Source organism: Panthera leo, chromosome C2, assembly GCF_018350215.1.
Source record: "Panthera leo isolate Ple1 chromosome C2, P.leo_Ple1_pat1.1, whole genome shotgun sequence".
NCBI classification, from domain to species: domain Eukaryota; kingdom Metazoa; phylum Chordata; class Mammalia; order Carnivora; family Felidae; genus Panthera; species Panthera leo.
Window position 1 is genome coordinate 29,455,613 of NC_056687.1, and position 144,179 is coordinate 29,599,791.

The following is a 144,179-nucleotide window of genomic DNA, read 5'->3' on the forward strand; positions in this document are numbered from 1 at the left end:
CTGACTCAACTCAAGCCCATGGCAGCCCCAGACTGAACCACTAACAACAAGGAGCAAACCCCGCTAACAGCAAGGACCAACAAGAACCACCACAGGCAAAGACAGCCTGTACAGACGACTGACCTGAAGGATAGAGTGTCTCAGGCACAATAGCGGGACACATGCAACACACATAAGTGACACCCCTGAAGCCCTCAGTTCTGGTGAACAGGGGACATTGCACTCTAAGGAACTATAGGACCTTTTCTTTATAAGGCCACTATTGTGAAGAGTAGGAGATGTAGGTGACTTTTATACTACACAGAAACAGACAGAGAGAGACAAAGTGAGGAGACGGAGGAATATGTCCCAAATGAAAGAATAGGGCAAAATCATAGCAAGAGACCTAAGTGAAACAGAGATAAGTAATACACCTGATAGAAAATTTAAAGTAATAGTCATAAAGGTACTCACTGGACTTAAGAAAAGAGTGGAGGACCTCACAAAGTGAGACCCTTCACAAAGAGATAGAAAACATAGAAAAGAATTACAGATGAATAACTCAACAACTAATAAAATATACACTAGATATAGATATACACTAGAAATAAAAAATACACTAGATGGAATAAATATCCAACTACAGGAAGGAGAAAAATGGATCAGCAATCTGGAAGACAGAGTAATGGAAAGCAATCAAGCTGAACAGGAGAGAAAGAATAATAATAATAATAATAATAATAATAATAATAATAAATGAAAATAAATTTAGAGAACTCAGCAACACCATCAAGCATAGTAACATTCACATTATAAAGATTCCAGAAGAAGAGCAAGAAAAGGGGGTGGAAAATTTATTTGAAGAAATAATAGCAGAAAACTTCCCAAATTGATGGAAGGAAACAGAAATCTAGATCTAGGAGGAACAGAGAGCCCCCAACAATATTACCCCAAGGAGGTCCACACCAAGACACATAATAATTAAAATGGCAAAAAGTACGGATAAAGAGCATTTTAAAATAGGCAAGAGTAAAGAAAACAGTTATATACAAGGGAATCCCTATAAGGCTTTCAGTTGATTTTTTTAGAAGAAACTTTGAAGGCCAGAAGAGGGTGGCATGATATATTCAAAGTGCTGAAAAAAAACCCCAAAAAACACACAAAAAACAAACAGGAATAATCTATCCAGCAAGGCTATTATTCAGAATAGGAGAGATAAAGAGTTTCCCAGAAAAACAAAAGTTAAAGAAATTCATGAGCATAAACCAGCCCTACAAGAACTGTTAAAGGGGACTCTTTGAGTGGAAAGGAAAGACTATAAGCAAGAGTAAGGAAAGTAGGAAGTACAAAAGCAATAAAAATAAGAATATCTGTAAACATCAGTAAAGGAACCTACAAAATAAAAGGAGGTAAAGTATGACACTGTATGCCTAAAAGGTGTGTAGTAAAGAGGAGTAAACAATGGATTCAAACTTCAGCAACCATCAACTTCATATAGACTGCTATATACAGAAGATGTTATATACAAACCGAATGGTAACCACAAATCATAAAGCAGTAATAGATCTGCAAAGAATAAACAGAAAGGAATCCAAGTATATCATTAAAGAAAGCCAACTTATCATGAGAGAAGACAGTAAAGGAAGAAAAGAACAGAGAAAACTACAAAAACTAACATAAAACAGATAACAAAATGGCAATGAATACATATCCATGAATATTTACATTGAATATAAATGAACAAAATGCTCCAATCAAAACACATAGCATGATGGAATGGATAAAAAGAAAACAAGACCGATATATATGCTGCCTACAAGAATCAAATTTTAGACCTAAAGACACATGCAGATTGAAAGTGAAGGGATGGAAAAGCATTTATCATGCAAATAGTAATGAAAAGAAAGCTAGGGTAGGGACACTTATATCAGATGCAATAGACTTTAAAACAGACTACAACAAGAGACAGAGACAGACACTCTATAATCATAAAGGGTACAATCTAATGAGAAAATATAACAATTGTAAATATTTATGCACCTGAATTGAAAGCACCCAAATAAATAAAATAGCTAATAACAGACATTAAGGAACTAATTAATAGTAATACAAAAATAGCAGGAAGCTTTAACACCTGACTTATATCAATGGATAGATCATTTATTTATTTTATTTTATTTTTAAAAAAAATTTTTAACGTTTATTTATTTTTCAGACAGAGAGAGACAGAGCATGAACGGGGGAGGGACAGAGAGAGAGGGAGACACAGAATCAGAAGCAGGCTCCAGGCTCTGAGCCGTCAGCCCAGAGCCTGACGCGGGGCTCGAACTCATGGACCACAAGATCGTGACCTGAGCTGAAGTCGGACGCTTAACCGACTGAGTCACCCAGGTGCCCCCAATGGATAGATCATTTAAACTTCTCAGAAAATCAAAAGGAAACAGAGGCTTTGAATGACACATTGGACCAGATGGATCTAACAGATATATTCAGAAAATTCCATCCAAAAACAATAGAATAGAATACACATTATTATTATTAGAATACACATTCTTTTCAAGTGCATATGGAACATTCTCCAGAATAGATGACATTTTAGACTGCAAAACAAGTCTCAACAAATTCAAAAAGATTGAAGTCATGTCATATATCTTTTCTGACCACAACACTAAGAAACTAGAAATCACAAGAAAAAACCTGGAAAGAACACTAATATGTGGAGGTTAAATGACATGCTACAAAACAATTAATGTATCAACTAAGAACTCAAAGAGTAAATAAGAAAGTACATGAAGACAAATAAAAATGAAAACACAGGAGTGTCTGGGTGGCTCAGTTGGTTAAGCCTTTGATCTCAGCTCAGGTCATGATCTCACAGTTGTGAGATTGAGCCCTGCATTGGGCTCTGTGCTGTCTCTCTCTCTGCCCCTCCCCACCCTTAAAAAAATAAATATACTTTAGAAAAGGAAAAATAAAATAAAAACATACAATCCTAAATCTGTGGGATGCAGAAAAAGGTGTTCTAAGAAATTTATAGCAATACAGGCCTACCTTAAATGCAAGAAAAGTCTCAAATAAACAACCTAACATTACACCTAAAGGAGTGAAAAAAAAAAAAAAAAGAACAAAACCCAAAACCAATGGAATAAAGGACATAATAAAAAATAGAGCAAAAATAAACAAAATAGAAACTAAAAACAAAACAAAGCAGCAGCAGCAACAACAACAACAAACCACAGTAGAACAGGTCAATAAAGCCAGGAGCTGACTCTTTGAAAAGATCCACAAAATTGATAAACTTTTAACCAGACTGATTACAAAAAGAGAGAGAGAAAGAGAGGGAGAGAGAGAGAGAGAGAGAGGGAGGGAGAGAGAGGACTCAAACAAAATCAGAAATGAAAACAAGAAGTAATAACTGATACCACAGAAATATAAAGGATTATAAAAGAATATTGTGACAAATTATATGCCAACAATCTGGACAACCTAGAATAGATGGATAAATTCCTAGAAACACAGAACCTCCCAAAACTGATTCAGGAAGAAATAGAAAATTTGAACAGACTGATTACCAGCAATGAAATTAACTCAGTAATCAAAAACTCCCAACACACAAAAATCCAGGACCAGAGATCCTCAGGTGAATTCTACCAAACATTTAAAAAAGAGTTACACCGGGTCACCTGGGTGGCTCAGTAGGTTAAGCGGCCGACTTTGGCTCAGGTCATGATCTCGCGGTCCGTGGGTGTGAGCCCTGCGTCGGGCTCTGTGCTGACAGCTTGGAGCCTGGAGCCTGTTTCAGATTCTGTGTCCCCCTCTCTCTGACCCTCCCCCGTTCATGCTCTGTCTCTCTCTGTCTCAAAAATAAATAAACGTTAATTTTTTTTTAAAAAAAGAGTTATACCTATTCTTCTAAAAACATTAAAAAAAATAGAAGAGAAAGGAAAACTTCCAAATTACTCTGATAAAAAATACTAGATGAAGACACTACACAAACAAACAAACAAACAAAACCACAGGCCAACATCTCTGATGAATATAGTTGCAAAAATCCACAACAAAACATTAGCAAACAGAATTCAGCAATATAATAAAAAACTCATGCATCACGATCAAGTGGGATTTATTCCTGGGATGCAAGGGTGGTTCAATATTCAGAAATCAATCAACATGATACATCATATCAATAAGAGAAAGGATAAAAACCACATACTCACTTTAATAGATACAGAAAAAGCTTTTGACAAAGTACAACATCCATTTGTGATAAAAATCCTCAACAAAGTAAGTTTGGAGGGAACATATTTATAATAATAAAGGTCATATATAAAAACCCACAGCTAGCATCATACTCAATGGTGAAGAACTGAAAGCTTTTCCCCTAAGGTCAGGAACAAGACAAGAGTGTTCAGTCTCACCACTTGCACTCAACATAGTACTGGAACTCCTAGCCACAAAAATCAAACAAGAAGGAAAAGAATAGAATGCATCCAAATTGGTAACGAAGAAGTAAAACTTTCACTATTTGCAGATGATGTGATGGTATATGTAGAAAACCTGAAAACCGAAAAAACACTAGAACTGATGAATGAATTCAGTAAGGTTGCAGAACATAAAATCAATGTTCATAAATCTGTTACATTTCTATACACTAATAATAAAGCAGCAGAAAGAAATAAAACAACCCCATTTACAATTGTACCAAATATAATAAAATACCTGGGAATAAACAACCAAGGAGGTGAATGACCTGTATTTTGAAAAGTATGAAATACTGAAGAAAGAAATTGAAGATTTCCACAAATGGAAATGCTCATAGATTGGAAGAACAAATATTGTTAAAATGGCCATGCTACTCAAAAGAATTTACAGATTTAATACAACCTGTATCCAAACACCAACATAATTTCTCACAGAACTAGAATAAACAATCCTAAAATTTATATGGCCTCCCAAGAAATCTTGAACAACCAAAGAAGTCTTGAAAAAGAAGAACAAAGCTGGAGGTATTACAATCCCTGATTTCAAGATATACTGCAAAGCTGTACTAATCAAAACAGTATGGTACTGGCACAAAGACTAGACATATAAATCAATAGAACAGAATAGTGAGCCCAGACCCATGGTTACCTGATCAATTAATCTTTAGCAAAGGAGGCAAGAGTATGCAATGGGAAAAAGATAGTTTCTTCAACAAATGATGATAGGAAAACTAGATAGCTACATGCAAAAGAATGAAACTGGACCATTTCCTTACACCATACACAAAAATAAATTCAAAATGGATTAAGGACCTAAATGTGACACCTGGAGCCATAAAAATCCTAGAAGAGAGCATAGACCGTAATTTCTCTGACATTGGTTATAGCAACATTTTTTATAGATATGTCTCCCGAGGCAAGGAAGATAAAACCAAAAAAAAAAAAAAAAAAAAACAAAACAAACAAAAAAAAAACTATTGAGACTATACCAAAATAAAAGGCTTCTGCATAAAAAAGGAAACAATCAAGAAAATTAAAGACAACCTGTTGGGTGGCAGATCTTTGAAAATGACATATCTGAGAAAATGTGTGTATCCAAAATATGTAAAGAACTTAAAGAACTCAACACCAAAAAAGTGAATGATTCAAATGAAAACACGGGCATGGACAGATACTTCTCCAAAGAAGACTCCTCATGGCCAACGGACACAAGTAAAGTTGTTCATCATCAGTCATCATCAGGGAAATGGAAATCAAATCGACAATGAGATATCACCTCACACCTGTCAGAATGGCTAAAATGAAAATCCAAGAAACAAGTGTTGGCAAGGATGTGGAGAAAAAGGAACTCTCTCGTACTGTTAGTGGGAATGCCAACTGGTGCAGCCACTGTGGAAAACAGTATGATGTTTCCTTTAAAAATAAAAATAGAGCTACCATATGATCCAGTAATTCCACTACTGGATATATTTTTTAAATGTTTATTTATTTATTTATCTATTTATTTATTTTGAGAGAGAGAGTGAGAGAGAAAGTGAGAGTGAACGTGGGAGAGGAGCAGAGAGCGAGGAACAGAGAGAATCCCAATTAGGTTCTCAGTCTCACAAACCATGGGATCATGACTAGAGCCAAAATCAAGTCAAATGCTTAACAAACTGAGCCACCCAGGTGCCCCTCCACTACTGGAAATTTACCCAAAGAATGCAAACACTAATTTGAAGGGATATATGCATCCTTATGTTTATTGCAGCATTATTTACAATAGCCAAATTATGGAAGCAGCCCAAGTGTCCATCAACAGATGAATAAAGTTGTATATTTATACAATGTAATATTATTCAGTCATAAAAAAAGAATGAAATCTTGCCATTTGCAACAACATGGATGGATCCAGAGAGTATAATGTTAAGGAAAATAAGTCAGAAAAAGACAAATACAATATTATTTCACTCATTATGTGGAATTTAAGGAACAAAACACAGACAAAAAGAGACAAACCTAGAAACAGACTCTTAACTATAGAGAACAAACTGATGGTTACCAGAGGGGAGGTGGGTGGGAGGATGGGTGAAATAGGTGAAAGGAATTAAGAGTGCACTTACCTTGGGAAGCACGGTAATGTATAGAATTTTAATCACTATATTGTACACGTGAAACTAATAAAGCACTGCTGTATATTAACTACACAGGAATTAAAAATCAATATAATAAAATACCACCATAACTGATTGACCTCAAAAATCAGAGGCAAGAAAATGTGTTCCCTCATGAAATAGTGTGGTTTCTAGAAATGGAAAATTCTCTTACCACATTTTTTCTTTTTCAACTCCATATTAGAAAAAAACTCAGAGGTATTACATATCCTAAAATGTGAAAATCTCACTCAGCTAGACTTTTTTTTCTTTTTTGTCTATGGTTTATAGTAGCTGCCTTTATATTGCAATGATTTTATTGTAATCTGTCAAGAATGCTTTCTGGAATTAATAAAAACAATGAGTCCTCTGTGACACATGTTGCGTCTCCAAAACGGTTTTTGTGTTATATATTCTTTTAATTTTTTTCTGCCTTCCTAGCATAACCCCTGATTGGTAACTTCTGGAAATCAACAGTATAGTTTAGTTTTCATTTCTTCTCTATGAAAGCCCCCTCTTTGTCACTATCACCAACCCTCACCCTTGTATCTAACAGGACTGATGATAAGTTGTTTCATATCTTGAGTAAATAGTGTGTAAAATCTCTGAACATTGGACAATTTGCATTATTATATAGCCAGCATATTTTCAACTGACTGGTATGTTCCAGGAGCTTTGTCAGGTACACGATACAAGGATCAATAAGACTATTTTATTACTTGTAAGTTGTTGATTCAATACTTTGTGGACAGGGACTAAAATTACAGTAGCATATGATAAACTTTTAAACTAAGTGAGGTTTGATGTGCAAGAACACAGATGGTGCATTTTTATATTGATTTGAAACTGAATTAAAAATACTGATATATGTGGAAAACAGATTAGAAATAGCTATATCTGAAATCTGAAATCTGAAAAATGGATCCACTAGGAAGAAGGTATTAGATTTCTTAGAATTCTATGTTATCTGGGAGACAAATCAAAATACTTTGCTTTTTGCATTTCTGCTTTTGTAATGAAGTCTTCTTTGCATGTTTATTATTTCATTTTTTAAATTATTTCTTGTTAATGTTTATGTTTGAGAGAAAGAGACAGAGCGCAAGTGGGGGAGGGGCAGAGAGAGAGGAAGACACAGAATCTGAAGCAGGCTCCATGTTCTGAGCTGAGCCCAACATGGGGCTGGAACCCATGAACTGTGAGATCATGACCTGAACTGAAGTTGGACACTCAACTGACTGAACCACCCAGGCACCCCTATTTATTCATTTCTGAGAGAGAGAGAGAGCGAGAGCGAGAGCGAGCGCAGAGGAGGGGCAGAGAAAGAAAGGGAGAGAGAGAATCCTAAGCAGGCTCTGAACTGTTGACGCGGGTCTCAGTCTGATGAACCCTGAAATCATGACCTGAGCCAACATTAAGACTTGGACTAAGCCACCCAGGCATTTCTGTTCTTAATGTGTACGTACATTTTTACCTTATTTCTTTTTACCAAATAAGCATAGTAAAATGTCATTCAATAAAATTTCACAAAAATATATTTCACTGTTATTACTCTCATTAAATGTTTATAATCACCCAATAACATCTATTTATTATTCCCATTTTATAGAAGAGTAATCAAAGAGGAGCACTGGGGTGGCTCAGTCCATTAAGCGTCTGACTCTTGATCTCAGCTCAGGTTATGATTCATGAGTTTGTGAGTTCAAGCCCCACATAAGGCTCTGCGCTGATGGGGCTGTGTACTTGAGACTCTGTCTTTCCTTCTCTCTTCCCCTCACCTGCTTGTGATCTTTCTCTCTCTCTCTCAAAATAAATAAATAAGCTAAAAAAAAAGAGCAATCAAAGATAAGTTAAATGAATCGTGTACGTAAACCTATACAGCTAGTAAAGGGGGAAAGCTGAAATCTGAGTCATGCTCCCCTGATTTAAAAAAAACTTTCTTCTCAGTGCTTTATATTATTATAATTGCTCATCATTTTAGTATTTGCCACAGTCTCCAAATCTTTTCAAAAAACAAAATAAATATTTCTTCAGTAGAAGCAATTTTAGCTACAAATGTCTGTATTCTTCTCAGGGTGCATTCCTAGTTGTTCTGGCTGGTTGCTGCCTTCTGTATCTAATTTTATAAAATGTTACCTAATTGATAAAAATTTTAATGAAATGATCTTTTATTACATAATGGGTACTTTTTCCCCCTTGGAAGGAGATGAGAAGTATGTTACATTGGGAAGGATAAACATTTAAAATTACTGTGTAGTTTATTTATACTACAATAAATAAATAAATAGAGAAAATAAATGCAAGTTACATTTTGGTACCTAGCAATAACCTGTGTTTTCAAGAACAACTGTACTTAATTCTATCTGTTCAAATTTCTACTCAGTTGAAAGAATCTAGTCCTAACTCACTGGAAGTTAAGTGCTGAAGTAATATGATGCAGTAGTGTTGACTTGCTTGGGCTAACTAGCTGTCGATGACATTTTGTGAATATCTTGTTTATGAAAACGTTGATTGGAAAATACAAGGCTTGCTCACCCTGCTGGATCATCTGGAGGGAGTGTAATTTATTTCACGTTTCGTCTTAATGTTTCTTTCTATTTTTGTTTTGGGCTTATCACCTTTTTCTCCTAGCCGACTAAGGAGGTGTTCCAGTCTACATGCTAATTGTAAATGCCCCCTCTCTCCGAAGTCAGCCGATTTCTTTTATATCTTCCCTGCCAGATGCAAGAGAAAGACAGACAAGATAAAGCCTTTCTACTGTCAGACACTGACAGAGCAGAGAAATATAGACAGATGGATAACAGATAGTAGGGTTCTAAGTACCCTACAATTTATTGAGGCAAATAGAGGAGAGTTGAGTGGCAAATTACCTACACTGTTCACAAACCAGCAGGCAGCCCTGTTTGCCAGCTACCCAAATTGTTTCTGGGTAATTTGGCACATTTCTACTTTGTTGTGCTGTATCTAAAGGTATGACTTTGAGTTTTGAAAATCCCCTGTTGTGAAAGATCTGCCCAATAACAAGCAATATTTGGAATGTGATATTTAGGGAAATACGTACACCTTTATTTGATAATCCCAAAAAGAAGATTAAAGGTATGACCTTTTAAAGTATTAAAAGGAAGACATTATTTTAATTAATATTTATAGAGTTTTTGTTTCCATTTTAAAACATCATCATGTACAATATTCCCACATCTTGGAAATTTGAATTTGATGATGATATTGATAGATCTCAGATGTGGAAGTTACTTGTTTCTTTTCAAACCAGTGTGTGTGTGTGTGTGTGTGTGTGTGTGTGTGTGTGTGTGTGTGTAGCCTTGCAGCAGATACAGTGGGAATCATGTAGAGCAATGCTATAGGCTAGTGAATAAAAAATTGGTGTTCTACAGAAATAGTTTAACAAGATACTCTGGGGAGAAAAAAGGAGAGGGTAATGAGCAAATCTGGAAATTAAGTTATTATAGGAAAAAACAATGTTAAGCAGGTGTTTATGCTATACAGATTTTGTAGAGCCTATTACATATTATTTTTCATCATGAATCTCATGGAAAATCACTGATTCTATCAGACATCATAATGCATGGAACATTCTTGAATAAGTGCCACAGACAGTAATGTGGCTCAGTCATTTTAGTAGTTTAGTCTTGTTTCTTTTTTTCATAAAGGACCCTTACCCTTCAGAGCTTTGTGTTCACACTGAAAAATTTTATTCAAACATAAAGTATATTTTAAAGTGGAAAGTTATTATTATTATTTGCATGATAGGTCTTTCAAACGAAATGCTCCCTAAAGTATTGCAAAGCAGCTCATGCAGAACTAATAAAACATAGCTTTGACGGTCTGTCACCTATCAAATGGTATAATAGGCATTTGGGATGTAATGTTGAACAACAAGGAAGTGATCATTAGGTTCATGGTATCTCCTGCCTAGTTAATACATTATTACAGTTTATCTACTGACTTCAAAAATAAATGCCCCAAACTCAAGTAATCCTCTTTCCAACCGCAAACCCACTCCTCTCCCAGTGTTCCATATTTCAGTTAATGTCATCATCTAATGAGTTACTTAAGTCAGAAAGCTCAAGTAATCCTGACTTTTTCATCCACCTCACCTCCCACTGTCAGTCAATCATTAAGCCTTATTAGTTTTAATTCCTTAGTATCTTTCAATTTCTGGTACTTCTTTCAGTCATCACTGCCTCCATTCTAGTACATCATCTTTTATTTAAACCGTTTTCTGTAGTCCCATATTCAATCCCCTCCTTCCCATTAAGTCTTCCAGTTCTAACCCGGGTTGTATTCTGATATTATCTTCTTTTCTTTGTAGCTAACACTTGGTCATTTTACAGTTTTCATCTGATACTTTACTTCCTCAGAGCTGTAATACCCAAACTTCAGAATAGCTTGATTTTTCCTACATTACCCTCCACACACTACCTCAAATGTTTGTAACAGTGGTTACACTTCTCATAAACTGGTGCATACCTGTCTGTGTCACTAAATTTTAAGCTCCTTGAAGACAGGAAAGAGGTCTACCTTTGTCCACAACTCTAAACCTAGTGTCTGGCCTAGTTACTGATCTACAGAAGTGCCGAGAGGTTATTTATTCATTCCATGGCATTGCTTCTGCTTCTCCAGCAGGGTGGAATGTCCATAAACCTCTCCTATCAATACCTTCTCCCAAGTTAAATATCCATCCTTCAAGATTCAGATCAATTTTACTTCCTTAGTGAATTCTTCCATTATTATTGATGCCCCTAACATGGTCAGAACAATCACCCAACAGAATATTTTACTTCCATTTGCCATCAGTAAAAACATATATCCCCGACCACAAACACATACAATAGCTATCTTGTTTAAAACAAATGCCTTGCAGGGGCGCCGCCTGTGTGGCTCAGTCAGTTAAGCCTCTGACTCTTGATTTCACCTCAGGCCATGATCACAGGGTTTGTGAGATCTCTCCCTTTCTCTCTGCCCCCCCCACCCCCCCCCATGCGCACATGCATAGGCATTCTCTGTCTCTCAAATTAAATAAATAAACATTAAAAAATAAATTTAAAAAAATGCCTTGCAGAGCACCTTGCCTAAAGAGAACTTTCAGTGAGAACTTACTCAACTGAAATTGTTTATGCTGATTCTAACTTTATGCTATTATTTAGAAACTGATCTTTCTCTGTCCTGAAGACACACACATCCCATTGTCTACTTTGATCCCACCAACCAGAGTCTCACTTCAAATATTCAAAAGAGAGTTCTTTACTCACCCCAATTCTATGCCTCCTTAATCTTCCTTCTCTAATTAAATGGTACCACCATCCATTTTCTCAAGTAGAAGCTTTGGCATTAACTCTGGATCCTCTTTTTCTCACCATCCCTATCCCTTCTGTGAAATCTAACAGCAAGCTCAGTTATTACCCTCTCCAATCATTTGATTCAATGTGCTTTCTGTATCCACTGCAAATATATTATTTACACCACCATCATTTTTCCCCTGGCTCTTCACAGTAGTTTCCTAAATGGTTTTCCTGAATTTGTTTTCACCCTTCACCAATCCACTCACTATATAGAGCAAATGAAATATTCTTTCTTTTTTCTTTAAAACAAGTTTTTTTTAAGTTTAGTTATTTATTTTGAGGAGACAGAGAGCACAAGTCGGGGAGGAACAGAGAGAAGGAAAGACAGAATCCCATGCAGGCTCCACATCATCATCACAGAGCTCAAAGAGGGGCTGGAACCCACCAGCCATGAGATCATGACCTGAGCTGAGATCAAGAGTGAGATGCTTAACCAACTGTGCCACCAAGGTGTCCCCAAGCAAATTAAATATTCTTAAAACATAAATTAGGGGCATCTGGGTGGCACAGTTGGTGAAGCTTCTGACTATAGGCCATGATCTCGCATTTCTTGGGTTCAGGCCCGGCAAGGAGTTCTGCGCTAACAGCTTGGAGACTGGAGCCTGCTTCAGATTCCATGTCTCCCTGTCTCGCTCTGCCCCTCCCCCACTTGTGCACTTGCAGGTGCCCACAGTCTCTCTCTCTCTCTTTTTCAAAAAGAAATACTTAAAAAAAAAAACAAAACATAAATTAGATCATAAGGCTCAATTGCTTCAAAACTTTCAGTGATTTTCCTTATCACAATAAAATGAAAACATCTTACCATGCTCCAAGGCCTTGTATTATAAGATCTGTAGCAGCCTGTAAACCTCCTCTCAGCCCCCTGACCCCATCCTACATCTAGTTCACTGAATTTCTTTCAGCTCTTGGCACAGGTCAACCTTTTTCAGCCTTTGTTCCTGCCACTCCTGGAAGGTACCTTCCCTACATTCTACAGTGACCAGCAACTTCACTTCCTTCAGGGCTCAGCTGAAATGTCAACCTCCCTGGATTGCTCTGACAATACTCCCTGAAATAGGTCACCTTCTTCATTTCAATATCGAATATTTTGTTTTCTCCTTAGCCATTATTACAATTTGCAATTACTTCTATTTAACACATACTTGTTTTTTGCATGGATTAACTCATGAGATGTAAGATTATGGAGTGCAGGATCAATGATTTCTATGAGAAACTATGAGAAAATTTTAGTTATTCTGGACATTCAGTAAATAAAGTTGAATGGATTAAGGGATTTGGTTGAAATAATTAAGATCATTATATGCAATATAAGTAAAATGACGTTTAATGGAGAATGGGTTTAGAGACTGATTTAGGAACTTAATAACCTGTGCTCTGGGCAAGTTATGATAACATTTGGAGCCATACATATTTTTTAAATGTTAGATTAGAGTTTATTATTTTTTGTATTTGCTGTGTGTTAAAATCACATGGCAATATTCCTAAGAATATATTTACTTTTAAGAACAATGAAAAGAAATTCAAATGAGTACACTCAGTAAATTCTGCCATGATTTCTGAAATATGACTTTTTGCTCTAATGGGAAATTAGAGCTCTATAACTCTCTACCAACTTTCATGCTTTTAAAATGCGACCCAAGCATCCCTGAAATATGATAAGTAGTGCACATTCCCCAAGATGTGTTCCTTAGTGTGTGTTAATTATATTTGAGATAATTCCCATGCTTCAAATAAAATATTTCTACTACTTTTCTTTCAAATAATCACTTCAGTTCCACTGCACTATTTTAAAAAGGTTAAAAACTTTCTTTCCCTCTTTAATAGTCATTTCCTCATTCTCAAGCTAGCTTTTAACCTCAGTGCTATTTTGACACAGAGATTAAAAATATCCTGCACCAATCATAATATGTTTGACCTTTTATGTCCTAAAAGAAAAGGATATAGAAAGAGATGATATCATCTGCAGGGGGAATATGTTCGACTCCATAAAAAATCTCTGTGTGCCACATTTTTATTATTTAGCTTTGTTCCCAGACCGTTTCCCCCCCTGTGTATTTGTGTCATGAAGATGTTTGATTCAATTTTATGTATTTGTATGTCTCTTTTTACTTCTGGAAGAAATAACTAATAAGCAGGAAAGATTAAGAGTGAGTTTTTTATTTTGGCATATGAGAACTAGGACATGTGTGGCATACTTAGTTTGAAATGAAGAAGGGTCAGGATCATTAGATGGTGAGATAATTGAGTCATAGTAGCCTAAACCCTGAATTAATATATTTGCAAGGAAAAAAGAGCAATGGCATTTCTTGTGAACTCTCTGCAGCTCATAACCAGTTCACGTTGCCTTTTTTTCTGAGGCAATTTGTTTGTGTAATGGTTTATTTAGCCATTGCAATCTGTCTTTTACGCTTTGTGATAACCTTCCTGAACACATCCATCTTTTAATTCATGATCCAAAAACCTGAGATTCATTTTTCTCCATATTTCTTTCTCAAACAGCAGAAAGAAAACTATTGGCTCAATTCAGGGATTATGCTCAACCGCTGTTTTCTGGATCTGGAATGTGATGGGCTGAGACAACATGGGAATAGGCTCAATTCAGGATTAGGTTTTGTTATCCTATTTAGTGATTATAACTTCTAGGCCCTGCTAAAATATTGATTAACCCCTGTGTCCTCCAGTAAGCCTTCTAAATGCTCTGCAAGCTGATGGTTCCATATAGACTATATTGTGTACCATAAGACTTCTCACTTGTCAGCTTGCTTACCACTCTGTGAACAACTGCTGCCCTTTGAATAACTATAGTAAACCTAAATGTAGGGACCATGCAGTGGAGATTCAAAGCTAATATTTTTGGGGCACTAGGTGGGTCAGTGGGTTAAGCATCTGACTCTTGGTCTCTGCCCAGGTCTCCATCTCAGGGTTGTGAGTTCAAGCCCTGTGTTGGGTTCCATGCTGGGCCTAAAGCCTATGTAAAAAACAAAATGAAAGAAAACAAAACAAAAAACAACTTGCTTGGATTATACACTATTCCTTTTGGAGATAGGGCACATATCCTAAAATTATTTCAGTCTTTCAGCAGTTTAAACAAAAAGTGATTTTACAATTTTAACTACCACTTAAGTTGGAGACAGTTATTACCTTTGGAAAAATTTCCCACCTGTTCTTGGTATCTGTAGCTGTATAACAAATTCTGGAAACTCTGCAGCTAAACATACTGACCATTTTATTATCTTATAATTTTGTGGGTCAGGAATTTTGGCAAGAGCTCAATTTGGGTGAGTTTTCTGTTTCAAGTGATGTCAATTGTTTCCTGTTCAAGAGAGTCTGAGAGGTGTCACTCATGGATGTAGCGCTTTTGCTTTTTACCTAAAGCCAGGCAGGTTCAGCAGGGACTGTCCATCAGAGTGCCTGCAAGTGGAATCTTTAGAACAGCAGTCTCAGGCCCTTCCAACCTCTTACATGATGGCTTAGAGCTCCTCCAGTGTTTGAAATGGTCTGGATGAAGTTGTGAGGCTTCTTATGACCCAGCCTGAAACTCCTAGAATATCACTTTTACTCCATTCTGATGATCAAGTCACCAAGGCCAGCCCAAATTCAAGAAAGAGGAATAGGACTCCACCTCTCAGTGGGAGTAATAGATAGCAAAGAATTTGTGGTTACCTTTAATCTCTCACATTGCCCAACTCTCTGTTAGCTATAACATACATCAGATCAGTTCTACCATACTTTACTTTTTGTAAAGTTTATTTATTTTGAGAGACAGAAACATTGCAAGTGGGGGAGAGCAGAGAGAGAGAGAGGGAGAGCAAGAATCCCAAGCAGGCTCCCCGCTGCCAGCACAGAGCCTGAAGCAGGGCTCGAACTCACAAAACTGTGAGATCGTGACCTGAGCCAAAAACCAAGGGTCAGATGCTTAACCGACTGAGCAACCCAGATGCCCCTACCATACTTTAGAACCATTACAGTGGCAAGATAATAATATTAAATTATTATTTAATAATTAAAAATTCATCTTCCTCACCATTTCTCCCTTGTTCATCTGTTTGTTCAGTCAATAAAAAAAAAAAAAACACACAAAACTAATTGATGACTATCATATTCAGGTTTTGTCCCAGGTGGTGGAGAAACCAATAAATCCCTTATAAAACTGAAATTCTAGTGAAGGCAAACAGGACATTTACAGAGACAATCTACTTTAAGTACTCTGTTGGCTGATTTTTGAAATCTTCTTTGTAGCCCTATGAGGTAGATGTTTAGAATTAATGCTTATAAATCAAATTAGAAAAATAAAGTTCGTAAAGGTTAATCTTGCTCAAGTTCACACAGCTCATAATCAGGTCAGTCTGACTTCAGATTTCGTGTTTGTGTATTAGGAAGATTAATTTGATCTTAAGAGCAAATAACTTTTGTTTTCTAATTATAAAATTACAAGTTGTTTCTGGAATAATTTAGAAAATACAGTAAAACAAAAAGTGGTATTAAAAACCACAGACCTGTATTTCTACAGCTCAGATATATTCAATGTGATCACTTGGGTGTATCTCTATATCTGTTCACTATTGCTGTGAAAACAATTATTCCCAATACTTGGCAGCTTAAAATAAAAGCCATTTATTTGGCTCATTGTTGTATGGGTTGTTAATTTAGACTGGGCTCAGCTGAGCTCTTCCTGGCTCTACAGACGGCGTTACGTGCTTCTGTGTCCAGCTATGAGTTATAATGCCAACTCTGCTTCCGGGTGTTGACTAGCTGATTGCTGCCATGCCACACATGGTCTCTCTTGCTTGTCAGCGTACAAATGATGGCATTGAAAGACAGAAGGCAGAAGTATGCAATCCTCTTGGGGTCAGGATTGGCATATTGACACAAAGCAAGTTACGAAACCAGCCCTGATTTCAGGTAGGGAAATTAACCCCAACTCTTGATGAAGGGAGATGCCAAGTTGTATTTCAAAGGACATAGACTCAGAAAATGTTAAATAAATAAATAAATAAATAAATAAATAAATAAATAAATTGTGGCCATTTTTTCAGTCAACCTGATACAACTCTTCCATGTATCTTCCTGATACAACCCTAAGCTTCTATAAGTAAACACAAATATAAACATAAACACATATGTTTTATTTATGCATATTTATATATATTAGGTATACTCCCAATAATGGCTTGCTTAAAAATTACTTGCTACTTTAAATTTTTAAGCAAAATGATCTATTACCATTGCTTTAACTTGCATTTGTTTGATTACATGTGAAATTAAGTATGTAGCATGTTTTTTGGTTACCTGTTAGCAGAATTTAGAGTGATTTGGTGGGATGAGAGAAAAGAGGCAAGGAATTATTGGGGAAAATTTTACAATTATACATTAGGAAGAAAACAAACAATAGAGCACTACTAGTGGGGAATATAGGAACAGAGAAGAAAATCATCATGAGCAGAGAATGTAGATGGCATGGCTCCTGCTTGAATGTGAAGGGGAAGAAGAATTAAGCATCAAAGACACTCTGGCAAGACTGAAGGAATGAAGGTGCCAGTAACAGAGATTGTGAAATGTGGAGAACAAAGTAATTTCATGAAATATGTTCACTCTTGAAGATTCTGACAATAAGATACAAGAAGAACATCAAATGAAGATATTACACATGCATTTGAAAAACTATGGAGATGAGTTAAGTTTTTTATTTTTTTTTTAATAAAAGTGATGGTAAGAAAATATTTTATTTTCAAAGGGGATAAATATTATTTCCTAAGCAAGAGAAACACAGATGTTTGATAATAACACTAAGCATACTGCATTTAAAGGACAGAAGAAGTAAGCGGGATGAGCAAAAGATATGCTAAGGATTAAGCAATATCATAGACTAATTTCTTTCTCACCCCCTTCCCCCAAAGCCATTATTTCATTCCCTTTCTTATATCAACCACCTATTGTACTTGCTTCTCAACAGATGATCATTTCTCACACTTGGTTATTAACAGTAAAATTTCTCAGAGGATCTTTAGGATCATGAAAATATTCTGTGTGAATCTATAATGGTAGATATATGTCATTATACATTTTTCCAAACCCACAAAATGTACAACACCAAAAGTGAACTCTAATGTAAACTGTGGACTTTGGGTGATAACAATGCATCAATGTAGGTTCATCAACTGTAACAAATGTCCTGCTTAGGTGACGGATGTTGATAACGCATATATATATAGGTGAGGGGTATATGGAAAATCTCTGTACCTTCCCCTAAATTTTGCTGTCAACCCAAAACTGCCCTGTAAACAATAATATCTGAATAAAGAAAAAATAAGTAGTTCCATATAACAATCTAAAATCTGGGTATGGTTCATTGGAAAAAAAAAAAAAACACATTATGGCTAAAACATTAAAAAAATAAAAAGTAAAAAAAGAAAAAGGTAAAACAAAACGTCTCAGCTACCTTTATGTTCCACCCCCCAACACCAAACACACCTGGTCTTGCACCCATCTTGTCTTTGTTCTATCCTTTACAATGAAGAGAGAAGCCCTTTTTCTCTCTGAAGCATTGTCCAAGGGATTCCATCCCTTCTTAACTTCCTCAATGACTCACCCTTCTCCTTGCCCTCCCTCTTTGGTACCATTTGCCTCTCTTTCTTCCAAATCATTTCCATTGGGAAAGAAATACTCTCCAGTATATCCCATCTGAAATAATGAAATCATCTTTTGCTCTCATCTGTCTCCATATAGCAACAAAAAATGGATTCCCAAAAGCTTAATTATTTCACATCAATATCCTGCATAATTTCTAATCCGTTCTAGTGCTACTGTTCTTATCTCTGAGGATAATCTCAGCATTGAGTTTTCTAACTGGTTTTCTAGAGGAATTCTCTAGGCCTCTCTTTGTGTCTACAATGAAGTTTTCCATCCTTCTTGCTATCTACATGGCTGTTTCTTATATATGTTTTGTAATTGTCATATCCTCAGAGGGCCTATTATGAGTTGTATTTTTTTAAGTTTATTTAGTTTATTTATTTATTTTGATAGAAACAGAGAATGTGAGTGGGGGAGGGACACAGAGAAAGGAAGAGATAGCTGTTAGCTAGAGCCTTATGCAGGGCTCAATCTCACAAACCATGAGATCATGACCTGAGTCTAAACCAAGAGTCAGACACTTAACTGACTGAACCATCCAGGCACCCCTTAAGTCGTTTTCTATTAACAGAAGACCTCGTATGAATTGTGTGCTTATTCTATGCCAGGATCTGTCCTAAGGTTTTTAAATATACTTTATCACTTTTCCTTTGAAATAACACAAACAGATGTATTTTGTATCTCTATACAGATGGAGAAACTGAGGTTTAGAGAGATCACTTATCTAAAGCCACACAAAGAAGTTGCAGAAATTATAAGCCTGCCTGTCTGCAGAGCCTCTGGCCTTAACTTCTGCATTATTGCAAAAATAGATAAATAAAACAATTGTCCAAAAGAAAAATTTAGTTGTTTATGAAGCTATATTTTTCATTTTATTTCCTGTTAAAATACTGTTTCCTGTAAGAGTAGTAATAAGCTGTGTCACTACTGACTTTGAAACTGGCTGATGACTGGCTGTATAATTTATCCCACAATGTCCTATCTATACTGACAATTTCCCATTTTGTTGATTTTTTAAAAATAATGAATGTCAAATTTAGTATCAATAAAACAAAATGATTGACAAAAGTATTCTAAGCAATAAAATCTCCAATTTCCTTGTTTCCGGTATCTCTTCCAAAGAGATTCTTGGCAATAGTGAATATCTTTTAAATAAATATTGATGTGTCCATTTGGAAACTAATAAAACCTAACGCCTTGCACACTTGGTAGCGATAAAAACAAAGTGTATTGTTCAAGGTGGCCTTAATAGCTAACACTGAGGCTGGCTAAGATTTTATAAGCATTTTAAATTATATCACTCAGCAATTATTGTTAGCATGGGCATTGGTGTGTGCAATTATCGCATTATTTAAATGATCCAAAATCAATATGTTGGTAATAACAGTTTAGACATACAACTTCACAATGCTACACATGAACTCGTTTAACACTATGTTAATGTATCTGTCCTATTTAGCCTATGTTTCCACCTTATAAACCAGGTTAATTTAAAAGTTTAAGATACAGACTGCTATAACATTACAAAATGCATGAATGCTGCCACTACAGGTAATGTTATGGGTAATAGAATCTCTAAGGTTGTTGCATGCTTTCCATTGCTGTCTCTGTTGTTTGCCCTTCTTAAATTCCATGTCATCCAAATGATTGCAGAAAGGAGCTATGTTTGTGCAGTCATTAGGTAGCAAATGCAATGGTTCTTTTCACATTGTCCAAACTGGATTACTTTTTATTTTTTTATCCTTTTTTTAGGCATACAAAGATTTTGCACGCTTAACGTGAAACAGTCCATATTCTGTTTCTAAGGAATTTTCTTTGTATGGGTTTATAGCAGCACATTGAGAGCAATTAACATTGAAATTACAGTTGTGTCCAGACAGCAACAAGTGAATACGCTATTTGACAACTGTTAAGTGGTGCTAGTGGGCGGGTTTAGACCACAGGCCAAGGAGAATCTTTAAGTGCAAATACAAATCTTGTTACATATGATTAAGTAAAATGTGTTGGGTAATTAAGAAATAATTCTAGGCTTAGATATTATATACTACAATCTTAATATGCATGTAGTACCTAAAAAGATCATTTCACAGCCTCATATCTTCCACATGTGAAACTCCCTTTGTGGTCAATAGGAGTTTCAGGTTTATTCATAATGACAGCTGACTTGCAGAGGGTAAATAGCTTTGTAAAGTATACCTGGACTGAGAAGGCCATTGATAGGTTATTTTGACTATCTGCTCTCCAGCAAGACCAGACTTAAATCATTGGAGTAACTCAGATATCTTGACTGTTAAAAGCTTGTCAGGAAAAATATTTTTTAGCCTTTTTTATTTAATCATATAATATTTAACATCTCTCATTAGTATAATTCATTCATCCATCCACTCTCTTTAGTTCTATTTTGTATGATAAAGTCCATCTCCTAATTTTTATTTCTGCAGGAGACGAGACCTGTTATCTGCAAATTATTTTCTTCCCTCTTACTTCCTTCATCAGGATCCAGAGCCTGCTAAAATAAGAATTTAGGTGTTTTTGTTTTTTGAACTAAGCATATGCGTCATTCCTTTTGATATAAATATTTCTCTCTGTAATGTTTCTCACACCCTCCTAGATGTTCAGAATAGTTTTCGTATCTGTCAAACCTTCTTCCTTTATTTCTTTTCCAATGAACTTAAATGCAATTGTTGGTTACTCCAGCTTTCTCATGCTGATAACTCCAATTCTTCCTGCCTTTGTGTGTCCAGTGTGTGCGTGGGGAACAACTTCAGTGCAGAATTTATCCCTTTTTCACCTTCTTTAGGCGTGATACTGGAATGGTGTTTGCCACTCTAGAAAAATTCTTGGTTTCCAACAGTAATTTGACCTTCAATATTGCTTGGAAATTGTACCATTTCTCTAGATCGCACTCTCTTGTTTTCTAAGGTAACTATTTCAACCTTCTCACTCTTTTCAAATCTCCTTTCCTAGAGCCACCCTCTTTGCTAGCAGGTGAATGAGCTTAATTTCTACACCACACAGAAAAAGTCCTCAGCAACTCTTTGAACTTCATGTCCATTTCCTACCCCTACCGCTAAAACTGCTCCTTCCCTTCTGTTTCATAGAAGTTATTCTTCCTCCTTACGGCTAATTTCTCCACATCTGGATGTCATTCCTTCCCACAAGATAAATGATCTCTGTATTGTTTGTAATTCCAACTTCTGTTGGTGCCATCCTGTCACCATTTATTAGTCATGTTGAAGTTTTTCCAATTTAGCAAATCAAACAAATAATAAAAATGTTCAGCCCATCTCTCTTCAGCTCTGCCTCCTTTTCTTTCCCTCACTTGACAGTAAAGCATGTATAAGAGCTGCCTACACTTGTCATTACTTTTCATCTTTCATTCATAGGTCGACTTGTGCTGTCTACCTTTAGCTCCCTACAAACAAATGGACTACCTTGTCAATTGTAACTTACAATTTGCTTGTTCGTAAATGCAATGAATACTTTATTTCTTGTCTTATTTCCTTTTCCAGTAGAGTTTCACACTGTATATAATTCTCTCATTGAAACCCATTCATTCACCTTTTGTAGCAACGTGGATGGAACTGGAGAGTGTGATGCTAAGTGAAATAAGCCATACAGAGAAAGACAGATACCATATGGTTTCACTCTTATGTGGATCCTGAGAAACTTAACAGAAACCCATGGGGGAGGGGAAGGAAAAAAAAAAAAAAAGAGGTTAGAGTGGGAGAGAGCCAAAGCATAAGAGACTCTTAAAAACAGAACAAACTGAGGGTTGATGGGGGGTGGGAGGGAGAGGAGGGTGGGTGATGGGTATTGAAGAGGGCACCTTTCGGGATGAGCACTGGGTGTTGTATGGAAACCAATTTGACAATAAACTTCATATATTGAAACAAAAAAGAAAAAAAAAAAAAAGAAACCCATTCATTCATTGGAATCTATAGTACCATGTACTCCAAATTTTTGGCCATTGCACTAAAACCTTGAAGAGGTTCTTCTTTCATTTTTTTTAATTATAAACATTTTAATGTTTTTATTTATTTTTGAGACAGAGCATGAGCAGCGGAGGGGCAGAGAGGGAGGGAGACACAGAATCTGAAGCAGGCTCCAGGATCTGAGCTGTCAGCACAGAGCCCGACGTGGGGCTTGAACTCATGGAGTGTGAGATCATGACATGAGCTGAAGTCGGACTCTCAACCGACTGAGCCACCCAGGCGCCCCTAAGAAGTTCTTCTTTGTTAAATGTTAGTGTCTGTAAGAATTCTGTTCTACATACGCTTATGTGGGATTACTCTTATCTTTTCGCATGGCTCCAGTTATTGCCTTTATAGTTCATGATATCCACTTTTTGTTATGTTTCTGCTCTTTCAATGCTTACATCCAGCATGTTATTGGATATTTTAGTTGATTATGCCTCAAACAGTTGAAATTTGGCGTGCAAAATTACTTGCAAGTGATTATCTTCTCTTGTGTTCATTCTGTCAAAGAATGGTGCCACTGTCATGCATTCAGTTGTCCAAGTCAAAAACCCAGGCATGACATAAATTCCTCAGTCACCAAATCCTGTTGTTTTAATCTCCCCAGTCTTTACCCCCTTCTAGTCTACAATTATTTCTTGCTTAGATGATAGTTTACTCATTCATTCTTCCAATTGATTCTCTATGTTATGAGTAATGTTTTTCTGATCTGATCATTTATTTTCCATTTTTTAAATCCATTAGTTGATGAAACTACACACTGAGTTGATGGTATAATCCCACAGAGAAAATTATCCATAAATTATTATTAATGAATGTAAAGATCAGCAATTTGTCAATGAGATATATTTTAAGCCTTCATATCACATCTGAAATGACTTCCTAGAAAATACCATGCAAGTCCAGGGCTACCCTTGTCTACCACTGATCTTTATTCAGATTGTGAATTGATTGTGTGATCTTTACTTCGCTTTTTCGGTATGATAGATACTATACTTTTTTTTTTTTATTATTTTACTGTTTCCTGTTTTGTTTTTCTCTTGTTTTTAAGAGAGTACTAGAGAGAGGACATGAGAGCTGGAGAGGGGCAGAGATAGAGGGGGAGACTGAGGATCCAAAGCAGGCTCTGTGCAGACAACAGAGAGCCCTATGCAAGCCTTGAACTCATGAACAATGAGATTATGACCTGAGCTGAAGTTGGATGCTTAATTGACTGAGCCACCCAGGCACCCCAGTGCTTGTATAAATCTTTTGAGTATTGTTTTATTTGTTTCATTTCTCAGATAAGGAAATTGATACATAGAAAGTTTAGGTTACAGCTAAAAATTATTAGAGCAGATTATAAATGTATATCTTAAATAATACAAAATACAGCTACATGTTTTGAATAAAACATGCTCACTTTCCATGATAAACTCAGAGTTTAACTGACATTTAACAGATGTTTACAGAACAGTTTATAAGTGCAATTATAGTAGGACCAAACATGGAAGACTGACAATCTTTTACGTAAAAAGAGGTAGGATATTGACAATTTCATAGGAATAAACTTTTTAAAAATGCACAGTATACATAGTAGTGATTAGAGAAAAACATGATTAGTTGTGTCCAGTTGGGTCAGTGAACTCTTCAGAGAAAAGATGTTGAAAGGTAAGCCTGACAGAGTTCAGTAGATAGATAAATGATGAAGGATATGCTTAGTAGTTACACACCTGAAATGCCGAGACATAAAAAGAGTACTGTGTACCCAAAGAACTCCAAAAGGTTTGTAATGCTTGAAACATAGGAGAGGGTGCAAAGGGCCGTTGCATCTGGATTTAGTTGTCCAGCTTGGGCATGGCACAAGGGCTTGAGCTTTAATTTGGTGCCACCCACATAATAGGCATATATTGACTTTTATGATATTACCAAGGCAGACTTAGAGACTCCAGACTTTGTGGCTGGGACTTGAAGCAGCCAAAAGTCCCCTGAGGATTCTTCTCTTTCTCGCTGCTACTCTGAACCACCTGATTCTTATCTCCTACTGATATCTACAAACAGCTAAAAAGTTTCAAGTAGAAGAAATGGTTAATGATGACGAAAGCTCCATAAGGATGACAATGTTGACTCATGATGATGATAAGATTGTCTGGCTGTAATTGAACACTTTGTATTTTCCAGGCACTATGCAAAAAAATGTGTGCCCATTATGACAATATGAGAATAGGTATTTATTATTTCCAACATATAGTTAGCTTTATCTTCAGTGAATCTTTTGGGTGCATGCGTGTGTGTGTGTGTGTGTGTGTGTGTGTGTGTGTACATGTAATCTCAAGAATTGCCACAGAAAATCTTCATTTGGGTTTTTTTTTTTAGTTTTTATTTTTCCTAAGTGAACTGGTCATCGGAATCTCAAAGGGTTAGTCTAAGAAATGAAAAATAAAGCAGCATACTCCAAATGATATTTTTCTTCTAAAATTTATGTTTCCTACATGAGATTTCTCAAAGGTAACTGTAATTCATTCATTGCCTTATTCTTTTTTTGTTTTGTTTTGTTTTACCTTTTTCCTTTTTTTTTTCATGAAGAAATAGTAAATACTATAAGGAAAAACTTGCAAAGTTCAGGCAAGTCTTGAAAACTCAAGATAATCTAATTATGCATAAGACATAGAAACCATTGCCATTTACCTTATCCTGCTTACTTTCTAAGGGTCATATAACCAGAAACTACCATTCTGAATAAGTTGATATGTAATATTAATTGGAGGAAACAATTTACTTCATTATATATAGTAACTAGGTATTAAGTAAACAAATAATCTTTTGTAACTTAAAATGATCTCCATGGTAGGCATCTAATTTAGTACAGATAAGTGATGGCTTGAAGCTGAATGATGCCATTACTTTGCACATGTTTTGGATGCCCCTGGTGTAAATTGAAATGTGAAATTGATAGTTGCACTGACATGCCCAGCTGAGTGACAGCCTGGCCTTCATCCTTTCCAGGAGTGAGGATTCACTGACTTAATTGATCTCTCTGTACATTTGGATCTAGAATTGGATATAATATATTTTAGGTATAAAATAACTTTATTATTGTAGTATTCTTAGGTTTTTCTATGCAGTGCAGCTACATTTTGCCATTTAATGCTGACAGCATGAGTGCAAGTTGTGGTTATCTGTAGCTCACAGACAACAAATGGAGAATCCACAAAGTTAAGTAAATTGACCAAGGCAATACAGTTGATGAATGGCAGAAACAGAATTTGCATTCACCTCTAATTAATTCTAAAGCTAGGGTAGTTTGAAATCTGCTGTTGCTCATGTATGTATGAACAATTGGTATGCCATTTACTTTTGCATGTTAGGGGATAAAAATCTTAAACCCTAAGTAGGACAAGTGTCTTAGTTTTTTCCTGTGATGACCATTGCAGTTTTGCTCTGTGCCACTCCTTACACTTCAGATTCTAGCAATCTCCAGCAATTCTTAATTCCTGAATTCTGCTCTTGCATGCCTCAGTGCCTTTGCACATGCTACTTCCTTTGTTTTGAATGCCCTATCCCCCATCCCCTGCTACCTAAGCATTCACAATCTTCTAATAACCCCCTACTCATCCTTTACATCTGTATTAGTTTTTTATTGGTACCATAACAGTTTAAACAACACGGAGCCCTTTCTTGGCTTTGAAGTTAAGAGGGCCTTGAGCTAAGAAATGCAGTGGCCTTTAGGAGCTGGGAACTACCCTTATTTTACAGCTAGCAAGAAAACTGGAATCTCAGACCTATAACCACAAGAAACTGAATTTGGCCAACTATCTAAGCAGGGAATGGATGCTTTACTAGAGCATTCAGATTGTAATATCCTTGGGGTGTCTGGGTGGCTCAGTGCAGTTGAGTGTCTGAGTCTTGATTTCAGCTCAGGTCAAGATCTTGTGGTTTGTGGATGCGAGCCCCTCATTGGGTTCTGCGCTGATGGTGTGGAGGCTGCTTGGGATTCTCTCTCCCTCTATCCCTGCCCCCCCCCTTTCTCTTTCTCAAAATAAATAAATCAACATTAAAAATAAGAATGCAACTTTATGACTGTTAGCTCTGAGACCCTTAACCCATAGAGTTGTGACACAATAACTTTGTATCACTGAAGCCATTAAGTTCACAGTAATTTTATGAGAGACTGAATATACAAATGGACAATAGCCACATCATATGTAAAAATAGAAATCTGACTCACAACCTCTATAGCAGCCAGTCCAGGAAGACGAACCACAACCTCTGCAGCAATTGGCTCAAGAGTAGCATCAATAACTTCCAGCTTCTCTAATTTTTTGCCCCATTGTCTGCTGAGGCTCAACCAGAAAAAGCCATATATGATTCTGTAACCAAACACATAGGATCCATTATTTCTGATTAGCCCTCCTCCAGCTTACCCTTGCCAATAGCCTCCAATCAGGACGCATGTTAATTAAGCTTTCTCTCTCTTCCACTGTAAAGCTTCTGTACTCACCTGCATGCCTCAGAGTCTCTGCCCAATGCAAGTTATGGCGGCTGATTATCTTACAGTGACAAACTCTGTATAAATAGCCTTTGTTTCTTTTCATGTGGATGGTCTTCTTTGGCTTCTATTTTTGCCATGGCAGTGATAGAAGACTAATAAATTAACCAGGAGGAACAACTTGGACAGGTTCAGTGGTCAGGGCAGGGATGAAGTCTATGAACAAAGGCTACAGTTGGCCTTAGAGAAACATGCACCACTGAGCATCTGTACAATGGAGGCTGACCTCACTGATAGTGCAGAGAGGGGCAGACTTCAACGAATCCCAGGGGGGAGTGGAAAAGTCACCATAGCACCAAACAGGGTTTGGACGAGCGTACTCTCTTCACATTGTGGATTGGTCATAACTGGGACTACTTAGCTCCTAAGAGTTATGGCAGTTTGGGGCCAGCCTCACAAGGTAGATATCAGGCTCATTATAAAACTAGCACGTGGGTTCTCGAGTAATTAATTGGAAAAATAAAAGTGATTTATTGATGTTTGTTCCTCAGGTTTGTGGAGCATGAAATCATGGCTGCCTTCCATTTCCACTTTATGCATTCTGTATAGTTTGAATTATTTATATCGAGCAGGCATTACTTTTATGACCAGAGATAGAAAACAACACAAATACATGCTAATTTTGTGAGGCAAAACAAAACCTTGAGGTCTTTAATTATTTTTTGCTGAATTAGTCTTCATAAAACAAAAAGCTCCTCAATTATTTGTGAATATGAAAAGGGCTAGTTCCTGAAGAATCCACACAGTTTGCTCTGGATTTCCTCTCAACGTCCAGTTTTTATACTTAATTTTATAAAAGTGCATTACAACCAACTTTAATTTCTTATTTAAAACACTGCCATTTCCAGTCTCAAAGGTATCTTTCCATTACCCCTCAGGATTGTCATATGTTTGAACCACATTTCATTATACCTTAATTATTTTGCTCTTTCATTGAGAGGATGAAGATTCACCTTAATGTGGAGTTTTAGAAATCATTAAGAAATACTCTCTTCAAACTATCCCTGAACAAAAACAAAGCATGTCACTGATGAGACATCATTGCTGAACTGTGTCCCTGTGGTCATTGCAAACAATTACCAGCAAAATGGCAGTATGTTAATTCAAAGGTTGCAGTTACCCTCTCCAGAGCTGAGGTTACAGCTCTTTCCCATCTGTTAATTTCATATTATTAGAATTTAGATTTCTTGAGGAAGCAGATGGCTATAAACTTTAACAGGTGTTTATGCCGCACTGCCTTAACTTTAAATGCTGAACAGGTACAGCTTGAAGTTTGCTGGGCTGCACAGGGAATTAGTACTTTAAATGATGTGTGGGTAGAGAATTAATTTGTTTTGAACTACCTGAAGAAAATTCAATACATTGTACACAGAGGTTCATGCTTACCTGACATGGCGAAATACAATGAGAAATGTCAAAGAAAAAAGAGAGAGAGAGAGAGATTTAAAGAAATCCTGAACTGTATTCTTCAAACCAGCCCACCACTTTTCCTGCTAATAAAGTACCAAACAAGAACATGGTCTGAGTTACTGCAGTGTATGAAAATGGAACAAGTAGGGAAGCATTCATGCATCGATAACTGTTTCAACAAATGTGTGTGTAGCACAGCTCATCTCAGCTACCCTGAAGTAAAAATAAAATGCAAATCTGCATTCTATGCTGTACATCTTCACGAATATTTTAAACATTACATCATGTTGTGCTTCACTTGGCAGTGATCTATCTCACTTGAATGGAACACTGTCTCCTGCTTTAGAAATTCACACAATGACAATAAAAATAAAAATAAAAATGAGCAGAGCACGATATCATGCCTAGACTTGTATGTGTTCTCTGGGAAAATATAAATTCTTTTTTGTGATTTTTAAATTTTTTTTTTGTATTTACTTTTTATTTTAGAGAGGGAGCACACATGGGCCAGGGGGAGGAGCAAAGGGAGAAGAGAAAGAATATTAAGCAGGCTCCAACACTCAGCATGGAGACTGTCACAGGGTTTGATCCCATGACCCTGGATAATGATCTGAGCTGAAATCAGGAGTAGGACACTCAACTGACTGAGCCATCCAGGCACCCGTTGGGAAAACACATATTCTTTAAAACCAAAGATTATAGCTTTCCACATATATGAAATGAATACAAAACTCTGAACAATGACTATGTTATAGTTTTATTTGATCAGTTATTTAATGATAATTTTTACCAAAATCATACATTTTCTCTAAGTTGCCTGGTGTTTTGACTGCAAAAGTGCTTCACACTTTGACTCGTAAGTCCTGTGTGGATAGGACTTCACTTCAGTTGCTTTATCCTCAGAACACAGAACAATGCCATGCACATGTAATTACTTGATAAATATTTGTTAAATTTATTAAATGTGTCATAGATGCAAAAAGACTAGAGAACACCAAATATTTGTACTTTATAACTAGTGGTAAACTGCAGAAAAATTGAGACAATATGCAACTGTCTCAGGGATGGAAAGGTGCTGCTTTATGCAGAATTAATGCTGTGCTTAAGAAAAGAAACAATGTATAAATGTATAAATAATGAGGTTAAAACTTACCAGTGGTGAAGGTTATGGAAAAGACCAAACATTTCCATTATGCTTCTGTTTGTTCTGGAATAGGTTGGTGTTCTTTGTCAGTTATTCTTCCCAAAGTCTACCAGATGCTATGTTGGTCTATCTTCTCCGAGCTTTGTTGGATTTTCTAGACTGTCAAATTGGCATCGCTTTCATTTCTTACTGTGTTGTTGAAATACTTCGGTAGCCATGCATGGCTCACGAGTACAAACTGGATCATGTTATTCCTTCCTGAAATACAATTTAATTATAGAATGCCCTTAGTCCTAACACAAATGTATGTACTTTAAGAGCAGAGGTCAGCCAATGGCAATAACTGAAATGATTGCCTAAAAAAATGTCCCCCTAGATATATTCCATTTACCTCTCCAGATCCGTTCTATCCTTTTCCCAGTCACTGTACTCAAGGAGGATGACTGAGAACAGACAGCATTAATAGGCTCCCAGTTGCTTTGGTTAACAGGGAATACCACCCAAAAACTCAGAAAGAGGAACAAAAGAGAAGCCAAGGTAGTAATTTTCTCTACTTGCTTGCTCAAGCTGAGTGCTTCCCTAAACTAAAGATCACTTCAACTAGATCACTGATCCCTCTCTTGGTCTCATTAGTCTTAGAATATACTGAGATGCCCTGCTGTTCCCATCCCCAGGGAACTAAACCATTCGTTGTAGTTTTCTTAAACAACAGCCTTCACTTTTATAAATAGCGCCTTTATTAAATTCTCCTCAATTTACCCATTTGGAATGTATGCCATCTGGTTTTTTTTTTTTTTGCCTGGACCTTGACTGATACAGTCTCTAAGTGATAACTAAAACATTTTAAAGGATTCAAAGTTTTAAATTGCATCCAAATTACTTTAAGTTTCTTAAGTGATAGAAGATTGGAAGAAAGTGTGTAAGAAATTCCTCTTTACCTGTTTTCTTTTTCTTTTCAGTAGAGAAGCTCCCATTTACTTGCAACTATTTTAGAGTTAAGTAACTACTTAGAATTGAGGAGAAAATAATAAAGCTGTTCTTTTGAGAAATGGAAGCTGTCAAGGCTTTATTACCAAGAGGAAGCACCAAAAGTAATCAAGGCTCTTTTTGCAAAATGTGATGTGTACCTTCCTGTCAAACTCCATTAACTTAGAGGTTTGAATTATAGTTCTATTTCACAAAATAGTATCGTGGAATCAGACATAATATTAGAAGCTGAGAGTTCTGTTTAAAATTGCCTTTTCTTTGTTCTAGAGAGAAATAGAACATTCTGAAATGTATCCTCCTAATCAACTGTTAATAGCTAATTCAATAGCCACCTGCATCAAATTCTGCTGTTCTCAGAATAGAACACCTTGATATTCCAGAGGGAAATGTTTACTCTATTTGTGTGTAACTAAGCTACAAGGTGAATTCTAAATGAACCAATGGGGAAGGTGATATCTTTATATGTCCTGTAAATTGGGCGCTTTTGTCCTCTATTGGCTACATATCAGAATCTGAGTTCACCCCCACAGATACCCAGTTGTGTGCCACAGAATCAGGAGCATATTTTTAAAAAAGCTGAAAGATGTAATGTAAATACTGTGTATTATTATGGGTTTGTTTTCTTTAGACATTTTTTTCAAAAGACATAGAGAAATGACATTGTACAGGTCAGTTTAGTTGGATATTGGTTCAGTTAGCTCATTTTTACAAAATGTGAAAATAATTTTTAAAATATTTATTTGGAAATATTGCTTGTATAAAGTCATTCTTAGTTTTAATACCTTTGGTAAAAGTCTGGACAACTAGTATAATTAGTTTTTTTTAAGTCTTTTCTCCTAGTAAAATAGAGATAACCTAGTATTGTTTTCAGAGGGTAAGGTGCTTGGCATAAAACACTTAGCTTTTGTTATTTTGTACCCTTGTGTTCAACAAAAGTGATCCTTCTTCCTCTGCAAGTAGGAGTGGATTTTTGTAAAAAAGAATAAGCCTAGGATGGGGGTGGGGGAAGGCTATTAGAAATTTTGAGGCGAGAAATTTCAAGTGTGCAAGTAGAGCAGAGTAGAGGAACCTCCTAGATCAAGACACATCTCACTCTTGTTCCTGAGGGATAGGTGCCCTTGAGGTGAAAAAAGAAACCTCTAGACGTGTGCTACATGCCTGTGTTAGTTACAGCCCACCAATAGTAGCAATAGTAGTAGTATTCAGATTCCTTGTCTTTGGCCATCTAGCTCCTTCCAATGGAACAGTTTTATCACTGAAAAGAGAAGTTGAACTTTGCAAGTTCAGTTTCAGATATTCCCTCCCAACTTTTTGCCCCTTCATGCCTGGAGTATTATACTGTACCTGGGAGCTTGATAATTCTCTGCCCAAATTACCCCCTTTATCAAATTCTAAGTACCCCCATTGAAGATACCATGTTTCCTGACTGCTGACTGAGTGATGTAGGAAGCATTATGGGTGGGAATGGGCACACCAGCATCTGGCCAAACCAGGACTGAAGCTAACAGCTTTCTAGCCATGGACTGGGAGTCGAATTTGCACCATTCAACTCTTTACTGGTCCACTACTCCTGACTTCCAGGGTTGGATCTGGAAGCAGGGATGCAAAACAGACAGAGAAAGGAGTGGCTTCTTGAAACCCAGTTCAGATATTTTGCTGTTCTACTTCTCCAGATGGAGGTATACAGTTCTCTGCACTCAGACAGTTTACCATCACCTGCAACCTGCTAAGCAATGGGAGCTGCCCCAAAGGCACTCAAGGGGCAGTTTTCACTAGTTAAAACATCGCTTTGCGATGATATTGTCTAATAACTGTCCTCATTTATTATTATCTGAATAATTTAAAAGACTTATAATTTGGGGTGCCTGGGTGGTTCAGTCGGTTAAGGGTCTGATTTTGGCTCAGGTCGTGATCTCGCGGTTTGTGAGTTTGAGCCCCACTTCAGGCTCTGTGCTGACAGCTCAGAGCCTGGAGCCTACTTCAGATTCTGTGTCTCCCTCTCTCTCTCTTCCCCTCTCCTGCTCACACTCTGTCTCTCTCTCTCTCAGAAATAAACAAACATTAAAAAAATAATAAAAGACATAATTTTTCTGTTTGAAATTTTAATTAATATCTTTCTGCATTTTTGGTATTTGCCGTTTTATGTCACATTATATTAGGCTGATTTGAAGATTTCTATCCTTAACTAATGTCTTAATTATCATCAGCGCTTCTCAAATTTGAATATGCAAAACCAAAAAGGCAGTAAATCCTTTCATGATGTATTCTGAATTGCAACAAGCATATAGGCATTCTCTTGTGGCAAAAGTTCTAAGCACCTTTACCCCCTACTTGAGTATTAAGTCAGTCTTGGACTTTATCTTGGTTGGATATTCACTACCTGTTTTACCTTGGAAGATATACTGGATCTCTCAGAGTCTCACTTTTCTCATTTAGAAAAGAGAGCTCTTTACATCCCCATAGGATGTTGTGAGAATAGCATGTAATGATATGGAAAGCATTTCTATCCATGATAGTACATACTAAACATAGCATTAATGTTAGTCAACTCCTGTTAAACATCAGTATTAATTTGTACAGGTTCACACTCAGAGCAACATGATCCCAACATCTAAGAAAGAAAAGACTGGACATTATTTTCTTTTCTGAGAGCTTAGTTTAATACAAATTCTGGATATAACAACTAAAGCCATTAATATGCAAGATAACTTACCCTAATAATTCCCTTAATAATTATATTTAGCTCACAAACTCTACCAGATGCAGAGTTTGGGCAAAAAATAAACAGTAAGTTAAACAAGGATTTAAGCAGTTTTATTTTATGTAAGGAATCTTACAGCTAGGATAAGGGGACAGGTGGCTCATATAAAGTCAATGTAGAAAATACTTTATCTTCTAGTATTATTACTATAATATATCGAATATAGAATAACATAGAAGGTATATAATGTGTTTATTATTTTAAGTACTTTCCTGCAAGTTTAGCTTTATTATTAAATACTATTTATTTACAAATTCTTAGTAGTTCAAACCTATCTTAAAAAATATATTTACGACATGACCCAGATGACCCTGGAAATACAAGTAGGTACATATACTCAAGAATTTATGATACTTTTAGTATTTTCTCTGGTGTTTATCATCACTTAAGTTAATTTGATATATTAAGCTCCTTATTCAAAAACAAGAAAGAAGGCTTCAATTAATTTCATTTAAAAATGAATTTGTCAATTTTTTCAGTATTATCCCTTTTTGTAAGTTTATTTATTTTGAGAGAGACAGAGAGAGAGTAAGTGGGGAAAGGGGGATAGAGAGAGGGAAAGAGAGAGAAAGAGAGAGAATCCTAAGCAGGCTCTGTTAGTGCAGAGCCCGATGTGGGGCTTGAATTCACAAAACCCTGAGATAATGACCTGAGTTGAAATAAAAAATTAGACACTTAACCAACTGAGCCACCCAGGTGCCCCAGTATTATCTCTTTTTATTCAGGTTTTCACCAAATATTTTTGAAAATCATATATAGGATAAACAGATGAGATACTGGAAACACAGGGATGGATTAGATGCAGAGCTTGTGTCTAAAATGGTGAAATAGGTAACACACAGGGCATTAAGAGTGGATTCATGCTATCACAGCAGTGTCTGCAGAGACAGTGTGGACCACTTAGAAGGAAGGAATGAAGTCTCTCTTGCAGTTTGGGCTTTTTTAAAAAGATGATGCTGGAGTCAGATTTTGAAAGTGAATAATGTTCTTAAGAGTTCAGGATTAGGGTAAAATTCCTTGAGGAATTTACTACTTTAGTTTTTTTTTTTTGTTTGTTTTTGTTTTTTTTTTTTTTTTGAGAGAAAGCTCAAGTGGGAGAGGAGCCGAGAGAGAGAGAGAGAGAGAGAGAGAGAGAGAGAGAGAGAATTCCAAGCAGGCTTCATGCCCAGCTCAGAGCCCTGCTATGGGCTTGATCTCACAACTATGAGCTCAAAACCTGAGACAAAATCAAGAGTCGAATGCTTAATCGGCTGAGCCACCCAGCTGCCCCAGGAAATTTGCTACTTTTGATGGAAATGACCTGTTTTTTGCCATGTGTTGGCTTTGGAATTAATCATTTTAGGAATAAATTCACTAAACAATTTTTCCAAATAGCTCTTATGCTTGAGAAACATCCTTTTGGACATCTCAGAAATACTCAGTGAATAATTTCAAGGATTTCTCAGGTACTAGTAGAGCATAATTGCCCTATTTCTTTATCATTTTAATACATACTTTGTTGTAAAATGTAAGTTTTCTTCAAAGATTTTTTATTAATTCTCTTAGAAAAAATTGTGAAATACTTGAAAATGGGCAAAGAAAAATAATACATTACTGAATGTCTGTTCCCCTTTCCAGATTATCAACTCTCAAGATTATCAACTTGTCTTTGAACTGTTTTGACTTGTGCTATTAAATAACAAGTTCTTGTTATTTAATTATGTTATGAACAATAATCTTGTTCATAGATATGGAAAATTTATGTCCCCTCTGATTGAAAAAGTCAATTTTCTAACTGTTTGTAAATTCATTTTGCTCTGTTGAAAGACCTAAATATATATGGTACTTTGAATTCTCCTATGAGGCAGTAATAACATCTTAGTGATTCTTTCATTAATTAAGGAGTTAAGTAAAAATTTTGAAAAGTGTTCATTTGTATGAGTTTTGATTTTAACTGTTCTTGGAAATATCCTTTAACACTACTGTTATTTGTAGTGAGATTTTCTTTAGCCCTAACTGAGGCAATCAACACATAGTTGGTACAAATATCAAACATTCTGTAAGTGATATAGGCTACTCAAGGAGAAAAATATGTTAATATTTTTATATTTATATATGTATGTATGTATAGCATATGTTGTGTGAGCATATATTATATATATGTTATGTAATAAATATATTGGTATATGTAAAATATTAAGAGTTCCTAGGGAAGATGGGTCAGGAAGGGCAAAGGCATCTGTGTTTATATTTGAAGAGAGTTGAAATCAAACAAAATTTTAGGAATAGGACTTTATTCTTTTACAAAAATGTGATAAATAAAAGTGAAAAAACATGGCATGCCTGTGGAATTAGTTCATGACAGTTGTCAATTAAACTATATACCAACATAGGGAAGTAAAGTGATTAGTAGTGAGCCTCAGAAAATTAGCCTACTGAAAGATTATGAAGATCTTAATTATTGGATAATTTAGAATATATCCTCTATGCATTGCAGAGACATTTAAGAGGTGACATGATCAAAAATTTTTTTTTATAAATCAAGTAATTAATGAATTAAATCATGCAATATTGTAGTCAAAAAGAGACAGTATGGGCTGGAATTTAGTTAGTCAAGTTGATGAGACACTGTTTGGTCTAGACACTGGAGATAGAGCAGTGAGAGGATAATCTATTAGAAAGAAAAGTAATGATAAAGAATTTTGTCTTCTACTTTATGTAAATTTTGGATATGAAAATTACCCCCAAGTCAAAAACAGTAAAATTGGGTTACTCTACATTGGACAACAAAAAATAGTAGATTGTTTTTTTGTTTATTTTGATGCTTTCAAGATAAGCCATGTTTTAAAATTTTAATGTATATATTCCCAAAATAAATTTAAAACTATTTTAAAAATCATAGATTTTGGGAATCTTTTAATTTACTGTTTTCTAAGTGGGTTGCAGTTTGAGTAAGCTATACAAACTGCTAAAGTACTCATGAAGAAATGCTCAAAAAATCAGTGCATTTTTTAGTTATCTGAAAAATAATATTATGCACATGGTATTTTAAAATTATTGAATCATAGTTGATATCATTTTTGTCTACTAGGGCCAAATTATTTTCAAAAAGTTTGAGGACATATTGCCTTAAAAAACTTTCAATAGGTTACATTGGGCTTTGATTAGTAACTGTAAGAAAATTTATACCAAATACCAAATAAATACCAAATTTATTTTTAGTCTGATTAAGAGCTTCCTCTGTGTGCTATATTTAAATACAGTTAATAAATATAAATACTGTTTTGATTAAAAATTTCTACCTAGGTTTTAATATCTTTTTTTCTTCATTTCAAAAAAGGGCAAAGAGAAAAAAATACTGATTTTCAGTATACAGTATGATTATTCTCATAATCAAGTGTTTATAAAGTGCCTAATTATGCATATTGTGCAAAGAACTACCTAAACCTATTTTTTACCCTGTAGGATTCAAGATTCTTATTTATAGATATTCAGGGATAGCCCTAGATGAACTATCACAGTTATGATATCAAGTATTTGTGTATAATGTAAAGTTTTCTAATACTGTCTCTTGAACCTTCAAAATAAATTCTCTGCTCAACACCCTGAATTAGTCTTCTCAGAACTTGCTGATAAGAAAATTAACTCAGAGAAGTTAGAGCATTTTACCCAACATCATGCCATAAGTGGCAAAGAAAAAAAATTCACTTAAGCCTCCTGATATCAACTTGAATGCTTCTCCTAATTGTCCATCCAAAGTTACTTGCTTGTTAGTTCTATACATACTCTTGCAAACTCCAACACTCATCAGCAACACCAACAGTTTTTGCCCTTCTCTGAGGTGCTTCACAAGACATAATTACCTCTGCAACTTCTCCCCTTCTTACCATTCTTTTGGCAAGGCTGACTTGAGTTCACAACCTGCTAACTTAGAAGATTTCATTCCTAGGGGCACCTGGGTAGTTCAGTCAGTTGAGTGACTCTTGATTTCAGCTCAGGTCATGAACTCATGGTTTGTGGGATGGAGCCCCATATAGGGCTCTGCACTGACAGCACAGAGAGAGAACTCTTTCCCTCTTTCTCTGCCCCTCCCCAGTCCTGTGTGCGTGCGGTCTCTCTCTCTCTCTCTCAAAATAAATAAATAAACATTAAAAAAAAGGAAAAGATTTCACTCCCAGTTAAATATGTAGGATGAATAACTAATAGTTTTGTTTTTGTTTTTTTTTTTACTCTTTACAGTGCGTCTGATTTTAATAAAAAATCTTACCTAACATAAACATGGAATTTTAGACAGAAAAATTTTAGATAATAGAGAATGAAATTTTATGACCAAAAAAAAAAAAAAAAAACAAAAACTTTTCTTTTAGGGATGTGACCTACTGTTTTAGGATAAAAAATTTGACTTATAGGAATGATATATAGGAAAAAGAGATGTCAAAATTGGGAAAAGAGGTACATTTTAGAAATCCCTTTGAAGCAATGCTTTTCCGTACTGTAGAAAAAGTAATAATTAGAAAGAATAATTAAGTGCCTATCTACAGAAGGTGTATGTCCAAATTGATGTACCATAGAGACTTTTGAGAGTACTTTAAAAATGTATTTCCTGAAGTGTGTAAATGTATTGGACACTGTTTCATTCCATAATAAAGATTTTTATCTGTCAGTATATAAAAGATTAGTCAGCTGTTTATGTGAATTCAAGATTATTCTTACCTTTTATTTGATATACTTCAGGGATACCAAGGTGAGTAGAAAGTAACTGCATTCAGGATTTTGTCTGGTTGATAAAAGGTAATGAATTGCTTTAGATACTTTCTTTTAATGTAAAGCAAGTGAAATGACTACAATTAAGTCAGTTAATAAGAAATTTCATACTTGATAGGTTTATGATTAATTTTAAGGTAGGTTTCTAGAAATGAAAGCATGCATTTCATGTTTCTGCAAATTACCTAGAATAACTATAATGAGTATATTTAATGAAATAACTATTGAATTTATTTCTATTCCTTTTATAAGTTACCCAGTTAACCTCTCTAACAGTATACAATATATGAGTTATACAAGATTCTTTAATTATTTCATTCAAACAGTTAATCAGATTAATTTTGTGTTCAGCATTTTACTAGTTAATGAGGACAGAAAAATAAATGAGGCATGGTCCTTCTTGATGGTTTTATAGTCTTATGGAGAAGACAGATGAGTAAATAGATAGATGTAAATATAAATGAATAGAACCTATTGTGATATTGGAGTTTCTATTTTGTTTATAAACAATAGGGAAGTGACAGAAAATGTAAGAAAGGATTATTACAGGCTAAAATAGGAATCTGAAAATATAATTAAAGTATATGTTGAAACTAAACTTCTAGTTCACAAGACAGACCTAAAGTCATTTATTAGAAGACAAGATCAAGATTAATCCCCGGGTAACTTGTAAGTTTACAAGTCTATTTACTTTCTAATTAAGTCTGATTCATTAACATCAGGTTTCTGCCACCTAAATTTTCTCTGTCCATTTAGTGCTTTGCTTTTGTTTCTCTGTAATCCTCTCTGCTAGGCTAAAATATCCCTGTGTTCTTTGAAGTAATCTCTTTGAGTTTCACATGCCCAGGCACGTTGGGACTCATCCATTATCCCTCTTCCCCCTCCATGTGACTACCTTGGACTTGCTCACATCATGGTGTTCCTAAGATAGTCAAACTTTTTAAGTAGTATTTAGTTTTCAAGAGAAAGCTTCCCAAGTGGTGATAGTGAATGCTACAGATCTCTTCAGGCCCATCTGTGTAAGTTAAACAGTGTCTCTCCTACCGCGTTTCTATATGTCAAAACAAATCACAAGGTGGACACATTTACTACTTGGTAGAAGGAGAGCAAAAGAATTTGCATCCTTCTGTGATCTAATTTTTTATTTTTTATTTTTTTTAACGTTTTATTTATTTTTGAGACAGAGAGAGACAGAGCATGAACGGGGGAGGGGCAGAGAGAGAGGGAGACACAGAATCAGAAGCAGGCTCCAGGCTCTGAGCCATCAGCCCAGAGCCTGACGCGGGGCTCGAACTCACGGACCGCGAGATCGTGACCTGAGCCGAAGTCGGCCGCTTAACCAACTGAGCCACCCAGGCGCCCCTGTGATCTAATTTTTTAATGTTTATTTATTTTTGAAAGAGAACGACAGTGTGAGCAGAGGAGAGGTGGGAGAGGCAGAGAGACAGGGAAACACAGAATCTGAAGCAGGCTCCAGGCTCTGAGCCGTCAGCACAGAGCTTAATGCAGGGCTTGAACCTATGAACTGTGAGATAATGACCTGAGCCGAAGTCAGACTCTTAATTGACTGAGCTACCCAGGTGCCCCTTCTGTGATCTACCATGGGAGAGAATGTGGAAGACATGGGTAGAATTTCAGTGGATACGAAGTAGAAAGTTTTCTTGAGAGAAAGAATTTTGGTTAGCCATGGTATCCTTAAAACAAGCAAAACCTAGTACATTCAACAGGGATTAGGAGTAAAGATACCTACTTCCAGAGAAATAATCAGAATGAGACAGAAGAAAATTGAGAATAAGAGAAGGAAGGGAGAAAAAAATTAGAAGAAATGATCTGATACTATCTTAAACTGGGTTTTTAATGAAATAGGGTTAAGATAGTTAGAAACAAGGACATGGGAAGATACTTAAAGGATACAACTGTTTGACCAACACTAGACTATGTCTTTAGTGTTTATTTCTGAATTTTATATCATTAAAAGAAAACAGAGAATGAATCAAGAGAAAATATTACATCAAATAATTTTTTTTAAAAATACTACAATCTGTAGTCTAAGGAAATCACAATGTTGATTCACTTTCATACACTTTAAATAAAGCACAAAGGTATTTTCTTAATTTATGGAATAGTATTTTGCTTATATTTTGCCTTCCTCATAGTACTGACCAAAAATGTGGAAATGATGCACATAAAAGTAGAAAACCAGCCTTAGGGATGTAATGGCAAAGAATGTTTACTCTTTAAATTTTGATTTTGAGTGCTAAGTCACTATTAGATGCATATTTTCAGGTTATTCATTTGACCATGTCCTGAGGATAAATTAAGTCACAGAATACAAAGACATAGACTACCAATATTGGCCTCTCCATAAGATGAACTTATGTCACCTAATTGATAGCTTTTTTTATGACTAAGTTCTGTTCATCCTCAAATTCTGAAGATCCCCAAACTAACACATTCCTGTTCTCGTTTCCTAGGCTCAGCTACTTCCCTTCTTCATTCCAATTATACTCTTTAGTCATCAGTACAAATACTTCAATCATCCTGGCATTTTTATTGGTTTGGTTTAAAACTTAGGCTGGTAATTAATGCAGTCTTGTTTCCTCCTTCCTCCTGTGACCAGGAGTGTCACAATATTAACTCCTGATGATCTTTTTTTAGAGTCAATAGTACATTTTATCCTACAAAAGATTAAAAGATTTGACAAACCTAAAAAAAATAGATTTGAAAAACTTCAGGCTCCATTGTAGTTTGTAAATTTTCTCACTTCCATCTAGCAGAAAGCAACTCTACTTCTTAATATAGCCATTTATATAACAATGATAACTAGTAAATATAAATTATTTCTTCAAGTCATTTTAATGTAAGTTTTTAATGAGAAATTAATTGGGTGTCATTCATTCAACAAATACTCATTAAAAGTCTATAATACAAATAGCCAGTGCTGAATATTCTACAATGCCAAGAAAATATCTAATTGAAGTCAGAGTTTTCAGTGGCCTCTCAATATTTTAGTATATTTCAAAGCAAAAGTAGATTTTAAACCAAGGTCAATGTCTTATGTTGTAGCCCATTGCCAAAAAAATATTACTTTTCCCCCTAAGGTGTTACTTTCCTAATACATTTAGTTATTTTCTTTCCTGCTCATTTAAAAAAAGAAGGAGATGATGATGATGATGAAGAAAGCAACCTTTATTTTTAGAGCAGTTTTAGGTTCATAGCAAAATTGAAAGGAAGATACAGAGATTTCCTATATACCACCTGCCCCACATATGTATTACCAACCCATTATCAACATGCATCAATCAGAGTGTTACATTTGTTACAATTGATAAACCTACATTGCCACATCATTATCACCCAAAGTCCATGGTTTACATGAGGGCATACCCTTGGTGTTGCATATTTTAAGGACTTGGAAAATGTATACAGACATGTAGCCATCATTATGGTTTCAAATAGAGTATTGTCCAAAAACTCCTCTGTGCTCCTGCTGTTCATTGCCCCTGTCTTCCCTGCTCATAGTTATTACCCCCCCTTTTTTAAATGTTTATTTATTTTTGAAGGAGAGAGACACAGAGTGTGAGTAGGAGAGGTGCAGAGAAAGAGGGAGACACAGAATCCCAAGCAGGCTCCAGGCTCAGAGCTGTCAGCACAGAGCCCAACGTGGGACTCGAACTCACGAGTTGTGAGATAACCAGAACCAAAGTAGGGAGCTTAACCAACTGAGCAATCCAGGTGCCCCTGTTATTTCTTAAAATTAAAACTGAATTTAAACTTACTATTTGAAATAGAGTCTCAGGATATCATTTGTTTCAAGCTTGTAATTTCAAATAGTGAGGACTACAAGTCTCATATATATATATATATATATATATATTCTAAGATTTTTCTCCAAGTTGAAAATTTTATGATTATGGCAAATATGGATTGAGTACCAATTAGACATTTCTTCTAACCTTGAAGATGTGCTTAAAATTTTGAATGTACAGTTTGAATGTAAACCCTAAAATAAATAGCCCACCCTGAATATAAAGTTTTTAAAATGAATTCAGAAACCCTGAGATTCCTTTTAAAAGGTAACTTACTACTAAGAAATTCAATGGAGACTATCAAAGCATTAATTTTTTCTACTTGTAAAATAGGTCTGAAAATCTGTTTAGTATCAGATGGGAACAAATAAGTGTCACTAATACTAAAGATATACTTGGAATAATTTAGGGAAGATGGAGACTCTAGATGTGATACATTAATTTTGAGAAAATAATGAAATTTTAGCATCACATGATTTTTCTGAGTCCTGAGGTCTTTGTGTGTGTGTGTGTGTGTGTGTGTGTGTGTGTGTGTGTGTGTGAGCTCTGTGTCTTGAGAATTGTGGTAAACAGATGGGGGGTGTTCTTGTCAGAATTGTCATGTATTTCTAAATACCTTTTACTCACCTAAAAATTGAATAAAGTGAACTACATGCTCTCTAAGGCTTCTTACAGTTGTAATAAGTCTATTAAAAGTTTGAACCAGTTTTTTAAAAAATCAACTGCCGTATATCTCCTCTTCTCTCAAATCAGTTCAGTATCTGAATCCTCACTTAGCCCAGACAAGGGAAAATATGTCCCTTTAGTGGTCACTAATAGAAAACTAGCTTCAATTCAGCTATCTTCATGTGTCTCCTTTACTTTTTACTTATTTTCATTCAGTCATTTTCTTCTCTCTAGAGATGAGCAAACCACTTGCCCCAGGCTTTGATAACTTTTAAAAGCAATCTGAGCTTAAAAATCAATTTAATGACATGTTCCTATAGCATTAAGCTCCATTGCTTGCCTACATTTGGCTGAGTTAAATGAGAAGGTGATGTGTTATAACACCTATAAAAATAAATCTACTTGCAGCAATGAACGCCCAGTGACAGTCCAGAAGGCATCGCTATCCATCTCAGTTCTAAACATTTGTGCATCACCTGACTCCACAATCCACAAGAGATTAAAGAGGCCTGGGAGTCAGTGTTCACCAGCATTGCTATTTTCTTCTGCATTTGGTGTTTGGTAATTTTGTTTACTACTTCATTAGAATGTATCTGGAATGGCTTAGAGGCTTGATTTCACGCAATATGATCATGCTTTTCTCTTTCTGGAAGTTATATTTGGTGAATGTAAAGCAAATCTGAGACTTTGGGGGGAATTCTGGGCTGTTGAAACTGCCGTCACATCACTGGTCTGTGTGTCCTTGCTTCCATTCATCTTTCTGTTTTGCCATTAATGTAAAGAGCACTGAATATAAGAGCACAAAGGCAGGATAAGTAAATTCCTGTTTTTCAAAATTGTGACCCATATGTCACTAGTCCTTCATTCACTGTTTTTCTGAGAAGACAGAAATGTTTGTCTCTTTTAAAAAAGTATTTGTATTTAATTTTGACTCAGCTTTTACATTCCTTGCACCTGAAATAAATCACAATGGCGAATAAAATACTCTATTTTTAAGGACAGTTTTTTTTTTCTTATGTAAGTGTCAGAATCAGCCTTAGTATTTTTTATTTCGTTTTTAATAATATCTATGATGTTTTGATTTTTAAAACCATATTTGTTCCTGAATAGTTGTGAAAATAAACTTATCATTTTCAAGGAATGTGTACATCTAGTCCAAAGATGAAAGGAATCTCTCCTACTTTGCTGCCTCATGTGGTATATTCAGAGGGCAAGAATCAGCTCTATGTTAGAGCTTGTAATACTTAGAATCTCAGGCTCCACCCCATGCCTTCACTTTATCACATCCCCTGGTGATTCTTCACATGAATATTTGAGAAGCACTGCTCTGACAATTCTTTGACTACACACATAATAATTTTTTTGATGCCAAGCTTTTATTTTTATCTCCAAATCCTTACCTAGGTGGTTTTTAGATGTTGTTTAAAGATATGGTCTATCCAAAAAAAAAAAAAAAAAAGATATGGTCTATCCTTTTGATAATATGCTAACTATACACTATACAAAAAAAAAAAAAAAAAAAGTAAGGATTATTTTTTTAAAGAATACCTTGCATTTCTTTAAAGTACTAACAATCTTGCATAACTTCAAGACTGTTTATGTAGCAGTCTTGCCATGGTAAGGACCTGTGGATGAGCTCAAATTCTCAAATGTATCTGAATTTGAAAAAAAAAAAGTGTGAATGTGGACAATATGCAAAGTATCAGGTGCTAATTTTGTGAACAGCTTATCAGTCTACCAAAGGATTCTCCATAATATCTCCTGTTTCCTTTATAATAATTCAATTTATAAAGACTTAATTTATACACAATTGCAGAAGCTTATATTCAGCAGCAAATGGGTAATGACAGCAACAACTGGTTAGGGGTTATGACACCAAGTACGGTTCTATAAATAGACTACCCAGGGATCCTGCCATGTCTTCCTCCAGGGTCAGCCTGAAGCTTGAAGCATTTCTCCTCATAGATCATTAAATCTGAGGTACTTTCATCTTAGTTTTACTAACAGAAATTTATAATAATTTTTACATGTACATTATTGACATTTTTCTGGGAAGAAAGTCCATAATATTTGAAGAAAGGTATACACTAAATACATTTAATGTTGAGTTCCTATAAAACTAATGATTTCATCTTTATGAAAGATTGACTATTTATTCTTATATCCTTATATTGTAGCAAACCAGAATTTTATTGGTCCCTTTCAGTTTTTGCAATATTTTATTTTAAGTAAGTTTTACCCATGCCTCAGAAAATCTAAAGACTCTGATCTAAACCAGTTTACAAACATCAATGAAATTTTGATGAAAATTTCCACACTTTAACACTGAACTAAATAACTCACAGTATCCATAAGTGAATAAATGAATGTTGAATTCACTTTTGGAAATGGAGAAATATCTAGCCATTTGAAAATATTTTAAATTAAATCTATTTTTTCTTCAAACTAAAATTACTCAGTGACTCATGTAGTTGATTTTATATCCGTAGGTGTCATTGTTTCAAAAGCAGAACAAATGATGGACAAAGAACACTTTATATTATTTTGTAAATTACATAACCATCATGATATATATTTAATTCATTTTCTTACTTATTCAACTAATGCCAATCAAATGGAAGGATTACATAAATGTTTCTATATATATTACAAAATTAAAATTTTACGTAAAATTGATAGGAATTATGTAGGCTAAAATGAAATATAGATACAAAAATATCTGCCTTAAAGCCATTTACTTTAGGGCGCCTGGGTGACTCAGTCAGTTAAGCAAGTGTCCAGCTTTGGCTCAGGTCATGATCTCATGGTTCATGAGTTTGAGCCGTGTTTTGGGCTCTGTGCTGAGAGCTTGGAGCCAGGAGCCTGCTTTTGCTTCCGTGTCTCCCTCTCTCTCTGCCCCTCCCTTGTTCATTCTCTCTCTCCCCACCTCTCTCTCTCTCTCGCTCTCCCTGCCCTCTCTCTCTCTCAAAAATAAATAAACATTCTTTCTCTACATTCACATCAGGACTAGCAGTTATTCTTTTTATCCTAGTTTCACATTATAAAAGCAGTAGGAAGTATTTTGTTTTTTAAATGTTTATTTATTTTTGAGAGTGAGAGAGAGACACAGCACAAGAAGGAGAGGGGAAGAGAGAGAGAGAGGGAGACACAGAATCCAAAGCAGGCTCCAGGCTCTGAGCTGTCAGCCCAGAGCCCCACATGGGGATCAAAACCAGGAACTGTGAGTTCATGACCTGAGCTGAAGTCGGACACTTAACCAACTGAAACACCCAGGTGCCCCAGAAGGATGTATTTTAATATAAGTTTCTAGAAGCCTTGTTTATAAATTCATGTTTATGGAGAAATAACACCTAGAAACATCGACCAAAGGTATTTCTATGGTAACTTTAGGTAACAGAAGTTAATGAAACTGACTCTTCTGAGAGGAAGAGGAAACATCCCAGCAGCTCTGGTGGCTCTTTGTGCTGAGATATAAATAGCCCCTACCTGTGCCAGCATCTCAGGAGGCTCCAGCCTTAAGTGACCTCAGAGTTGGATGGCAGGACGGTGAGGAGACTGTGAGACACTGCCTAACCTTTCCAGACCTTTCTCTAACAGATTTAAGGAGCAAATAATGAGGTTTTTAGGTGTCCATTCCCCCCAACTCTTCACTCTTCCTCCAGTAGCTAATTTATCTTAATGCTCACACATAGTTACATCTTCCCCTCCAAATACAAATGGGGCACTTCTTCCTGATGGAGACCAATGCTCTCAATCCACTATCCCATAGTATCAAGGGCTCTGTCTTCTATAAATATGCATTGTCTTGTGTCTCACATTCTATAAATGCCTTTTCTTAACACAGCACCTCCTTCCAAAGTTACTACCGTGATGGTCTACTGAAGGCCAAAGACCTTAAATGGCCCATTAATTGTGAGACTAATGACTATTTCAGTCTTTTCTCCTCAGTCCTCTATGTTTTGTTTCATAAGCATTAGCCAATATCAGCTTCTCCCCACTTAAGATGCATTAGGTCTCTGTCCCAGTTCTCTTCCTCTGTATTCCTCTGTATACCCATGAATGTGCTTTCCATGTCCTTCTTCCTTCCTCTTCTCATTTAAAAACTTTCCTCTGTAATCTCACCTTTTGCTGTGTTTTTAACTGCTGTATTTAATTATCTACTGCCCTTAGAAGGAATTAACACTGTTGACATCCTGATTCCAGACTTGTAGCTTCCAGAACTGTGATGCAATATTTCTGTTGTTTGAGGCTGCTCAGTTGGTGTTTTGTTATGACAACCCTAAAAGTCTAATAGGCACTCACCCTCCTCCACTAAGAAATGGGGGAACTAAGTGCAGCATAAACTTCTCAGCATGATACTTAAAGACCACTTGTAACCGTTCCTTGCTTTCTTTCATTGATTAACATTTCTTTTTTTTTAATTTTTAATGCTTATTTGTATTGAGAGAGAGAGAGAGAGAGAAAGAGAGAGAGAGAGAGAGCACAAGGGAGAAGGGAAGAGGCAAAGAGAGAGGGAGACAGAATCGGAAGCAGGCTCCAAGATCCAAGCTGTCAGTGCGTAGCCCCATGCGGGGCTGAAACTCATGAGACCAGGAGATCACGACTTGAGCCAAAGTCGGACACTTAACCTACTGAGCCACCCAGGCACTCCATTGATTACCACTTCTACTGCATTTTTCCCACTTTATGTACCAGAAGGAAATCCTATGAATCTTTCCCTTGGCACCCCCTGCTCTCTCACCCTCCTGCAGCTTGGTATATACCATTCACTTTGTCCTTAACGCCCACTACCTCTTGCTTGAGAAATGAATGACTTTCTGTTCTACAAAAGCCAGTTGAGATTTCATTTCTTCTTTATTGACTTCTGTATCCCCTCTTCTGCAACTGCCCATCCATCTGTAGTTTCATTTACTATTGTTTGCCTGTGCCTGTTATGAGATTGGGGTTTGGAAGGTGTTTATTTATCTCTGTATCCTTCACCTTTAACACATAGGCTGGCCTAGAGCAGTTAGTGACTTTATCATTCAATTGAATTCAACAAACATTTGTGTACTTACATGTTCAAGCAATCTGATTTCAGGCCTAAGAAACAAGAGTGAGACCGTCTTCTATAGAAGAGTTTGGTGTTTAGTAACAGGCTAAGGCTTATTGTAATGTATAAACAAGTATGTAACATAGTGCATAGTATTCAAGCAGTGACAAGTAGAGAAACAGATTAATTCTACATCAAAGCCAGTGTCCTTACACACAGTACTAAAATTTATTGACTCAATCAAGGTACTTGGCAATTTTAATGTGTTGTTAGCTCTTGTCTATGCAGGATGTTTTTTTAAAATAATTGTGAGTCTTCATTAATAAAATAAACGTATAGATTTAAGTGCTAACTTGGTCAATATAGACTGCTAACATCGTAAATATTTTATCCAACATCGATCCGGTTGCTGCCAAATATCAGTCAGTGAGGTCGTGGTCTGAGTGATCAGCTGAAGGTACAGAATTCTCAGAAGCAGTACTAAGAAGAGAAGAACCTTTTGAAGTTTTTACATTTTTTTTTTAGATTTTTAAAATAGTAACAATCCTCAAGAATTTCATCATAGTTATTAGAATTTTAGGCATCTCCATGGTACATGGCTCATAAAGACTAGCAGACTTGAGAGTGAGAGGATGAGAAGTCCACAGTTAGGGATATTTTGGATGTATCTTGTCCTTGTTCCAGACTTCAGAAATTTCATTTCCTGAAGGCATGCTCAGTGCAGATCAACTAACTGGACACCTCCTGCAGTACAGTAACAATGTATTTGGACCTGTGTTCATTTATACGAATGAGATATTTTGTTTGAAATTTTCATCCAGGAGAAGAAGATATATTTGAATATAAATGTTTGAATGAGGGCAAGTTTGAAGCAGAATTGCACTCAGGGCATGGATTACAGATATAAACAGCAGTGGCACATCAGAAACAATCATTGTATCTGAATTGTTTCTTATTCAAAGGTCACACACAGATCACTTAAACAGTGACTCCATTTTAATTGTGGCTGCTGTTAACATATATCAATGCTGTTTAATCCTTCTTACATATTTCATGATCATAGATTTCTACAAGGCTTTTCCAATACTGCTTGTCAATCCTACTACTTTCCTCTCGTGGGTTCTACTTTTGATGTTCTACCTGCCCCCTACCATTTAGTATATAGACCAGCCTTTTATTTCACAAATAAAGATAACACTATGCTTCGCTACCATCTACAAAATTGGCTAATCTACTTGTATCTCTACTAGGAAGAACTCCTCTAAGGAAGAACTGTCTACCTTTCCAAGCCTTCCTGAAAATCTTGTGTCTTCTTTCCTTCCTTCCTTCCTTCCTTCCTTCCTTCCTTCCTTCCTTCCTTCCATTGAAAATTCACTTGTGAGTATTATTCTATTATTGATACAAGGTTGGAGATGAGGGTCCCTACCCCCAGGTAGCTGGCAACCCAGTGGAGTTCTCTGGAATATAATATCTACTGGATCCTTCCCATCAGCCTGTACACATGCTTTAGCCTCTTTTATTTGAAAATAAAACAGGCATGCGTTGGTGGCTCAGTTGGTTGAGTGTCTGACTCTTGATTTCAGCTCAAGTCATAATCCCAGGGTCGTGGGCTTGAGCCACATGTCAGGCTCTGTGCTGAGTGTGGAGCCTGCTTGAGATATTCTCTCTCTCTCTCTCTGTCTCTCTCTCTCTCTCTCCCTCCCTCCCTCCCCCTCTCCCCCACTGACAGGTTCTCTCACTCTCTCTCATAAATAAATAAATAAATAAATAAATAAATAAATAAATAAATAAATAAAAAACACAACCTATACATCACTCTACATTTTCCTCTAGTAATGTCTTATCTCTTTTCTCCAATTCAAGAGTAAACTTTCTTAAGTTTATTAAATTCATTAACTTCCTTTTCTCACTCCCCAGCTGTGATGTTTAAGTTTATGTGTCAACTTGACTGGGCTAATTGTCCAGATAGTTTGTAAAACATTATTTTGGGTGTGTTTGTGAGGGTGCTTCCAGAAAAAATAAGCATTTGAATCTGTAGACTGAGTAAAGAAAATTGCCCTGGCCAGTGTGGGTGGGCACCATCCAATCTGTCGAAGTCCTGAATAAAATTAAAAAGTGGAGGAAAGGGGTGGCTGGGTGGCTCAGTCGGTTAAGCGTCCAAACTCAACTCAGGTCATGATTTCGTGGTTGTGAGTTTGAGCCCTGCGTTGGTCTTTGTGTCTCCTTCTCTCTCTGACCTTCTCCTGCTCATGCTCTGTCTCTTTCTCTCTCAAAAATAAATAAACATTAAAAAATTAAAAAAATAAATGGGACGCCTGGTTGGCTTAGTTGGTTGAGAATCCGACTTCAGCTCAGGGCATGATCTCACAGTTCTTGAGTTTGAGCCCTGCATCAGGCTCTGTGCTGACAGCTCAGTGCCTGGAGCCTGCTTTGGATTCTGTGTCTCCCTCTCTCTCTACGCCTCCCCAACTCATGCTTTGTCTCTGTCTCTAAAAAATGAATAAACCTTAAAAAAATTAAAAATAAATAAAAAATAAAAAGTGGAGGAATGACAAATTTCCTTTTTCCTTGTTTTTGGACATCCATCTTTTCCTGCCCTTCTAAATTGCTTCTCCTCATTCTTGGGCCTTCACATTCAGACCAGTACTTACACTGTTGGTTTTCCTGGGTTTTAGGTGTTTAGGTTTGGACTAGAAATATACCACCAGCTTTCATGGATCTCCAGCTAGAAGACAGCAGACTGTGGGACTTCTCAGTGTCCATAAGTACATAAGCCAATCCCCCATAATTAATGTCTTTTTATATAACTCTCTATATATCCTATTGATTCTGTTTCTCTGGAGAACTCTAACTAATATGCCTACTTACACTTTAGCTCATTTCAACCTGATTTTTATGTTCAGCATGTTACCAAAAGTACTTAAACTATAAACAAACAATCCTTACTTTGCAAATGTAAGTAAATGAACAAAAGTACTTTTCTATGTCTCTGGACACTTTACATGAATTCTTTAATGCCTGGATCTTCTTACTAGTTCTTTGGTATTTCTAAATTCTCTCAAGTCCTATTTTTTAAGTTACATTCTCTCTGTTTATATTCCTTCACCAATGACTTTAATTAATACCTTGAATCACTGACCTTCAAGCCTCTTCCCTCCAATCCAATCTTGAAGGTCAAATTAAATACCCATTACCTATACTTGGGTGTCGCACAGACACTTCACACTTACTCATTCGATGTTTAGTGTGTAATCTTTCCTACCAACATTGGTTACTTCAAGAGCCTTTCTATTTAACCATAAACATGACCTCAATCCATCCTTTCCCTTTATCCATAAATTTAAGCATGACTTTTAAAATGCCCTCATGTTCACTTTCTGTATTGAATCAGGTATATCAAATCATTTTCTTATCTTCATTTTTTTTGTGTTATACCAGTTGAGCAAGCCACTGTAATGTCAAGGGATTATGATCTATTTAATATTCTCTCATTAAATGTGTTTGACTTTCTTCATTTTGCTCTCCACAAGGAATATACCAGACTGATAAGTCAGATGAAAATATCTGAGCATGTTAGTGCCATGGTAAATACTCCTTTGGAATCTTCCCATCGCTTATAAGTTCCTACATTTTCTGGACTCTTTTATTCAGCAAGCCTTAGCTCCCATCATTTCTTCCATCTCCTTCATTATACACCAGCCGCACTGGCCTTCCTATCCACAACTTTCCTCTCTACTGCGAACTCTCTTCTCCATTCTGCCTCTACTTATTTGTCTATATAACCACACTCATTTTTAGTTCTCAGCTTCAGTCTTTAATTTACACTCAGCTTCAGTCTTTAATTTACACAACATTGGTGAGTGCCGTGTGCAGGCAGTTGTCCATCTTGACCCTCCAAAAGAAGAGAAGCCCTCCTGCATGTTCTCAAGCCATGCATCTTAAAAGCACAGATTATGTCACTTATCTTCTAGAGTATAAATTCCCTAAGAGCAGGCATCCTTGCCAATTTTCTTATGAGTATTTTTTTATAGCAACATGTGAAATGTTTGGTACATCAGAAGTGTTCACAATAAATGTATAATGACTGAGCAGAAAATAAAATAATGTCATCAGAGAAAATGTGATAAAAACTTTATTATGAGAACTGAGTTATTCCTAATGCTAGAGGAAAATATATTTACTTAAAACTTCTCACTGGATTGCATAATAGGTGGATAGTTATATATGTATATTTTTTTAATTTTTAATTATTTTTTTATCTTTGAGAACAGAAAGAGACAGATCATGAGTGGGGAAGAAGCAGAGAGACAGGGAGACACAGAATCCGAAGCCAGGCTCCAGGCTCTGAGCTTTAGCACAGAGCGCTCTCAGCACAGAGCGCCATGTGAGGCTCAAACCCATGAACGGTGTGATCATGACTTGAGCTGAAGTCAGGTGCTTAACCATCTGAGCCACCCAGGTGCCCTAGGTGTATACTTATTTTTTAATACAAAAGTGACTAAAGGAGCACTTGGGTGGCTCAGTTGGTTAATTGTCCGACTCTTGGTTTAGGCTCAGCTCATGATCTCACAGGTTGTGAGATGGAGCCCTGTGTCGGGCTCTGCACTGAGAGCACAGAACCTGAATTGGACTCTCTCTCTCTCTTTCACACATGCGCGCGCACACACACACACACACACACACGAAAAATAAATAAATAAACTTTAAAAAAAAAGTGACTAAAGCAGTCTAGATATAGTTTTCCATTCCCCAGCATCTGATTTATTGGCTCAATTATTTATTACTGGAATAATTAAGATCAATTAATGAAACCACCTAGATGTAAAAATATCTCAGTAATGTTTTGTACCATTTTACTGAATTAATTTTCATTCTTATAAACAATAGCAGGAAGCAGCTTTTCAGATATTGCTCATAGTCTACAGTATTTAAGTATTTTAATTTCCTACATGACAAAGTCAGTATATGAGAAACTTCTGACATTCAATAGCAGTGACCCAAATTGAACTCAACTGCTATTATAGCTTTTCTTATTTTAGTCATATTAAAAATATTTCTGTCGCTCTAATAATTAAAAGCATGTCTGGAAGTATCCAGCAGGAAATTCAGGGTACATTTCCAGAAGCGGTTCAGCAGCAACTCAGTGTCAGGGTCCTGGGCCTGTTGTCTCAGGTGTCACATTTCATAAAACTCCATCCAAGACAGAGAGTAGAGAAAGCCAGACAGCACAGAAGCCCCTACCTTTTCTGTCCTCTCTCTGCTTCTCAGGAAGACAGTATTTTGAAAAAGTACTTAGCATATTTTCCCTTATTTCTCGTTGAGATAACTCGTTCACACTGACAGAGTCTAACTACAGGAGGCAGGACAAGTGGAACTGAAGTTAAGACTTTTACAACCTTTATAATAAGAGACCAGTGAATGGGCTGGCAAAGGCCATTAAGGGGACATCCACAATTATCTTTCCCTATGGAAAATACATAATTATGTTTACCAATTTCAAAATATAAAAATCTTAATACAGAAAATTTAAATTACTTATATTCTCATAACCTAGGGATAAACCTTATACATATGTACTTAGATGTCTGTTTCATCTTGTCTAAATTTATCTTATCTATCATTTTCTCATGTTGTTCAATGATATTTTTTTTTAATTTTTTTTTAACGTTTATTTATTTTTGAGACAGAGAGAGACAGAGCATGAACGGGGGAGGGGCAGAGAGAGAGAGGGAGACACAGAATCAGAAGCAGGCTCCAGGCTCTGAGCCATTAGCCCAGAGCCCGACGCGGGGCTCGAACTCACGGACCGCGAGATCGTGACCCGAGTTGAAGTCGGAGGCTTAACCGACTGAGCCACCCAGGTGCCCCATTCAATGATATTTAAAGGCTGCATATTCTTCCATTTTACAGACATGTAATTCAATGAACTATTAATATATTACCATTTATTTGCTGGTGCATATTCAATTTTGTATTTTGCTTACTAGTTTTACCAGGAATATATAAATAACAGTAGATATTGACTTAAAAAGATGCACAATATTAAATATTAACATTCTAATAAATAAACTTAAAATATGTTTAAGACAGTGCCAGGGTAGCTCAGTCAGTTATGTGACTGACTTGATTTCTCCTCAGATCCTGGTCTCATGGTTTGTGAGATCAGGCCTTGTGTCAGGCTCTGCACTGACAGCACAGAGCCTGCTTGGGATTCTCTATTTCTTTCTCTGTCTCTGCCCCTCCCCTACTTCCATCTCTCTCTTTTTCCCTCAAAATAAATAAACTTAAAAAATTAAAATTCCATGATGCTATGCATAAATATGTATATTAATTACGTTAATGTACAATAATTTTAAGTCTGAAATTACTTTGTTTAAAGGAATATTCAAGATAACTGCACTTTTTTTTGGGTAATATTCTGTCACCATGGACCTAGAGAGTAGGACTGTCACTGTGGAGGACGGAGAAGTGGGAATATTGAGCCACAGATGATTATTCTCAGGCCCAGAAACCTAATGGGATTTACCCCACTAAGTTTTGAACTTACTTGGGATAAGGGTCTCCTTTTTTCCTGACAGTATTCTCTTCTGGAATGGTAATATCTATCCAATGCCTATTCTACCATTATATTTTGGAAGCAGATAATTTATTTCCAATTTTACAGGTGCACAGATAGAGAAGAATTTCTCCTCAGGTTGGATAATTCTGAGTCTCACTATACCTGATTCACATGGTTTAGAAGATGAGATTTTTAGTCTTTAGAGTTGATGCTGAAATGAGTTAAGATTTTTGGGATGTAACAATGTTACAAAGGCATTTTGCATTGGGAAAGACATAAATTAGGGGGTAGAGGGTGGTGGGGTTTAATTATGTTCCCAAAAATTAATGTTCAAGTCCTAACGCCCAGTTCCTGTGAATGTGACCTTATTTGGAAGTTAGGTGGTAGTAGATGTAATCAAGTCAACGTGAGATGATACAGGATTAATTTGAGTGGGCACTAATTCAGTGACTTGTGTCTTTATAAGAGGGGAGATTTGACACAGAGACACACAGACACACAGAGAAGATAGTCATGTGACAATGGAGGCCAAGATTGGCATGTTGCAAACTGAGAGATGTTCGAGATTGCCAATGACCAGGAGAAACTAGAAAAATCAAGGAAACCTTCCTCCCTAGAGCTTTCAGAGGGAGCACAGCCCTGCTGACACTTTTATTTCAGACTTCTGGCCTCCATAACTGTGAGAGAATAAATTTATGTTGTCTGAAGTCACTCAGTTTGTGGGAATTTGTTATGGCAGCACTAAGAAATGAATACAGATGTTGGTAGTTCATTCAAAGTGAACAAACATACCATAAAAATAAAAGTCACCTTAAAAAGATATATAAAAATTTAAAGCAACCCTCAGGATATCTTTCTAAATTTGGAGTGCTTGAACCTGTAGCTTTTTATGTGTTTATAACTTGTCACATTTGTTTAGAGAGAAAATTCAGAAAATTAACCATGTCTTTCTTAATGTCAACTTGTGTGAGCTCTTTTATAGAACTTAATGATATGGTTGTTGGTGTTTGTATTTTTAGGACTATTAATTGCATTGTAGGTGTTGAAAAGCATGGCAAGGATATATTCCTCTGAGCATCCAGCCCAGCACCTCGCTGATGAGATGTCTTTTCAGCTCTCCTTAACACCCGACCAGGGTTTAGGAAGGGCTATTACATACCAGGTGAAATGCAAAGGAGCAGCTTTGAAGCCTGAGTAACAAACCTCGTCAACCCCAACTCAACTTGGCTAAATTCAGCCTCACCAAACCTGATCCCAGACTCTGCTCCCTGGACTTGCTGCAGCTCTCTGATCCTGGAATCCTCTTCAGTTCCAGCTAGATGCTGCGTCAGGCACTTCGTAGATTTGGTCAAAAACTGGTATCAGCCTGAGATGCAGAATGAGGAAAATGAAGCAGAGGTGCGGGAGGAGAATGGACCTGAAGCAGAGAGGCTGACTCTACAGCGACTATTTTTTCCAGACTTGCTGGAGGTTCCGGAAGATGGCGGCGTAGGAGGACGCAGGGCTCACAGCGCGTCCTGCCGATCACTTAGATTCCACCTACACCTGCCTAAAGAACCCAGAAAACCGCCAGAGGATTAGCAGAAGGGAGTCTCCGGAGTCAAGCGCAGACCAGAGGCCCAAGGAAGAGGTTAGGAAGGGCGGCGAGGCGGTGCGCGCTCCACGGACTGGCGGGAGGGAGCGGGGGCGGAGGGGCGGCTCGCCGGCCAAGCAGAGCCCCCGAGTCTGGCTGGCAAAAGCGGAGGGGCCAGACGGACTGTGTTCCGACAGCAAGCACGACTTAGCGTCTGGGAGGTCATAAGTTAACAGCTCTGCTCGGAAAGCGGGAAGGCTGGAGGACAAAGGGAGGGAGAGCTGCTGAGCCCCCGGACGGCAGAGCTCAGCTTGGCGGGGAACAAAGGCGCCAGCGCCATCTCCCCCGCCCATCCCCCAGCCAAAATCCCAAAGGGAACCAGTTCCTGCCAGGGAACTTGCTCGCTCCGCGCAAACACCCAACTCTGTGCTTCTGCGGAGCCAAACCTCCAGCAGCGGATCTGACTCCCTCCCGCTGCCACAGGGCTCCTCCTGAAGTGGATCACCTAAGGAGAAGCGAGCTAAGCCTGCCCCTCCCCCCCCCGTGCACCTTGCCTACCCACCCCAGCTAATACGCCAGATCCCCAGCAACACAAGCCTGGCAGTGTGCAAGTAGCCCAGATGGGACACGCCACCCCACAGTGAATCCCGCCCCTAGGAGAGGGGAAGAGAAGGCACACACCAGTCTGACTGTGGCCCCAGCGGTGGGCTGGGGGCAGACATCTGGTCGGACTGCGGCCCCGCCCACTAACTCCAGTTATACACCACAGCACAGGGGAAGTGCACTGCAGGTCCTCACCACGCCAGGGACTCTCCAAAATGACCAAACGGAAGAATTCCCCTCAGAAGAATCTCCAGGAAATAACAACAGCTAATGAACTGATCAAAAAGGATTTAAATAATATAACAGAAAGTGAATTTAGAATAATAGTCATAAAATTAATCGCTGGGCTTGAAAACAGTATACAGGACAGCAGAGAATCTCTTGCCACAAAGATTGAGGGACTAAGGAACAGTCACGAGGAGTTGAAAAACGCTTTAAACGAAATGCAAAACAAAATGGAATCCACGATGGCTCGGCTTGAAGAGGCAGAGGAGAGAATAGGTGAACTAGAAGATAAAGTTATGGAGAAAGAGGAAGCTGAAAGAAAGAGAGATAAAAAAATCCAGGAGTATGAGGGGAAAATTAGAGAACTAAGTGATACACTAAAAAAAAATAATATACGCATAATTGGTATCCCAGAGGAGGAAGAGAGAGGGAAAGGTGCTGAAGGGGTACTTGAACAAATTATAGCTGAGAACTTCCCTGAATTGGGGAAGGAAAAAGGCATTGAGATCCAAGAGGCACAGAGAACTCCCTTCAGACGTAACTTGAATCGATCTTCTGCATGACATATCATAGTGAAACTGGCAAAATACAAGGATAAAGAGAAAATTCTGAAAGCAGCAAGGGATAAACGTGCCCTCACATATAAAGGGAGACCTATAAGACTCGTGACTGATCTCTCCTTTGAAACTTGGCAGGCCAGAAAGGCTTGGCACGATATCTACAGTGTGCTAAACAGAAAAATATGCAGCCGAGAATCCTTTATCCAGCAAGTCTGTCATTTAGAATAGAAGGAGAGATAAAGGTCTTCCCAAACAAACAAAAACTGAAGGAATTTGTCACCACGAAACCAGCCCTACAAGAGATCCTAAGGGGGATCCTGTGAGACAAAGTACCAGAGACATCACTACAAGCATAAAACATACAGACATCACAATGACTCTAAACCCATATCTTTCTATAATAACACTGAATGTAAATGGATTAAATGCGCCAACTAAAAGACATAGGGTATCAGAATGGATAAAAAAACGAGACCCATCTATTTGCTGTCTACAAGAGACTCATTTTAGATCTGAGGACACCTTTAGATTGAGAGTGAGGGGATGGAGAACTATTTATCATGCTCCTGGAAGCCAAAAGAAAGCTGGAGTAGCCATACTTATATCAGACAAACTAGACTTTAAATTAAAGGCTGTAACAAGAGATGAAGAAGGGCATTATATAATAATCACAGGGTCTATCCACCAGGAAGAGCTAACTATTATAAATGTCTATGCGCCAAATACCCGAGCCCCCAGATATATAAAACAATTACTCATAAACATAAGCAACCTTATTGATAAGAATGTGGTCATTGCAGGGGACTTTAACACCCCACTTACAGAAATGGATAGATCATCTAGACACACAGTCAATAAAGAAACAAGGGCCCTGAATGATACATTGGATCAGATGGACTTGACAGATATATTTAGAACTCTGCATCCCAAAGCAACAGAATATACTTTCTTCTCGAGTGCACATGGAACATTCTCCAAGATAGATCATATACTGGGTCACAAAACAGCCCTTCATAAGTTTACAAGAATTGAAATTATACCATGCATACTTTCAGACCACAATGCTATGAAGCTTGAAATCAACCACAGGAAAAAGTCTGGAAAACCTCCAAAAGCATGGAGGTTAAAGAACACCCTACTAACGAATGAGTGGGTCAACCAGGCAATTAGAGAAGAAATTAAAATATACATGGAAAGAAACGAAAATGAAAATACAACAATCCAAACGCTTTGGGATGCAGCGAAGGCAGTCCTGAGAGGAAAATACATTGCAATCCAGGCCTATCTCAAGAAACAAGAAAAATCCCAAATACAAAATCTAACAGCACACCTAAAGGAAATAGAAGCCGAACAGCAAAGGCAGCCTAAACCCAGCAGAAGAAGAGAAATAATAAAGATCAGAGCAGAAATAAACAATATAGAATCTAAAAAAACTGTAGAGCAGATCAACGAAACCAAGAGTTGGTTTTTTGAAAAAATAAACAAAATTGACAAACCTCTAGCCAGGCTTCTCAAAAAGAAAAGGGAGATGACCCAAATAGATAAAATCATGAATGAAAATGGAATGATTACAACCAATCCCTCAGAGATACAAACAATTATCAGGGAATACTATGAAAAATTATATGCCAGCAAATTGGACAACCTGGAAGAAATGGACAAATTTCTAAACACCCACACTCTTCCAAAACTCAATCAGGAGGAAATAGAAAGCTTGAACAGACCCATAACCAGCGAAGAAATTGAATCGGTTATCAAAAATCTCCCAACAAATAAGAGTCCAGGACCAGATGGCTTCCCAGGGGAGTTCTACCAGACATTTAAAGCAGAGATAATACCTATCCTTCTCAAGCTATTCCAAGGAATAGAAAGGGAAGGAAAACTTCCAGACTCATTCTATGAAGCCAGTATTACTTTGATTCCTAAACCAGACAGAGACCCAGTAAAAAAAGAGAACTACAGGCCAATATCCCTGATGAATATGGATGCAAAAATTCTTAATAAGATACTAGCAAATCGAATTCAACAGCATATAAAAAGAATTATTCACCATGATCAAGTGGGATTCATTCCTGGGATGCAGGGCTGGTTCAACATTCGCAAATCGATCAACGTGATACATCACATTAACAAAAAAAAAGAGAAGAACCATATGATCCTGTCAATTGATGCAGAAAAGGCCTTTGACAAAATCCAGCACCCTTTCTTAATAAAAACCCTTGAGAAAGTCGGGATAGAAGGAACATACTTAAAGATCATAAAGGCCATTTATGAAAAGCCCACAGCTAACATCATCCTCAACGGGGAAAAACTGAGAGCTTTTTCCCTGAGATCAGGAACACGACAGGGATGCCCACTGTCACCGCTGTTGTTTAATATAGTACTGGAAGTTCTAGCATCAGCAATCAGACAACAAAAGGAAATCAAAGGCATCAAAATTGGCAAAGATGAAGTCAAGCTTTCGCTTTTTGCAGATGACATGATATTATACATGGAAAATCCGATAGACTCCACCAAAAGTCTGCTAGAACTGATACATGAATTCAGCAAAGTTGCAGGATACAAAATCAATGTGCAGAAATCAGTTGCATTCTTATACACTAACAATGAAGCAACAGAAAGACTTTAGCCTCTACTACAAAGCTGTCATCATCAAGTCAGCATGGTATTGGCATAAAAACAGACACATAGACCAATGGAATAGAATAGAAACCCCAGAACTAGACCCACAAACGTATGGCCAACTCATCTTTGACAAAGCAGGAAAGAACATCCAATGGAAAAAAGACAGTCTCTTTAACAAATGGTGCTGGGAGAACTGGACAGCAACATGCAGAAGGTTGAAACTAGACCACTTTCTCACACCATTCACAAAAATAAACTCAAAATGGATAAAGGACCTGAATGTGAGACAGGAAACCATCAAAACCTTAGAGGAGAAAGCAGGAAAAGACCTCTCTGACCTCAGCCGTAGCAATCTCTTACTCGGCACATCCCCAAAGGCAAGGGAATTAAAAGCAAAAGTGAATTACTGGGACCTTATGAAGATAAAAAGCTTCTGCACAGCAAAGGAAACAACCAACAAAACTAAAAGGCAACCAACGGAATGGGAAAAGATATTTGCAAATGACACATCGGACAAAGGGCTAGTATCCAAAATCTATAAAGAGCTCATCAAACTCCACACCCGAAAAACAAATAACCCAGTGAAGAAATGGGCAGAAAACATGAATAGACACTTCTCTAAAGAAGACATCCGGATGGCCAACAGGCACATGAAAAGATGTTCAACGTCGCTCCTTATCAGGGAAATACAAATCAAAACCACACTCAGATATCACCTCACGCCAGTCAGAGTGGCCAAAATGAACAAATCAGGAGACTATAGATGCTGGAGAGGATGTGGAGAAACAGGAACCCTCTTGCACTGTTGGTGGGAATGCAAATTGGTGCAGCCGCTCTGGAAAGCAGTGTGGAGGTTCCTCAGAAAATTAAAAATAGACCTACCCTATGACCCAGCAATAGCACTGCTAGGAATTTATCCAAGGGATACAGGAGTACTGATGCATAGGGGCACCTGTACCCCAATGTTTATAGCGGCACTCTCAACAATAGCCAAATTATGGAAAGAGCCTAAATGTCCATCAACTGATGAATGGATAAAGAAATTGTGGTTTATATACACAATGGAATACTACGTGGCAATGAGAAAAAATGAAATATGGCCTTTTGTAGCAACATGGATGGAACTGGAGAGTGTGATGCTAAGTGAAATAAGCCATACAGAGAAAGACAGATACCATATGGTTTCACTCTTATGTGGATCCTCAGAAACATAACAGAAACCCATGGGGGAGGGGAAGGAAAAAAAAAAAAAAAAAAAAAAAAAGAGGTTAGAGTGGGAGAGAGCCAAAGCATAAGAGACTGTTAAAAACTGAGAACAAACTGAGGGTTGATGGGGGGTGGGAGGGAGGGCAGGGTGGGTGATGGGTATTGAGGAGGGCACCTTTTGGGATGAGCACTGGGTGTTGTATGGAAACCAATTTGACAGTAAATTTCATATATTAAAAAATAAAAAATAAAAAATAAATAAATAAATAAAACGGTAAAAAAAAAAATGAAAAGCATGGCAAGGTAGAGTATAGAAACAAGAGGGAAAAGATCGATATAAACTGAATAGCCAGTGAAGGTTGTTTTTATAGGCTTGAGATAGAGGATTAAAAAAATGGAAGAATAGAGGGGAGAATAAAGACAGCAGGGAAGATATCATAATTTACTTGTAAGAAATTGTATGAACAAAGATAGATGGACTGGACATTTCATCTTATGTCAGTGGACATTAACAAAATCAACCTAGGATTAAAAAAATCTACCTAGTATAGTTAATTTTCTGCACTATTTGATTAATGTTAATTACCAATTCAGATAATTCAAGTTCTCAATTATTTTTTGTTCTAGTTAATTGGAGTTCACTCTTAATTATAAAGGGGGATAGATAAATCATTTAATTTTAGTTCTTTACCTATATTCAATTTTTTCTAGGTATATATTTATTTATACTTAATATGGATAAAATGCTTCAGAATGTAAAAAGCCTGACATATGCGTTGTAATAATTAATCCATTATACTCTCCTATGCTTAAAAATATCTACTTTTTTAAGTGTATATAATTATGCCAAGTGTTGGCCTCATCTTGATTTTTCTTATATAATCTCACCTTTTTCTATAAAAATGTATGCCCAAAGTACACAGTGAAATAAGTGTGGTAGGTCTATTCCCACATACTGTTACGTACACAAGTCATATTTTAGCAAGGTAGATGATACTCTCAAAGAGCAGACTCTCAAAGCTTCTTGCAAAAGGAACCAAGGAGGTTTGAATGGTGTTTATGTGCTTTTCGACTTACCTGGTGTGAGCTGTTGTCTTCTGTGTTTCTTAATAACCTTTAAAAGGCTTGCAAATGACAGCACTATATGATTGTGTAGAGTTTATATTTGTGAATATTGTAAGTATTCACAATACTTACAGTACAAAGATGGAATCACATATTTCCTTATCAAAATTGTTCAAAATGGAAGGTTATTTAAAGGACAAAAACACACGATTAAAAGTTTTCTGATTTACACATGTTATTATTGGAGTAGATAATTGTCAGTAAGAAATAGCGAATGACTAGATAATGTATGATTTGATAGAGAAAACATGCCCACAGTGCACATAATGTATGTCTCCACTATATCCAACATTTTATGAAATTTAAATTATCAAATTTAATATCTTAGTTGTCACATACATTTGTTAGTAGAATAGCACTTCGGTAATTTGAAATTGAACATATTATTGTCCTTTTAAGGTTTATACAATTAATAATTAGCAAGCAGTAACATTTACAGTATTTTAAATCTGTAACTGGATGAATGATAGTGAAATTTAATTAATCTCTTTAATTAAAGGAGCCATTAGTTGTGCCTTTTTAAAGCAAGTGAATTAAACCTCCCACACTTAAGCAATATAAAATTAACTATCCAGAAACTTTGTTTTTAAAGTCACTTTGTTACTGAAATTATGAAAGGATTCAATCACTGAACCTATCAACAAGCCAAACTATAATTGTCATTGTTTTTTGTTGTTGTTTTGTTTTTTGGGGTTTTGTTTTGTTTTTGTTTTGTTTTGTTTTTGCTTTTGCTTTACATGCTTTACCTAAACATCATATTTTAAATCATTCAATAGAAATTGAATTTCTACAGAACAAGTTCCAAACGAGCCAAGTTATAGCATCCCTCTCTTTGAAGATTCATGTATTGTACACTTTTAAACTTTATATTTTCCTGAAGCCTCAACATGCCCACAAATAGGCTGCGAACACTTTGCTCAGGTGACTCGGTGTGCTAGTGTGATGAGGCTGATTCCTGTCATAGTTTTCTTTCTTGCCCTCACCAGTTTGTGACCTAGTGACATTCCCATGCACCTATGAAGTCCATTATGCCTTTTGCTTATGTCTTCCACTCCGATCTCCACAGAGACACTTGCCCGCTGGCCTTCCTTCTCTCAACTCTCCAGTTGCTTGTTTGAGCCCAATCCCTGGGCACTGCTCCCATATAACCCATTGCATGGTGTACCGTGTTTCCCTTTTCTTTTTTGTTTTTTCCTTTTTTTTTTTTTTTGAAGTTTATTCATTTTTGAGAGAGAGAGAGAGAGAGAGCAGGGGAGGGGGAGAGAGTGAGGTAGACACAGAATTCGAAGCAGGCTCCAAGTTCTGAGCTGTCAGCACAGAGCTAGACACAGGGCTAGAACCCATGAGTCATGAAATCATGACCTGACCTAAGCCGGAGTCAGATGCTCAACTGACCGAGCCACCCAGGCACCCTTTTGCCTTTCTTCTAGAAACTGTTAATATAAAAAAATCTTTTGCACTGTGTTGTTATTCTACATTGGCACCAGAGTGATCATCAAAACTTCCATTGTTTTAAACTTCCATTTTTAAGTAATACAATTATTCCTTACAATACAATACACCTGAAAATTTCATATGAATCTTGGATGAATAGGACATTTGCCATGGCAAATAGGAAATTAAACATCATCTTTTATGCCTCTCTACCATTACATTTACTTCCTTACCATTATTTTCTAGGAGTGACTTAAAGATGTACCTCAAATGTATTTATTTGCCATTTAAAAAATAAATGGCTGATAAATAAATAAATGTATTGGCCACTTAATAAATGAATAACTATTGAGCATCTTTTTCATGTTAGCATGGTTGTAAGAGGGTACAGGAATAAATGAAAGAGATAAGATTACTGATGTATCACCAAGCCTCGTATCCCCCAGATACAGAAAGAAACAGAAACAGGAAGATAGGTAATGTGTCTGGAGAAAAGAATATGAAGAAAAGGGATGAGATTAGAGGGGTAAGTAGAGCTAAATTTAGGTATTTCCAGTTCGGTGCTAGAGACAGTTTACAGATGTTCTGAGAGACCCCTCACCCAACCCTTGGGAATGAAATGAGATTAAAGGCATACCTACCATGCATTCTATCAGTCCTGTGTAGACTGTAGGGACCTGGGTGACCTGGAGACTTGAGTCTGGTTTCCTTTGATCTCAAGAGCCTCCATTTTACTCTAGGATCTTATATAAATATATCATTTTTTATGTATACTCTGACAAAATGATCTGAGAAGCATCAAATAGACTTTCTGACCAATTTAAGGAGTATAGATATTATTCTCACTCTAGTGTAAAGCCAAAGAAAGGTTGTAACCAATAGAATAAAATAATCTGGTTGATGTTTTCAAAAGATCTCACTTTCTGCTTTTAGAGAAGAGTTTAAAAAAATCGAAGTTAGGAAACCAATTAGGACATTTTGAAGTAGTCTATTCCATGGTTTCTCAAAAAGTGGTCTGAGGACTGTTAGCATCAATGGTTTAACAAGACCTCCAGATAATTCAATTGCTCAAAAGTTAGTAAATTTTGAAAACTACTGTTCTAATCTAGGAATGATGGCTTGGATGAAAGGGTAGCTGTAGAGATGGAGAGAATTAAATTGATTTGATGGCTTTTTTTGAAATGAGGCCAGCAATATTGTGATATCAAAGTGTTAACCATAACAATGCTCTGATTCCAATAGATACTATTAAATAATTTTTAGCATAAAAAATCCAAAGGATATGGCATGACTTTACATAATATACATGTTTATATATACATATTTGCACATGTGCGTGTAGAATATATAGAATATATATCTACCTAATGTATATTCATAGGTGTTACACACACAAATATGTTCCTTTTGTTTGTTTGTTTTAAGGGAAGTCATGTTGATTAATCTATTTGAGTATAGACCCAAACAAACCAAGCACTTACTCAGCAGGAATGATTCCACTATGTAGAGATGGACAGATATTGAGGTCGACACCAAAATTCTCTTTCATGGTCACATCTACTATGCTTGAGAGTACATAATTTGTGGTTTCATTTAAGTACTAATGGAAGCACACTATTTCAAAGGAACTTTTTGGGAAGAGATCTGATAGTATCTACCTGATGAAGAGTACAAATTAAATTATTTGATTTTCATAACAAAACTTAAACTTTACGGACTATATGTCTCGTAAAAAGTGACAAATGAATGGGTCAGTTAGAAAATGCTGCAAATTATTGAGAAAGTGAGGTAACAGACTGGTTGCAGATTGGCAGAGAAAACATTCTGGTTATGAGAGATGTGGGCAGGGATTTGAAGAAATCTGGAGTGAATAGGCTTAAGGAAGACATGGTTCACAGGGAGAACAGCAGTGAAAAGTGGGGAGGTGAGTATATACACGGTACATTCGTATAGAGCACACAAACTGTTCTAGACTGAGCCACCAAGTTTCTGTGGGGGAGTGATAGCAACAAGATTGGGTTGTTAGTCTAGAAATACAGTTTCAAAGAAAGTGCTAGGTTAAGGAGATGTTCTGGGAAGCTTTTAAAATTGTTTCAGTGGGGATTTTCATAATAAAACTATTATATTGAGTATATCATTTGACAGTGACATCCAGGATTGATTAAAACAGAGAGAGACACTAAAGAGTGTTTTCTGGAGACACCTGGAATAATCTAGGTGTTTTATGATTGCAGTGAAATGGAAAACACAGGATAGATGCAGGCTGTTTGCAGTTCAGTAGAAAGCCTCACATTGGGAAACAGTAACTCCTGGAGGAGTTATCTTGATCTTTTTTATACACTTCACCTAAACCAGCCTTATTTACATACATAAAAGGGTTAATAATTAATCAATACATGGAATTTTAGTTATGGAATTATCAAAAATTATTTGTATAATCATAAGCATTGGTATTTCTGGGTCACATCAATGAAGACTATATAATTCTTACATGCTTTGACATAAATGGCAAAGATATTTCCTCTTTATGAGGTAAGAAAAGCTGTTTAATATGTAGGTAATTCTGTTTTTTTTCAAATGTTTATTTTATTTTGAGAAAAAGAAAGAGCATTAGCAGGGGAGGGGTAGAGAGAGAGAGAAGGAGAGAGAGAATCCCAAGCAGGCTTCATGCTGTCAGCGTAAAGCCCACGATGGGGTTCAAACTCATGAACCGTGAAACCATGACCTGAGCCGAAATCAAGAGTTAGAAGCTTAAGTGACTGAGCCACCCTGGGGCCCCCTAGGCAATTCTGCTTTTTAAGGAAAGCTGAGCCTTTATGGAGACAGTGGATTTGGAAGATATTTCTATAAAAGGGCAAATCTTTCTTCATCCAACCAGCTTTGGTTAATGAGATTTTTAAAGGAAGAAGCATACTAATGGCACATAATTTACATTTTAGTTATGGGCATCTCTTAGCAATGTGTATCTCTAGAGTGATAGCAAATTTCTGTTCCCTACTCATGGGTATTGCTTATCTTATTGTATTTCCTAGAAGTTTTACTTTGTTATCTACACACACATCAGAGGCTTCTCAGAATATTCAAGATATGGGACAAATAAAAATATGAGAAGGAGAAACAAATCAACAAGAAAAGACTAGGAATTGTACACACAAAAGATATCAGAAACCATTAGTAAACACATTCACACATATCACACAAGTACTTATCAAGTAGTCAGTTACTATGTGCGAGGTACTATTCTGGTGTAAAAGATGCGACACAAAACACAACTGAGAGAAATCCCTGCCCTCATGGAGTTTAAATGCTTGTATATTAGAAGTTTAATAAAAATAAGCTTCATTGGCACAAACTCTTGATTTGCATTAAGCTTCATTGGCACAAACTCTTTTGCATTAATTTCATGCCTAGTTACATTACTAAGTGAACTGAATAGTCCATTTAACACCTTACCCTTCAAATCTAGAAGATGAAAAATGTTTCTGCACAAAACGTTCAAATGTATTCCTGAAACAAATGGTGTATGATAAAAAAGCTCATTTGCAGATTGTTGCTAATTGTGTCTCTTACATATACTTTTGCTTCATTCAGTGTGAATTACAGTGGTAAAAAAATGACTATATGTTTCAGAGAAGAAAAAATTTCCGCCTGGATGCTATAAAATTTAATCGTTTTCCTTTTATAATGTTTTATCATTGGCTCCAATGGATTAAGACAACTTTCCTGGTGGAATTGTGAATAATTAAACATTCACATGTGAAGCAAAGTGCAAGATATCAGAATCCTACTTAAAGGATACTTCATCAGATATTATGAATCATGTTGAGTAAAGAGCCAAAAAAATACTGATTACCAATCTGAAATATTATTATGCTAGTCACTGAATATTTTTTTCTCTTTTGTAAATGTCTCTGAAAAGACTGAGCCACTCCTTTTTCTTCCTTTATTGGGTGGTTAGAAAATGGATCTTGGTTGACACATTTCCTTACTGCTAAAAATAGGGATTATTTTATGAAAGTGCTTTCTAAAATCGTTCTTCAATAGCCATGTTTCAGCCAGTTGCATTATGAATGTTATGGACTACATGTTTGTGCCCTTCCAAAATTCTTATTTGGAAACTCTAACCTTCAATTAGATGGTCTTGGGAGGTGGAGCTTATCAGAAGCGATTAGGTCATAAAAGTGGGGCTCCCAAAATGGAATTAGTGTCTTTACAAAGAGAAGAAGAGTACCAAATCCCTCTCTACCACATGAAGATACAAGGAGAAGATGACCATCAATAAACCGGGAACAGGACTTTCAACAAGAACTTCACAATGCTGGCACCTTGATCTTAGATTTCCCAACCTCCAGAACTGAACGATGAGAAATCAATTTCTTTTGTTACAGCAGCCTGAATTAAGACAAGGGGCCCATGCATACTGTTCAGGTGCTGCGTGTTGGCTGCTAAAAACTCACAACTTCTCCTTTCTTCATTCAGATACTTGCCATTGGTCAAATGACAGCCCGAGAGCTGCCCTGGGAGGCTGGCAGCTCTCCCCCAACCGCGATCATTTTCTAGTATAAGGCACAGAAGGCTGGCCTACTTGCCTCAGTTTAGGATGAATTTTGTGATAAAACTTAGGCACCAGAGCTTCCTGAAGGTGGAATGAGACAGAAGCAAGTCTCCAGCTGAAGACTGTATGTTGTTTAGCTTCTCTGCCCTGTCCCTCCTGCATCTTCCCTACCTCTCTCCTGAGAGCACACCCTCAAATAAATTGCTGGAGCAAGAATTGCTACCTCACACTCTGCTTCTGTGGACCCCAACATTAGACATATATATATATATATACATGGAATTAAGTTGTTGCCTGAGAAGACTACCGCTGCTAGACCTTTACTGGCTCTTTAAGTCTGCAAACACAACCTACCCCTAACCCACCTCAAACAAAAGGCAATTAATTCCTGGGGCACCTGGGTGACTCAGTCAGTTAAGCATCCAACTTCGGCTCAGGTCATGATCTCTCTGTTCCTGGGGTTGAAACCCCACATCAGTCTTTCTGCTGTCAGTACACTTTTCACATGCTCTTTCTCTCTCAAAAGTAAATTCACTTTTTTTTTTTTTTTTTAAAGGCAGTGCCTGGATGTTTCTCATTCCCTTAATTTCCAATTTGTTTCTGAGTCACTTGCTCAACCTTTTTCATTTGGACCTTTGGTGCCAGACTACAAAGTCTTCCATATCCTTTCTGGTCCCTTTAGTCCATTACATTTTCCTTCTGGTACATTGAACTCCACTACAGCTTTCCGCTGCCTCTGCACAGCCAGGCTTTGTGTTTTCCTTAGTGTTCTGCTGAGGGTGCACCTATCTCACAACCCTGCCTTAACTTTCTAGGGGAATGTCAGGTGGAGAAGGAGGGGATGGAGGTCACATACTGTCTCATTTTGTTTTGGTAAAGTGTAAGGAAAGAAAAAATAAGGAAATAGATCTTGCATTACCATTTCCAGAATAGGTGAGAAATTAATGTTTAGGAGCCAAATAGAAAATACAGCAGTACCCCAGGTCTGGGAAGCAGCAGGGATACCTCTGAAAATTTGTCAAGGAAGCCCCTTCACTTGGAACATTAAGCCATGGATCAAGAAGATAAAAACTGCAGGAGCTCAGGGAACAGTGAAAACCACAGTCATCAGCAGAAGGCTGCAGTTCCAGTCAGGATGCTTTGTAGGTGACGAAAGTGGTGTTTACTATTCCCTTACTGCTTATCTCCCTATAGCCTAGTTAGTAAGATTTTTTTTTTTTTATTACTTGGGGAAATTTATTTCGAGAACAAGGATAACAATATTATCTTCCAGTTAAACAGATAAAAAAGCCCTTAAAAGTACTGAGTACAATGAAGCAGGTACCAACATCTTATGTGTCTATCCATATCCATATCTGTCCATATCTTGTCTATCAGCAAGCCAGACAACAAGATTTTTTCTTTTTAATTTGGGAGGAAGGAGGCTTGGGGGAGGGGTTAGGGGAGGAGGCTGATTGTATTATCATGTTATAACAGTAACAGTAAGTAGTGGCTGATAATTACGACATATTTATTCTGCCAGACATTCTTTTAAGCATTTTACATATCATATCTTATTGACCCCATATAAAAAAAACTATGAAATGAGAGTTATTATATTTTATATTTAGGAACAAGACAAACGAAGCACTGAGAGAATAAGTTTATACAGTTATTAAGAGGTAAGGCCTGGGGCACCTGGGTGTCTCAGTCAGTTATGCATCCAACTCTTGGTTTCCCCTCAGGTCATGATCTTGTAGTTTCATGGGTTCACCCACATAGGGCTTAGCACTGTCAGTGCTTAGGATTCTTGTCTCCCCCTCTCTCTCCGCCTCCCCGACTTGTGCTGTCTCTATCTCAATCAAAATAAATAAATAAATAAACTTAAAAAAATTTTAAAGCCAGGGATGGAACTTGAGAGACTGATCAGATTACGTAGCAAACACTAACTAGCTGGCCTGAGCATCACTTTTCTATTTCTCCTGATAAGAGAAATTTTAGTTGACTATGAGTGGTCACGTTACTAGGATCTAGCTTATGGGAAGTGCTGTGTACAGATTCAGAGTTATGGGATGGAAGGGAAGGAGCGCATACTATTCATGTTTTCCACCCACTTCCCGTTGCCTGGAATGTGGATAGGATAATTGAGCTGAAATACTTGGCTTGAACCATAAGGTAGAAACAGCATATGAGGATGGCAGAGTGAAATAAAGGAAGCCCAGGTCCCTGCATATTGTAGACCTCAATTACCAGCCCTGGACTCTCCACACTTTTAGATGAAAGAAACACAAACTTCTATTTTTCTTGAGTCATCTTCTTTTGGGACTCTTGTTTAGGCAGCCTAATTTATATAGTATGTATTAATTCAGAGAAGCAGCATACTATATTGAAAAAGCATTGGACAGGGCATCAGGAGACCAGAAATTGAAAAAATTATGCTGAGGCAAAAAGTATGATTGTAGACAAATTATGGAATTATGAGTAAAATGAGTGAATTATAATAAATATAGTGTAAGATTCCTTCTAATTGCAAAACACTATAAAAACAATTTAAAGAGGTTAATAAAATAGACAATATCATTTAATCAGTTTGGGAAACATTAATGCATTACAGGACATTTATATCTAGATAAGTTTGAGACTAAATGTCCTCAAAAATTGCTTAAACAAAATTTATTCTGTTTCTACAAATTTGATAAATGAATAGTTTCAAATTTCTTTATGTAACTACCAATGAATTAAAGATACTATATAAATATTGTCACTCACATGATAAAGCATCTTCTTGAAAAGCTCTTAATTTTAAATTTACCTTTATAAAAATGGAAAAAGAATCAATTACTAGAATATTTTTAATAGGTATCTGTCCATATCTTGTCTACTAACAAGCCAGACAAGATTTTGCCTATGTTCTCAACCTTACGTAATATTTTTTTACATTCAAACATCGACCTGAGTATTTGAAAGGTTTCAAATACTTTGATCCAGTGTGAAAACCCATCAGAGTGTAAGCCCCAGAGGGCAGGGCCCAACCCCTGTTTCAGTCACTGCTTTATTTTCTGTGTGCATGGACAAACCTGGCATGTTGTAGAAATTCCATAGGTATTTTTTTTTTTTTTAATTTTTTTTTTTCAACATTTATTTATTTTTGGGACAGAGAGAGACAGAGCATGAACGGGGGAGGGGCAGAGAGAGGGAGACACAGAATCGGAAACAGGCTCCAGGCTCTGAGCCATCAGCCCAGAGAGCCTGACGCGGGGCTCGAACTCACGGACTGCGAGATCGTGACCTGGCTGAAGTCGGACGCCCAACCGACTGCGCCACCCAGGCGCCCCGCATAGGTATTTTTTTGAATGAATGGAGGAATAAATGTAACTAGCCCTCTGATAGGTGATTAACATCAACTACTGATGAAATCCACCCACAGTGAAAGTTTTTGGGAAAATGATTCTAAAATATATATAACACAATAGGCCCCAACTTGCAATAGTTCGGCTTATGATTTTTTGACTTCATGATGGTCTGAAAGAGATGCACATTCAGTAGGAACCGTGCTTGAATTTTGATCTTTTCCCAGGCTAGTAACAGGCCCTATGATGTGATGCTGGGTGGTGACAGTGAGCCCAGTGCCCAGGAAGCTATGTGATCAGGAGGGCAAACCACCGAAACACTTACAAGCATTCTTTCACTTTCCATACAGTATTCAATAAATTACACGAGATACTCAACAATTTATTATAAAATAGGCTTTGGGTTAGATAATTTTCCCCAACTAGAGGCTAACGTAAGTGTTCTGAGAACATTTAAGGTACGCTAGGCTAAGCTATGATATTCTGTAGGTTTTGCAAATTAAAACGCATTTTTCACTTACAGTATTTCCCAATTACAATGGGTTTATTGTGACATCGCCCCATCACAAATCAAGGATGATCTGTACTCATCTCATTAGAAAAGAGTTTCCATTTAGTCATACAAAATTTAATTCACTAAAAATTTTTACTTTGGCCTTTTTTTTCTGTGTTAGTTTTTATTTCCTATAATAACTGTTGAGCTTGGTAGTCTATTCTCACCTTCTTATATCATTTTGGATTTAAAATGTTTCTCTAGGGGCGCCTGGGTGGCTCAGTCAGTTGAGTGTCCGACTTCGGCTCAGGTCATGATCTCACAGTCTGTGAGTTCCAGCCCCGCATCGGGCTCTGTGCTGATGGCTCAGAGCCTGGAGCCTGCTTCCAATTCTGTGTCTCCCTCTCTCTCTGCCCCTTCCCTGCTCATGCTCTGTCTCTCTCTGTCTCAAAAATAAATAAAAACATTAAGAAAAAAAATAAAAAAATAAAATGTTTCTCGATTCAGAAACCGTTCAGGAATTCATGCTAATTCCTAAATCTACTGCCCAATGTATCAAATTTTCTAAATTACTCTCCACAGCCATCCCTCAGAGTAAGAAGTTCAAGTATCTCCTTTGCTCTTCTGAATGATTCTTGCTCCCTAGGACTCACAGGTAAGGTACACTTCAAGAGTCTGCTACTGCTGTGACCCATCTCTGTCCCATCAGCCATGCTAAGTTGTTAAATTCCTAAGGGTTTTCCTCTTTCTAAAAGAAATAGAGAATTAGGATAGTCCCAAGAGATTTTAATACCCATATCAAGTAAAGGGAAGGGCTTAATTTTATGAAAGGTACATGTACATTTTTTTAAATTTCCTATGTGTATTGTATATTCCATAATTATATGTCAGCAATATGAAAAGACTGATTAAAAAAAACAAGAAAAAATAATATGTGGTATATGTATTTTGTTAATGGAGAACTTTTCTCAAACTGGAAAAAAATGTTTTTAAATGATAGAATGGTCAGGTTGACTCATATTTCCTGCATATCAGCTTACAAGAGTAACTCTTTCAATAGCTGTGAAGTAGCAAATGAAATATTGAGTCAGTTACTTGTCATTTAATTTGCAACGATTTCAGTGCCTTTCAACTGCTCTGCAAGGCACAGGGTATAATTCATTTGTATCCTTTCTTGTAATTTGAAGACACAACACAAGTCACAAGTTAACTGGACCACAGGACAGTTAATGCAGGTTATGAAAACTAATTAGTAAATAAATATCATGGCATGGACTATCACTTTTTCATCATTTCCTGCTTACCATTTTTTTCTACATTTTAGTTAAAATTCAGTATTAAATTTTTCACAAGTTTTTTTTTTTTTTTTCCATTTTGGTTTATAGTCTTTGCATGGACACTTTGTAATCATTACTGAATTGTGTACTTTACCACTAGAGTCATGTTTAGGGAGTGGTCTGTTTTAGTATTATTCCCTGGAAGCTTAGAAAAATTCTAATTTTATTCCCTGCTGTGCATATTATTTTCCCATCCAATTAAGAAAGGTTCATTTTGAGAAAAATTTTGGGGAATGCTAAACTTTAGACTAAAGCATCCATTTATTTAATCAAACTTAATTAACTGCTACACAAGTTTTAATGACTTTATTTTATGAACTTTATTAACTTTATTTCTTTATATTAACTTTCTTTTCACGAAGCTGAATTTTGCAACTTTATTAGAGTTGAACTGGTTTCTGAGACACATCAGAAATTAATTTCGTTTTATTTCAATTCAAACTTTTTGGATTAGGAAGACAGGATGAGATGGATGGCCCTGGAAAGTCTTACTGTTCCATTTTAGTAAATCTCCAGGCCTGGAACATGACTATGATACTGAAGGGTTGCCTTGAGAATAGGTGAAAGGAAATTATTTTACATCATCAGAGAGAGATTATCAAGTGCATCAAATTCCAGTTTCTGATGGGCTATCATGTCACTTTGATTTATAGGCACATTATATATATTTCTATATATCCATCCTGTCAGTTGCTCAAACACACAAGAAATATTCTTTTCCCCCTACTTTCTTCTTAGTGGCCATGTCCACTCTATTGCCACATCCTGTTGGTTTTAACAATAAAATCTACTGGGAGTGAGTGCTTCTGTTTCATTCTGTCTTCATGGCCACAGTTGCAATCAAAACCACCATGTTGTCTTCCCAGAACAATTCCAGTAGCCTCCTACTTGATCTCCCCACATACCTTCTTCACTTTCTAAAATTCATTCTCTACCTAATAACTACACTTTGCTGTTGAAACCATAGATCATGTTAACCTGTTAAATATCACCAAAATTTTACTATTATACAGAGAATAAAATCCCAATTTCTAACCGTTCCTTATGTCTCCCACAACTGTGCAACTGTCCATCTATGTTCTGTGCCTAGATATACCTTGGCTTTCTTTTGGTTCCTTAAATACAGAAGGGGTTTTTATGTTGTTGTTTGTTTTTAAATCTCAGAAGCTCTACACATACTATTTTATTTGCTGTAATACTCCCCTCCAGGCTTGATATGACTACTCCTAATTATTCTCAAATCTTATCTTAAAGTTTATTTCCTTAAGGGAATTCTTCCCAGACTCCCACAATTGAATGGTATCTTACAATCATTCTTTTTCCTATTTTTTCTGATTGGTTGATACATTTATGTCACTCTAAGTGTATTTGTTTCCCTTCAGAAAGTCAGTCATTCAGCCAACTTCTAGGATCCATGAAGGCATGGACCATGTATATGTAGTTACCCAGGGATTAGCACCAATATGTATTCAATTTCTAACTTGATTGATTTTCCAAACTGTAAATATATACTTTTTGAGGCTAAAATAGCTTGAAATAAGTGCAAAAACTAGAAACTCTTTGAAATTTTTGGTGATTTACACGTGCACATCTTTGATTATGTCCTTTATTTTATAAGTAATTGATAAGTATACTTAAGCTCTGCAGAACTTCCCAAAATATTACCAGATGCCTTCTTAATCAAACAAAGCTAAATGTAGTAGAACTTATTGAAGTCAGAGAAAGAACACCATAATGACAGTCTGAACAGTATCTTTAGAAGTGGAAAATCAAAATTGATATTTAATTAATATTTAAAGTTTGGGTGTCTGGACTTAGTGGTTTAAGGTGAATTTTTCAAGGCAGGCAACTAATTGGGAATGGAAAGTTTATGATAGAGTAGTGTAGCAATGGTGAGCAAAGAAAAGCAAATGTTTTAAAGAGAGAATCTTAGTAGTTAAATTGTTTGTGATAACTGAACTGTTTACCCAGGTGAGCAGAATGCTGTCTTTGATAAATCTGTAGGAATTGCCTAAAGCAAAGAATAAAGTTATTTTACGATCTTAGCTTTCATGGGCAAAACTTTCCTGATATAAGTAACTAGGTCATGTTGACACAGGTGGTTGCAATTACTAGCACTATTAACTATGTCCTGTTTGATGAGGGTGGTCACAGTTTCTCTATAGAATAATGCTAATACACTACTGAAAATTATTTTACTATATCTTCTGAAAGATAGACAAAAAAGAAATAACAATTCCAGAATGTATTTGACTAACAGAAATGTAGAATGAAACAGAGAGCATAGTTGATAAAATTGTCTTTTTCCAATCTAGGTCACTGGTTCTCAAAGAATGGTTTGAAGACTATTGCTTCTAAAGGAAGCTTCCAGATATTATTCTAGGGTCTATCTTCAAATACCATTGGAGAACAATGAATGATATGCTGTCATAAGTTAATCAAATTGCATCATATTAAGAAATTATATAATTACACTTGTTTTTACCTTCAAAATTATGTACGGATAAAAATCTACAACCAGGAATATTTGAAGTTGCATATCAGGACATAAATAATACTTTATAAAGATTACTTGATCTTTTGGGAAACAACTTGAATACCTCATTTTGAATAATTTTCTCATTTTGTATGTTTATTGTACTCTGAAATAAGATTTATATAAACTTGATTATTTTTCATTATACAACAAAATTCATATGACTGAATGAAATTTCAAATACATCATATTTTCAAGGAAATTTCAGTGCATAAGGAGTTAATAAGTAGTTTTGCATATAAAAGAGGTTTAGTTTACATTTTTTCATAACATTCACAATAGAACCAGTCTGACATATTCTGACTTTGCCTTTCCTAAGGAGTCTGCCTTGGGCAAGTTAACATATGATACTTCAAACTTCACATGGACAAAATGAATGATGTAGGGATGCTCTGAGAATAAAATGAGGTAGCAAATCTGGTAGAGTGCTTGAGACAATGCTTTGCAAGTTGTAAATGTGAAACAAATGCTAACTGGTATTACTAAAAACATAGAAAAGCTTTAAAAATTTACTTTTTAACTTCTTTCCATTTTATCCAATGAATTTTGATATTCATTATTTAAGCATGTTGCAGGAGTCAAAGTCCTCATATTCATATCCTCATATTGTATATTATTTTTAAAATTTGACACTGGGGATAAAAATAGAGACAAACTTTCATTCTTATAATTCACCTGGATTATCAGAGCTATGTAAATCTGAGCAAGTAGTGAGGGTACTTCTGCTCCTATCCAACTGTTTTAGCCTTCGGAATGTATTCTTTTCTGACCCACTGTCACTGAGCACCATATGATGACTGAAGAAAAAAGTTCTTATCAGTGGCACCTGTCCTACTCCCACAGCCTTTTGATTAAGTTGCTGAGGTCTAAACACCGTCTATTATTGTATTCTGGTAACTGAAGATAGATGACCAAATTTGTCATCAGGCTGAAAGAGTTATTAACTGGTGTTGTGCTCATAATTTCCAATGTGTTGTTAAAAAGGAAAAAAAAAAAGCTACTTCCAGATAGTTGAGGGAGGGTGTGAGGGAGACTCGAAATGGAAAAGGCAGGTGCCAAGCAAGAGATGAGGTGGTTTCCTTTATCAGTGAACAGCTGTAGATCTAAGCAAGAAGGGGAAAAAAGTGCATTTATGCCCTGGATGAAATTAATATAAATCTACAGTTATACCCAGATGGTGTGATTTCACAACTTTCATATTATAGCACTTGGTTTGGTGGTAAAATGGTCAATTTCTGTACCAGATCATACTTGTAAATTCTCTAGCAAAGTGTCATATTTTTCATGTAAATACTTCCAAAGCAAAACTTATTTTTAGTATCAATTATAGGAAAGAAGTCATGAGCATCCTCTTTTGGAGTCACTTATATAACTGTTTTCTATAAGAACTGCAGAAGAAAAAGAAGTGAAAAGGAACAGTCAAAGGTATGGATAAGGAACATTCACTGAGGATGATTGAATTGGTTTGAAGCTAGAATAAAATTATCAAAGGGTGCTATAAACATTCGACTTGAATTTAAATTCTGACACCTTAAAGATGTTGCTGGTTGCAATTCTTTCATTCATCAAAAGCAAATGTCTACTGGGTGTCCTCTACATAGCAGGCGCCATTATCAACCCTACTGAAATGGCAGTGAACATGATGAAGATTACGTATTATGTGGAAGAAGGACAAAAACGTAACAATGCTATGATATTACTAATGAGAAGCAGGTTATGGAGACTGAGAGAGCCAGTGGACTGATGCTTTATAGTACTTTTATGTAAGGGAGTGGAATGTCACCTATCAGGTGACATATGAGAAGGCTTGAAGCAAGTAAATGAGTAAGTTGTAAGATATTGGCTATATTTTAATGTGGAACTGGATCATTAGAAAATGGCCAGGTTAAAATGAGCTAACTCATCCCATCACCATTCCTATAGTGAATATAGTGAATATGAGTGCTGATGGCACACTGTGATTATGCTCATTGGTTTGGACTTGATCCAAGCCTAATTATGGAACCAAGGGTAGATTCATCTCCAACTGATAAACCAAACTATTGGATGCTACTTGATGAAGGAAGGATGAATGTATCAAGGGAGACAATCATCACTGTCCATTAAAATGATTAGGGTGTTTGGGGGCACCTGGGTGGCTTAGTTGGTTAAGCCTCTGACTCCTGATTTCAGTTCAGGTCATTGTGTCATGGTCAGAAGATCAAGCCCTGCATCAGGCTTTGTGCTAAACATGGAACTTGTTTGGGATTCTCTCTCCCTCTCTCTCTGCCCCTCCCTGGATCATACGTGCGCGCGCTCTCTCTCTCTCTCCCTCTCTCTCTTTCTCTTTCTCTCTCAAAACAAATAAATAAACTTAAAAAACTATTAGGATGGTTTTGATATACTGTGAATGTGAATATTTCATTAGTCAATACTGTTTGTATCATTAATCAGCATGATTTATATTAGTATTCTCTAGAGAAACAAAAAAACAATAGGAAATTATCAATATATCTATATCTAAATCTATCTACCCATCCATAGAGTGAGAAAAGAGATTTACTTTAAGGAATTGGCTCATGGGATTTTGGGGTTTGCAAGTCTGAAATTTGTAGGGCAGGCCTAAAGGCTAGAAACTCAGGAATTCTTGAGGTAGAATTCCTTCTTCTGTAGGAAATTTGGGTTTGTTCTTAAGGCATCAACTGAATGAGACTCAATTACTTTATCAAGGGTAATCTGCTTTACTTAAAGCCAACTGATTACAAATGTTGATCACATCTATAAAATACCTTCAAAACAACATTTAGATCAGTATTTAAAGCCTTGGGTAATCTAGCCTGACCAAGTTGATATGTAGGACTAATCATCACAATATTTTAAGAGATCAGACTCTTTGCCAAACACAGATGTTTTCATTAGAAATTTGTAAGAATTATAAAGGCAAGTATGTTAATGTATATAATGTGGCTAAGTACAATGTAATGAATAATGTCTAAAATAAAAACTAATTTCAGGGCACCTGGGTGGCTCAGTCGGTTAGTCATTTGACTTGATTTTGCCTCACTTCACGATCTCTGGTCACAATCTCATGTGATTGTGATAGTTCATGGGATCGAGCCGCATGTTGCACTCTGCACTAACAGCACAGAGCCTGCTTGGGATTCTCTCTGTCTCTCTCTCTCTCTCTCTCTCTCTCTCTCTCTCAAAATAAATAAAATAATAAGATAAAATAAAATAAAATAAAATAAAAACTAGTTGCCATTCTTTATAAGTATTAAGAGTCATACTACTAGAAAATGAGAGGAGACCTAAAAGATTCTGACAAGTTTTTGTTGCCTTTCTTACAGAACTAGTTGAGTACTAGCTCACATGAGCATCAGTATTATATAATGTCTACTTTAATTTGCATGTAGAAAATTGGGAAGGCTCATCCATTCTCATAATTTAGTAATGTGTCTCAGGATGAAATGCTACAAAATTCTCTTTGGGTAGGAAGTAGTTGGATAAATTTCTAGTAAGTTGCATTCTTAACTCTCAGGAGAACACTTATCTTGAGAGAAGAAAAATGGAGAGGAGTCAACAAATTTCTAGAAACCATAAGACAAATTATTTATAGCAAAGCAGCATACTTTCCAAAGTAATGTGATATGTTATGGTAGTCAATATATAAATCATTAATAGCAGTCTATAGCTGTCTGCAAAATAAATTGGTAATTTTAGGAGCAGTTTCAAGAAATTCATCTTTAGTAGCAGTAATTTTACTTTTGGAAATCTATCTCATTGGCTTTTTTTCCTTGGTTGCCATGCTGTGACTAGAGTAATATAAATCTGAAAAGCAAGAGCTGATAGGCCATTTGGATCAATATTTCTAACTATAAAAATAAAGTTGGCATATAGTTCCTATCAATTTCTTACAGAATTTTTCAGCTGAGAGACTATGGGGGCCACCAAATCCATAGTAAGACTCTGGATTGTCCTGAATATTGTATTAAGAGGACAGGCAGCAAAAATTACTTGATTTCTTCTTTCTAGAACTAACAAGCTATACCAGTAACTCTTGGTTCAAATTTTATATTTTAGTAATATGCAGAATTTTTCCAGTGTGTAAATTAGGAATAAGTCAGAGACTTAGGGAATTGCCTTCCTTGGTAGTTGCCTAGACCAGTGACATAATCAGATTTGCATGTTATAAATACATTGCAAAAGATACACTGGAAGAACTGCAAGTCTAGAGTCAGAAGTGCCTGCAAGAAGGCAATTTAAATACGGGAGATGAGTGGTTGGAAAGGAAAGAAAAAGAAGAGAAATCAAGAATTAAAAAAAATAGCAAAACTCTTGGCAGGATCTTAGTGGTGATGTAACTATTTCATATCTTTACTTTGGAAGTAAATACATGAACCCATGTGATAAAATTGTACAGACCTAAATACACACACACACACACACACACACACACACACAGAGAGAGAGAGAGAGAGAGAGAGAGAGAGGGAGAGAGAGAGAGAGAGAGAGAGAGAGAGAACAGCAACAATAAAAACTGAGAAAACATGAATAAGATCTGTGAATTGAATCAATGTCAGTCAATATCCCTTTTGTGATATTATACATGTTTATGCAAATTGTTACTGTTGGGAGTAACTGAGTAAAATATACCTAGGATCTCTCCTTATTATTTCTTACAACTACATGTGAATCTGCAATTATATCAATAAATATTTCAATTAATAGAATAGGCAGGATTTGGTATTTGGTGAGCTATTAGAGCACCAGAGATAGAAAGTTTTAAGTTGACAATTTGGACAAACGGTAATGATGCCAATTAGTTGGATAAAAAGACGAGGAGAGGAAAAATTTGAGGAAAATCTTTGGTGCCTACAGGAGCTATTCATTATGCACTTAAATTATTAAATAAATAAACTGGCCTAGAGCTAGAAGGAGAATCTTTACCTGGTGATATAGAGTTTAGAGTCATCAGTAAAAGTTAGTAGTGTTTGCAGACATGAGAACACATAAGATTACCTGCTACTATTTATATAAAATCTTCTAGGGTTCCAGCCATATCTGGAAAAGATTGAAAGCATAGTCTGTGAAAATTCACAAAGGTCTGAAAATGACATAAAATTTTTCCTTAGTATTCTCATTGAATTACACATTAGTCCATCATGAGATTACTCATGATGGATGACAGTTACTCGCCTGTTCTCTACCAAGACCCTCTTGGGATGAGTTCTTTCTATAAAACTTAATTTTCAGGGACTGGGCTCTAAAACTGAGAAGGGCTGAAAAATTTAAGTTCTAACCATTGATTCTGAATTTATGAATTTAAAAGATTTCTCTGCAGCCAGTATTTTGTGATATCAAAAAAAAAACAAAACAAAACAAAAAACCAGTTTGAATTCTTAAAGGCCAAAGAAGATGTTGTTGGCTTAAAGATATAATATCGAGAAAATATTTATAGATTTATTTTTTTAAGTTTATTTATTTTGAGAGAAGACAGTGAAAGAGAGAATGTGAGCAGAAGAGGGGCAGAGAGAGAGGGAAAGAGAGAATCCCAAGCAGGCTCTGTGCTGTCAGCCCTGGGCTCAAACCCACAAACCATGAGATCATGACCAGAGCCTAAATCAAGAGTTGGAAGCTTAAACAACTGGCCACCCATGTGCTCCAGGTTTATAGATTTACATTGAAGTGTTCGAGTAAAAATCACAGAGATTACTATTTAACTCTTTTCTGATTAATAAGATATTTATTATTGTATAGTAAATCTGGATGCAATTAAAAGCAATAATAGAGTTAATCATTTTTCCACATTGTTGACATTTAGGTTCAGATCAATGGCAATAAAATGAAACAATAGAAGATCTTATAAAAGAAACGTTTCTGAGATGTGGGAGAGATTTTTAAAATGTGTTTAAAAAACCTTTTAAATTTATGCCTGTATCATTGGAAAACAAAGAAAAATGTTTTCTCAAATCTCAACTCTTGGCATATTTTATTATTAACCCTGATAAGATTTTTCTGGAGAGGCACATTTTCTATATTTTTCTCATCATCTGTTGATCTGGTGGACTTGATAGACTTAAAACTGGACACTTTCATTTTTTTTTAATGCTTATTTACTTTTGAGAGAAAGAGCATGAATGGGGGAGGGGCGGAGAGACAGGGAGGGGTAGAGAATCCCAAGCAGGCTCCTCACTGTCAGTGCAGAACTTGAAGCAGAGCTCGAATCCACGAACCTTGAAATAATGACCTGAGCTCAAGTTGGCTGCTCAACAGACAGAGCCACCCAGGTGCCCCTCATTTTTTCCTTTTAATCTTAGAATACAACTTTAATAAAAAGTGTTTCTTATTCTTTTTTCTTAAGCTTTTTATGCAAGTGGAACACTTACCTTCTTTTTTCTTCAGAATAGAAGTTCCTATGATTTATGGTAACTTTGTAGTATATTAGCATGGTTTTGATTTGGATCAATTTTAATATACTTTAAGCTGTATATTTGATATTTTATGTTAACATTAATGTTTATTTTAGGTTCTTTATTGTTATTATCACTAATCCTCAAAAAGCAATACATTTTTATCACACTTCTTATTAAAAGGCAACTGTTTTAAGGAAGTTTTGATTTTAAAAATCAAAGCAATGTTATATTCTTACAATTTTTAAAATCAATTTCAATATAAATCTACTCTAAGAACCAAAAGTAATTTAGGCTTTCAACTATCAAAATACGTTATACAAGTTCTCTTAAATAAAGAAAACGTTTCATTGAAAACTACAAATGTGAGATATAGCATTCTGTGATTACGCAGGGTATTATTTGTATATATTCCTTTCATTGTTCTATTATTGTATTGATTTTGCTCTGCTCTTTGACCTTTGCTTTATCTCCTTTAAAAAAAAATCACATATTTTCCTAAAGAGTGGAGCTTACTTTAGCTTTTCTGTTTCACTCTGTCTTCCTCATCACAGATTTTTTCCAGATATCAATGGATACATCTTTAAAAGTCATTTTTCTATGCATTTCTACTTAATCTGAGTGACCTACTTTGATTTCTTTCTTCCTTACTGTTTTCTACTAATAAATCCCTAACTTTAATTGAATGTAAGGCATAATGTAGGCTTGAAATTTAAATGATGACTAATACTTTTTTTTTTTTTTTTTTTGGAAAGGAGAATCATCACATTTCCAACTTTTCTTCCTAATGATCATCATCCAGTTAAGGGGCTTGGGGCATCATTTCAGGCACATTAACCTTCTGTTGACTAAGGTTAAACAGATTTATTTAATAGTTAAACACTATTTTTGGAAAGTTGAATAGCTATGATTGTATTCTTATGCAGGGTACACTAATCTCATTGTCTTTTGTTTTCTGGTGATGTTAGTTTTCTTTGTGAAATATCTCCTCCTTTCAGGAAAAATAGCAGGGAGAGTGTGCTATAAAATCTAAAATAACATGGATCAGAAACTATAATGAATTAATTCTCATCTCTACATCTTCACCAGTGTGATAGTCATTAATCATTTATTTAGTTCTCTACACTTAGTCTCTTATGTATGATGTGTGAAGTTTATTCACTTCATGCTCTGAGACAGACACAGTGCTAAAGAAATAAGGTGAGGACCAGTTTCTGCAGGCTCACAATTGCTTATTTGAGGATTTTTTGGCTTCATTTGTTTGACAGTCAACTCTACATAGGTTTCTCATATTTCTGGACTTCTTATAAGCAGAGGTACTGATGACTTTTGCTCTGGGTTATTTTCCAGATAGTGAAAAACCTTGGAAGTTAGCAATAGTGTCTCTCTGCTGACACTAAACAATTTGTTTATTGTTCAATGAATAAAGACAGTATCTCTTTCTCAGACGAATGTTTGGCTCTCAGCCTTAGATAAGCTTGAAGTTCCTTAGCAGTGATGCACTGTGTGCATAACAAGTTGGGCCTACAGCCATGTTTCTTCCCATGGAATTTGGGGAAGAAGGAGAATCCATATGAATACAAAGCTCATGCTGCCTGCTAAGCAATGAGTAATAAAATCTTTTGTTTCTGACGAAGGAGTCTTGTGTCTTTTGCCAACATCCATGCATCTGTGTCTAACATCTTTGCTTGCAGGAAGAGTAAGATATTTCACAGTTCTTGACAATCTTCTAGGCAATGGTGGGCAATAGGGATCCTTAATGATGGACATAAATGATCACATTACTTTGGGATCCTGGAAAAGCTCAGAGTTAGAAAGCTTATTTGTCAGTTTTCTGTATGTAGTTCAAACCGTAAAGAAGAATTTCTCTGCAGAATATAGCTGTGGTGGTCTTGATGAGGGCCAAGGATAAGTACATGTGGAACACCAATACTGATGAGTGAAATTTACATGACCTGGGAGAGGGGAAGATATATGCAGGTCGTTTAATAAATCCAAAAAGTGAACATAACCTCCAATTTCTACAAATCATACAGGGCTGATGCTATTTGAGAAATCAATGACCATGAAGTAGAAAACAGGAAAGAATGATGTTCTAGAGGTCAGAACAATAAAGAGACTCTAGAATGATTGCTGAGAATGTCAGAATCCCTAGGGTTCAAACTGGAAAATTAGGAACAGGCCTTTGTTTTGATTACTAGGAGAAAATTAGAACTATTTTAAAAACAATTCCAGTTGAGAGGGGAGGGTGGAGGCTGAATGGATTACATGGAAGAAAGAATGGTTTCAAAGTACATTTTAAAAGATAAATTCAGGGGTGCCTGGGTGGCTCAGTCAGTTAAACATCCAACTTCAGCTCAGGTCATGATCTCGCTGTTTGTGGGTTTGAGCCCTGTGTTGGGCTCTGTGCTGACAGTTCAGAGCCTAGAGCCTGCTTCAAATTCTGTGTCTCCCTTTCTCTCTGCCCCTCCCTTGCTCATATTCTGTCTCTCTGTCTTTCAAAAGTAAATAAATGTTAAAAAAATTTTTAAAAAAGATAAATTCATGATTCCTGCAAGTACGAAAGGCACATATCACAACTTTCATTTAATGTATTAATGGATGAAGGAGCCAGTAAAAAGGCACATTTTGTTCAAAGGGAATTTCAAAGGACCACATAAGAATGCTGAAATGAATTTACAGACAGATGCAAAGCTGGTCAATATCCACAGGACAGTAGTCAAGTGCGTATCCTCCAGATACAATTTGCATTTCTATTAGTATCATATAACTTACAAAGTTATAAAATAGCTCAAAAGCAGTGCACAGCAGAGATAAACCTGGAGGGAACACTAGGAAGAAATCTTAGTAATTCTTTTCTACTTCATATTTTTTGTCACAGTTTTTCTTATGATAGGATATACGGAAACAGTGAGCATGAATACAAAAAAGGATGTAGGACACTGAGACTAATTTTGCAATGGATTATACTAGGAAAGTTACTGAAATGGGAATCTGGAAAGAGCAGCTAAATAATCATATGATCTTGATATTTAATTCCATTTTCAGTCTGATTTCTTATCAAAAATAAAAGGAAACCCACAATTCGATGTTCAAATAATCTTTGACAAAGCAGGAAAGAATACCCTGTGGGAAAAAGACAGTCTCTTCAACAATGGTGTTTGCAAAACTAGACAGCAACACGCAAAAAATTGAAACTGGGCCACTTTCTTACACTCTACACAAAAAATAAATTCAAAGTGGATTAAAGAGCTAAATGTGAGACCTGAAATAATAAAAATCCTAGAAGAGAACATAGACAGTAACTTCTCTGATAATTAGCCATAGAAATTTCTCTCTAGATATGTCTCCTGAGGCAAGGGAAACAAAAGCAAAAATAAACTATTGGGACTCTACAAAATAAAATGCTTCTTCTGCACAGCAAAGGAAAAATCAAAAAAACTAAAAGATAACCTATGGAATGGAAGAAGATATTTGCAAATAACATATCTGATAAAGAGTTAGTACCCAAAATCTATAAATAACTTCTAAAACTCAACATCTAAAAAAAGAATAATCCAATGAAAAAATGGGCAGAAGACATGAATAGACATTTTTCCAAAGAAGACATACAGATGGCCAACAGACTCATTCAAAGATGCTCAGTGTTACTGATCATCAGGGAAATGTAAATCAAAACTATAATGAGATATCATCTCACACCTGTCAGAATGGCTAAAATCAACATCACAAGAAAGAACAGGTGTTGGTAAGGATGTAGGGAACCCTCTGCACTTTTGGTGGGAATGCAAATCAGTGTAGCCACTCTGAAAAACAGGATAGAGGTTCCTCAAAAAGTTAAAATAAAACTATCCTACCATGCAGAAATTTTACTACCAAGTATTTACCTGAAATAAAAAAAAAAAAATTCAAAAGTATGTATGCACCCCAGTGCTTATAGCAACATTATCTACACAATAGCCAACCTATGGAAACAGCCCAAGTGTCCATCAACTGATGAATGGATAAAGAAAATGTGGTATATATACAATGGAATATGTTTTTTAAGTTTATTATTTATTGTGAGAGAGAGGGAGGTAGGGAGAGAGAAAGAGAGAGAATCCCAGGCAGGGCCTGCACTTCCAGTGCAGAACCTGATGCGGGACTCAAACTCACAAACCATGAGATCATGACCTGAGCTGAAGTCAGTTGCTTAACTGACTCAACCACCCAGGCACACCATACATAGTGGAATATTATTCAGCCATAAAAAAGAATGAAATCTTGTCATTTGCAACTATGTGGATGGAGCTAGAGAGTGTTATGTAATCCAAATGATTCAGTTACAGAAGTTATACAGAATATAACTTCACTCATGCAGAATTTAAGAAACAAAACAAATGAGCATAGAAAAGAGAGAGAGAGAGAGAGAGAGAGAGAGAGAGAGAGGCAAACTGAGAAACAGACTCTTAACTGTAGGGTACAAACTGATGGTTACCAGAGGGGAGGTGGGGAGGTGGGTGGGGAGATGGGTTAAATAGGGGATTAAGAAACTCACTTGTTGGGGCGCCTGGGTGACTTAGTTGCTTAAGCATCCAACTCTTGATTTCAGTTCAGGTCTTGTGTTAGGCTCTGTGTTAAGCATGAAGCCTACCTAAAAAAAAAAAAAAAAAAAAAAAAAAAAAAAAAAAAAAAAAAAAGCACTTGTGATGAGCACCAGGTGTTAGGTGTTGTATGGAAGTTTTGAATCACTAAATTGTACACATGAAACTAATATTACACTGTATGCTAACTGGAATTTAAATGAAAACTTCAAAAAAAGTGAGTTTGGGTTCAAGTTTAATTATGCTCACACTTAACTTTTAACCACAATAATCTTTTTACGTTTACAGATTAATGTTTCCTGTGAATTTTGATATAGAGAGCTATTCTCTTTGAAGTAATGGTAGCGATCCTGTTTATTTGTGTATTTATTTATTTTTGTGGCTATTCTGTTTAAAGCTAAGATACCCCTCCTTGACCTCATTTACCTGCAGAGCCCTGAGGCATCTTTCAGATCTCTTATATAATTTTAAGGTTGGTGTAAATTCCTATTTTCATCAGATCATAACATATACAGTTATTCCTGAGTTATACTTGCTTGTAGATTTTGAAGTTATGTTCAAAATTTGGATTTATTATATTATTTTATTATTTCATTGTATAACCCAACACATGGTCACTTACAGCAATTTAACTTTAATATATAAAGGGTTGAAATATAAATTAAAATATAAATAATGATGCCTTATTAAAATTAATATGTTAAATAAGTTCTTACCTCATAGAAAAGTATTATGTGTATCCATTTGGTTGGTTGTATATATTAGAATGTGTTTTTCATGTATGGTTAAATTGACATATTCTAGTTAAAAATGTGGCTCCTGGGGCACCTGGGTGGCTCAGTCAATTAAGTATCTGACTTCAGCTCAGGTCATGTTCTCATGGTTCATGAGTTTGAGCTGCTCAGAGCCTGGAACCTGCTTCAGATTCTGTGTCTCCTTCTCTTTTTCTCTATGCCCCTCCCCTGCTTATGCTCTCTCTGTCTCTCTCTTTCTCCCTCTCTCAAAAATAAACATACAATAACTTTTTTTGATATGTTTACTGGAATACTTTATAATTTATGTTTTATGAATGTAGCAGGTAACAGTTGGGAAAGACCATTATAGAACTGGTAAAGAAAAGAACACAAAAATATTTTATAGATCACTGTATTATACACCTGAAATTAATGTAACACCGTAACTTAATTACGCTGGAATTTATAATTAATTTTTTAAAAAATAATAATAAATAGCTAAAATATATATTTATAGAAAAGGTGGCTTCCTTTTGGATCCACTTTACTATTATTGGAGGAAATATAGAGTTATGGCCCTTTGAAATGCAAGGTAATCTTAGACATTGTTTGTATTCAGTTGGCTTTATGCAGCACATGCCTATCGTCACATTTGGAAGTGTGTCACATGGAAGAGAATCTTCGTCTAGTATTAATTATCAGAGCTGTGGCAAATGGAGTAACTTTGCATCTACCACCCCCAGATACATTTTATTGTGCTTTATACTACAGTAAACTGGACTACTCAATTTAAAAGTTAAGATCAAAATATTTAATGCTTTTAAATGTTATAATTTAGTCTGTATTAAAGAATATGAACATATCATGACTTGAATAAAAGTACCTACCTTAGAGCACCTGGCTCCGTTGGTTAAGCAACCAATTCTTGATTTTAGCTCAGGTCATGATCTCATGGTTCCTGGGGTTGAGCTCTGCATTGAGCTCTGTGCTGATGAAGAAAGACTGCTTGGGATTCTCTCCAGCTCTCTTTGCCCCTCCCCTACTAGCTCTCTATCTCTCTCTCTCAAAATAAATCAATGAACATTTTTTTTTTAATTTTCCTGGCTGGTTTTTTTTTTTTTTTTTTTGACTTCAGTTCATTGAATAAGTGATGTACTGTGAGATAATGGTTAAAGGTTTATATATAAAAGTTTCTTTTAATGTTAGTGAACTCACTACTTTTTCAAAGGACATAGAATGGAAAAGTTGTTTTTACTGACTTTGACATAGTTGACTGTCTGGCTTTGGTAGAGAACACTGTTTTGTTTCGTTTTGTTTTGTTTTTTCATGATCGCCCTTTTCCTCTCTGTAAACTTTCTCTGTTTATAAATTTGGGGTTGCCCCTAATGCAGGATGTTGCTTTTCTTTTTTTTTTTTTTTAATTTTTTAATGTTTATTTATTTTTGAGAGAGAGAGAGAGAGAGACAGGGAGAGAGAGAGAGAGAGGGAGACACAGAGCATGGGCAGGGGAGGGGCAGAGAGAGAGGGAGACACATAATCTGAAGCAGACTCCAGGCTCCAAGCTATCAGCGCAGACCCTGACCCGGGGTTCAAACTCACAAACTGTTGAGATCATGACTTGTGCCAACATGGATACTTAACCGAGTCACCCAGTGCCCCAGGATATTGCTTTCCTAATCTTCCCCCACCTGTAATACTTTAGAAAACTCAGGACAGACAAAGGGTAAAAGGAAACTTATATTTTTCAAGAATCTCAACTCTAAACCAATCTTGCAAACCCAGAAACCCCTAAGGGTTAGAAAAGTAATAGAGATGTATGAAGTAGGTCAACATTAAGGAACAGCTGGTATGATTGACACACAAAAAGTTACGTATTTAATGTATACAACTTGATGAGTCTGGAAATGTGTGTATATGTGAAACTGTCACTACAATTTATGCTGTAAATATTATACTTTACCTCCAAAAGTGTTCTCCTGATCTCTTTACTTCTTATTTTTAAATAAGAACACTTAGCATAAGATCTACACTCTTAGAAATAAAATTAAGTATACCGCAGTATTGTTAACTCTAGGCTCTATAGAGTGTTGTTATTTTATGGAAAAGAAGCAATAGGAAGTAGTTAGAACTTTGGACAAACTAGAGATCCGTTGTACTTGGTAGAGCACAGCTACTGCCTACTCCCAGCAAATTGGTGCCAGATCTGAAAATTTTAAAAGTTGAAAGTTCAAACTTTTGTGTAAAATCTCTTGACTGTTAAATGTTGGTAGCTAACTCAGAGTTAACATCAACAGCAGCAGGGATCCATTTCACAAGCTAAATCTCTGCATGCCAAACTTGACATGCCTTAGGTCCCAACCAGGGTCCAAGAAATCTCCTGAACCTTATATTTATCAACCTTGCAGCTCCACATTCCTAGCTCTGTTTAAACATTGATCTCTTGATTACCATATAACTGCAACAGCAAACTTACTTTTTCTCCCCAAAGGTAGGTAGCTTCATTCACACTGCTGCAGAAATCATCAACAAGTAGGGCTCAATCACAGCATAATATTTCTTACCTGCAATGCTTGCTGATCATCTTTGAGGAAGACTACCAGGTTGGGATCCCAGAGATCTTTTTTCCATGAATTTGAACAAATAGTACAAAATTTCATGTGATAAGTATTGCTTCGCAGGTTTAATGTGATGATGAAATGGGATAATGCATGGTAAAGTACCTTGTAAATTAGAAAGAATTAAATACTGGGGGCACCTTGGTGGCTCAGTCAGTTCAGCATCTGACTTCGGCTCAGGTCATGATCTTCAGGTTTGTGAGTTTGAGCCCAGCATCAGGCTCTTTGCTGTCAGCATGAGCCTCTGTCAGATCCTCTGTCTGCCTCTCTCTCTGCCCCTCCCCCCTCAGGCCTGCTTTCTCTCTCTCTCTCTCTTTCTCTCTCTCTAAAAATAAATAAACATTTATTAAAAAAAGAGAGAAATACTAGCTTTGGTCATATTCCAAATTAGTATTACAAAACAGTATCTTTTAAATCTTTATGTTATCTCTTCACTTGCTTTTTCTTGCTGGTTTTCTATCTTCCGGTAATACAATATAAATTTTTTTGCAGCTTTATCCATTTACCTCTCCCCATGATTCTAATTCTGACTTTCTCCTTGCCTACAGAATGTAACATGACTCAATTAAAATGCATGCCCCATGTTTTTAAAAAATAATCCAAGAATTAAATTTATGTTTTTTGAGCTCCCTTTCCTATGAAATGGATATAGAGTCTTCATTCCAAGTTCTCTTCTGTTTTGTTCTCTTGTCATGACTGAATGAAATAGTTGCAGATTCATCATGGTAGAAATATCTATTATCATCACTTTCAGAGGTGAAAACCAACACCTAATGAGGGTGTGCTACTAGCCTGAGGTTTTACGGCAAGTGAGGATCAGACCTGGAATAGACTTTAATGTTCTTGCCTCTTTCTAGTCCTCTCTCTAGCCTTCTCAGTGCTTCAAGAATCATTCACTGGTTCCTCCTTTTCATAAGAGCTCTGATCTCTAGGTTTAAAACCTAGAACTCTCACCACATTTGTTCGTATATACTTGTCCTACAAAATGATACTTTAATGTCGTCTCTATGTACTTTCCTCCCTAGGCAGGTTCCTTTCATATATTTCTTTATTCTAGGGGAGCAAATGCCACCTTGGGATGAAATACTAGACAAGTACTCTAAATAAAGGAAAAAGTTTTCAAAATGTTGTATTTTCTAGTGAGCAATTACGGCCTTACATAGGAATTCTCTTGTTGATGCTACCCAGGATCACGTCTCACTAAAGGTTGAGGTCTGGAGTCAAGTCGGTCCCTGGGCACTTTCTCTGCTTTAGGGCCTTTTGCTGAATGATAGCCTTCTTAGTCGGTCCTTAACACCAACATTCTACCAGTGAAAACTATGTCCTCCTTCAGGATCTTGTACAAAACTCATCATCTTCATTTAGGTTTCCTCAGTCTTCTGTGATTGATCTACTTCGTGTCCATTTAACATTTAAATATCAACCTGTGACAAAATGCTTATTTCTGTTGTACCATGGAATATTTTACATTTTATACATTTATTTGTTCCCTTCCTTCAACTATACCTAACTTATTCCAAGGTCTGGGATATATGATAATTTTAATAAATCTAATTATAATAACAATGGCTACTATCAATTGTATACTCTCCATGTTTTCAGCATCTGCAAAGTGTTATATATCCACTAGCTCGCTTAAGCTTTAAACAATCTTGTGAGGTAATATGACCATGAGGCCCATCATAAGAAAAGAAAATGAAGACATAGAGCCTAAAGTTAACCCTGCAAAGAAGGGCCAGAGCTAGAATTTGAACCAGGAAGTACCAAATGAAGTGTTACCTGCATTAATAATAATAATAATAATAATAATAATACTTTTTACTATAATGAGTGGAATGTTTGCTGTTCAAATGCTTTAACCTGTGGAATTTTCTGTCTTATCACTTACGAAGATAAACAAAAAGCCTTATAAATGGTATGTAAGTTCATGTAATGATCAAAAGTAAAGGTAAATGTGCATCTCAATAAGAGTATTTTTTTTCCAATAAGAAAACCAAATATAAAATGTGGGATATCGATTGTTTTCAAAGTATATGTTTAAAGGAATTATTAAGAGAAAATAGAGAAAGCAGGAGTAGGGAGAGGGAGAGAGAGAAAGAGAGAGAGAAAGAGAGAGAGAAAGAGAGAGAGGGGAGGAGTCTTAAGCAGCCTCCACACCTAGTGAAGCTTGACACAGGGCTCAATCCTGAGACCCTGGGATCACGACTTGAGCTGAAATCAAGAATCCAAAGTCAACCACTTAGGCTCCTCAAAACGTTTTTATTTAAATGCTTTCTTTAAAATGTAAATGCTTGTCAAATTATGGCCCATTGACCAATTCAGGCCCCCTGTCCATTTTTGTAAATAAGAGTTTTCTTGGAACACACTCACACCCAGTCATTGATGCACAGTCTATTGTAACTGTTCTCACATTACAATGGTAAAGTTGAGTCCTGTAAGCAAAAGTTTGCTGACCCTGCACTAGATAAATGAGGTTTTATAACGTGCATGTCCTCTCTCTTTATACAGCATTATATTTGGAGAAAATACACACATCTAAGTGTTCTTAAAATTCTACACTGCAGATTATATTTGCATTTTCAAGGGACATGCAGAGGAACACAGAAGATCCTCATGAACATTCTAAAGAGCACGAAAAGGCTAAGTGTCTGGCCTAAGCTCATTATGACAGCTGGAGCTTGTGTGATTCTTGTACCATCCCTCTAGTTATTTTAAACAGTGTATGACTGCTGTCTTCCATGCTTCCATTAAGCTTATCTGAAATTTCAAGGAACAGTTTATTAAACACCACATAGGTTTATATTTCTGAGTATCTGTAAAATGCCATGCAATAAATAATACTTCCTTCCCTTTCATTTCTCAAACAAATAAACAACTTCTAATCCTTAGGGAATAGTTGTGCATTCAATTGGAGATTTAAAAAATCCACATTCTTTTGGTACTTAAATTGAAATATTTTTAATTGTTTCCAAAAATGGAACACATGAACACAATTTTCTCTGTGTGCATGTTTTTTTACATTGATGGTTAACAATATCGATTTGCGTTTCAGATAATATAGAAAGTATCCCTGCTGTTTCATTCACAGGTAGCATGTTTTTGGGTGATGTATCCATTGTCACAGCATCCTGTACATTTCCTGACATACTTCTTATAATGCTCTATTAGTCAAACTATCTCTTTGTCCGTATATTCAAATGAACTGTAGAGGTTATTAACTTGCCCTTGGCAAATAGATTTATTTTTCTAAGATAAATGCTTTTATAAATTCAGTGTGTGACAGTTTTATTACAAATTGTAAATAGAATGCCCTGCCAGATTTTTATGACAGCCATCACTAACTCATTTGGGTCCTTATTACATTTCAAGTCTTCATGTTCGTGGATATATATTTTTTTAATCACTAGGAAGTCTATTTTGAAATGGTGTAGATTTTAAATTTTAGTGTCAGGTTCATGTAATTGGCCTTTTCAATAGTAACCAAGTTTTTGCAATTTGGTTATGCTAACATTAAATGTAATATTTACATTTATAAGTTTTATAAGAAAATGCAATATAGTGACAATAACCTTTGTCCTTTTTCTGTTCTAATATGTTTCATGTTTCTTTCCAAATATGGAGTTGTAGCAAGTGATGCAGTTCATAAATTTACTTTTATGAAATCCCATTTTTGTTAAAGCACATTTGATCAGTATTTTTGTTTGCTTGTATAATATGATAAATATGGAACTACAATATAACATTAAAATATTTTAATGATTCTTATTGTTCAAGCTAATATGTGCTAGATGCACAAATGAAAGCTGTATTAATAATGGTCACTCTGGACTCTACTGTAAGAACAAAAGCTTACTCACTGGTTAGCTAACCTTTGGCAAGTCTTTCTCTCCGTGAGTCACATCTATAAAATGGCATGACAGAAGTACCTAATCTTCTCAGACTGTCCTGAGGATTGGATGAGATTATACTCCTAAAATTCTAAATACATGACTTGAAATCCGGCTGGGGCCTAACACGTTTTACCAATTACCATTAAGAAAATGCTATCAGCTACTTGTTGGAATTTTTTTTTTTAATGTTTACTTGTTTATCTTTGTGAGAGAGAGAGAGAGTGCCAGCTCGGGAGGGGCAGAGAGAGAGAGAGAGGAGACAGAGAATCTGAAGCAGGCTCTGCCCTGTCAATGCAAAGCTCCATGTGGAGCTTGAACCCACGGACTGTGAGGCCATGACCTGAGCCAAAGTCAGGCACTCAACTGACTGAGCCACCCAGGTGCCCTGAACAATTTTTTTTTTTAAACAAAGTTTATTAGTCACCTCAGGCCACAATAACAAAATACCACTGACTGTGTAGCTTAAACAACAGATGGCTATTTTCTCACAGGCTGTTTCTCTATTGGAGGCTGGAAATCCAAGGTCAAAGTGCCATCAGGGTTGATTTCTGGTAAGACTTCTCTTCCTGGCGTGCAGATAGCTACCCTCTTGTGTCCTCATGTGGTCTTCTGTCTCTTCTTCCTTTTATAAGATCACCCGTCCTGTTGGGTTAATGTCTCCCCTTAGAGTCTCATTTTACCTTAATTACTTCCTTAAAGATCCTGTCTCCAAATACAGTCACATTAGGAGTTAAAGCTTCAACATCTGAATTTGAGGAGAACTTAATTCAGTCCATATTCCAAACTAATATTACTTATTATAATTTCATTCTCCATTCAATGTAACAATTTTTTAAAAGCATAAATACCACAAGTTCTGGTTATTCAGTTTATTTACTGATAAGGTAACATGAAACCCTGAATCTTCATGGCAAATAAAAAAAAGTGAAAGGGAATAATGTATTGAAATATACACACATATAAAGAGTTTTACACAGCTCTACTTAGACTCTTACTCCCACAGGCTATAGTGTTAACCTGTCAGTCATCTGTTGGTAGGAATTCAAATCAGAAATTTGTTTTAACATTATTTGCTTCACAGAAACATTGAAACGCTTTTTATCCTATTTTCAAAATGAAGCTTTACAACACTGACTTCTCGCTTCTTGAAACTCTTTCTGCCCTTGATTCGATGCCACACACTTGATGGGTTACTTGTCCCTTCTGAAAGATCTAACACAAGCCTGTGTAAACTAAAGTCTCCCAGTAGTCTGTGCTTTTTTTTTTAATGTTCATTTGTTTATTTTGAGATAGAGAGATAGAGAGTGAGTGAGGGAGGGGCAGAGAGAGAGGGAGACGGAGAATCCCATGCAGGGATTGAGAGCACAGAGCCAGATGTGGGGCTTGAGCTCATACACCATGAGTTCATGACCTCAGTCAAAATTAAGGGTTGGATACTAAACTGACTGAGCCACCCAGGTGCCCTGACCATACACTTTTGAAGGAATGGTCATGGCTTGTTTACCTTTTGTTATCACTAATACATAGTACTTTTTCTAGCACATACATACACTCAATGAGTTATGATTGAATGGAAAAAAAAACCCTAAATAAATAAATAAATGATTAATGAATCCACTCAAGTAACAAGGCACTTGTCTTTCAAATGTCCTAAAAACCAATGCTTGCAGTTTTCTTACATATTTGGAAAGTCCAATGTTTCCAAGTTTTCATGCAGAGGTAAGATCTATTTAGTGTTGCCTGTATTCAAAATATGAAAATCAACACCAACCTGTAGGTCTTTCCATATTGGAAAATTGACATAGAATATTAACCTAACTATAATTGTTCAAATTGGAGCTTCTATGAGAGTGATTGATCTTCTATTCTCTATTCACACTGTGATTAAAAGGAAAGAAATCAGAGTCTGGGTGAAGTTAGATGATTAAAGATAGTAATAAGGATGTTGTAAGAAATTCTTTGTACTACAAGTGGGAAAGGCTAGTATTGGAATTTATAAAATCCCTTTCTTTAGATGTCATTAAAAAAATGGAAGTGACTGTCAAATTGCTGAAAGAGTTTAAGAATAGTATGTATTGAAGTCTGGATACATCCAGGTGATTTCTCAAAGGTCATTTCCACTTCACTTGTATAAACATTGGAGTAGTGGTTCAAGGGAACCTCAGTGGCATATAAGTGCCTCACCTCTGTCGGCTGCTGAAGGGAAGACGCAGGACAACCCAACCTTTTAAACACACATTTCTCCTCTGTCTAAAACTGTGATTCTCATCATTTTTTTTCATTACCACAGATATAAAATACACTGCTCAGAACTATGACACATTTCCATAGATAACCTCGGTTTATATGCTGCAACAAAGATAAATTATGTCCTACAACATGGTACATTTTCCCGCACTCCAGTTGCGAGAACATGAGCTCACAATATGTGATGTAATGAGGTGGCATCACACTGTGACTGAGACCATTATCCTAGATGATGACTTCTTTCTCCCCCTCCCCCGGTTTATTTTTAAGATTTTCTACCGATAGTATTGGACACAGCTTAGGTTTACACTTTCTTCGGCATGTTACCTGAGCATTTTTTGTACTAGCTGACACATAATAAATGTTGAATAAATAAGTTTGGGAGCCTGAGTGACTCCGTCAGTTGAGCATCTGACTCAATTTTGGCTCAGGTTACGATCCCAGGGTTGTGGGATTGAGCCCTACACTGGGCTGCGTGGTGAACATGAAGCAGGCTTCCAATTCTCTCTCTCTCTCCCACTCTGCTCCTCCCCCTGCTCCCTCTGTCTCTCTCTCAAATTAAAAAAAAAAAAAAGTAAAATAAATAATGAATATATGATACTGGATATATTCTTTAAGAATATGGAAAGAAGTAAGGAGGAAGGGCAGAGGGAGGGAAGAGGAAGAAAAATAGCATTAATTTCATTACTAGTTTATAGTATTGTGGAATAATAAAAAAAATAGCCAACACAGAGTACAGAAACTTGGATTCTACTATGAGATGTGATGCTTGAAAGCTTGGAGACCTTAGCCAATCAGTTGTCTTTATAGCCAAGAGCCTTGGTTTCATTAATAGTGGAATACAGATAATAGCAACTCCTCTACCTGCTTAAAGTGGTTTTTATTATGTTGACTCCAGGATGTACTTTGAAACACGCAGTGGATTTTTCTACTTATGTACATAGTTAGAATGCTTTATTATTAGCATCTTGAATAGCCACTGCTACTGGTAGATAGCTATCAGACTAATTATTTAAAACAAGTCATACAGAGAAGGGCAGATTCCCTATGTTTTCACTCCTATGTGGATCCTGAGAAACTTAACAGAAGACCATGGGGGAGGGGAAGAAAAAAAAATTGTTAGAGAGGGAGGGAGCCAAAACATAAGAGACTTCTAAAAACTGAAAACAAACTGAGGGTTGATGGGAGGTGGGAGGGAGGGGAGGGTGGGTGATGGGCATTGAGGAAGGCACCTGTTGGGATGAGCACTGGGTGTTGTATAGAAACCAATTTGACAATAAATTTCATAATTAAAAAAAATAAAAATAATAAAACAAGCTTACTTATGTTTATATCAATATGGAAATGAACCAATTATTTCAGTGCAAAAAACAACAACAAAAAAACCCTGAATATGACGATATAGTACTTTTTAAATTGTGTTCTTTGACTCTAAGAATTGTTACCTAAAACAAGATGTAATTTATTAACTTACGTATTTGTATGTATTTGTATTGTATGTATTATGTATTATGATTGTGTAAGCATGGCTCCTTTGTGAGTGCTATTGCATATGGCAAATAAGAGCTTAGGTACTAAGAGGAAAGAAAAATGCTTGAGAGACAATCAACCAGGGAAAGCATGTGATTCCTGAATGTAATATCCTTCTTTCTAGTAGGGATCTAGCCTCCCATTGCAGATTGCACATGTTTAAAGCCAAAGTATCTAGTAAATGTAAGTGAATAAATAGTTACCTCTCACTACAGAAATTAGACAGCCTAATCAGTGAAATCAGTAAATAGATGGATTTATATTGCCTAATATGGGCAGGAGGACCTCCAATCCCCTCTTTATAATTTGTTCAGTAAGCCTATGCGTCTGTACATATGAGCATCCGTTAAAATACATCAGCTTCTTAGCACAGGGGACCGCACACACACAGCACGCTTTCTCCCTCTTGCCCCTTGTCCTTTTTCTCTGTTATTTCTCTTCCTCTCTGTTTCTCTCTGTCTCTCTCTGTCTCTCTTTTCCAACCCCGCCATTACACACAAACCCTTTATTCCACTGAGATGAACTACATAGTGTTTGCATTTAATGATAAAATCAGCCTCAATAAATATTGGCTCTTAAAATTTTTCTGAAGTGACTAACTTGTCACTTTGTCTCCAGAGAGACAAAAACCTATCCGGAATTGTTTTGTTTTTTTTTTTAATGCTGCCATTCCAGTTGTCTCTTTTTCTGATACTTGCCATTTAAAGTTAAAATGCATCCATATTCTAATAATTGTGTTGAGCTTTATTTTTAAAAATCTACAAAGCTGTATAAATATAATTTTTTTCAACATAAAAGATGAATGTAAGGTATTTGCTCTAAAGCCTGAGGAGAATGTTGACTCTCAGGGACAGAGATTTTCAAGTTAAAATGTGTCCTGAGCACTTATCAAACCTATGATTCCCTGGCATAACCTCTTAATTTTTTATGCTTTGGTATGACCATCTCTTTACCTCAGCTTAGTAGCCCATATAATAAATGTGGAGCAAGAAGAGGTAAAGTCATGGACCACCAGAGGTTATTAAAACCAAGCAATTTTTAAAATTTTTGTTCTGTTTTGAAACTCAACATAAAAGAAATCACATAAATAACTATTAGAGCTCTCTGCTATTTAGAGTGCAACCCTTACGGTGGGACTCAATATCAACAAGGTAGCAACAGTTACAGATCATGTTTTTTTTTCAGGTTACTGTGCTTAGAATCAAGGAGAAACTGCCTCACAGTAATAGCTCATTTTACTTGTATTTTTAGCAGTGATATGCATAGGTAAATTTTTCTTGGACTTTACCTTGGTAATAGATATAAAAGAGTTTTCAAAAGCAGATCTGAAATTAAGAGACCTATTTGTTATACTTTCGCAATTGTGACTTTTTGAAGAAACTTGACTATATGTTGTAGATTTGTCTGTAAAATATGTTGTGGTTTTAGTATATTTGCCGTGAACTAAAGGTTATTACTCAATCTGTCCTGGAACAAGCAACCTACGCTTAAAGAAACATATCAGTATTATTTAGATATATTATCAGGAAAGGTACTATTTTGTCTAGTTAGCTCACATGCGTTCAGGAAACATAATAGTAATATTAAATATTATATTTTATATAATACATATAAATATATATACACACAAAGACCTGTGTCATTGAAATTTACAAAACAGTTATAACATATACCCTTCTCTTTTTATATGTGACTGAGTAGTTACTTAATATAATAAATAATTGCCCTAACTTACTGCATTTTAATTGCACAATAATACATGTAACAACAATAATTGTACTAATTGAGCAAGTACCATATGAGATTTCCCATGCTAAGTATTATACTTACATTAATATGAGGTGAATTCAAATACTATTACCATTTTGCAGGTGAGTAAAATGAGATTTTGCATATCTACAGTTATAATTCAAATAAGTGATCGAGCCAGAATTCAAGGCCAGATCAGTCTCAATTCAGAAACTTTACTTCTAACCACTAACTTACTATTATGTGATTTGCTATGTGAAAAAATGTAGAAACACATTTCCAGTCCTTAATCTATTTTATAAGTACCTCATGACCATTGATTGTTTCTAGTCATTTTATGTTGACCAAAAAAATGATCAGAACGTCAAGTTCTTTAAGTACCATGTTTTTTTTTTCCCCATGCACAATTTCTTTGAAACTAAATTCATAGTCTTTTTTTTTTTTAGGACAGTCTACCTATAACACCAGAAACATTATTTGACAACTACAAAGCTCAATCAACAGTTATTTGGCTCCATAGAGAACGTTTATACAAATTTAAAGTGAAGAACAACAAAAATATATGAATTTGTTTGGTAGCATGACTATTAAGAGATCTAAATTAAATTAATTTAGTTTTAAAACCATCATATTTTAATAGGGACAAGAAGTATTAAGTCCTAAAAGAAATAAATGAATGAACTGTTATTAATTAGGTAACAAAAGTCTTCTAAACATATTTCCAAAAAGTCATGTTGGCTTAAACTTTTCTGCTCTTCTGAATCAGACAACATTATAAAATATAGTTGCTGTGGTGCCTGGGTGGCTGAATCAGTTGACTGTCCGAATTCACCTCAGGTCATGACCCCGTGGTTCATCTGTTCAAGCCCTACTTCGGCTCTGTGCTGACAGCTCAGAGCCTGGAGTCTGCTTTAGATTCTGTGTCTCCCTCTCTCTCTGCCCCTCCCCTGCTTGTGCTTGGTCTCTCTCAATCTCTCTCTCTCTCTCTCTCTTTCTCTCTCAAAAATAAATAAACATTAAAAATAAATGAATAAAAATTAAAAAATAAAATAAAATATCTGAGTTTTTTAGAAGAATCAATGTGATATGGAAGTAAAGGCATAGACTTCATGAGGAGAATAATGTGGACATGATTCTTGCTTCCCTCACCCCCAATACACACCCATCAGGTTTTGTTTTGTTTTCTTTTGTTTTGTTTTGTTTACCAGGAACAAATTTCCTCTATGATGAGAGACTTTATTTCTTCACCTGCCCCCTACAGGTGATATAAGGATGACATGAAGTGACAGATCATGGAAATATGGAGCATGTTGTCCAGTCCAGAGTAAATGCTCAGGAAAAATTAAGTTTCCTTCCTTTCTATTATGGCCTAACAGATGTGGGATATTTTTGAACACAGATATGTTACATAAATGGTTTTCGAATGAAATGACATTTGAGAGGACAATAGCTATTCTACCAGTTTCTAAAAATCAGATGAGTCTCCATCTCTGCTACGTATCTATGACTTTCACTGTCATTTTATTCTGTGACTATTATTTCTAAGCTACAAAATTAAAAATTTGGACAAGAACTCTGCCAGCTCCCAGATTCTATGATTCCCTGGGTGAAAACCACAGGCAGAAATGTTATCTGCTCAATCAGATATTAGCTCATAATTAAAGCACATAAAGTTGAATGTTAATTACACCTTGTTCTTTAAAGACCTATTTTCTGGACATTTTGCAGGAGACAAATTGGAAGAATGAGGTTTGGAATTTTAAATACACAACTCCTTTTGCATATTCTCAAACCAGAAATTGTTTTTACACAATAAAGCCCTCCTGTAAATGGCTTCCAGAGGTTTAGGTTATCTGGAATCAATCACTCACAGAGTTTCAAAAGCACTGTGCTTATAAAGTGGAAAAACAAACAAAGACACAAAACTTGGGAGGAATACTTTTTAGTTGTTTTTTATGGATATTCTCATCTTAATTAAAAATCAAACACATATAATTTAACAACATGAAGGGATGCTGATATCAGATAATTAACATTATAAGGAGATCTTGCTGTTAACTTAAATATACATGTCTTTGTTTCATAAGAAAAAAACTTCTTAAAAACCCAATACACACAGTCTTTCTAAAGTGTTTGGACCATTTTATGTTTACATTTTACTCACTCATGATTTAGATGAGATAGAAATAATCTCAATATGGTATTCAAGATAAATTTACTTGAAAGTTAATATTGCTAGCGATAGGGCAGAAATTGCCTTTCTATCTGGAGGTGCAATGTCCAATGCAATAGGTATTGGCTACAGGAGGCTATTTAAATTAATTAAGAATTAATTTTGTCAGTGATGCTAACCACATTTCGTGTGCTCAACCATACGCATGTGGTTAGTGGCTACCATTGAATAGCACAGATATAGAACATTCCCATTCATGCCGAATTTCCTATCAGATCATGCTGGTGTCGAGTCATTTTTTGTTTTGAACTCTAAACTCTAAAATAAGAACATATCCTGAATGTCCCCCCATTGGAAATGTTGTAATCTTAATACGTTTAAAACTCTTTTATATAGATTATTAGTATCATTGCAATAATCTAATTGTAATTAAAGGCAACAGTGTCGAGTAATCAAAGTACTTAAATTAAGGAAGACTGACTGATACAATTTAAAATATGACTGGGTTTTAATCTTACTGACGATGGGACAATGCCTTACCTGACACTGAATGACTAGAAGTCTATAATAATGGGATGATTATGTTCTTGTGTCTGGAGTCTGTGTGATTTATACCAGTGCTAGCCAGTAGAAATACACCAGGAGCCATGAATGTGAGCCATACTCTTAATTTAAAAATTTCAAGTAGCCCTATTAAAGCAATAAGAACAAGTAAAATTAAATTTGATAATATATTTTATTTAATCCAATATATAAAAAAAAAGTTATTGAAGGGCTCCTGGGTGGTACAGTATGTTGAGCATCAAACTCTTACTTCGGATCCAGTCACAATCTCACAGTTCGTGGGATCGAGCCCCACATCAGGCTCTGCGCTGACTGTGCAAAGGCTGCTTGGGATTCTCTCTCTCCCTCTGTCTCTGACCCTTCAGCATTCTATCTCTGTCAAAATAAATAAATAAGAATTTTTAAATGTTATTTAAACATGTAATCCATATAAAATTATTAATCAGATATTTACCTTTTTTCATACTAAGATTTCAAAATCTAGTGTGTATTTTACACTTTCAGTACCTCTCATTTTGGACTAGTCACATTTTTAGTATTCAATAATACACATGGCTCATGGCTACCATGTTAGACAGCACCAGTATGTACAGTCCAAATCAGTAGACATTCATTTGTTCACTTATTTAACAATATCTGTTAAGCACATGTTAAGTGCTGAGTATCGCCCCTGATGCTAGGGTGCAGTTAGAGGACATTGCATACACACTTAGAGAAGTTCCAGTCTGGTGAGAGACATAACAACAGACAGAAATGCAGTATTGTATTTTTGGCAATTGACTGAAATACTTCTATGTCAAAAATCCCATTCTGGCTCCTTAGCAAATGCAGAAAAGGGAAAATTAATCCAGGATTTAGAAAGTTGATAAAGGCATCCAGAGGAAATATCTAACTTAATACTTTTATAATCTATGAATTAAGCAGAAAATCCAGAGTGAAGACCCAGGAATGAGAGAACAGAATGTCTCAGAAGACAAGGCATATAGAAAGGAAGTTTGCATGAAGATGAGTCTGTGTGTGTGTGTGTGTGTGTGTGTATGTGTGTGTGCAAGTGTATGTGCATGCGCATGTGCACGTGTGTGTGTGTATGTTTGTAATAAAAAGAGCCAGCATGAAAGTAAGAGATGGTTGAGGAAATTAAAGAAGTTGTTCCATAAAGTTGGAGGTTCCACTCTGGATGACAAAAATGGATACAAAGGAAGCAAGACAGTTTTATACCCTTAATGTGATTACTGTCTATATTATGCTTAAATTAATATCTACCCATATATCGGTTGATAAGGAGTAGAAATAAAGAGCCAGCCATATGAAACAAAAGAAGCAGGGGATGGATAAGGGATGGTGATAGTGTTTAGGGAGAATGTGAGAGGATTACAAAGCCCTCAAGCAATTGTCCTTGAACTTCCCTTGGATTGCTGCTAAGTAATAAATAACCAATATTCTTGGTATATAGAATGATGGTTCTTACCCTATAAACAAATAACCATCATCAAATAATGAATATTTGAGATATATTTTATTTTATTTTATTTTATTTTATTTTATTTTATTTCAAAGATTATTTATTTATTTTGAGAGAGAGAGAGAGAGAGAGAGAGAGAGAGAACATGCATGTGTGCATATGAGTGGGGGAGGGACAGAGAGATAGGGAGAGAGAATCCCAAGCAGGTTCCATCCCAAGCATGCCAAGCATGGAGGCTGACACAGGGCTTGATCCCAAAATTGCAAGATCATGACCTGAGCTGATATCAAGAGTTGGTCGCTTAACCAACTGAGCCACCAAGACACCCTAAGAAATTTTATTTTTATAGGATTATTTCTATTGTCACATATAAGTCCATTAATAGTTACATAAGTAAAAGCTAAGACCACTTTCTTGGGATGAATATTCCATACCCCCAACCACAGGAAAGAGTAAATACATAATAAGACCAAAAAGCATTTCATATTCTTTCAGATTTAAAGTTATAATTTGTAGCAAGAAACTCATTGGATTCTAATGATTATCACTCAGTCACCTAGTTTTGTACAGTAATTTGTTGGTACAGAGATTGCTGCATCAAAGCATAGCTTGTCTTAATCATCATTAAGAGGTAAAGAGTAAAATGTAATATTGTCAGGCTCTCCATTCTAATTAATGATAAAGTTAAATTTTTATGGTTTAATAAAATCTGCCACAGAGCAAGAGTTATTGGGTGAAGAAAGTAGGAATTGAAATCAAACAGAATTGAGCCTCAAAACTGAGGAAAAACATTGCAGTTGACTTGAGACTTATCCAAAGATCAAGTTCTAAAAGTTCTTCATTTACACTAAAGGATAGATTCTAGTATTTCTGTCACAAAACTCATAACCTTATAGATACCGTGAATAATTGCAGTTTTGCATTCTAATGAACTAGAAAAACACAAGTACATTTCTAACTTGTTGTATTGGATATTGTTATGGTAGCAATTAACTTGTGGAAATTGTTGTTCCTCAAACAGGATTTTAATAGGTTTGCCCGCAAATAAGTATCTTCAGCTTCTCTTTGAAACTACTAAGCTTCATCTCCTCTTGTCAAGTCAGTAGACACGGGGACAGAGGTTTTGAGAAGTCAATAAAAATAACAGTGAGACAAAAATACAAGTTTGTCCTGGCATTTATTTTGAAAGATTTCCCCCTAAGTAAAAGTTAGAAAGCATCTGGAGCCTGTCATTCTGAGATGATAGATCTGAACAAGGAGACACATGTACGTGTCAGAAGCAGAAATAGTTCTGTGTTGATGATGTGGCTGTCATCAGGCATTTTGGGAGGAGAAAGGGGAAGAGAGGTAAGTGGTTTGAGAATTAAGAGAGAAATCTGCTGATTTATTTTGGAGAAAATGTGAATGCCACTAATCCTCCTTTTATAGGTTTACTGATTGAGCTGCTACCCTTATAACCTCTTCCTCCCTGCAAGCCACTATCCCATTCCTACCCAATGCCTTGGAGATGAAGATGATGCCACAGGGTATCTGGTAACCTATGGGCTAACTGAAAAAAAGTGCAAAAAAAGTTTTCACATTCTTTTCCAATAGCATCTAAATATTAATGTTATTGGGGCGCCTGGGTGGCTCAGTCGGTTAAGTGTCCGACTTCAGCTCAGGTCACGATCTCGCGGTCCGCGAGTTCGAGCCCTGCGTCGGGCTCTGGGCTGATGGCTCAGAGCCTGGAGCCTGCTTCCGATTCTGTGCCTCCCTCTCTCTCTGCCCCTGCCCCGTTCATGCTCTGTCTCTCTCTGTCTCAAAAATAAATAAACGTTAAAAAAAATTAAACATTAATGTTATTGCAGCTAACACATATAGAAAATATAACTATATTTTAATTATATGCATATATATGCATTTATTTGTATATCTCTATATAGATAGATGGATGTGGATATATATAAGTGTATATAACGCACATGTGTATTTGTGTGTGTGTGTGTGTGTGTGTGTCTGGGTGGGGTGACCATCATAAGCTTACCTTATTTTGTTTGTGTGTGTGTGTGTGTTTGTAAGTTTATTTATTGATTTTAAGAGAGAGAACAAGGGAGAGCAGGGGAGGGGCAGAGAGAGGGAGAGACAAAATCTTAAGTAGGCTCCACACCGTCAGTGAGGAGCCCAATGTGGGGCTAGAACTTACAAACGTTGAGATCTTGACCTGAGCCCAGATCAAGAGTTGGATGCTTAACGGACTGTGCCATTCATGCACCCTAAGGCTTATCTTATTTTGGAAAATTTCTTGCAAGTCTCTAATAACTGGATAGACTGACTTTAGGGAAGATTTCAAAATAAAAGTTGACCTTATATGGATCAGTTATCCAAATGCAGTTTTAGTATTTATCTCTCCATTTTAATATGCTTTTCTTCTTACAAGAGCCAAATCCCTTGTATCACCTTAAAACACGCTACTGTTACATTACTCAGGCTTTAACTTCTTGGACCATGTTCTAAAAATATACCTCCAAGTTATTCTACATACCAGCATTCTTTACTCAGACTTTCTTACTGAAATAGGTCTCCAGTTGATCTCTGGCAACAGAGGTCTATAAATTTGGCATTTTAATCTTGGCTTTGAACCCTACTACAGTGTGCATCCTTTCTTCTGACCATAATTTCAGGATTCACTTTAGCAACACATTCGGTAATTGTCTGACTGTGTCAGCTCCCCAGAGCTTAATCTTAGACCATCATTTATCTCTCCCTGCTACTGCTTTGGGTATCTCATCTAACCTTAGGATTTAAAATAGCATCTCTTAGTTGTTCATTCACAACTCTTCTGTCCCACTTTTAAAGTTCCCTCATATTATATCCCCACCGCTTTTGTGATGCATAAAAGCTCCTTTCCTAGTATGTAATAGAACATTACAAAATGAGCCTGAGTTACTGAAAAGAGCAGTCTGCATTGCCTATTGAAAGTGGTAATCTTCCTGTTTATGCTCATCCAGGTAGTAATGAAATTTCCCCTGTATGGTTTTAATGAGAAGTATCTTTCTGCTACAGACTGAATTTTGTCCCTCCCCCTAACCCAAATCCATATGTTTAAGCCCTAACCACCCACAGTGCCACTGTTTCTGGAGGTAGGGCCCTTATGAAGGAATTAAGGTTAAAAAGTTTCTAAGGGTGAAGCCCTAATGTAATAGGACTATGGCTCCATAAGAAAAGAAAGAGATCAATTTCTTTCTCTCTACCATGTGAGAGAACCCAGCAAGAAGGCAGGAAGAGTCTGCCAGGCAGGAAGAGAGCTCTCACCAGACATTGAATCAGTCAGAACCTTGATCTTGGATTTCTAGTCTCCAGAACTAAGAGAAATCAATTTTTGTTGTTTAAGCCATCCAGTCTATGGTATTTTGTTATGGCACCCTGAGCTAAGACATTTTCAAGTGTAGATTCAAACCCTTCTCTAGATTTACTCCAATAATCTGTTGTTTAATTTTAATTTCTTTTCACAAAGTTTTATCTCTCAAAGATCTGTACAGGTTTCACTAAAACAGCAGGCACTTGTATTTACTTTGAGCTCTTCCCCAAATTGTCTCTCTTTCCTTCAGTGTCGGCTTCAAAGTCCTTTCAAGTCAGTGCACATTTAAACAGATGTCATATTCCACCATCAATCTAGCAAAGATTCTTTAATGACAAGTTCCAGCACATCCCAGTGTGGTACAGGGGATATTTTTAACATTCTGTTTGTATGAATATTTACTGGAGTAGCCCTCTGGAAAGGTTTGACAGTTTGTGCTAGAAAGCTCAAAAACACTTTTGTCTTTTGATACTATAGCTATACTTCTAGGAAACTGTGCTGAGTCAATGATACCAAGAGGGTTTTCTAGACAAGAATATTAGTCATACCAAAAATGACAAATCAGGCTACGTATCCATCCATTGAGAAAAACCAGTGGAGCTAGGGCAGTCCACATGTTGGGATACTATGGAACTACTAAGAGCATATTTACAAAAAGGTTGTTAATGATCTGGGTACATTCTAATTTTTTTAACATTTATTTATTTTTGAGGGATATACAGAACATGAGCAGGGGAGGGACAGAGAAAGAGGGAGACACAGAATCCAAAGCAAGCTCTAGGCTCTGAGCTGTCAGCACAGAGTCTGATGCGGGACTCGAACCCACTAACCGTGAGATCATGACCTGAGCCGAAATCTGATGCTTAACCGACTGAGCCACCCAGGTGCCCCATGATCTGGGTAAATCCTTTTTTTTTTTTTTAAACTAGGCCAAAGAGTAGCCAAGTATCAATTTTCTTTTCTTTTCTTTTCTTTTCTTTTCTTTTCTTTTCTTTTCTTTTCTTTTTCTTTTCTTTTAATTTGTAACATCTATTTATTTTTTGAGAGACAGAGCGTGAACAGGGGAGGGGCAGAGTGAGAGAGGTTGACAGAGAATCCAAAGCAGGCTCCAGGCTCCGAGCTGTCAGAACAGAGCCTGATGCGGAATTCAAACTCACGAACTGTGAGATCATGACCTGAGCTGAAGTCAGACACTTAACCTACTGAGCCACCCAGGCACCTTATGATCTGGGTAAATTCTGATGATACATCCATAGTATGGATGCATACTATGTTTCCATAGTTCAGATTCTACAACTATGTAGATCTGCATGTGTGTTTGTATTAATAGGTAAAAGATAATAAAGAAATTTTAATAGTGATTATTTTAATTTTTATTATTTAAGCTTTTATCTCTTTTCCAACTAATTTACAATAAACAAATCTTACTTCCAGAGTTAGTAAATAGTTATGTTTTATACAGGATTTGAAATGACATGTCAGTATTTTTATGCACTGTCAGATTTATTGTCTTACTATAGCAGAGTGATCTACTAAACTGCCCAAGATTGCTCTGAGTTCTAGCTTATCACCTGTATGACTTTGCTTACATCACTTCTCATTGCTGGGAAATGAAATGTCTCCTTGTACACCAAACTATATTCCTCCTATTATCCAAATTGCAGACACAAGTAATGCTCTCAGTAAACAATTTTCTAATCTCAAAAAATATGGTTCCCTTTTATGACATTTTAGAAAGCCACTTTATTTTAGTGCCAAACATTGTTCACATACAATAAGGAGGATATGAAAAGATTGTTCCTGCTGTGTATGAGATTGTTAGCACAAAGAGTTGTTTCTTAGGCCAATCCCAAAATTCAAAGATTATGTGTTCTCTGGTATATACCCCTCTGGAGCTCACCTAATAGCCGAGTCCCTAGAGGGCACTCAATAAATATTTAATTGAATGGACTGTTTGAAAGCTCTTCAAGACCAGCCTTTAAAGTTACACTATGTAGTGAACATTCATGGATATAGCACTGACATCTTTATATCCTCATTTCAGTTGCACTGAATTTATAGTAAGAAGAGTGTTATGAATTCTTCATAAGTGCTTCAAAAGCAATCTTGGCATATTGATTAGAGACTATTGCCTGTACAGGAACTACAGTTGCATTTCAACTGTTGTTTAGTTGTAATTTTATTCCCAAGTGTATAACCAACCTGTTCTGTATTTTATAATAATATGTAATAATAGAGTCCTGTAATTTTGCTCTTTAGAAAACATATTTGCTATTTAAAATGTCGGTCAAGAAGATATAAATGAGAAGTAATAAGGTTTGTGTTGTTAGACTATTGTTCTCAATTTCTGAGAGTGGCCTAGTCGAGTACACTGATTCACTTTAAGGATCATAGCAAATTGTCACAATTCTCCTGGATGAATTCAGTGAAATGTGATATCCAGTAATGCTAGGAAATTGTCTGTTTTCTTTAAAAAAATGGTCATTACAAATGTGTAATGTTTATAAATGTGATTGGCTTAGGGTTATTTCACTTTTTTATGATTATTACTATGCATATTTTCTTGCTTGCCCACTGGAAGTTTAATACTCTTGCTGACTAAATCATATTTGAACCCTTTCATGTAAAACAATTTTTAAAGCAACCTGAGAAGCTGTCCACATTTTTAATTTTCTTTTAATACCAAGTAATGGGCCTGCCTTGATGAGTGGTAATTCTTGCTGGCTACTGAATCCCATGTTTAGTTTCAAGCCTCATGGCAGTAGTGGTGAGCAATCACATCGTAGATTATTTCGCATCTCCACTTCAAGTGCACCCTGTGCTGTGCAGAAATCTCAGGAAGAAAACATATGTACTAACACACCTAAAACCACCTTTATTGTCAGCCTTAGGGCGAGAAGATATTAAGGTAGAAGCCTATTTTTTATGGTTTTATTTTATTGGAAATAATCCTGATTGAGACATGTGTATGGAAAAAAAAAAAAAACACTCTGAGCCAAGTTGTTTCATTATAAAATGAAAGCAGCCTTTTAAATCTAAAACCTAAATATATACATAAAATTGTCTCTGTCAGTGTACTGTTGTTAAGAGGTGGTAACAGATTCCAGTTATTCATTCAGACATATTCAGCATGTTTTATTAGTAGATGGAATTAGAGGTGCATTAAGGAACCAATGGAATTTCTTACCTGCCTTTTTAAGAATTATCCTGGGAAACAAGTATTTGTCCTAACAGCCTCATATGCAGCAGCCTACCTTCGAAACTCTAGTTTAGTATAAATATTAACAAATTGCTTGCTTTCTCTAGATGTCTCTTAGGCCCTGACAGGAGTTTGATATCCCAGCTTCAATTAAAAAAAAATTAACTTTCTTAAATAAACTCAGCCTTAACACATATATATTAACTTATATGAATCTTCACTCATCTAGCGGCATAGGATAGCTACACTTGAGATGCTTTCAAATGAGTGCATTTCTAAATTTCTTGTCACCCAAACCATATTTAAAATTTAATAGACAGGAGCAGCATTTATGACAGAGTTCCGGAGGATATGCAGTTCACTTACTCCTCAAAAAAATGCTAAAATGCAGAATGCTAAAATGTACTCTTGGCCTCGGTATCACCAAAACACGGTTTTTTACAATGCCATCAACCCCTGTTCCAGTTATTTTAAGATAAGAAACAGTCCTATGAAACTTGACTGTGTTGTTTTTAAGGATGTTGAGAGGTTTTTTTTTTTTTTTTTTTTTTTTTTTCATTTTATTACACAGGGTCGTCGTCTTATGCAAATCTTATGCAGAGGTACTTTTTTGTCTTAGGATCAGTTCTTCTGAGCAATTGCTCAGCTTTTATTTTATGGAACCTGAATTTTGCAATGACAATTTCCCACTTTTCACATTGACTGTTAGAAAGGTTAAAACCAAATGAGTGGCTCAGTCATTCTAATTGTATCTATCAGTATCATTCCAGATTCAATTTTATATTCTTGCCCTTATTTTTCTTTTACTGTATATTTTCACCTTTTAAAAATTTTATACATTTGTAGATATCTGAGGATATCTTATTAATATACTTTCAAATAGTATTAGAGGAAGATGACCTATAAATATAGAACACTCTTCCTAAGACCAACCCTTAATGATATTTCTGGGATTAGAGATTCTTTTCTTTTGAGAAATTTGCCTTTTTCACCTTTAATTATCTTGATGAGATTCCGGTCTTTCCCTGATGTTTATAGTATTCCTGCTCATTCCGTTAAACTGTAGAGCACTCCAGGGAACACAACCGCTATAAAGAATTCTGAGATAAATTTAATCATCTTAACCTGCTGAAGGCATCTGCCATTGTCTTCTTTCAGTATATTTGATAGATACAATCCACTCGTTTTATGAAGTAACTGAGAGGATTATCCATTCATTTTCCACCTTCTTGAGTCATTGATTCACAGCATCTCTCTGTGTGCAATAACACACTGGTCTGACTTTATACAATTTTTTCAATTGTTCTCTCAAAAATATAATTTGGTCATCAGATCCTGTAGGTGAAAAAAATCCTGAAAACTCCTGATCATTTTAAATGTAGCTTCAAAATTTAATTTTGTCCAAAGGAGCCTGACCCCTTTCTTCATTTAGTTCTCCATATGATTCCAGCACGTCGTGCACATGGGCATTTCCCTGGAGTGAGTTTCGCCTAGCACATTTTCCCACCTGCCACCATTGCTTGCAGGGATATAACTGAATTATTTTTTTGGAGGCTTAAACTCTTTCTAGCCACATCAAACCACAATCCAATCTCACTGTTGAGCCCGGTCCTTTATTTTATTTTATTTATTTATTTATTTTTTGTTGCTCTTTTCAAAGGCTTTTAGCAAATTGGTTTTGTCCCACAAGCCTATCCATCCCATCATGCTTTCTGCACGAGCATGTTTGGAGAAATAATATTTCAGTCTAGAGGCATATCTGAAAAATAACAACCAGGTTTAATAAGAGATCATTTCACCTCCGGTGGGACAAGGAGACATTTCCTTGTTTAGAACATATTCTTTTTATTATTTCCTGCTCAGGAATGTAGTGGAACAATCTAGGTAGCCCTTCACTAGATAAATGCTATACACATGCAATGTATTATATTTTTTATGTTGTAGCCCTTTTTTTCTCTCACTTATCCTAGTTTCTGTATAAAAATAATTTTATATCAATATATAATTATAAGCAATTTAAATAACTTAATTACAGTGGTGGTGCTCCAGTAACAGATTAAATTAAGAGTAGTGATTTTTTTTATGTTTGTATAAGAAGACCACATCAAAGCTCTTTATCACCAGCAGAATAGGAGTTAGAGAAATTGAAGTCCCAAAGTCAAAAATTTAATATATTTTATAATTATAAATATGTATCATTTAACATATAAACATTTAAATGCTTTTATAAACATTTAATATTTTGATGCTAAAGATCTCAGGAGCTTGAAGGAAATACAATTCCAAAGACACAGTCTATTTTCATATATTTTTCAATTTTTTTAATGCTTATTTTTATTTTTTGAGAGAGAGAGACACACAGAGTGCGAGTAGAGGGGGGGGCGGTGGTCGGAGAGAGAGGAAGGCACAGAATCCAAAGCAGGCTCCAGGTTCTGAGCTGTCAGCCGCTGAGCCCTGTCACGGGGCTTGAACTCACAAATGGTGAGATCAGACCTGAGCTAAGGTTGGACGCTTAACCGACTGAGCCACCCAGGTGGTTCCACAGACCATTTTCATATTAAATCAAACATTAATTCCCTTTATATCAGCTTAATTTTAAGAGGAAGAACATGGAAATAAGAGATTATCTTTTCTTTTATATTTCCAATCTTTTTTTAAAGTTATTTATTTATTTATTTATTTTGGGGGGGGAGGGGCAAAGAGAGAAGGAGAGACAGAGGATTCCAAGCAGGCTTTGCAGAACCCAACAACACAGGGCTCAAACTCAGGAACCATGAGATCATGACCTAAGCCAAAATAAGAGTTGGACACTTAACCGACTGAGGCACCCAGGTGTCCCAAGAGATTATCTTTTCTAAATAACAGAGAAACTAATTGTCATATAATATGAGAGGGTTAAAGTTAGAATGTAAACTTGTTGACTGTTACAACTTAAACTCTACTCCAAGCATTTGAGAATTTAAGCTTTCTCTCAAATTCCCTTTTCTTTCATCTTTTATTGTTTGCATGTCTTAAACAGAATCTTTTCTATTTTCTTATTCCCTGCCTCATTAAGCCCACTTCCTGTCATGTTTTCTATAGTCTTGTGTACAATCAGCTCCAATTTTAAACATGATCTTTACCCACATTTTCAATTATTTCCCATTACTATTTAATGAGAACTTATAATCGTTCAGGATTTACTATGGAGTTTTTATATTCTGGGCACTGCGGTAGGCGGTACAGATACAAAAATGAATAACCAATAAACATTTCCCTTAAAAAGTTTACAGGCAGTAGAAGTCATAGGCATTCAAATAAATAATTATTATATAAAAATATATATGAAATAATGAAAAGACATAATTAATGTCACTTCCCATCCAGAGTGCACTGTAGTACAGAGTTGGATACAACCATTGGAAGAAGAGAGAAACCCTTTCACACACACATACAAAAATATATTTATTAAAGTAGATTTTTGCCTGGCAGAGAGATGTAGGCAACTCTATAAGTAAAATAGCCTAAGTTGAGGATCAAAAACATGAGATGCCATGATGTGTTCAATGGATTGCAAAGAATTTGATAAAGGGCTAGTTGGGAACTGGCAACGTGTTATAGAAACAGTCTTGACAGGAAGATATTTTTTTTAAGTATCATTTGTGTAGTAGATGGAAAATCATTAAAGATTTATAATCAAGAAAAATAAATTGTTTTATTTTATAAACATCACTTTGGTGAGAGTGTGGAAGATGACCAAAAGGGATGAGACTGAATAGGGGTTGAGGAATCAATGAAGAAACCATTGCCAAGTCTGGGAGAAAGCTTTTAGATCTCATATGGAGCACAGGAAAGGGAGAGAATGGTTGAGAGAAATGTTTGTAATGAGAGCTATATATGTCTTGAGTATGGTTTGCTTGTGGAAAATTGATGAAAAAATATAATTTAAGAATAAATTCTAGGTTTCCAGCTTATGTGCGAGGTGATGTTAATAAATTAAGATGGAGACTTTAGCTGAATACATCATGGCTTACTACAATTTGCTCCTTTCTCAGTAGTAAATTTATGTCCCTGACCTGTTGATTCACTTGTGGACATGTGACTTCCTTTGGGTAATGAAACATGACAAGAAATGAGATCTAAGAGCTAGCACTTGATTCACAATGTTTTTCTTTTCTCTCCACCATGAGACTGGCAATGTCCCAAGTGGACATTACTCTTTCTACCTGGATCCCAAAATCAAGGGGACATGAAACAATGCCATGGCTGACCAAAAATATAGTTTCTTTCTTTAAGCCACTGAGCTATCAGGGTCATTTGTTATTGTGCCTAACCTAATCTATCCTGACTGATACAGAGGAAGGTAACATAAAGAAAGGAAGCTCTGGAGAGAAGAAGATTAAGTCAGTTTTGAATAGGTTTTCAGACCAGGCCTTAAGAAGGCCTTTATATTTATGGCATTGGAGAAGTCACTAGACATATTTCCATTTCACTGCTTTCTCTATTAATGGATTACTTTTTCCTTAGTGATTTACTTGTTGAGAGGCAGCATTACACAGTGGTTCTCTAAAACCACACTGCCCATGTTTGAAAACCAGATCTCATCATTTGTATACTTAAGTTTCCTCATCTGTAAAATAAGCATGATCAAACAATGTACCTCATAAGATTACTTTAAGAATTAAATGACATAAAATATATATCTTCACTTAGAAGAATGTCTGGCTCATAGTAAAAGCTATGTAATGTTACTATTACTACTTTTTGTGCATAATTAGATCCTTTCATAAAGTAGGTGAAATATGAAGGTAGGCATGCTTGTAACACATTTCACTTTCCATGAGGCTGTAAGAAAAAATAGTGAAGAGAAAGATTTTTAGAGGCACCTAGGTGGCTTAGTTGGTTAAGCATCCAACTCTTGATTTTGGTTCAGGTCATTTTCTCACAGTGAGTTCATGGTTCAAGCCCTGCATTGAGCTCTATGCTGAGAGTGTGGAGCCTGCTTGAGATTCTCTCTCTGTGCCCCTACTTGTTCGCACTCTCTCTCTCAAAATAAATAAACTTAAAAAAAAATTTTTTTTTAAGATTTCAAGGCTTATCTTTCAAGGAAAGCTGTTCTATTAAAAATAATTTCTATCATTTACTTTAAAGTGAGATTACCTTGGGGTGCCTGAGTGGCTCAGTCAGTTAAGCATCTGACTTCAGCTCAGGTCATGATCTCGCAGTTCATGAGTTCGAGTCCCGCATCAGGTTCTGTGCTGACAGTTTGGAGCCTATTTTGGATTCTGTGTCTCCCTCTCTCTTGCTCTCTGCCCCTCCCCTGCTTGCACTCTGTCTCTGCCTCTCTCAAAAATAACTAAACATTAAAAAAATTTTAGTGAGATTGCCTCATCTAAGTATAAAAAAACGTGTCTTAAAATTTGATTTATTCATTGCCCCTTGTAATATTTTTATGGGATGTGGATGAATTATTTCAAGGCTAAACAATTCTTTGAAAATGAAGTTTCATCAAAGAAACATAAAAATGTCAAATGACTGATTAAAATAAGGAAGAACTTATTGATGTAGCATGCTCTGGGAAAATACTGAAAATTATCTGTTATTTTTGGATACAGATATTGTATTGTATATTGGAGATCCCAGTATTCTAAATTTCTGGAATTACCCATTGGCTGCTCACATGTTTCTGCAACACTGCTTGTCCTTGGAAAGCCCTATGGTTTTGTCTAGAGCAAGTTATCAATTCAGCTCTGCTAAGTTTGAGGCTTCCGTACAGAGAGTGGACACAGCTCTAGGCCTGATATCTTTTATTTCTACCTGTAAAGTTCTGCCTTTTTGTACATATATTCCATGTAAGATGCAATATGGCAGAGTAGTTAAGAGGATCAGAGCCAAGTCAGCCAGAGTCAAATTCCACCCCACTTAATTAGCTGGGTGCCCTGAATTTTTTGCATACGTAAAATGGAATAGTAATAGCATCTACTTCTTAGATGTGGGGATTAAGTGAGTTACTAGGTAAAAAGCAGTTAAAACAGTCCCTGCCATAACAAAAGTACTCAAGTGTTAGCTGTTGCTATTTGAAAGTGGTTCTGCTAAAAATAATAATAATTTATTAGAAAGCTTCAAAACCACAGGAGTTGAGTTGCTTTCTATATTTCTTTGTCTTCTTTTTCCAAAATCCAAATTTAGAACCACAGGAAACACTTCATACGTATTTTTTAATTGGTCCGCTCTTAGAAACAGTCCAGTTAAATATGTTAGTTAAAGGCATTGGGAAGAAAGCAGGCTGGTGAAGGTGATATTAGCAGGCAGGTGATGTTGCCAGCACCACCCAAATCGACTCAGGAAAGTGGCTCCTCAGCCGCCTACCTAAATGCCGTCATCAACCATCAGAAAGGTACGGACCTTTCCTTACCTTTCCCTGTTAAAGAAACATTTCAATTATTTATTCAGAGAGTATTTGGATGGGGTATCCTGTCAAACATGATAAAGAAAAAATGGTTAGGGTGCAACCTTTGCCCTTAAAAATGTTGTCCCTTTGGAGCACCTATTTTCTCCTACCAGTTCCCACGGTGTTTTGGAAGGACCTGTGAGGTATTGTCAGTGGCTGTGGATGAAGTGGACCGTGTGCTTTAGCCACATGAATTATCTGAATATTAAGTTCAAAGTGAAAGCATGGGATGGGGTGCCTAGGTGGCTCAGTTGGTTAAGCGTCTGACTTCAGCTCAGGTCATGATCTCGCGGTATGTGAGTTCGAGCCCTGCATCGGGTTCTGTGCTGACAGCTCGGAGCCTGGAGCCTGCTTTGGATTCTGTGTGTGTGTCTCTCTCTCTCTCTGCCCCTCCCCTGCTCATGTTCTGTCTCTCTCCCTCTCTGTCAAAAATAAGTAAACATTAAAAAAAATTTTTTTTAAATAAAGTGAAAGCATGGGGGATAAATAATCAATCATAATTTCTATACAAGAAAGAAAACATGTTTCATTATATTTTGAGAAATTTTAACTGGATAGAAGAAGGTAATTTCTAATTATTTTAAAATATAATAGGGCATATGATTCCCTCAATTTCTCTCCTTCTTTCTCTCTTTTTTCTCATTTTAATTTTCAAGCTAAGATTAGCTTCATGTTTTTCTTTTTTTTTTATTTAAATTCCAGTTGTTTAATATACATGTTTTTATTTCAACTTAAATCATTGTAGTGAACTGGTTAGCCTACCTTGTTACATATAACCACAGTGAAGAACAACACTATTTAATGAGTTTTTGAAGATGAACTTTCTAAATATTATATGTCCGTTCTTGAATTTCTTTTCAGATTGGTTTGTTTGGGGGTTTGTTATGACACACATTTTTAAAAGACATCTTTAGATTACAATTTTTTAAAAGAGGAAAACAAAACCCCAATGTATTATAGTTCTCTCACCAGAGAAAAACAAACTGTACAGTGGTATTAAACTGCAGGCAATCAGGAATGGCAATAACATATAAACTAGAATACAGAGACCCTAAAGGTCTCAGTAGTCAAGCTGGCTTTTTGGCCGTTAGCATGTGTTAGTATGAGAATTAGAAAGGGTGCCCTTCTAAAGGGCAAAATAAATGTTCATAAAAATCAAACATTTTCATCAAGTAACTGAATCTAATCCCTCAAATGACCGAGAATCACAGGCAGGGAGTCCTTCCCTTGCTAGGCAGAAATGACACTAGAGGCCAAAGGGGCCAGATTGAACCAGAAACTCTGCAGGCCCATATGCCAGGAGGTGAGTCAGAAAAGGTGTTACATACAAGAGGGAATAGAAGTAACAATTCAAGCTGGTGTGCAGGAATAGGGTTTTGAATCCAAAAAGAAGAGGAAGAACAAAAAAGCAGGTTAAAATCAGGAGGGCAAGAAAAGGGTGTGCAGAGGCATTCTGATTGATTGATTGATTGATGACTGATTGGCTAGAATATCATCAGATAGCAGTTGTTACTTTTGTCAACTATAGGGATATGAACATATGCTGGGGTGGCCCTGATAAAAGGACCAGACTTAACACCTTTTAACCTTTGGTGAGGTTACAATTTCCCTGGAATTGCAAAGTCAAGGACACATTTCTTTTAGACCATATTCTTTCCATTACTCCCAGTTTTTCTTTTACCATAACCTGGCTTCTTTTTCACATATTCAATTCAAATACTCTAGTAGAAAAGCCCTTATAATTTCAGTGACTTCTAACAAAAGTATATTTCTTACTTATGTTGCACAGGTAAGGGATGGATAGGGGTGTACAGATGACTTCGTTTCCTAAAGCACTCAGAGATCCAATATGGCTGAAGCCTCATCACCCTGTAGCTATACTCTCTGGAGCACCAGGCCTCTACTTGCCCTGTGCTGACTGCTAAGTCCAGAATTGATACACATCACTTCAGCTCACATTTCATTGACCATTTTCAGTCATGTGACTCCACTCAACTTCCAAAAGTCTAGGAAACATAGAAAACGTGTGAAATATTTGGTGAACATTATTGTCTTTGCCTTTGGGGAAAGACTAGCTGTTGTCTGGTAGAGATTATAAAAGAATCATATGTGATGGGGTGAATCTGTTTGATTGAGTAGCTCCAAGAGGGCTATCACCAGGATGATGGCTTTACTTGCTTTAAATGGTCCAATTAGCCATTGTACAGTTTTTAGCCAGATGTCACTTTCCATCCATATCATTTCCCCTGATGCCATTTTGTGATTTTTTGAAATTTCCTTTTGCACTCCAGGGTCAGTAATTCCAAGCACCTGTTCTAACACATGAGGTTATGATGCTTCTTCATATTGCATAGCAAATGCAGAGGTAGAATCTGTTTCATTTTGTTGTTTTTTTTTAAGTAGCATATTGTGACAGAATATTTGTAAGTGTATGTAGATTTAGAAATGCTTTTCTTGAATTTTCACCTGGTTATTAGCTTTGCAGGTAATAGCCAATGGTCAGGTGGATCTAGACAAAAGTATTTGCACCCTAATTATGAATTTTGTGCTTCAGTAAAGAATCCCATAAAGGTGAAAAATGGTCTTTTTTAAGTATTTATTTTGAGTGAGAGAAAGAGCTGGGAAGGGGCACAAAGAGAGGAAGAGAGAATCCCACCAGGCCCTGCACTATCAGCGCAAAGCCAGACACGGGGCTCAAACTCACAAATCATGAGATCATAAGCTGAAACCAAGACTGGGACACTAAACCAACTGAGCCACCCAGGCACCCCAAGGTGAAAAATGGTCTTGATGAAAAGTATTTTTTGACCTCTTTTCCAAATGAGGGATGCAGAAGTGCTTCAAAGACCTATAATGTATAAGTCAGTTAATATTTCCCAAATGTCTCTGTTACTAAAGATTAGAGGTAGAATTCAGGAGACCATTGATCCAGATGGGATATTCTCGTTCAGCACAGGGAGAGATGCTCTATCAAAAGGTCAAATTTAACTTACTAGCTGAGGTTGAGGCACTTCGGAAGGATATTTGGGGAACTCATAGGGTCTCAACACAATAATTAATTGACTTTGACTCATGTACTTTACCAATAATGTGAAGCAGACACAATAACTTAGACTCTAATGTCTTAATTTAAGTTGATTTTGAAAAATATGTGTATCTCAACTCAGAGATTAATTTCCCTTCCCCTGATCCAGCCAGTGGTGATGTTGGTATGGAGGTGTGGGCATATCAATAGTCATCCATGTTTCTAATAACCTGTAATTTGTACTTCTTCAATAACTGGAGGGAAAAGCGGAAATATAGTTAAAATAACTCTCGAGAAGATATTAAAAGTTAAACATCTTGTATTTGGATTCTGAGCTTGGCACTTATGATGCCTGTAATTGCTGATGTGACTGAGTAAATTATCTAACCTTCCTGAGCCTGTTACCTCTTTTTAAAGAAGGGGAAGGGATGAGAGTTGAGTTTAGTACATTAACTCAACATTTAGTAAATTTAGTAAATTTAGTAAATTAACTCAACATAATTGAGTTAAGTACATTAACCATACTTCTTTAGCTTAAAAATTTGGTGATTACATGATCAAAGTAAGGAATGCTAATGTAATACTGAACCCCAAAAGTCTTTCAAGGAATGTCTTGCCCTTACTGGCCTTGAACCCAACTCCATCCATCAAACCACAATACAAACACAGTCACATAACCACTCATAAAGTACATTCCCAAGTGTGGGAAGATGAAAAATCCTCTACCAAAAGATATTTACCTTGAATAGGTAAAATTTTGGAACCTATGAATGCTACCTTCTTTGGGAAAGGGTCTTGGAAGATCTACGTTAAGTTAAAGAGCTTGAGAAGAGATGATCCTGGATTATCAAGGTGGGCCCTTTATCCAATAACAAGCATCCTTATGAGAGACATACTGAGGAGAACAGAAACGCTGAGGAAAAAATGATGTTTCAATGAAAGCAAAGATTCAAGTGGTGTAGCCACAGACCAAGGAAGTCAAGAAATTCTGACAATCTCCAGAAGCTTTAAGAGACAAGGAAGGACCTCCCCCTAGAACCTCCAGAGGGAATATGGCCCTGTCCTACTAGCACCTCGATTTCAGATTTTTGGCCTCCCAAACTGTGAGAGAATACATTTCTGTTGTTTTAAGCCACCGAATTTATAGTAATTTGTTACGATAACTAACAAACCATTTCTATGTGTTTACTCAGCTAATTCCTGGCTCCCTTCCTCCATTAATGTGAATTAGAATCTTCCTACGCTTAGAGTACTGTTTCACTTTCTTGGTTAGAATCTTTTGGTTATTCCCACCCCCAGCAATAAGGATTAATCTTGCTACCCTCCTTTTCCTATGGTATTTTATTTATGTCTGTTAAAACACTATTTGGTTAAGTAGCCAACTCTTGATTTTGACGCAAGTTGTGATCTCATGGTTCCTGGGATTGAGCCCCACATTAGGCTCTGTGCTACCAGAACTGCTTGGGGTTCTCTCTCTTCCTCTCTCCTGGCCCTCCCACATTCACACAAGGGCACATTTGCACTTTCTCTCTCTCTCAAAATAAATAAAATAAACTTAAAAAATTTCTAATATTCTACTGTTTACCTTTTTATCTTGCCTTAGTGCCTACTTGATTACTGGAATAAGGTCAGCATTGCATACATATTTTCTGTGTAACTATGGGACTGTGGCCCATTATTGCTGGAATAGGGCCATTCTTTGAGTAATTATACATAGTGCCAGTCTAACCTCCCGAATATGTGGCTTCTTTCTTGGAAATTGCTTTACAGATTCTGGGTCTTAAAAACTGGGTGAAGGGAAGGCTTAATGGAATAAGAGTGACAAAAAAAAGAGAGAAGATTAAAAAGCAACTTTAAATACTATAGTTATATTAATATCTCATTAATTAACTAAAAGCCTCTAAAATCACAATTGCCACATTATTGTTACTTATTTGCACCATACCTTGTTTAAAAAAAAAGGGTCTGGCCTATCTAATGTATGATTCCAACTATGTGACATTCTGGAAGAGGCTGGGGACAATAAAAATATTGGTTGCCAGGGTTTAGGAGTGGGGGGTGAAGAATGGGTGGAGCACAAAGGACTTTGAAGGGTAGTGAAAATAATCTGTCCAATACTACAATGATGGATATGTCATTATAAGTTCGTCCAAACCCTTGGAATGTACAACACTAAGTGTGAACTCTTATGTAGTCTATGGACTTTGGGTGATTATAATGTGTCAGTGTAGGTTCATGATTGTATCTAACCACTCTGGTGATGATAATGAGAGAGTCTATGCATGTGTGAGGCAGAAGGTATATGGAAGATATCTGTATCTTCTATTCAGTTTGGCTGTGACCTAAAACTTCTCTAAAAAATAATTAATAATGGGTGCTTGGGTGGCTCAATCAGTGAAGCATCTAACTCTTGTTTGTTTTTTTTTTTTAATTTTTTTTCAACGTTTTTAATTTATTTTTGGGACAGAGAGAGACAGAGCATGAATGGGGGAGGGGCAGAGAGAGAGGGAGACACAGAATCTGAAACAGGCTCCAGGCTCCGAGCCATCAGCCCAGAGCCTGACACGGGGCTCGAACTCACGGACCGCGAGATCGTGACCTGGCTGAAGTCGGACGCTTAACCGACTGCGCCACCCAGGCACCCCTCTAACTCTTGGTTTTGACTCAGATCATGATCTCACAGTTCATGAGTTTGAGCCCCACGTCAGGCCTGTGCTGACAGTGCAGAGTCTGCTTGGAATTCTCTCTGCACCCCCCCCCCACCCCCCACCATGACTCTGTGCTCACTTGCTCGCTCTCTCTCTCCCACAAAATAAATAAACTTAAAACATAAAAAAATAATAGTAATAATAGTAAAGAGGAGAGATGTGAGGAGATGTGAAATATTAAAGAATATGTCTTCTGTAGCAAAATTTGGGGTACCAGAATGAGTCATTCAGTGGCATATCTCCTTGAGCCCAGTAGTCAGTTCACAGAGGCCATTGTCTAACATACTGGGCATGTAGGATGGTATATGGGATGGTCTTAAGTTCAAGAACCCAAGACTTCATGTTTTCTAGTGCTATGGAAAAAAACACCGACAACACTCCTTTTATAGGTGAGGAAATTAAGGCTACAGACAGCAACATATGCTTTGAGAGGAAATTACGTTGTCTTTCTGAAACTGGATTTTGTCATCTGTAAAAGGAAGAGTTGATGCACATATTTGGGGAGGCTGCCCACCCTAAATCCTTTTTTTTAAAAAAAATGGCTCCCATTACTACATTATGCTTATACTATAACACTCTATCTCCCCACTTACTATCACTTTTAAGTAAACCAGGAATGAAAGCACCCAAATGTTAATTTTTATCATGTGGAAATTACTCATTGTACAGTTATGCTGAAGCAGAGTTCTTCCTATCTATAACTATGCCCATGTTTCAAGGTATGTCACTTATTAGCTTGTGCTTAAATACCTCCTTTAAAACTCACTTTTTAAGATGGTGTCTAATTACTTTTTCCAGAGAAGAAAATGATGTTTATAGCTTCAGGTTTAGGAATTATATTTAGAAAAAAAGGAAAAAGAAATCAAAGTGCTTTGGAAAGAAGAAAGCTTATTTCTTACCTTTAAAAATATCCTACTTGAGACAGGCATTTAAAAATGTATTTAATTCCCAAAGGAAGCTTTTGAGAAAAACATAAGCAAATGAAGAAGTATGCTTAGAAGAGAAATTGTGTTTCAATCTAGTGCTCTAGTTTCTTTCTGAACACTATGACATATATATTTTAAAAGGATAACAGCCATTAAAAAAAAAAAAGAGTAGATACAAGGGACTGTGATGGTCATATGGATTGCTAACTATTTACACACAGAATATGTTGTTTAAGATATATCTAAAGTGATAACCCCAGATACATCCCATCAGGGACTAGAATTAGTGCTCTCTGGGAAAATCCTCATGCCCAGGCCTGAAACATAGGAATAAGACCTTTGAGATAGTTCGGGCTAATTCAGATACACCATCATGGAGGAACTATAAGCTTGAATTACTTTCTAGTCATTTGTTTAGCAAAATACAGTGAAAAATACTCTGTGCAAAGACCTGTTCTAGATTCTGTAGGAGTTAAAAAGATGAGTTATATTGGATCATACAAGGGTGAAGGAAGGAGCAAAGAGGGAGAGGGAAAATGGAGAGTGACTGAGTCAATGGAGATCAGAGTGAGGTGTGTAGTATAAGTCTGAATCATGAAGAACTTAAGGAGCTTGAGGTTCCAACTTAAGAGACTTGGTGTTAGAGGTGAGGTCTCCGAATTATGTCTCTAGAAACTTTATTTTAGTTCCATTCTGGAACCAGGGAAGAGAAAGAGTATTTGAAAAATGTCCCCAGATAAATGACATGGGTTCAGTCGGTATCACTAAAGATGGATTCAACCCCTTGGCACAGAAGGATGCACAGAAGGGGAGAAGCCTAACATTCTTGGAGTACATGCTCTATGCCAGACACTTTTAATCTGTTATCTCATTTAACTCCAAAATAAATCCATGAAATAGAAATTGTTTCCTCCATTTTTAAAGATGAAAAATGTGAGACACAGAATGGTTAAATAAATTAATCAGTGTCCCACTGCTGGAGAAGTAGAGCTGGCATTCCATATTCTTTTTACCCCTATCATGCAAATTTCCAAAGACCGATGCAGTATCAAACTTTGTTGTTGTGGCTAGATTAATGTGTTTCAGGTAACTGTAGTTTCTCTATACCTTTTCCAGGGAAACCCAGAGCCTCAGCTCTGTAGGTGGTGTTCTTTAATTCGTGTCCCTAAGTGCCTGGCTGCACTCATTCCTTTGTTTAACAAATATTTACCGAGCTGCTTCTGTACTCCAGGCAAATATCCAAATGGTTTAGACATACACAACAGTGAACAAAACTCACAAAATGTCTGTTCTCATGGAGCCTACATTCTATTTTGAGGGAGACAGGAAATTAATAAAAAGCACAATAAAGAAGTAAATTATATAGCATGTTAAACATTAATAAATGTGAAAAAAAATGAAAAATAAAAACTAAACTAAACCTAGCAGGAGAAGGGAGATCTGGAACAGTAAAAGTGAGGGTGGGGATCATGGTGTCATTGAGGAGATGAAAAGTGAGCAGAAATCTGAAGCAAGTGAAGGATTTAATGATGCTGAAGTCAGAAATAAAGGGGCCATCAGAACAAACATTCTAAGGCTAACGTGTCTGGATTCATTGAATGTTAAGGAAGCCAGTATGGCTGGTGCAGAGTGATTGAAGGTGAGAATAGGATAAGATAAAGTCAAACTGGATTGGAGAGGGTCAGGTCATGAAAGACATTATAGGTTATTACCTGAGCTTTGGCTTTTACTCTGAGTTAAATGGGGGAGGTGATGAAGAATTTTTAGAAAAGATGTGATATGACCTTAGTTTTGAGAAAATTATTCTTTCTACTGTGTTGGTAAAATGTGTAGGAAGGAGGTAGAGTAGGAAGTCGGAAGTCCTGTAAGTTGACTCTTGCAATAAAGATGAGAGATGTTAGTGGATCCAATCAGGGTGGGTATAGTGGAAGAAGGAGAACAGATTGGAGTCTGGATATTTCATAGATATCAATACAACAGGTTTGAGATGGATTTCATGTATGAATTTGAGAGAAATAGAGGATTTTAGAATGTCTCCAGGATTTTTTGCCTGAATAACTAGAAAACTGAAATTATCATTAAATAAAAGGAAAAGGCTGTAGAAACATGACTGGGAGGAAAGTCCAGGAGTTTTTTCGGATGTTTGTTTGTTTGTTTGTTATTAAACAGATATTCTAGATACTTATAAGACTTCTGTATTCATTGTCTATTGATGCATGACAAATCATCACAAAATTAACAGTTTAAAATAACACCCACATTTTTAACTCACATTTCCCTAGGTCAGAAGTCCAGATGTGTTCTCTGTTTAGGGTTTCACAAAGGCAAAATCAAGACCTCATCCAAACTAGGCTCTTAGCTGTAGGTTCTGCAAAAGAATCCATTTCCAGGTTCATTCAGGTTGCTGGCAAAATTAAATCCTTGTGGTTGTAAGACTGAGGTCCCTCTCCTTGCTGGCTCTTGTCAGAGGAGTTGCTCCCAAGTCATTGTTTACGGTCCCTTCATCTTCAAAGACAGTAATGTTTCATCAAATCACTTTCTTGCCTCAAATCTCTCTGACTTCCTCATATACTTTCCTCTTCTACTGCCACCATGGAAAAGCTCTCAGCTTTTAAAGATCTATTGTGATTATATTAGATAATTTTTCTTTTTACAATATAATAACATAATCAATAGAAGAGTAACAAGGATAGTGAGAGAGGATGAAATAGTGAAGGCTACAGGAGTTATCTTAAAATTCTCACTACCATTACATCTGAGTATAGATGTTAAATAAGAAGTTAGATATATGAGCCTGGAGTTCGGGGACAAAATGTAGGCTAGATTTGGAAGTTTGTGTTTAAAGTCTTAATTTTTATCTTCCCTACAGCCTCCTTCAGTAGTTGGGAGTGAGTTGCTAAATAACACTCAGCCATAGGTACAGTTGGAGCTATTGACACAAGGTCAGACATTTCTATTACCTAAAAATTACCTAAAAGAAACATTGCAGTGACTCACTTCATTGGGCGGATCTGATTGGAATGTCATGCTTGCAGTGATAGTGACTTTTCTGCCTAGAATATGTGGCTGCCATTATTTATGAGAAACCTACTTCAATCTCAATGGAAGACTGTGGCTGCTCCCTAAATTGTTCATTTGCTCAATCCTAAATAGTGCCCACTGTTTCACCCACTTTAAATAGGTCTATGTCAAAGAAGAATTGGATTCAATATTTTTTATTCCAAGAAAATGGTTATCAGATGTAGTTCTAAAATTCAGCACCCATAGAAGCAGAAACCAAGCTGCTCTGTGTGAGATATATTGAGCTTGTTCTCTGAATGGAATAGTAAGTAGTTAGGAAGAAAGCACTAGGACTTTTATCACTCATCATCTGGTGAATTAATTAACCTGAGGCTTGACTAATGGGAAGCTATTTTGCTGTTAAGGGTGATTAATTAACAAATTCTCCTACTTAGGAATTAGTGCTTCTATATGCACATACGCATATATATATGTATATTTATATATCAGTGTGTGTATATATATTGCACTATTAGCCATGATTATTTAAAATATTATTTTCAGATTCTTTTAAAATAGTGTAAATAATTTAAAATAAAAGCAAAGGAGGTGCCTCTTCCTGGAAGTTTCAAAAGCTAATGAATAGTCCCCATGGTCATATTAAATTGACATCCAACAGAAAAGGAAATAGAGCCAGGTGACTCTTTTCTTGTCAAAATCATTAGCTTAATGGTAGAGGACACAGGACAAATGAACTGTAGAAGCAATTGTGAGCCATACTTTTGTTATATGACAAACTCTCCATCTAAGTGATGGGAACTAGGTGGGTGGGGATAAGAAGGGGGAAGGTATTGCGAACAGCTGCCAGATCATTTCTGTTATGTTTAGTTCAGCTTGAATTAGGAAGAAAGCAAAAAATGAAGAATGTCTTCTGCTTTAGGATGAATAAATATTGTTGAATCAGATGTTAAGATTGACTGTAACAAACTTAACAGCATCCAGAAATCCAAAGGAGGGAGATTACTTAGATGATAATGAATCTGAAATTTGTGTTCAAGAAAAGCAAATTATTTGGACTGAGGGGAATTGTGGGGGTGAGACTCAATGGGGAAAAATAGCTATTTCCTAACATTCAAAGCATTGTCCTGATAAAGAAAGAAAATATTTGTTCAGCATTACATTAAAGAGTAGGGTTAGAATGAATAATTGCATATTAAGAGCATCTAAAACATGAGATCAATGCAAGAATGGTCTTTCTAAGAAAAAACAATCAGATTCTTTTACTTGAATCATTTAAGCAAAAGCTAAGACACCACTGCTGAGGAATGTTTGTAGTCTGTTCTTTATAAGCTAGATGATCTTTCATCCTGAACTGACTCTTAGATTCTATGAGCCTATAAAGAAAGCTAGTTTTATTATAGACTTGAACTATTACATGTGATGATTCAAGCTTCTAAAGTAGTAAGGGTTACTGTATTAGATAATAATAACTACTATTTTTTTACACATCTATTATCAATCTATCATGATGTCCATGTGAGAGACTGCCAGTTTTCCCCCAAAACCTGTTCTCCCTTTTCCTCCCAGAAATGGTACCCCGATATTTTCGCTAGCCAAATGGCTACCCAGAATAAAGACTTCACTTTGCAGTTTCCTTTATCTGGATTAAACAAAAATATGACCAACATATTGAAGGAAAAGTGACACGTAGCAATTTTCCTAAAACTTTCTAAGAAAGAACTGCTTCCATCTGGGTCATTCCCCTCTCCTCCTTTATCTTGTCCTCCTTCCTGCTGACATGATGTCTGCTGACGAATAGGACCTATTGGATCCTGAGTTGTCTGAAATATGGAAACCATTCCTGATGAAGAAATTAGAGAGTGCGTTAAGTATTAAGCTTAAGCATTTGAACTACACACACATACACAGGTAACTATGTGAGGTGATGGATATGTTAATTAGCTTGTTGTGATGAACATTTTACAGCATATATGTATATCAAGTCATCACGTTGGACACCTTAAAACCATACAATTTTTTTGATATTATTTTTTAACTTGTTTTATTTTTTATTTTTTTTTTTAAATTTACATCCAAATTAGTTAGCATATAGCGCAACAATGATTTCAGGAGTAGATTCCTTAGTGCCCCTTACCCATTTAGCCCATCCCCCCTCCCACAACTCCTCCAGTAACCCTTAGTTTGTTCTCCATATTTAAGAGTCTCTTCTGTTTTGTCCCCCTCCCTGTTTATATATATATATATATATATATATATATATATATATATATATATTTTAAATTTCAACTGTACCTCAATAAAATTGGGCAGAGAAAAAAAAAAAGAAAGGAGCCTGAATGCCACAGAACTTTATGGTACAAAACTCATTTTCTTGTATCCAGACTTTCTCATGAGAGAGAAATAAATTATTTTTTATACTGCTGCCATTTTTTTGTCAAAGACACTTAATAGTTAATTCTAATATAGCTGTACAATAGGCCTATAGCTATTTCTATAGCAATTTGTAATTGGTAATAGGAATTCATCATTGAATGTAAAGACATTGCAAAAATACTGTTATATATTTCTTAAATGTTACTTTTAATTTGTTTAAAATTTACACTATTTTTAAGTTGATAAATAATCTGAAAATTGTAATTTATTTGCTTTTTTCAAAAAAGCAAAGTTAGCTATGTAACAATTGTATCTTGCATCTTCAACATTCACAGTATAGACACTTATCCTAAGAAAGTCCACCATTTAACTAGAAACTGAATCAACATTATAGTATTCCTGTGATCTCAAGGATACTCTGGGGAGAGCTGAAGCAGATTCAATCATATGTATTAATACACACTCTATAGACCTTCTCATGGAACTCTGCAAACCTGATTTAGTGACTTTCTACCTATTCAGATAGAAAACTATTTAGAGTTTGTATTTTTATTGGGACCAATATCCAGTGTTAGAACAAATTTATTATAAAATATTAGAAATAATATTTTTTGATAAACATTCTATTGATATCTCCTATAGATATGAAATGTTTTATGTAAATGATGTAGCATAACCAATAGACCATGGCAAGCTTTCTTGCACTGTCCTTTAAATGAACTTTACATAAGCCCAAGGATATACCTCATGTGAAAAAAAAATTACATTTTATGGCTCAGACATGTTGAAGTAGATTCCAAGGCTCATTCTCTAGAAAATCACTAGGATGTCTCTTCAGGACCCATATTCGGCAAGTCACGTAATTACTTGCCGGTTAGGTTAAATATGAGTTAGCATGTTATAAATAAATTTAATTTTCTCATGAATTCCCTAAATATACTAAATTTCTTTCAAATTATTTTAGACTTGACTCTAATTTTATTTTTTTAATATGTATATAAACATAAAGGATTAGGTGTTATATAGCAAACCTAGGTAAACTTTTCCTTTAAAGATCGTTACTGAGCAATGGAATAGGGTTGCAGATCATACATACCTGGGGCAGATTTTTTTTTTTTTAAGTAGTCTCTATGCCCAACGTGGGTCTCAAACTCATAACCCTAAGGTCAAGAGAAACATGCTCTACCAACTGAGCCAGCCAGGCATCCCAGAGGAGATATTTTTAAAACACACGACTGCCGAATCAATACCACAGAGTTGTCTCCTAATAAACTCCTTTTTTTCTCAAAGGAATGGAACCCTCAAATTTTAGCTGGTCACATGGCTCTCTGGAATGAAAACATTCTGCACCTTCCTTTGTAGCTAGCTTTGCCCATGTAATTTCACTGTGCAAGTGGACTCACCAAAATTTGGAATCAATCTTCATGGCTTCCCATTAGCCTGAATCTAGGTGCTGACCGAAATCCTCCTCTTTGGGGCACTGACAGGTCTTGGCACACCCTCAATTACTGCAAGCTATTAAAAAATAAAAATAGAATTACTCTTCAAAACAAGCTTATGTGGAACAAAACATCAAGCTGCCTTTCTCAGTAGAAGTTTTTAAAAGCATATTATGAAGTAGAACCACAAGTAGAAACCTCAAATAAAGACATATAAGGCTCGACTGGGTTTTTTATTTTATTTTTTTATGAAAAGGGAACAGGGAACAATGACAAAAATAAAATGCAATATTAGGAGTTCATTTGAAAGTTCAACTTACCCGTTTGCACTGATCTCTTTACAGATTCAGCCCTACTTGTCGTCTCTTATAACTATAGACTATAGGATGAGAACTAGTGTGCCTGCAGCCCAGTGATCCCTGGGAACTGCAGGGTCTTAAATCAGAGGAAATCAGAGATGTCCACTCTGTACAAATCACTGGTAAAAGAAAAAAGAATGAAAATATTCCTAAGGATTTCTCAACAGTGAAAACAAATGATTTTCTTTTCTTTTGGTTAACTACATATTTCAATTTACCAGAGTTAATTTTACTACCATTCTGCAACTGAAATATTTATACATTATACATTTGACCTGGTGCATATGTAAGGGTACTAATTTGACCTTGGAAATTATATATATATATATATATATACACACAAGGGGTGTTTCTCTTATTTAGCCTATACAATGATTTCAATTTATAGTAGACTGTAATGTATCATGCTGTATTACATACAATACCTCATTGTTTCTGTTTAAGTAAAACATAATATGGCATTGAAGCATCCAGATCTGTATTTTGACTAGCATAGTCAAAATAGAACGCTAAAGAATTAGAGAGTAATACCAGTGTAATTAATGACGGCTATGAATGTATGTATGCATATATTAATGAACTTATCTCTGGTCTTTCAAGTTATCAAGCTAATACTATAGCTAATTTATAATTCTCTCCTTGATTAAATTCCTGCTAAAATTTTATTCTGATGGCTTATTAATGGAGTATATAAAATGTATTAATAATGGTGCAACCTGTAGTTAGTAGAGGATAATCATTGCAATCTTTTTAAGAGAGGAAGTATTTGGAGAGGCAGACAGCTAAGTTTGCCTCAGTGATGTTCTTTGGTATTTTGAGTAACAAAGGGACACCGAGAATTTTCTACCTAAGAATGATTTTTACTGATATACACATGTGTCACTGATCCCCTTCCAGCACTCTAAAGAAATTCTACCACTTCTTTGGCCTTATGTAAGGTGTTCAGGGAGAGGAGTTATTCTTTGTAGGTGAATTATAGTAGGATAATTGTGAAGCTTCCTTTGAACCATAAGAATATAAATACGAAATGTTTGGTTTTAGTGGCATAGGAGAATGCACTGATAATAAGTATTCTGTGATTATCTTGCAAGCTTCAGTCAAGCAGAGCATTTGTTCTGGCCTTACTTAAGTGAAACAATGGCTAGAGGAACCATCATCATATGGTCAGACAAGCAGAAGATACCTTGGGGTTTCTCGGCTTTGGTACTATTGACAATTTTGGCCATGTTTTTCTTTGTTGCAGGCATTGTCCTGTGCATTATAAGACATTTGATAGCACCACTGGTCTCTAGCCACTATATATAGTAGTAGCATCCACCCCCCCCCCCCAACTATGGCAACCAAAGAGTATCTCAGAACATTGCCAAATATCCCCCAAGGAAAGGGTATAATTGCCCCTGATTAAGAACCACCTAATTACCAAATGACTAAAGTCACAGAATTTTCAGGAAAGAGGATTGACTCAGTCTTCAACCACATGTGATGAAGTGACTATAATTTATGAAATTAAAACTATATAGATATAGATATAGATATAAGAAGAAACTATTTTTTTCAAATGCTTGGTAACATATTTTGGCTGTACACTCACTAGGAGATGTTTTATCTTGTGTATTTTCAATTATTAAAAGCATAGCAGAATAGCTTACATTGTACCATTGTTACCTAGTATCAGAGATTAGTGAGATTTTTTGTTGAGGAAGTAAAAGATTGTTTTTATTTCACATAAATAGTAAGATGTTAGGGAGTGTCATTAGGATAGAATAAATAGTGGCATTAGAATAAAAATGAATATAATTGCTAAGGTATCCAAATCTTGCTTAATGGTGTTGAAAACATATATTAACAGGTCAGACAAAATCTAATTTATAAAAAAAAAAATATTTAAAGAAGAGAGCTGAAGCACTAGGGCAAATTTCATTCCTTCCTGTATATATTTTGTCAAAAAATTCTTAAAGATAAATATCTTGATGATACGTTCTTATTAAGCTTTGTCTTAATTAATCTTAAAATACCTAGAGTTTTGTGTGGCTCAAAATATGTAGTTATTAAATATTTGTTGAATTAATGAATTTTGATACTTAAAATTATCTCCTATTTATTTATACTGTTTTAGTTCAGTTTGCAAATACATCTTGCTTGGAATATTGCTATCTTTCTAAATAATGTTGGTTTTTGTTTTTTTTTTTTTTTTTTTTTGCTTCTAATTTTATTCTCCATACAGCAGCCAAATATTTTTTAAAACTCATTTTAGAACATGATTTAAAGTCATAATTGACTCCCTATCACTAAGGAAAAGCCTAAGACCTTTGGCAGTAAGCATATTTAAAATTTTAATCTAGCCCCGGCCTACCATTGCTACCTCATCTCCCACTACTCACCCGTGTGCTCAGATACCTCAGTCATGCTATATTCCTTGTAGTTCTTGGAAGGAGTCAGGCTTTCTTGCATCCCTGTGACTATGTTCATGCAATTCTCTCAGCCTGGATTCTTCTCTGCCTCTTGCTGATTTGCCCTAGTCTTAAAATATATATTCATGACTTGATTCTTAGTCAAAAGGTCATCTTCTCTGCCTGGAGTGTCCTAGCTGAACCAAGTCTTTTACTGCACTTCGTTTTAATATATACTACCTTTTAGTACTTCCTTTCTGCAGTCTTCCTAACAATTTTTTATGACCTATACTAAAGCATTATTATGTTGTATTATAACTGCCCATAAGTCAGGTCTGGCTGAGGTTTAATCTTTCCTTGTGTTTTACTTTGAGAACATACAGGTGGTGAAAAAGTCTATTCTGATTGCCTCTCAGGGGGCCTTCTCGGGTAACTTCACAGCTTAGACCTCTCTGCAGCTGCCAACAGCCTATAGAAGATTCCATGTTACAGATACCATTAGAACTCCCCTCCCCCTCCCCACCATTTACTTACTTTTCCAGCCCCTTTGTAGTCCTATATGGTTATCTCAGACCCATGCACCAGACTCTGGAAAACAGAGGTAGAATGACAAACTCTAAGTCCATACAGGGTTCAAATCCTGGCTCTGTCATTTACTCACCATGTGATATTGAACAAGTAATCATCTATAAAGTAAGAATAGTAATGGATTCATCTCACAAAGTTGTTGTGGAAATGATATAACTAAAATATGTAAAACTCTTGATAAGAACTAGTCACATACTCAGTGTGCCTTTGTTATTTGCTATTCTTTTATATACAGATGTTAACTTATGAGCAAGCTAGCTCATAAAGGTTAAAAGAACAGTTTGGTAGAGGGCTTGGTACAGTGATTTGCAAAGGCTCAGAGCTGAGCTATTTAGGTTCAAAAAAGCTCTATGGACTTGAATAAGTGACTTAAACTCTATGTGCCTCAGTTTTGTAATGTACTAAATGGAGACCATTATGTATGATCATTGGGTTTTTATAAGGATTAAATGAATAATTACATATAAAGAACTTAGAATTTGTAATAAGTTAGCAAATTTATTATTAATATTCATAACTTAGGTGAGAAAGCATTCCTACACATATGTATTCAAAATTCGTCTCATGTAGACTGTCCCCCCACTCAATATTTCCATTGTTTCAAATTCCACCTTTATTCATTCTCTATGGTACTGCCACCCATTTGAGGTTTCTCCTTATCTTTCTAGTAGCTAGAAAACTTAAATAGTACTTTACACTTCAGCCAGATGAGTTCTAAGGGAGAATGGCCTTCCCTCCATGAGCAAAGGTGATTTGATTCCTCTGGTTTCAGTTCAGTTTCCCCACTACAGCAAGTTGAGGGCTGGTGTTTACCAGGGCTCACCAACAAGGAAGCAAATCTTGAAAATCTAAAGTTGAAATTTCCTTACAGTCAACCTGGCCAACTGTATCACCTGTTGAGGAAAGAGTATTTTTCCTGTTAACTTCATTCAGGTCAGGTCCTTGGAAATGTTTGACATTTCTACCAATATCCTTTCACCATGTTTAAACCCACTTCACGTTCTCTTGTTCCACCCAAAGCCCAGGTAATTAAAAACAACAACAACAACAACAAAAAAAAAACAGAACTCACTAATTATGAAAAGTTGTGTTCTTTTTTTTGAGATGAATTGAGCCAATAGACAGTAAAAAAGTTTGAATCTAGAATCTTCTTGAGAAGGTGATGTTGAGGGAGGCCAATTCATTTTACCAACTTCTGTTTACATGCATCTGAAGAGAGAGGAAAGGTTGAGGTAAACAAGATGAAAAATAATAGGTACAGAGAAAATAGAATACTGAGTTAAATTTTAACTTACCCTTAAAAAGTATATAGAGACATAGAATTTTAAATTTCCTATTTATAAAATAAGAACGATATGAACTTTTCTAATATCCCTCAGAAGTTTTTCAATGAAAAGTGCCTGGGTCACTCAGTTAGTTGAGAATCCAACTCTTGATTTCATGACCTCATGGTTTAGGAGATCAAGCCCCACATTGGGCTCTGTGCTGACAGTGTGGAGACTGCTTGGGATTCTGTCTCCCTCGCTCTGTCACTCCCCCACTTGCTCCGTACCTCAATCTCAAAATAAATAGAAAATAAACTTTAAAAAAACTATTTAAAAAAGTTGAATACAAATTGATTATTGTTTCTAAACTAAAGGATAACCTGAGAATTTGTTTTGTGTATCTCATAATATCTTTGACAAACATTGCTTCATTTTAAAGCCAATTTGAATAATTGTATTTTTAAATTTAGTGTACTTTATCTTAAAAATATTATTCTTTTAAGAGTACCTCTCCCACTAACATGATTTGAAAAGGGCAATTTATCCCATGTTGAAAGCGGTAACATCATAAATTGGCGGTTATCATCATATAGCAATTGATTACTTTAAAGTACATAAATGCATAATGCATGCATTGCGGTTCACTGATTAAAGGAATAAGTGACCATATAGATAATACTAAGATGTAGACAGTTTTCAAATATTGGCCAGAATATTTCGATCATGCTAATTCACTTCAGGCAGTAGAGACTAAATTACTTTTATTTCATTTGCTTTCTCCCACCTCTTCTTCTTCTGGGAGCATAGTCATGTGCCCGGATGGTAATTATAACCACACCTTGTGATCAGTAATATTTTCATAAATATAATTTAAAAAGCCTGAGAGACTTAGAGAGATTTTTGTATTTCCATGGTAATGTACACAAACAAGGAAAAAATGTGCTTGCCTGAATGTATGATTAGCACAGCCCTGGTAGTCTGTGTTGATATTTCCAAAAGTTTGCTCACAGTATTCCCAGTTGGTTCATTCAGGTGACACAGAAATGCCCAAAGAGACTGACTTTAATACAGAAGAGCACTGAGACTATGAGAACTTGCCCTGCCTGTTTTATTGTTGGAGATAAAAATCATACACTTATTGTTGTTCTTCAAATAAATATTTCAGACCCTTTTATGAATAATTAGTGCACATGCAATCCCCTTTGAATGGCACGAGGTGAAGTAAAGGCAGAACAAAATACATCTTAAGTTCTGCGTCTTTCCCTACTATACCACTGGAATCCTCGTGTATCCACACAATAGATTAACTACCCTCTGTGCATACTATATTTTGCTCAGCCCTTAATATTCTGAGGCGGAACTGAAACAGTCGTTATCTGTGGCCGTTCCTGGGTGATTTTCAAGCCCAGCACTACCCACCCAAGTGGCAGTGACACCGGCTTTCACTGAAGCCTTATTACTCTTAAAAGAGCAATTTGGTTGGTTGCACGGCTATTAGGATCACACAGCAGCCTGAAAGCTGTCAGTACAACTGCTTCTCATCTTTTTCACACAATCCTGACATCTTTTCTTTTTGCTGCTGGACACAGACATTACTGTTTTTATCATTTTCAATCAAGCTCACCCAGAACACTGAGGAATACATTCCCACTGAAAGCAAAGTGAAGATCAGAAATTATTTTATAGCTCCTGGAGCAGGAGCAGAGAGCTGCGTGCTGAGAGGAGCCGGATCCGTGAGAAATGTAGCTTGGCTCAGGGCTACATCAGGGAGCTGCTACTTCAGCTGTTAAAGATGGCAAAACAACACCTACCTCAGGGTTTTCAATGATTAATGCTATTTTAATAACCGGGAGGGAAGAGGATGTGAGAAATTTTGTGAAATTAACTTGTGGAAATGTTATCATTAGAGAAAGTGGGGAAAATTACTAGACTTGAACTTTTCTTCGTTTTGATGCTCTTTTTCTCTGGACCAACTCTGAGCAAGCTGACTCGGACCCCCTGGAAAGGAAAACCTTGGAAAGGGGGTAAGTGATGAAAGTTGTGTGTTAAACATCTAAATGGAGTTAGCAAGGCTGATCAATGGCAACTTGAGGACAGCTAAAGGTAGAGGAACTGCGTCTGCTTGAAATCAGATTTTTATTTCAGGCAAGAGGGTCTGTGTTGTAGGTGGCTGGGAAGAAGAGCTTTTCTCTGTTGTTGATAGGAATGTATTTTTGCAATTTTGGGTTTTGGGGCTATCAAAGCATTACAAGGATTGTTTCCAGCAGGAAGGATGTAGAGCCAGATGCATACTGCTCTACCGCAAGGATATGTGTGGTATCCTTAGGAAGCTGCATTATTTTTAAAAAAGAAATGGGTCCTGAATATGTTAGATCCCTGAATTGTTTGGCAGATTTTGTGAAACGGTCAGAGGGATGCCTTAGGAGGGGCACGTTATGAAATGCAGTGCTACCAACACTAATTTTCTGGCTGACTCTATCAGTGTTGATGTGTTAATAAAGATAAATTGCATTAACTTTATTGAGGAAAAAAAATCTGCTGAACAAGAGCAAGCCTTTCAGTACTTTGGAGTGTGGAAATCCATTTTCTCCTGCTGTCGAGAAATTATGATGAGATGAGAGAGAATTGATGATACTTTGACCCTGCCTTTTTGTAAAGTTCAGTGGATTCTGTTTTTCCTGAATGCCATTTGTTTATACTAAACACAAGTTATCAGGGTATCTGTTCTGTGAATGCTATAAGCCAAAATGATGCTGCAGAAATATCCCATAAAAGACTTTGTGAACTGTGTTTGCATGCTTGGGGGAGAAATCTTGATGGAAGATAGCTGAGGATTTTGCTTTGCAGGAGAATTCTTTTCACCTAATATTTTGTCTCAGCTCTGGAAATGTTTTCTGGGTTTCCCCACCTTTGCTTTACTATTAACGGTATGATGTGAGGTTAAAAAGAAGCATGAACATTAACAAGAAGTTTTAATAATTTATCACGACATCTCAGCAGGATTTTCTAAATACATGAGCCTTCTCAGTTTGATCTTTCTGTGTCTCCTTTGGTTGCATTAAAGATATTACAAATCTTCCGTCTACAGTACCTTGGAGGGAAAAGTTCCAACAGGCACTTAGCTTAGATGGTTGGTGCAGATGTACTCTTGAGGAGTTGAACTGCAAATGATCTTTGGGCATTGTAAATTATATCACCACATTACTGTATTTCCTAGTGGTATCACTGTGTGTGTGCGTGTTGGGGGGTATCTTGAAAACTGCAAGCTGTTATTTATGTTAGCCAGCATGGCAGCTTTTTTGTGGCTTGGGATCTAGAGATGTATGGTGTTATCAACTCTAGGGGATGTCAGAAGTGTTAACTTCTACTTCCTATATAATTTTTTCAAAGACAGTCTGCACCTCTAGCATGTAAAAGCACCATTTCCTGTGATAAACTTTAGCAGTAGACTTTGGAGTTCTAGCTACCCGGTGAGAAAGTTAGATTGCTACAAGGTTTAGGAAAAACTGTTAACCTAGTCAGAAAGGTTCATTTCAAAGTGTTTGCATGTGTTCCTAGGCATTCATTCATTCCACACAGCTTTAAATACAGATGCATTGGGTTTCATTTGTAAATTAGGTCTGAAATGTTTCGTCTTTGAACATATGACTACTTTTTCCAATGTGCTCTAACTAGCTCAGCTAGAAATTTGCTAGCTCTGCTGTATCATGATGATATGAGTCAGTCAGGTTCAGGAATAGGCAATCATAGCAACATATTTCATTTATTGTTAACAGAGTTTTGTGTATTTTAGAAAGGTCAAGCCAGTTGCTGGAAAACTTTAAACATGTTGACCTTTTTTTAATTATTTTCTTTTTAGTGCCTCTTTTTGTCACTGAATATGTATTGCATAAATATATTCCACAGATTCTGTGTTCCTGTACAGTAGCTTTACCTTGATATGCATATGTACTGTTGTAAACATTTATTTATTCATGAGCTTGGCTATTGATGGCTGTGTGTTATCTTTTGATGGGTTATAAAATTCTGTTACTTGTCCCTTGGCATATTATGCAGTCTTTTAAAACATATTTTTACAATTTTTCAACATTATTTTCTTTTTCGGGAGGAAGCAGGCTTTATTATTTTGTAGGATACCTACCAGAAGTATAGGTATTTATGGGGTAGGTTGAAGGGAGAGAAGGAGGGCTCTTAAACACTGTGGCCAGAGGCAAAAGGAATCAAGATTCAAAACACAAAATAAATTTAAAAGAAGGTCATTTTAACTACTTAAAGAAAAAATTGCTTCATATCAATACTGATTCAAGCTTATCTGCTTTACAGAAAGATCTTCAAAACAGATGCTTTTTTTTTTTTTGTCAAAAATCCTGGAAAAAGTAACAACAACAAAACAGCAGAGTTTTCTTCTGAAAAAAAAAAAAATCGAACTCACATTGGTTCTGTGCATTTGTCTTAATCTGATTGAGCAGCTGTCAACCTCCATATGGCAACCTGCCCACACTGACAATTTCCATTTTTGTTGTATTAGCAGGAACCACCATTCTGAGAGAGGGGGTTACTGGGGCAGAGCCAGGGAGTGGTGGCTTCACAGATCGGTGAACAGCTATGGCCTGTGAGGGGTAGTACAAACAGCACGTGGCCAGGCAGCTCAAAACAGGTATCTATAAACTGACTTGTTAGAACATTTGGAAAAAATGTGGATTATTGTTGGCTACCAAGGGATTTTTAAGCTCATCAATGAACATGAATCTCAAATATAGGTTAATAGGCCAGCAACTTTTCCCTCAGGCACATGCTTTTCTATTTAATCACAATATATAGAACTCCTTAAGGGAAAGCAGGTGTCTCATCTGATTAGTTCAGAGCATAGCATAAGTGATCATAAGTTTGCATTCATGATAAACTAACCAGAAATCCTAACTACAGTGCTGACATCATCTCATTAGGATTAAAGGACCTAATTATTTTGCATTCAATTACTCTCACTGGAAAGACAGTTTCAAAGATGTAAAGAGCTCCATTCCAATGAGCAGACTTCACAGAGAAGTTTACATTGTAGATGGTCAATATGTGTAACAAAAAGGGAATTTAAAAACTGCGTGTTTTTTTTTTAATTTTTAATGTTTATTTATTTTTGAGAGAGAGAAGCGAGAACAGAGGAGGGGCAGAGAGAGAGGGAGACACAGAATCAGAAGTAGGATCCCGGCTCCGAGCTGTCAACACAGAGCCCCATGAGGGCTTGAACTCACAAGCTGTGAGATCATGACCTGAGCTGAAGTCTGACACTTAACCAACTTGAGCCACCCAGGCGCCCCAAAACTGCATGGTTTTTAACAAAAAAATCTGCTATTGGAATTTAGAATTTAAGCCATTTTAATATTTATAGTTACTTTGAAAGGTGAAAATCGGAGGTAAATAAGAATAGTAGGGATATAAATAGGTAAAGCTAGACCAATGTGATAGTTACATTAAACACCTGGTGCAACACAAACATTGACCAATCAGAACAATCCTTGATCCAACAAAGGGGAGGGTCCAATCCTGACCTCAATTTTGCCCCACCCACTCTTCCACTTGACCTGAACTCCATTTGAATCTCCTACAAGACTCTGTTAAGTTCATTCAAGCTTCTCAGTTATGACATAGGAGTTAAATTCTGACAACAGAGCATAAAGTTGTCAAAACTTTTGGTGATTCAAAAGATTCTTTCACAAAACACTCATACTTGTTTCCTTTTACAAATTATGGCAGTCAGTTGCCCATGTTTGTCTTCACCAAACAAAGAAAACCTCTCTGGCAGTTATAACCCCTCTCTCTGTGAAGGGTTAGAATGGATAATAAGCACATATTATGCCATTATATCAATTCATAGTATATTGAAGCACTGATGGGATATTCTGAGTGTCCTTTTAGATTTTATAAAGTTATTTACATGGTCCTGTATAATATATTGATGGTTATTTAGGGATTTGGGGGAATGTACTGAAGTTCTTTTGACCTTAAAAGGGTTTTTTTGTTCTTGTTGTTTGTTTTGGGGGTTTTTGTTTTGTTTTGTTTGTTTGTTTGTTTTTAAATCTTGACTATGTGCTGCTGTCTACTATGGACAAGATCATTTTTATGATTCTGCCTGATATCTTTTCCAGTTATATGAGCTGATAAAAAAATCTACTTTGTTTGAGCAAGTACCTCACACAGTCCAGTGGTCTAATGTTTCTTGTTGTAATGTAAGAAATAAAGGTTTTCATTTCTAAAATTTTCATACTGATGGTTTGCTCTTTCATAAACACCAAAATAATTTAAGTTTTCCTGATTTGAAGAAACAGAAACAGATCACTTTATCTTTGAAGTTTTTCCTGGAATGTCCTTTTACTACTACAGTAGCCCTGACTGCCAGATCAAAGGCCCCTCAACCACATACTGAAAGTAATATTCCATCTTTTAAATGACTAGGGTATTTTATTTAGGTCAGAGGACATTTGTCAGTTTTTACAATACTTTATTGTTACATGTCTCTGTGTTTTGTTTACCATTTGTAAGTTATCTGAAGAGAAATTTTGTCTTTGACTCATATTAGCAGGCAGTCGTATGTACTAGATGCCCAAAAATTTGATGAGTGAGCAAAGTATATGAGATATTAGACTGGTAATAAAATAAACTATGGCTTTAGTGTTAATTACACATTTCTTTTAACTATGTGCTATATCTTACCTTTCTAATGTTGGGAAATCATTTTTATCACTATCCTTTTACTACATCATTTAAATTTCAGTTTTAATTATAGAAAAATATGAATATATTTATAGTATTATAAAACTTAGATAATTCTGGAAGACTCATGTAGAAAGTAGTGCAGTAAGGAAAAAAGAAAGCAACGTTGTTGTTCAAAAGTAATTTATAATGTGAGACTGAATCGGGAAACCGAACTGTATGAATATTCATGGAAAATGTAGAGTGTTTTTTGCACTGTGTATAATCACCACTTCTGTTTTCCATTTGTTTAAATTATTTAATCTCCATCTGTATGCAATAAATAGATTTAATACCTTATCTTTCCCACAACTGAAGAGTAAATTCCAAAGCCAACTCTGAAATGATTATTTTTTCTTCTATATGTTCAAAAGATTATCAGAATATTTTTTAGATATAGAAATTAAAGAGTATGCTTGACAACTTGATGAAGATCTGTTGTAAAATTTGTTTATGTTTTCTGATATTATTTGAAAAATAGCATTTGATAATTCAGCAAAATGCATGTGAGAGTTTGGTAAGAAAAAATTGTTCTTGACAATAATTGACTTTTGTCTTACAAATTATGACTTGAATATATTGTACCTACAACCATTTTTGTTTAACTTCTATTCAAATTTACTATTTCAGTTTTAACCTCAAAATTTTGTTTTAGTTATCTATTTATTATTAATGTAATGTGGTTTTTTTTGCCATGTGATTAAAACGCCCCAAGAGTTCAAGTGATATTTACCTAAAATACATTTTTCATTGGATGACAGAGGAAAAATTGGAAAGAGTTTTGAAATATTTCTTTATGTTATAAAATAGGTGCTGAAAGCAATATTTGACTGTATGCTAAAGTTTAAATTAAAAAATACATGAAAAGAAGTTCTCAGAACTTAACTTACAAATAGAATACAGACTTTTATCAAAAGGAGGGAAAACCTTCCCAGGAAGCAGAGTGCTGATTATTTTGAAATATATAGTTTTGGGATCTGTGCATCCTTTATAAAGTCAGATTATGTCTGTGAAAGAATATGATCTGAAAATAAATGAATGCATACCACCCTTATTAGGTATGTGTGCAAGTTCCTAAATGTGTGTTACCATCAGTCCCCAGCCTGCTCTACTCCAGATAGGGGGTTCATCATCGAAATTCTAGAAAGGAAACTTTGTTCAAGAAATAAAAGGCAGATAAAGATTTTTAAAGAGGTTATTTAATTCACAAGTAAGACAAACTGACAGTAATGAAATGCCTTGGATATATTAGTGTTGGGGTTCATGAATCCATAGTTAAGATTGTGTCAGCACTTACATTATAAGCTACATTTTCCAAGGGTTTACAACTAGGCCATAAAATTTTTGCTCCAGGATGAATCATGGCTACATTAGGCCTTAGTCAGAGAGCAATTTCATTTTCTCAGTTTCCAAAAGCAAACCTTCAACCTTCAAAGTTATTTGAATGTAAAAATTTTAAAAGGAAAGAAAAAAGAAAGTAAAATAAAGCTATGCTTATAGGCTTTATTACTTGAAAAATAATTAAAAGTTCAAAATAGAAATTCCAAAAGTGGTGAGAGTTTATAATAGCCAATTAAATATTGTGTCTATCAAATAGTGATCTTGATCAGTCATGGCTGGGGATCTTCGTTAGAGACTTTTGTTTGATTAAGAAAGCAAGATCATCCAAACCACAGATCATTCCTCTGAAAAGAAAAGAAAATAAGCACATTATATCTAAAAGCCATTGCATTTTCAGAGGACAGAGCGTCCATCAGAGCTCATGGCCTCATCCAAAGTTGCCTTTCAGTCACTTAGCCACACTAGTCCATAGGATTACTTTTATCCAAGAGTAGAATTTAAGAAAAATAACTGAAGGATCACAGTTCCAGAGTTACAATGTGAAAATCAAATCAAAGTTTCAAAATCCTTAACTGGTACCTAAAAATGATATACAACTTCATAAAAGAAAGGAATTTCTTTACTGATTCCACATAGGGTTTTTAAAGCCATTTATTTAGTATGTATTCCAAGCTTTATCTACCCTCTTGGAACCTGTAATTTATAATTCTTAGGACTTTTTGTGGGGGGAGGGTTGGGGGGATGGAGAAGAAAGAGGATTTATCCCCCCCCTTTACTTAGCATGTCTCCAACTAAGTTAAGTGACTGCAATGTTAAAAACAAAACTAAAGTGGGCTTGGTACTATTTCAGGAGGGGGGAGGTGCGTAAAATACCCAAATTATATTCTGAAGTCATCTTTTCTTTATATCATACCAAAACCTTGATGCAGGGTGAAATTGGGTAAGCTCTAGCATTCAATCTGTTCTACAAATGGCTTACTAATTTCTAGATGATTTATACTTGTGTGTGTGTGTGTGTGTGTGTGTGTGTGTGTGTGTGTGTTGGCTTTTCTGTTTGTGCTTTTTTTTTTAATGAGAAAACAAATGGCTTTCAAATACAAAAATCATTCCTATTCCTGTTTTTGTGATATCTCAAAGTGTCTTTAGCTACTGAGTAACTGTGACATTTCAATTTAAAATATAAATTTTGAATAATCTATTGGGGAACTTTGGTTGTGGAGAGGCATGGTGAGTGACAAAGTCTAGGAAAATATCTATATTCCAGGATAAGAGAGAAGCAGCTGTACTTGATAACAGGGA